Here is a 141,962-nt window from a genome sequence, read left to right as displayed (position 1 = left end):
CACAGGAGAACCCTGCAAGAAAATAGTATGGCTCCCACCGTTTTACAGACGGGACAACACTGAAACAGAAAGAAAAAGCAACTCACCTGAAGTCACACAGATTCTAAACGCTGGAGCCCATATTCAAACCCTGGCCCGCTCAACTCCCCCGCAGGGAAAGGTATTCACATGCCGACCTCTTGACCTTGCTTCTGCTGATTTTAGCATAAAACCGCAAGCAAGACTCAACTGCAAAGCTCTCTGACTCAGTTCTGGATTGGGCCCTGTCCAGACAAAAGTCTTTATGTGCCCTGAGTTTCTTTTTGGCAAGAAATAGGCTTCATTCAGCCTCCATGACCTTCACCTGCGTTCCAATGAGCAGGTTCAAAAAGATGCTAATCAGGGAAGGGAGGGGATGTGGAGACAAGGAAGGAGCAGTCAAAAACAGAAAAAAAACAATAGTACAGCCTTGGGGCAGGGTCCTGGTTCCCCCTCGAGGGATACACATGACAATATCTTTGAGCTGTTTTGCAGATACTGAAACAGCCACCAGATGGAAGAAGTTAACGGTATGCTGCTCACAAGCACGAAGCCCCCAGACCTGTTGGAACCAGAAGGTTGATGATGCTGACTCCCAATTACCTCACCAACCAATCAGAAAAATGTCCACCAGCTGATCACGCCCTGCTCCTTGAACACTATCAGGCTTCTCACTACCCCTTCCTGGGTGGGACACAGAGTCTTGAGGGTATTAACCTGCTGTGGCCCCCTTTGCCCACCAAAGCAATAAAGCTATTCTTTTCTACTTCACCCAAAAGTCTGTCTCTGAGATTCTATTCGGTGTCAGGGTACAGAGGCCAAATTTCGGCTACACTACCAGTGAAAGGCAGAGCAGGAAGTCACAACAAGGAGGCGACATATGTAAGACCCCGAGAAGCACGGGTAAAGCCTGCTGGTGTAGCCGGGGAGCACTGTTCCCCAGGGTGCCTCCCCACGTGGGCTGTGTGCCCACTGTGGCTGCCTGCCCCGCAGAGCTGGGGCCTGGAGGAGGTGTGCAGCCCCACTAGGGTGCTGCCAAGTAGGAGGCGCTTATGTGACCGTGACATTTCTCTGTATAGTTTTTATTACTAACTTTGAATCATTTTGCTCTTAAAGACTTTGCTAATAAACTCTGAAATGTCTTGTTTTCAGTCAGAATCCAACTGGAGGAACACTGTCCTCTTTCTCTACACACACACACACACACACACACACACACACACACACACACACACACACACACACACACACACACACACACACCAGTTAAGCTGGGCAATTCCTAGAGCCTGCCCGTACTTTCTGAATGTGCCTCCTCCATGCTAAATGCCTTGAAGCCAGTATTTAAAGCCCAAATCAGGGCTTCCCTGGTGGTGCAGTGGTTAAGAATCCACCTGCCAATGCAGGGGACACAGGTTCGAGCCCTGGTCCGGGAAGATCCCATGTGCCACAGAGCAATTAAGCCCGTGCGCCACAACTACTGAGCCTGCGCTCTAGAGCCCGCGAGCCACAACTACTGAAGCCTGCACGCCTAGAGCCCCGTGCTCCACAAGAGAAGCCACCGCAATAAGAAACCCGTGCACCACAACGAAGAGTAGCCCCCGCTCGCGCTCGCCGCAACTAGAGAAAGCCCGCACGCAGCAACGAAGACCCAATGCAGCCAAAAATAAATAAATTTAAAAACAGAAAAGTCCGATTCAAATGCCACATACTCCAGAAAGCCTTCCTTGATCTCTCCAGGCAAGAGTCATCATAATCTTTCCCCTCTATAAACTCTAAGAACTTTTTACTTTAGCCCTTTTCTGACACTTTTATCTTATGGTTTTGCATCTCATCTCCCCTGATCCCCTTGAGGACGCAGAACCTTGCTATGCCCTCCATCTCTATAATGGATATATCAATACCAATCAATAGATATTTGTTGAATTTATTTATTTCGATAATTGTAGTCCCCAGTGACAGCTGATGGAAGAAATTAGATTGTGATTATCACTCATGATCCCTAGTGATGACGAAGATGAAAGATAATGAAAGACAATAGGAAGTGCAAATGATGGTGAATATGTGATTCAAAACAAGGAGATAAAGAAAAATTATGCATCCCACTTCCCATGCAAGGAAACGTCATAAATTTGCAGTAAGTAAGGATCCTACCAAATAGAGCCAAGAACCTGCAGTTAACTCCATCTTGCTGCTGGAAACTCTATAGTCCACAACCTTAATTCTTCTTCTGGTATAATATAAACACATTCATTGGTCAAATCTTTAAAACATCTAAACAGGGAAAATTATTATTTTAACATTCTTTCCTCAACACTCCCACCCTCGAGTGATATTGGTGGATACCTTAAAATATAAAAATATTCAATGCCTCGATTATCCTCTGGGAGTTTTAACTGTTGTTTTCATGTACATTAATAATTTCTTGGTGTAATTTTTCCCAAGAGAATGTATCAAAAGAAAGTATGCATAGATTTACATATCTAATTACTAGTAAACCTCCCAGGAAGAAAATAGCCTTCCAACCAGGTGGAAACCACACCACTTTAAATCAACACTCAATGACTATCAAAGCATATTTATGAAATTATAGAATGCTAGGCTATAAGTCAAAGGCAATTAGGAAATATAAATGGCAATTTTGACAAGTGGCTACTTATCTGATGGTTTTGTGAGCAGTTCCAGTCTCTGTCTTATCTGCCATTTTTTCTGCCCAGGCTGTGTACACCCTTATTATTTGGAAGTAATTCCTAGATACTTGGGCAGTATAGCCCCATCTCCTATCATGGATGACAAAGGGGCAACCTAGCTCCTGGGCTACAGGAATGTAGGCGTGTAATGATGAACCTTGAGGAAGTAATAAAAAGGATTGATTAATGACCAAGTCCTATAAAAATTTAGTTTATAGGGAAGAAGGCATCTCGAATTCAGGTAATAGTGCTGTGGGTAAGATTTTTTTTTTTTAAGTTATCGGCTGGTGAAAAATACAAAGTGTTTACAGGTGACTTATTATGTCTAGAATTGCTTCAAAATATTCCAGCAAAAAGTTTTTTTTTAATTTTAAATGGGGGATAGATAAAATAAGATGGACAGAATTGTATCAGTAATAATCAGGGAATCTGGGAATGAATGCATGGAGCCTTATTATACTCTGCTCTTGTTGTATATACTTAAAATTTTTCATAAAAAGGTTTTTAAAACTTTTTAACAAGTCCAAGAGTGTTGCAGGGAAGGTCCCAGAGCAGTGGTGTGCTGGAGGAACTGGTGAGCATCCAGTGACACCAGGGTTACCTGCCTATGGCCATGCCGGGTCGTCTTGGTTGCTGTCAATTTTATGAGCTAAGTTCTCCAGTCTTCCCGGAGACTCAGTGAACTATCCAGTATCCTACAGTACATTTTGGTTTTCTGCTTAATTTCCTGTCGTTTGCAGCCCTGGACCTGAACTGTAAAACCTAGTAAATTAAAAACGCTGGAAGTCTTTCAGGTTGCCTCATCCAGTAAGTGCAACTTGGTAACGTGAAACCGGATCAAGGACGGCAAACACATTTTAAAAGTGTGGCTTTTCTCCCCTCCTACACCCATGACTGGCTTTAATAATTAATTTGATACTAATTAATGACCTTCCTGTTACACCTGCTTATGGCCTCAGACTCTTTCCCAACAGGGCTCTCCAGGCAACCACTGCCTAACATAGCTGACTGGGAAATTACAAGATATTCTCCATTCCCAGTCTAAGCAAAGTAGAATAAACAGGAAAATCTGCCACTCCACCCTACAAAGATCACGTCATTTTAAGCTGATTATAAATGAATTGCTGATGATTGTATCTGCCCTCTCTCCTCTCCATCTCCCTGCTCCCAGTGGCAAATGTATAAATGACATACACATTATATTTGATTTGAATTAATATCAGAAACTCCTCAAAAGAAAACTTCACTGCAAGGGAGTATCCCTGGACCTGAAGGCTTTAGAATCCCTTTTGTTCAATCTTATCTCTGTATTTGTTGGTTGGTAACCCCTGGAGTTTCTCGAGTGAAATCTGAGACTGCCCCCGCCCTCTGTACAGGGAGGGCAAGGAGAGACCAAAAAAAGAGTCTTTGTCATAAGTTCCCTCCTCTGAAGCGTGTGCCCTCCTGGCTTTGCAAAACGGCACGTTAAGGGCTCCAACATATTATCCTGCACTCCTGCTTTGTCTGCCAGCCCCCAAGCTAGCAGAGTAGTGGACACCTGCACGTCCTTCTCTAACCTCAGCTCTCCTTCCAATTTCCTGATTTGAGCTGAGCCTCTAGTTGGACATCAGTGTGCAGCGACCTGCCCACAGCAGAGCCTGGCCCACCGCCCACCCATGTGTTTCTCTCACTGTGCCGCGGGGCACTGCACAGTTCCTCAAACAAGCGCATTAGACCAGCCGGCGTTTTCCGGGTGTCCCTGTACTCACGGAATCCCCAAGCATCTAACATACATGCCACCCCTCTCCACATAGAGGCCAATAGCCAACTCAGGATTCCCCGCCTGGATGTCTCTTTCCCAAGACCCATTCTTCAGCTTCCTGGCTGCCTCCCCAGTTGTTGGTTTCCTACCTTGGGAGCTTCCCAGGGTAAAATTCGAAACTGGCCCCCTGGACATGGAGGGCAGGGCCAGACCAAAGAAAGAGGCAGACCACTCCAGACTGGTAGGTGGCAGGCTTAGTAAGCCAGGGAACGTACTCACGAGGCTTGTCCTGGGCGGCCACGAGATGAGTAGATTTCCGTTCCTGCCTGCCAGAATCTTAGAAGTTTCTATAGAAACTTCTCTATAGAGGCTTTAACTGGGTTCAGTCTAATATACCGTCCAGATGGTCTCAACAACACCTACTCTCGCAAGGCTGTGTCCGTGAGGCAGCTTCCAGCTCAGGGAAGGCAGGCAGAACTCACATCCCAAGGACAGAGCAGGGGGCCAGAGCCTCCGACCGGATTGCCTCGTGCAGCTCCTGGGTCAGCCGACAGTCAGGTCCTCTCAGTGAGCCCCCTCCGACAGTGTCATCTCAGTTGCTTGCCAAGGCTACAGACCACTCCCCACACACACACCTCACACAAGTCTCCAAGTGGGGTTTTTAAGCCCTCCCAAGAACAGGAGTGGGCACTTTAGAATTGATTAGGACGTTGAAGGTTTAACGCGCACGTGCATGGGAATGAGTAAATAACAAGGTCCTGCTGGGTAGCACAGGGAAGTATATTCAGTACCCTGTGAAACCATAATGGAAAAGAACTTTTAAAAGAATAGGTATATTTGTATAACTGAATCACCTTGCTGTACAGCAGAAATTAACACAACATTGTAAATCAACTATACTTCAATTTTTAAAAAGTGCATGGGAGTGAGTCATAAAACTAGAATGAGATTGTTTAATTAAAAGAAGTGGCTGAAAATTTATAAAATTGGGAAGAAATCTGGGGACGCACCTCTCCACAGAGAAAAGCTAGGCATTTTTAGAAAACTTAAACTCATGTTTATATCCCCAAAGAGCCGAGAATCCTCAATCACATTAGTTACACATGAAATGGGGGTAATAATAACATCTAACTCACATGGTTGTTGTGAAGTTTGAAAGTCATATGGAAGGTTCATGAGGGCAGACGTTCTGTTTGTTTTGTTCAACACCAAAAATCCTCGCCTAGCACACAGGAGGCTCTCAAAGGTGAATGAATAGTCACAGGCAGGTGCTAGTGAAATGTATGTTCAAGATCAGCCTATCTGAGCCTCCAAACTAACCAGCTCTTAGTTTGGGTTCTCCAAAAGCAGGGACTGAGACAAGGATGTGGGCTCAGGTAATTCATTTGGGAGTGTCCAGAGAAGCTGGAGAGAGAGGGAAGGAGACCTGATAAAGGCTGCTTGATTGAGCTGGTTACTGCTCAGTCCTGCTAGGGAAGCCACTCAGAAATGAAACTTAGAGTCATCGGTCCAAGGTCAGTGTTGGGGTATTTATCCGACAACCCCTGGTTGTTGGTTACTGTGGGAGTACCAACTCCTGTCTCACACTTCCAGGCCCAAGCACACAGGCTGAGCAAGCTCCTTGCACTTGGAGAAAGACCTAAGGCAGAGAGCTGAGACCCATGAGTGTGTAACGTGGGAGGTGGTCTGCATGAAAGCTCCCACCACACCGTAGCTGGAAGCCAAGTTGGGCAGCACGGGACACCAATAGCACCTGGTCCATACCTCCTAAATAATCAACTGTTAACAGGTGTGAACTATTTATGAAGTTCGGTGAGTGCCTCAGGAGACAGCCATTGTATCTAATCACAGAACAATTTTATAATTTAAAAGGGATTTGATTCTCTCCTCTGCCTAGACAGAAAATAAGCTTGGAGGGTGACTCAGACCCTGTATATTTAAACAGAACACTTCGTGTGCACCTTAAGTTAAGATATGTTAGTCTCTAGTGTGGAAAGTCAGGTTAATACACATTACTTTACAGGGAAACTAATTAAATTTTGCAATCTTCCTCCTTGGCCTCTATCAATTAACTGTAATTTAAACTTTACCTGGGTCTTCCCATAGAGGAAATAAAGCACACAACCGAAGTCCTGAAAAGCAAATACAGTGTTCTTAGGGGAAACTTATAAAGTGTGAGATAAAAGCTAAGCACCTGGGTACCGTGGAGTTCAACGAATTTCAAACTCTATTATTCAAGGAGGATAAAACCTAGATGGCACAAAGGATCTAACAAATATGCACGTCCACATTATCCATTTCAAGGAGATGTTAATGAAATTCATATTTTCTACAATAAAATCAAGCAGAAAAACAGTTCCATTCACAGGGCCAAGCAAACTCTCCTACATAATACTGCTTCCTAAGCATTTTCTCACATGAGTTCGGGATGTTTCAGCAGCCCAACCAAAGGGCTAGTTGAAGGAATGACCAGAATGAGAGGACAGAAAACTGTTCTTGGAGGTAGTGAGACTTTGCCCACCCAGCTCTTCGCAGCCTGTGGGAGCTAATAGTGTGACATTAGCAGAAATAACTCATTTTTCACTGGGTCATGCCCCTACCCGGCACTTGAAGTGTTTCTTGGAGTCCCCAGGTATATCTCAGGTGTATTTATGAACATGTCTGCTCCATCTGAGTGCTACTGCTGTCCCTCTGTCTCCTGCCAGATGTCCCCTCTCCCACTGCAGCTGAATTCCTGAACCCCCGAGATATCACCAGTGCACAGTGGTCCCTCTCCCTTTGTCTTATGCTCTGTTGCAAGAGTGTCAGAGCTCTGTGGCTCATGCCCTAGTGTCCTGGAGAAACATCCTTGTAGGAGTTTATGTACAACACACCTGTCCTCCAAGGGACTCCAACGTCTTCTAGGAAATCCAAGGATTAAGGACTTGAACACAAACTGGAATAACAAACACTTCTAAGTCCTCCCAACAACATCCCCTTGGCTCTGGGTGGTTCAAAACTTCTCCTTGGTTCCTTCTTCCTTTAGGTGGCTTTCTCTCCCAGAAGTTATGGTAGTCCTTCCAGATATGCCCAGGTGGTCCTGAACCCCAATCGAGGACCCCCTTGATAAAATAATTTTTAAAACACTTGTTTTTATTTTCTTTATTAATTTTCAACACTTATTCTCTCTAATGAGCTCATTCTCTACTCAAGATTCAGGATGGTGGTTTTCCCTGCATCCCCATTTCCATAAGACAGCCAAGAAAAGTCACTGGTGTTCAGGTTGTCCAGTTTTTTCTTGTAAGGATAGGAGTGACAGATTCCATGCTCTTCGCATGTAGAAACTGAACTGGAAGTCTTTTCAATGTTAATCTAAACATCATAGCTTCATAAAGGAAAGTTCTCAACAGAAAGAAAACTACATTCATACGTCATTTCAAAACCGAAAACCGTCTGTGCCACTGAAGCACCTTCCTCAGAATTTTTGTTAGAAAACTAAGAGGATGAAAACTTAGGTGCCTGTGTAACTGAGCAGGACCCTATGAGCCTTCCCAGAATAGACTCACCCATGTCCTCCGCCTGCCTTTTGACTGCAGAAAAACTTTAGTCAAAGAATAAATTTAATCAGAGAAGTGAGAAAATGCAGAAAGAAAGGAAAACAGTCAAGCAAGACACAATATTAATACTTTAGCCAAAAAAAAATACTTTAGCCATTAAACAAAGTCAAGGACCTTTAGTTCTTCCTCAATTACTATTGATAATATTCTGAGCCACATCCTTTGGGCCGTTTTGCAGATACTGAAACAGCCACCAGGTGGAAGAAGTTAACTGTATGCGGCTCACAAGCACGTAGCCCCCAGACCTGTTGGAACCAAAAGGTTGATGACACTGACTCCCAATTACCTCACCACCAACCAATCAGAAAAATGTCCACCAGCTGATCACGCCCTGCTCCTTGAACACTATCAGGCTTCTCACTACCCCCTCCTGGGCAGGACACACAGCCTTGAGGGTATTAACCCGCTGTGGCCCCCTTTGCCTGACAAAGCAATAAAGCTATTTCTACTTCACCCAAAACTCTGTCACGGAGATTTAATCTGGCACTGATGTACAGAGGCCAAATTTTGGCAACACTTGGTTGTGGTGTTTCTGCTCAAGACATCCACAGACTTTTGTAGAAGAGCCTGATTTCATTCTCAGTTCATTCTTCCCCAATGACAATTTTTTATCTATAATGGTTATGTTTGAAGAGGTCTGATCCCATGTACAATGTGGCCAGCACACTGGAATAATAAGCCTTAACCATGTTCCATTTCATTTCTAAAGACGGAATATTTACAATAAAAGCCATAATCTAGGAAAGCTTCAGTGTTAGGCAAACATTCTTGAATTTGAAAGTTGAATGCCATCACTTAGTTTTGTATTGACTCAATACCAATTCAGAATACACTCACCTCCTTGTCTGTGGCTACATTTTTCAGATAGGTAAGTGACCCTATTGTTCTCTTCCCAATTCTTTTTCGTTTTGCTTGTTTTAAATTTTTTTATTGGGGGTGGAGCTTCAAGATGGCGGAAGAGTAAGACTCGGAGATCACCTTCCTCCCCACAGATATATCAGAAATACATCTACATGTGGAACACCTCCTACAGAACACCTACTGAACGCTAGCAGAACACCTCAGACCTCCCAAAAGGCAAGAAACTCCCCACGTACCTGGGTAGGGCAAAAGAAAAAAGAATAAACAGAGACAAAAGAATAGGGACGGGACCTGCACCAGTGGGAGGGAGCTGTGAAGGAGGAAAGTTTTCCACACACTAGGAAGCCCCTTCCCGGGCGGAGACTGCGGGAGGCGGAGGGGGGAGCTTCGGGGCCGCGGAGGAGAGCACAGCAACAGGGGTGCGGAGGTCAAAGTGGAGAGATTCCCACACAGAGGATCGGTGCCGACCGGCACTCACCAGCCTGAGAGGCTTGTCTACTCACCGGCCGAGGCGGGCAGGGCTGGGAGTTGAGGCTCGGGCTTCGGTCGGAGCGCAGGTAAAGGACTGGGGTTGGCGGCGTGAACACAGCGTGAAGGGGGTTAGTGCGCCACAGCTAGCCGGGAGGGAGTCCGGGAAAACGTCTGGACCTGCCGAAGAGGCAAGAGACTTTTTCTTCCCTCTTTGTTTCCTGGTGCGCGAGGAGAGGGGATTAAGAGCGCCGCTTCAAAGAGCTCCTCCAGAGACAGGCGCGAGCCGCGGCTATCAGCGCGGACCCCAGAGACGGGCATGAGACGCTAAGGCTGCTGCTGTCGCCACCAAGAAACCTGTGTGCGAGCACAGGTCACTATCCACACCTCCCTTCCGGGGAGCCTGTGCAGCCCGCCACTGCCAGGGTCCCGGGATCCAGGGACAACTTCCCCGGGAGAACGCACGGCGCGCCTCAGGCTGGTGCAACAACACGTTGGCCTCTGCCGCCGCAGGCTCGCCCCGCAATCCGTACCCCTCCCTCCCCTCGGCCTGAGTGAGCCAGAGTTCCCGAATCAGCTGCTTGTTTAACCCGGTCCTGTCTGAGGAAAGAACAGACGCCCTCAGGCGACCTACACGCAGGGGCGGCGCCAAATCCAAAGCTGAACCCCGGGAGCTGTGCCAACAAAGAAGAGAAAGGGAAATCTCTCCCAGCAGCCTCAGAAGCAGCGGATTAAATCTCCACAATCAACTTGATGTATCCTGCATCTGTGGAATACCTGAATAGACAACGAACCATCCCAAATTGAGGAGGTGGACTTCGGGATCAATGATATATTTTTCCCCCCTTTTCCTCTTTTTGTGAGTGTGTATCTGTATGCCTCTGTGTGTGATTTTGTCTGTGTAGCTTTGCTTTTACCATTTGTCCTAGGGTTCTGTCTGTTTTTTTGTTTGTTTGTTTTTACTTAAAGTATTTTTCTTAATAATTATTTTAATAACTTTCATTTTATTTTACTTTATTTTATTTTATCTTCTTCTTTCTCTCTTTTTTTTCCTCCCTTTTATTCTGAGCCATGTGGAGGACAGGCTCTTGGTGCTCTGGCCAGGTGTCAGGGCTGTGCCACTGAGGTGGGAGAGCCAAGTTCAGGACACCAGTCCACAAGAGACCTCCAGCTCCATGGAATATCAAATGGCAAAAATCTCCCAGAGATCTCCATCTCAACACCAAGACCAAGCTCCACTCAACGACCAGCAAGCTACAGTGCAGGACACCCCATGCCAAACAACTAGCATGACAGGAACACACCCCCATCCATTAGCACAGAGGCTGCCTAAAATCATAATAAGGCCACAGACACCCCAAAACACACCACCAGATGTGGACCTGCCCACCAGAAAGACAAGATCCAGCCTCATCCACCAGAACACAGGCACTAGTCCCCTCCACCAGGAAGCCTACAAAACCCACTGAACCAACCTTAGCCACTAGGGACAGACACCAAAAACAACGGGAACTACGAACCTGCAGCCTGGAAAAAGGAGACCCCAAACACACTAAGTTAAGCAAAATGAGAAGAAAGAGAAACACACAGCAGATGAAGGAGCAAGGCAAAAACCCACCAGACCTAACAAATGAAGAGGAAACAGGCAGTCTACCTGAAAAAGAATTCAGAATAATGGTAGTAAAGATGATCCAAAATCTTGGAAATAGAATAGACAAAATGCAAGAAACATTTAACAAGGACCTAGAAGAACTAAAGAGCAAACAGAGATGAACAACACAATAAATGAAATTAAAAATTCTCTAGAAGGAATCAATAGCAGAATAACAGGCAGAAGAACGGATAAGTGACCTGGAAGATAAACTAGTGAAAATAATTACTGCAGAGCAAAATAAAGAAAAAAGAATGAAAAGAATTGAGGACAGTCTCAGAGACCTCTGGGACAACATTAAAAACACCAACATTCGAATTATAGGGATTCCAGAAGAAGAGAAAAAGAAAGGGACTGAGAAAATATTTGAAGAGATTATAGTTGAAAACTTCCCTAATATGGGAAAGGAAATAATCAAGTCCAGGAAGCACAGAGAGTCCCATACAGGATAAATCCAAGGAGAAATATGACAAGACACATATTAATCAAACTGTCAAAAATTAAATACAAGGAAAACATATTAAAAGCAGCAAGGGAAAAACAACAAATAACACACAAGGGAATTCCCATAAGGTTAACAGCTGATCTCTCAGCAGAAACTCTGCAAGCCAGAAGGGAGTGGCAGGACATACTGAAACTGATGAATGAGAAAAACCTACAACCAAGATTACTCTACCCAGCAAGGATCTCATTCAAATTTGCCAGAGAAATTAATAGCTTTACAGACAAGCAAAAGCTAAGAGAGGGCTTCCCTGGTGGCGCAGTGGTTGAGAGTCCGCCTGCCGATGCAGGGGACACGGGTTCGTGCCCCAGTCCGGGAAGATCCCACATGCCGCGGAGCAGCTAAGCCCGTGAGCCATGGCCACTGAGCCTGCGCGTCCAGAGCCTGTGCTCCACAAAGGGAGAAGCCACAACAGTGAGAGGCCCGCATAACCGCAAAAAAAAAAAAAAAAGCTAAGAGAATTCAGCACCACCAAACCAGCTTTACAACAAATGCTAAAGGAACTTCTCTAGGCAGGAAACACAAGAGAAGGAAAAGACCTACAATAATAAACCCAAAACAATTAAGAAAATGGTAATAGGAACATACATATCGATAATTACCTTAAATGTAAATGAATTAAATGCTCCAACCAAAAGACATAGACTGGCTGAATGGATACAAAAACAAGACCCATATATATGCTGTCTACAAGACACCCACTTCACACATAGGGACACATACAGACTGAAAGTGAGGGGATGGAAAAAGATATTCCATGCAAATGGAAATCAAAAGAAAGCTGGAGTAGCAATTCTCATATCAGACAAAATAGACTTTAAAACAAAGACTATTACAAGGGACAAAGAAGGACTCTACATAATGATCAAGGGATCGATCCAAGAAGAAAATATAACAAATGTAAATATTTTTGCACCCAACATAGGAGCACCTCAATACATAAGGCAAATACTAACAGCCATAAAAGGGGAAACTGACAGTAACACAATCATAGTAGGAGACTTTAACACCCCACTTTCACCAATGGACAGATCATCCAAAATGAAAATAAATAAGGAAACACAAGCTTTAAATGACACATTAAACAAGATGGACTTAATTGATATTTATATGACATTCCATCCAAAAACAACAGAATACACATTCTTCTCGAGTGCTCATGGAACATTCTCCAGAATAGATAATATCTTGGGTCACAAATCAAGCCTTGGTAAATTTAAGAAAATTGAAATCATATCAAGTATCTTTTCTGACCACAATGCTATGAGACTAGATATCAATTACAGGAAAAAATCTGTAAGAAATACAAACACATGGAGGCTAAACAACACACTACTTAATAACCAAGAGTGTCCATCAACAGATGAATGGATAAAGAAGATGTGGCACACATATACAATGGAATATTACTCAGCCATAAAACGAAACAAAATTGAGTTATTTGTAGTGAGGTGGATGGACCTAGAGTCTGTCATACAGAGTGAAGTAAGTCAGAAAGAGAAAAACAAATACCGTATGCTAACACATATATTTGGAATCTAAAAAAAAACCAAAAAATGGTCAGAAGAACCTAGGGGCAAGACGGGAATAAAGACGCAGACCTACTTGAGAACAGACTTGAGGATACGGGGAGGGGAAAGGGTAAGCTGGGACAAACTGAGAGAGTGGCATGGACATATATACACTACCAAACATAAAACAGATAGCTAGTGGGAAGCAGCCACATAGCACAGAGAGATCAGCTCGGTGCTTTGTGACCACCTAGAGGGGTGGGATAGGGAGGGTGGGAGGGAAGGAGATGCAAGAAGGTAGAGCTATGGGAACATATGTATATGTATAACTGATTCACTTTGTTATAAAGCAGAAACTGACACACCATTGTAAAGCAATTATACTCTAATAAAGATGTTTTAAAATAATAATAAAATAAAATTTTTTATTAATTTCAAAGAAATCCATAGCAATTGTATATCATTTAGAAAATGCCAAAGTGAAGGATGTAAACAACTATTCATTTTCTCACCATGTAAAGGCAACTGTTAACATTTCAAAAATTTTCTTCTAGCTTTTTACAAAAACCCTTTGACAATTCAACAGTTGCTGAGTAACCACAAAAGTTGAAATAAAACAAAGCTGGGTGGGGATATCAAATGGTTAAATAATCATTATTACTGTAGTATGAAGAAATCCCTCTTCCCAATTCTTTTTTTTTTTTTTTTTTTTTTTTCTTTTGTGGTATGCGGGCCTCTCACTGTTGTGGCCTTTCCCGTTGTGGAGCACAGGCTCCGGACGCACAGGCTCAGCGGGCCCAGCCGCTCCACGGCATGTGGGATCCTCCCGGACCGGGGCACGAACCCACATCCCCTGCATCAGCAGGCGGACTCCCAACCACTGCGCCACCAGGGAAGCCCCTTCCCAATTCTTATATTAAGTGTCCTATTCAAATATTAAGCACGACAAGAAACCATAGAAATATAAATTGAATGAATAATGAGGTATATTTATACCCAGAGTATGTTCACAAAATTTGAAACTCCAGCAGAGTGGAGAGCAGGGTGTGGCAAAGGAAAAGGCATCAGATCACCTGACAGCTGACCACTGTGCCTTCTCAGGACAGTCGCCTGTCTGCTCACCTGTAAGCCTTGACATTCTCACCTGAAAATGGGAGCATTAATAGCACCTGTTAACGTTGTAATGAAGATGAAATGAGGGCGTCCCTGAGAAACTTAAGACAGTATATACCAGACAGTGAAAATTAACTGAGTTTTAATTATTGCTGAGCCCAGTGTCATTGTGCGTGTCTGAAACACTCCATGTGAGTTCGCCACACCCACAGCTCATGACCAATACAGGCTTCAAACCTATGGTCTCCAATTGCGTTGTACTTTACCCTCCCCACAACCTTGGCTTTTTCTGCCCCGCTGCGTCTTCAATCTTTTAACTGTCTCTCAGACTTTTGACCTTTTTTTTTTTTTTTTAAATTTTTGACTGCGTTGGGTCTTTGTTGCTGCGTACGGGCTTTCTCTAGTTGTGGTGAGTGGGGGCTACTCTTCATTGCAGTGCATGGGCGTCTCATTGTGGTGGCTTCTCTTGTTGCGGAGCACAGGGCTTTAGGCGCGCGGTCTTCAGTAGTTGTGGCATGCGGGCTCAGTAATTGTGGCTCATGGGCTCTAGAGCGCAGGCTCAGTAGTTGTGGCGCCTGGGCTTAGTTTCTCCGCCGCATGTGGGATCCTCCCGGACCAGGGCTCGAACCCGTGTCCCCTGCATTGGCAGGCAGATTCTCAACCACTGCGCCACCAGGGAAGCCCTTGACCTTTTTTTTTACTTCCTATTTCCTTTTGTTCATCCTACTTGGAATTCCACCTCCAGTTTGAAGTTCACAGAATTTCAACTTCACTAAGGTTTTTTGTCAGCAGATCCCTAGACGGAACTTGCAGTGCACTTCCACCTCTGTCCATATGGGAGAGCCATCCTAACTGACCCTCCTCTGGCCTTTTGAACACCTCCACCCACCCACTTAGCTAACCTTAGTTGGTGACATCATTATAAGTAAACTCTTTTAAAAGGCAATATGGAAGAAAATATGAAGAGTTTATATGTTCATCCTCTATGACTCAGCAATCTCATTCTTGAAAATACAACCTAAGAAAACACTACAAAATATAGGGATGAAACCATGACATACAATATTTTTAATACAGCCTTATTTATGATGATGATAAATTAGAAACAGACTAAATGTCCTGCAGTAGAGGAATGCTTAATTAACTTATGGCACATACACTCCATGGAATATTACACAATCATTTACAAAGAATAAAAAGAATAATTATAAAGAGTACTTAGCAACTCAGAACAATGCTTATGAGTCAACTAAAAAGCCAGTGATAAAACAATATATAATCTGTATGATTGCAATTATGCAAAAATATGAATGCATATAGAAAAAACACAAAAATACCCAAAAAGAATAGTAACTATGCTAATAAGATTAGCAGTGGTTCCCTTTTCTGTTTCTTAACTTTCTATAAAATTATTACATTGTTTTTACAATCAAAAGAAGTTCCTTATAAATGTTAATAAACAGCTACAAGGCCAAACTCAGCTTCCAGAATATCTTATACTTTTAGCTCAAATGATCCATATTCCAGGGTTAATTTCTCATGCTCACAGGCTGTTCTACAGGCAAAATTTTCTTTCCAGATAGAATAAAGGAAGTAATTGAGTTTACTGAGGAAAATTTGACCTCTATGCTGAAGTAATGTTGTACAAAGATAATGCTTTTGCTCCTCTGTGAGCAGGGCATATGTTTTGAATTGCTTTTTCTCTCATGGGGATAGATTTGACCTGAACTATCCTTTCTCCTTTCACCTTGCTCTCTGTTCAGCTGATGATGATGCATTTGTAAGGCTGGGGACTGGGGGCACTCAGGAGCCTGGCCAAGCAAAGCAAATTGACCTGTCCGCTGAGTACATGGAGACCTTGGCCAAATACTCAATCCAAACACGCTGAATTGAGATATAATAATGCAAGGCTTGTAGGCGATTCTGTGCCAGCCAGGTGAAGCACAGTCATTCAGTGGAATGACGAATTATCTAGAATGTCACCAGATAATAGTGTGTGTGTGTGTATTTTAATATAAACCACCCGGAGGAATAAGGGAAATTACATGTAATAATGTATAAAGAATAAATATTATACTCACAACCATAACTTACAAGTATGAAAAGGGGAGATAATATAATAATAATAATAATCTCCTAAATTGGTCCCCCTCCCCTCCTGCCACGCTTATCTCTTTCCCAGCTCCTTCAAACTCACTGAAAGTGTTGTCTGTACACACAGTCTCTCCATCTTTACTTCCCTTAGGAATCTATAGGGCCTGCCCTCACCACTGTGCTGAAATTGCTCTGGTGATGTAAACTCATAGCTGCCATATTGTTTCAGTCTTTCTCTTACCCGACTTCTCTGTAACCTGGATGCTGGTGAACACTCCCCCCTCCATGAGACTTTTCCTCACTTGGCCTGCATTTTCCCACTGTGTTAGTTTTCCTCCTACTGCTCTAGGTGCCCATTTTCATTCTGTCTATGTGAGTTCCTTTTCTTCTCCTTGCCTTTATGTTGGTGATCCTTAGCCTGCCGTGACTCCCCTGCCTCTACATACTTTTCCTGGATGAGGTCATGCATCTCCATGAGTCCAACTCCCACCAACCCACTGATGACTTGCAGCTCTGTATTTCTGTGCCAGGTCTCTCTTCAAAGCTCCAGCCTTTTGTATGACCAACTTATCACACAACCCTCTGTAAATGTCCCATGAGGGTTCCTCCACTCTGCATGTCCCTACTTGAGTTTTTCTTAGCTCTCTTCTTCCAAAATCACTTATTCCTCCACTATTCCTTATCTCTGAGACAGAAACCTCTTGCCATACTTGATGCCTGCCTTCCTTGCTCACATCTAATAAGTCATCATGTTCTCTTGAGTCTGCTTCTGAAATAGTTCTCATATTAATTACCTATCTGCGTTGCACTTGCCTCAGTCCATGCTCTTGTCATCTCTCCTAAATTATTTCAAGTCTCCTAACTTGTAGTCTCTCTGCCCCCAGTCTTGCTTCCTTCCAATCTCTCATCCACATATTAGCATCACAGTAATCATTCCTCAAAATAATTTTGACTCTTCTTTACTGGAGAATTCCTATTAATAAGTGTAGAAGGAATAATGGAAATAGGAAACCACCACTCGAACACAACAATAATAATGGCTCCAGGTAAGATCCATGGATAAATGCTAAAATTAGTGGGCAGAAAATTAAGGAGAAGCAGGATATTTGTATCATGTCAAAGAACATCCTCTCAGAATATTTAATAATCACAAAAGAAAAAAATAACTTCACAGTGGATAAACCTGGCATACTCCACCTTAGCCAAATGAATGAGGTTGAAATCACCAATAATAACATCAACATCAAGTACCACTTGCTATGATGCACTCAGAAGGGCAACTCAATTCTGTAGTATTCTTGCCAAAAAAAAGCATAACCTCAATCTAATCGTGAGGAAACTTCAGACAAACCTAAATTGAGGGACAGCTACAAAACACCTGACCAGCACGTTTCAGTCATGTGAAGTTCGGGAAAGACAAAGAAAGTCTGCAAAACTGTCACAGATAAGAGAATACTGAAGAGGCAGGACAACCCAATGCAATGTGGTATCCTGGATTAGATCATGGAACAGAAGAAAAAATTAATGGGAAAACTGATAAAAATCTAAACAAAGTCTATCATTTAGTTATTAGTATTGTACCAATGAAAATTTCTCAGTTTTGATAAATATATAAGTCATTAACATTATAGGAAGCTGGGTAAACAGCATACGGGACTTTGTACTATTTTTGCAAGTCTTACATAAGTCTAAAATTATTTCAAATTAAAAGGTTTAAAACATGAGTGTTTCCCTAGTACCTGTAAAATAAAATCCATTTTCTCTAGCATGACATAAAATGTCTCTTATGATCTGACCTATTCGTACACCTCTATCTTCTACCACTACTCATAACACACCCAATGTTTCAGCTACGCTAAATGTCTTACCTTGTACCGTTTTTTATAAACATACACACACTCATACACACACTCATATACACTCACACACACAAAACACGAGACCCACCGATAATTGCCCAATTTTATTATAAATGGACATAGGACTAAACTCCAGGTTTCCCAATTCCTAAACCACTAGTCTTTACTGAATCAATATAATTCCAGTCTATTCACTGGAACAGCCAAATTATGTCAAATCACATGTCATAGCTAAGTCAAGGTAATCAACTTAATCTTACCACCTGCGTAATTGAACCTTTTGATGGGGAGTAATACCCTATAATGGTGTATGTCACACATAGAATTGAGGACTCTGAACTAATTCACCTCAAAAGCAAACACTGAAATCAATTGTCATGAAGCCAAAATTGTGCACATTTACGCATATTTCAAGGTGAATAGTTCTGCTTTTATCAGTCCCATTACAGTCCTGTCTAAATTCTGAAGTGAAAATGAATGTCACAGTGAAAAAATTACTGGTTGCATATGAAATAGCCTGGTCTAACTTTTTAATATATTCACAAACAGGGATTTGATTCTTTTATTAGTAGTTAGAAAAGGTTGCATTAATATTCAGTAGTTAAAATGTGCCATTCTAAAGTTTTTATAATTTCCCATGGGGGAATAATTTTTTTGAAGATATTCCCAGCAGGTGAATTACTTTAATAGCATGGTGTCTGTGAAGATGGCAAATAAAATGGCTCATAGATCTATGCTTTGGCAAACAGTTGAAATACTTTTTCTTTATAGACAAGTGTTAGATGTGCTTATCTGAGGTTGATTGAGATTGGTTAGCTTCTGGATATGTGTATGTTGACAATTCTTTGAGTCCTATTGACTTTTTGGGTCCCAAAATCCTTTCCTTTAAAAGCTAATGCCTTAGTAAAGAGAGCAGAGAGAACAGACAGATGGGCCTGGAGGTAAGTGAAGGGTTCTGAAATAAAAGAAATGAAGACAGCAAATGAAATTCTCTATTTCTCAATCCCTGTCTCTTTTTCCTTTCTCTCTTGGTTGCAGAAGTACAGGGTGACCAACCTCTATTTTTTTTTTTTTTAAGAATAGCAATTTGAAGTAGCAGAAGGGTAAACTTCTTGCTCAAATGAGGAAAAGAGCTACTAGAAGCCGCAGGAGCAGACAAGCAATCATCGTGGGCCAGAAAGGACAGCAATACCGTTGAAAGCTTTTCTTCCTGAGATGCTGAAGAGCACCGTGGAACACCCTGCAATTCCAGCCAGCGGAACCAGATGTAAAATTGCCTGGACAGAAAGGATCAGAGCAACTACGCCCAAGGCTAGCAACGGACTCTGCTCTAGAAATTGTCCACAGTCAGGTAAATACCACTTTTCAAAACTCAAGAGTGCCATGTCTGAAGATGCCAACATTTTGAAGTTAGAGTTACTATTCTGTCGCCGAAGGTCCTGAGGTAGATTTGTAGATGTGGATGTGCGGAGCTGCAGTTCCCAGGCAGGCTCACGTTCATGGGCAAACACCTCAGACATAGAAGGGAAGGGATGAAGGGAAGATTTGGGCAATCTCACCCCATCCCTTCTCTAGGGGAGAGGACAGCAGAGTACATGAAAACAACAATTGTCCTAAAAGTAGTAAAATGGGGCTTCCCTGGTGGCACAGGGGTTGAGAGTCCGCCTGCCGATGCAGGGGACGCGGGTTCGTGCCCCAGTCCGGGAAGATCCCGCGTGCCGCGGAGTGGCTGGGCCTGTGAGCCGTGGCCACTGAGCCTGCGCGTCCGGAGCCCGTGCTCCGCAACGGGAGAGGCCGCAGCGGTGAGAGGCCCGCGTACCGCAAAACAAAACAAAACAAAAGTAGTAAAATGACCTTATGGATACATATATATTGGGGGAACAGGAAGATTGGTCAATGAAAGTGATAGATGGATAGACCAACAGTGATTACTCTACATTCACAGAAAAGGTTCTAGAAGTACCTAACCATTACATTAACAGTGTTTATCTCTGACCACTGGGATTATAGGTTGCTTTGTTTTTCTTATGTTTAATTCTGTAGAGCACTTAGTTTAGGGTTGGGTGTTTTTTTTTTTTTTTTTGGTATAATTAACACCAAAAAATATGTACATTTTGAAGTATAATTGACGTACAAAAATTGCACATATTTAAAGTGTACAACTTGGAAATTCTTGACATATGTACACGCACATGAAACATCACCATAATCAAGATAGAGAACATATCTGTTATCCCAAAAGTTTCTTTATGCCCCTTTGTTGTAACCCCTTCCTCTTGCCTCTCCCTGCCTCCGCCCTCCCCAGGCAACCACTGACTGGCTTCCTTCCACTTCAGAATAGTTCACGTTTTCTAGAGTTTTATATAAATGGCATCATATTCTTCTTTCTGGAGGGGTCTGGCTCTTTCACTCAGCATCATTATTTTAAGATTCATCCATGTTGTTGTGTATATCAGTAGTTTTTGTTTGTTTTTATTGTTGTTTTTGGTTTTTATTGCAGCGTGTTTACTTTCTACAAGTCTCTGGGATAACCTTGGTTGCTCATTGGATGTCCCACCTCTAGACAGCATCCTTTCTAGGAAAAAAATTAAACCAAATGACAAAATATTCCTCCTGGACCTGGGATTTTGTCACAGAGAACTAAAGAAGGGACAAAGAAAATCAAAGGGATCTGGGTACCTTTGCTAAGTGCTTTTATTGAAAAGAAATATAAACTTTTAGCATATTTTTCTATAGAAATACCGATTTTATCTGACAGTTACCTCCCAAATATTTCCATAGTTCCTTCCTTTATTATTTTAACCACTTTTTAAAATGAGGCTATAAAAATTGCAAATAAAGTTCTTTACTATAAGAACAGCATTATATCTTATATTTATGAAACCCTTATTAGGAAGAAAATATTAACCCTAGTTTTTATTTCAGGTGTTTTTATCTTACACCTGAAATTAACTGAAATTGACAGTTTTTCCATGTTGCCTTTTCTGACCGCAAACTTTTAAAAATGTATAATTAAATATCAAGATTGCTTGCAAAAATGGGAAGATAAAGAATTGCTTCGTGGTAAAATTATTCATAGACGATTCCTCAGTGTGTGTGGCGTTAAGGACTTCTGAACAAAAAGCCCCGCTCTACCACTCAGAGGCACTGGCTCATGAGTACTCCTACACTGGCAACAGCAAGCAAATGTTATATCCCCACTATCTTAATGATTCAAATCTTATGGCAATTGTGCAAGCTGTTTAGCGCCAATCTGCTATGCAAAACCTGATAGCTCTGTAATATAGGATGACTTCCTTCCTTGAAATTAGCCTCGAAGGAAGTTGCATATTTCAAGTGGATACTAGTAAACCTACAGCTTTTAACAAATTCCTTCCTTTCTCTGGAAGGGAAGCTTCAAATTCACATTCATTTCTAAATCAAGAACTAAGGATAAATGGCAAATGGAGAATGAATAAATGATGAACGTAAATGCTTCCACATAGAAAAGTATTTGGGGACTTCCCTGGTGGTCCAGTGGCTAAGACTCCGCCCTTCCAATGCAGGGGGCCCGGGTTCGATCCCTGGTCAGGGAACTAGATCCCACATACCACAACTAAGAGTTTGCATGTGGCAACTAAAAGATCCCGCATGCTGAAACTAAAGATTCTGTGCGGCAACAAAAGTCCCGCATGCGGCAACGAAGATCTCCTACGCCACAACTAAGACCCTGCACAGCCAAATAAATAAATAAATAAATATATATATATATATATAAAGATTGAACTTTGAAGCATTCATAAGAATTAATTTTTAAAAAAAGGATTTGGATCTAAATATTATTCTGGTTTCTTTTGAGGACAAGGGTCAGGAACCCCAACACGCTAAATATGTTCTCAGATACTCTGTTCCCAAGAATTCCCTGGCGGTCCAGTGGTTAGGACTTCACACTTTCACTGCTGAGGGCGTGGGTTCGATCCCTGGTTAGGGAACTAAGATCCCACGAGCCACGCGGTGCAGTCAAAAACAAAACAAAACAAAAACCCTGTTCCCAAGTCCATGGTAATCCCTGCTGAAATATATATTATAAAGCCTAGAACAGAGAAGATTCTCTTATTAAATATAAATGTAAATAGCTGCAATAGATAAGGCCCTGAAACCCTGTGCAACCTACGGGGAGAGGCATCTAGAATACAGAGCAGGAGGGAAAACCATGGCATGCTCAGATTTTTTTCCCCCAGATCTAATTTTTAAAACTTCAGGGCAAGCTCACTCCAAGGGGAAATTGTATTAAGCACAGACTCATTTATTTCCTGCTGATGAACACAACCATGTGAACAGCTGATAAAAGTCATCTCTTTCGGCAAAAGGATACCAGCAATGTAGTTATGAGTTTCAATTCCAAAGTTCAAAACCACCCTATTTGCTAATGCAATTATAGGTGTGTTGCCACTGCACTAGGCTAAATATATAGGTGACTTTTAGTTCTGCCTTTTTTTTATTGTCTTACTTAGCAGGAATGTCCAGGAAACATGCTCTACCTACCAGAAAAGAAGTGTTTCAGACATCTGTTCAGGAATTGAGTGCAACGGGAGGTGATAGGAGTATTTCTGGAAAAGTGTCAGAAATCCTTAATTTAAAAAAGTTCTCAGCATAAGCATGCTGAGTGTGTGTTTTGAAACCTGGGTGAGGAAGGCTAGTTGCAGAGTTTTCAGCTGCCATCTGCTCAGGCTCTTCAGAGAAGGCTCCTCCACAGCCCATTGACAATGACCCTGTGCTGGCGCTATTTTCAGGGAATCTCATTGATTCTCCATTTCATTCAATCTCAAAGCCTTGAAGATAGTCACATAGGGCATGACATCTATTACAAATTCTCCACTCTAGCCCTGCCACTGTCTTGAAAGCTATTAAGCCTAAAGACAGGACCGCCTACATGATTTGTGAGGTCCAGTGCAAGATGAAATTCTTAATAATTTTTGAACATTTCAAGGCAGCAAATGCAGAACATTAAACCAAGTACTGGATTTCTCTAAGCAAAGGGCCCTATGTGACTGTATAGATCGCAGGCCCATGAAGACATACCTGCTTATAGAAATGTTATTCACCTTCTCCTGCAATGAGTGCCATGTATATTGGCTACACTTCTCTCCATGAATCCATGATTTCCCTGATGTTACTCCCCTCTCATTAAGCTAACATAATCAACTTCTTACATATAGACAATGTATGTTCATGCACATGTGTGTGTGTGTGTGTGTGTGTGTGTTTCAAGAACACTAAGGAATGCATTTTGCAAAAAGAAGTAGAGAATACTGACTCTCATTTACCCAGTCTCAATGAGCTTACTGCTAGATTTCTTTAGACCATGGATTCATGGGCCAAAGCACAAGATGCTCACCTTTAAATCCTTGATGTACATTATTTTTCAAACATAAAATATTGCCTTCAGCATAATAATATCAAATGCTCACATTCATAATACAAAAAGAATATTGAAAGAAGAAATGTTGGCATTATTACTTAGAGGTAAAATAAAAAGGCTACAGGGAGGTTAGGCATGAAGTATTATCAAATATGAAATGCTAGGAGTACTTCCATTAATGTTAATAAATTAGCATTCTGTATTTGGCTAGGCATGATTAGTACATGATTTGTTTAAATTAATGTTATAGCATAATAGATTCAGAATCACTATAAATAATTTAAGATTTTTTATTATTAATATTTTCCTTAAAACCTGAACTACCCAAAGATGTTGAAGGTGATCCCTTGTTAATGGACCTGGTTTTAACGACCTATCTTAGAGCAGCATCTCCAGAGCATTGCTTAGAGCAATTCTCTAAGAGTAAATAAATACAAAGAAGCAAAAAGCTTGAGAGAAAGAATGAAAAGCAAATGGACATTCAATTATTTCTAAACAAGGTTAATTTTCAGCCCGGTTTGTGGCTTTAACACACACAGCTAGCGCCACCTATAGAAACAAAAATAAAAAATTGTGCTAACAGCAAACAGGCTGTTTCTGCAAAAACTGAACCGGATCAAACATCATAAAGGAATGAGTCATCATTTTAGTGAAAAACTGTGGTCTTTGTTCAGTAAACAAAGAGACCTCACTCTAATGAGCTTCAGCACTGAGCTACTAAAGGGTTATTAGAAATGGAAAATGTGGTTTATTATCAAGGCTGCTTCTGAGTTTTATCCCAGCCTATTGTAAGAGAAAAACAAAAGTGAAACAAGCACAATTCTACCAGAGGGGTAAAGCGTTACTGAGCCTTTTATTTTAACTAAGGTATCACATTGTTTGTCCTTTTCTTCTCTAACTCAATGTACATTCAAAACAACATTTTGGGGCTTCCCTGGTGGCACAGTGGTTGAGAATCCACCTGCCGATGCAGGGGACACAGGTTCGTGCCCCGGTCCAGGAAGATCCCACAGGCCGCGGAGCGGCTGGGCCCGTGAGCCATGGCCGCTGAGCCTGCGCGTCCGGAGCCTGTGCTCTGCAGCGGGAGAGGCCACAACAGTGAGAGGCCCGCGTACCGCAAAACAAACAAACAAACAAACAAACAAAAAAATTTTGGAGACATCTACTGTCTGCCAAGTACTTGAAAATAAAATACTTACTCACTCTGTCCTTGGAGCATCCAACCTAATTGGAAAAATATATACATATATACATAAATAACAGAATACAGCGTAGGAAGTATTAAATGCCATAAAACTCTTCATGGCACAGATAAAAACTGTGATGTGTAGTGGAGGTACTTCTAGCTGGAAGATCAGGTAAAGTTACATGGAAAAGTGGTACGTGAGCTGGACTTTGAAGAAAAGTTTGATTTGGAAATGAAGAGATTAGGACAAAAGGGAAAAGTGGGAAAACACAATTTATGTATGAAGAATAGCAAAACAGTTCAGAAAGAAAGTAGAAAGAGAGACACATTTGAAGGGTATCCTGGAGCCAGATCATAAAGAATCTTAGACAGCAAAGTAATAAAATAGAAAACACTTGCATAGTGTCTGCAATGTGTCAGGTTGCAGTCCACAAACTTTCTATAAATTAACTCATGTCATCCTCAGAATAGTCATCAAGAGGTAGGTACTGTATTTAATATCTCAACTTCACAGATAAGAAACTGAAGTATAGCAAGGTTACATAACTTGACTTGAGATCACATAGCCAGTAAGGTTTCAACCATGCCCAGAACCACCACCCGCTACTGGCTCTTGGTAATAAAGAGTCTGGACTTAACTCTCCAGCATGAAGAAAAGTGGAATACTTGCTCCTGTTTTTGTAAAAGTAAACAAATACTTTCATGGAAAAGTAAATAGATGCTCGTATAGATAACTCAAAGGATAAAGCAAAAAGAAAGGGGGAAATACAGTTTTACTTCCCAGAGATAAATGCTGATAACTGTTTTTCTCTTTTACTCCAAAGTGTTTCAAAACTTCGTGGACACAAATTAAAGAATAAAAGAGAACTGAGGCTGGAAAGAAACATAGCCTGCCCCCACCCCCGCCATTCCTGCTCCACAGCCCCTACCCCAGAAGCAGCCTCTTTCTTTTTTTTTAAATATAAATTTATTTATTTATTTATTTTTGGCCGCATTGAGTCTTCATTGCCTCATGTGGGTTTTCTCTAGTTGTGGCGAGCGGGGGCTACTCTTTGTTGTGGCACGCAGGCTCAGTAGTTGTGGTGCACGGGCTCTAGAGCTCAGTCTCGGTAGTTGTGGTGCACGGGCTTAGTTGCTCCGCAGCACGTGGGATCTTCCCGGACCAGGGCTCGAACCAGTGTTCCCTGCATTGGCAGGCGGATTCTTTTTTGTTTTGTTTTGTTCTTTTGTTTTTTTGCGGTACATGGGCCTCTCACTGTTGTGGCCTCTCCCATTGCGGAGCACAGGCTCCAGACGCGCAGGCTCAGCGGCCATGGCTCACGGGCCCAGCCGCTCCGCAGCATGCGGGATCCTCCCGGACTGGGGCACGAACCCGCGTCCCCTGCATCGGCAGGCGGACTCCCAACCACTGCGCCACCAGGGAAGCCCGGCAGGCGGATTCTTAACCACTGCACCACCAGGGAAGTTGCACAGCCTCTTTCTTGATTTGACAATTGGAGGAAGTATTTCTTGAAATCAGGTACACTACTCCTGCATCTCATAATGTTTGACAATTACAATACTGCTTCAAAGTCTACTGTTGGTTATCCTAATCATTTTAAATTATATAGTGGTCCTCTACATATTCTATCAACTTTAGTTGGCTCCTTCCTCCCTTTGCAAAATGAGAATATTAATTCCTCATACCTCCTTTCAACTTTCTTCCCTTGACCTTCTGCATTTGCACTTTTACTTTTATAGTACCAAGGTTGTTAACGTTTATATTCTCTGCTGTAGCCATAATCAGGTCTCCTATTCTTTGTACTTAGTTTGACTTTAAGAGCTAAAAAAACCAATAAAGAGCATTTACGTTAATATGACTCAATATTTTTTACTGCAAAGCCAAATATAATGCTATGATTATATTTCCTTTTTTACAAGTCCAATGTCACAACCCCTGGGCCGTGGTGAGAAGAATGATCCTTGTGTCAAGGTGAAATGGGTTCTCTTTAGTCTATCAATTATGTTTAAAACCATTGCATATCTTATTTTGCTTCAAATTTGGATCACAACAGCTTGTGGTCTTACATAGATTTTATTTTTTGGGGGGGAGTTTTAAATTGCCTTTTTTTGGAGCCCTCTGTACTCCTATTTCAAGCTGATATGTTTGTGCTACAGGCCTGGGGCATAGTTCTTATCCTGGATTTTCCTTCACTGCCTTCTAGAATTGGATCCACTGCTCCCTCTTGTCCTCTTGGAGTGGATCCAGCCTCTTTCTTGAATTCCTCCCTTGCTTTTCTAGAGTATATCATCATAAAACTTCCTGAGAAGGATTATGCCAGAGATAAACTTTCTGATTCCATGAATTCCCAAAAATATCTTTATCTTGCCGTATCACTCAACTTCCTAACAGGAAAAGTAAAGCCACTAAAGCATTTAAACAGAGGAAATTTAATGGAAAAAATTGGTTACATAAATAATGGAAGAGCTAAGAAACCAAACAAGGAGAAAGGCAACGCAATTATTAGAGACTGTGGTGTGGACATTCACGGTCATCCTTAGGCTCGAGGGACAAAGCAAGAGGTGGTGTTCACAGATCCCACCCCTGGGCCAGGTAACCCAGGAGAAACTTGAGCCACAGTGAACACAGCAAAGGTCAGATTCCACAGCAGGGGGAGGGATGGGAGGGATTGGGAGGAATTATATCTTGGTATCTTCATTCCTCCTGTGCTCTCTCACTGCTTGAACCCAACCAGAAGGCAGTAAAACAGGAGCCTGGGAAGCGCAGCCTACAGAACAAGTCTCCTGCAGTACAGAGCACAGTGGAGGAAAGGCAAGGAATCTATCCCAGAGCAAAGTCCAGCCCTCACTCATACTCGATTTATATTCTTGCCTAGTATAAAATTCCAGGTCCTCAGTTCTATTTCTTCGGAGCTTCAAAGTCATTGCTCCACTGGCTTCTAGCATCTAAGGTTGTGAATAAGAAATCTGAAGCCAGTCTGATTCTTCTTTCATTTTAGGTGGCTATCAAGCCACTGGAGCCCATCAAGCCACTGGATAAAGTGAAAGTCCCGAGCTTCCTATTCCAAATAAGACATCACTGCCATCAACATTCTTTCCTTCTCATCTCCCCTCAACCCATCCAGCCTGTCAGACCACTTTGCCCACAGAACAGGAAAAGGAATATTTTAGAGCAACTCAAATTTCTGGCATTCAAAATAACAGTCACCAGGATTCCCCAGAAGGATGCACTAACTTTCCCGTGGGTCACCAAACCATTCATGCCCATAACAGACCCTCCTCAGAGTAGGTGCTGAATAAGTATATGTTGAATAAATAAATGAAACTACCTGGAGATAACAGACCTCAGGACTCTTGTCTCTCTTCCTTGTTTTCCAGGTGCCACAGAAACCCAAAATCTCCAGGTTCTCCATCAACATATCCCTATAGTGATCTAGACCCATCCTAATCTGATCCTATTTCCCAAACCTTCCATCACGAGCTGTGGAACTCATGATACATCACCTGTAAGTTCCCTTCCTCCTTCTAAAACCCCAGCAACATTTGAATGTATGTATCAGGTGTACCTCCTTAATTCCGTCCTTTACCACCCCGCCTCCTAACCACTACCTTCACTCTCCCTAATTCATTAATGACTCTAACATCTGCTGTGTCAATTTCCTATGGCTGCTGTAACAAATTACCTCAAACTTATTGGCTTAAAACAACACGAATTTATTACCTTACAGTTCTGGAGTCTAAAATGGTTTCAGAAAGAGCTGCATTCCTTCTGAAGGTGCTACCTCCTAGAAGGGGAGAATCTATTTCTCTGCCTTTTCTAGCTCCAAGAGGCTGCCCACATTCCTTGGGCCATAACCGCATATCACTCCAACGTCTGTCTCCATCATGACATCTCCTTCTCTTACTCTGATCCTATTGCTTCACTCTTACAATGACCCTTGTGACTAATTGCTCCTTCGCCCCATAATCCAGGGTAAACTCCCCATCTGAAGATCCTTAACTTAATAATATATACAAAGTCCCTTTTGCCATGTAAGGAAACATATTCACAGAGTCCACAGATTAGAACATGGGCATTTTTAGGGGGCCATCACTGTACTCACATACCCACCCTCCCTTCCACCCCTAGTCCTGTCGCCATTCTCAGTGTATCAGCATCCATTGGAAGATCTGTCCAACACCTAGACCTCTCAGCTCTTTGTCACTAATAATCATATTTTCTTCCACCATACTTCAGTCACTTATCCCATGGTCATACTCATGACCTTGCCATTACCATCAACCACACTTCCTCCAATATCTGAATTTCAAATACCCTAATTTTTTTTACTACAACCTCATTTCATTGAAATCACTAACTCTAGCAATAATACAAATCTGAAAACTTCCAGCCCGTTAACTATAGCAGGTTTTTAGTTTCTCTCACCCTTCTCACATTCATCCTGACCCAGCCTAGATCCTATGGTCCATCGTTATGATCCCTCCCTTGAAAACTCTTAATTTGTTTGCCCTTTTTACCGACCGACACAACACCTGAAAAAGCATCCTTGGTCAAATCCAATCAAGAGATTTAAATTCTTGATTGGGGAGGGGTGGGGGCGGGTAGTGGCGGTGGCGGGTAGTGGCGGTGGCAGGGAGGTAACAGGGGATAGGGCAGGGTCAAGCCTCTGAGGCCATCTTACAAGAGTACACAATATAATAAATATAAAATGACCAAAACCTAGTAATGTCTGCACATAGTAGAATTCAATAAGCTTTAGCTATTATTAAACTATTTTTTGTCCTATTTTCTGTATTATTGCTAAAACGGTATAATTCTAATAGATAACAAACTATTTCACCACTGTTAGCCTTTTTTTTTTTAAGATCCATGTGGGCCCCACATTTTTGGGTTTCTGATCATGTGGCCCAGTACTGAAATATCTGGGTTTCTGTGCTTTATTACAAGCACACCCTCCATTCCTGTAAATCTAAATAAATCAAGTCAGATTTCAGCATAGCCCAGATGAAGAAATACAAAGCCTGTTCTCGGAGAGACATATTACACACCAAGGAGAAATAGGATCTCATCAATTGGTACGATCAGGAGTCTGGTGAGCATTTATGGAAGTAGACTGTAAGGGTATTAAAGAAAATAAAATGTATGGTTTGATTATCAATATGGATGCACTTCCCTGGCATTCAGGATTTAAATGTGTTAGTGTGAGCTTGTGGAAGTGTCTTTATAGCTTTCTAGTTGGTTAACTGAAGCTTGGACTAAACAATAACCTATACTATGAGATGGCAAAATTTCTCTAGCCTACTGTTGAAAAGTGATTTTTAATTTTTAACATGCATAAATATCACCTGTAGATTTGGTTGAACAGTTTCCTGGGCCCCAGACCCAGAAATTCTGATCCAGTAGGTTGAGGAGGGCCTTGAATTTGCATTTCTAACAAGCTCAGGGGTGATGCCATTGCTACTGGCACGAGGACCTAGGACCTATTAATCCCTACACTTGGAGAGCACTACTATAAAGGAATCTGAAGGCTCAGGGAGAAATGAATACTGGAGTACATCTATTACGTGCAATCCACTGGACCAACCCTTAGCTATAACTTGGTTTTAGACAAGTTAGATGGAGATGTCCCAAAGCAGTTAGAAATAATATATTGGAACACAAAGAATACAGATATGGAATTTTTATCAAGAGGTCATAAAATTACCTCAAATAACATCTCACTGATAGAATCACAGATGGAAAACTAAGATTTTTGTGCTGAGCAGGTCTGCTACCAGAGTGGACCACCACGAGTCAAAGGAGTCCTAGATTCTAGACCAAAGTTTCTCAACCAGTTTTTCATGACTGCTTCCCTAAGGAGCCATAATTGCCTTCCCCCATGAAATTTTAATGCCACAGATATACTGGCACATGTACTGCATGTAATGTATAGCTGTGAGATATATATATGTATATATGTATATATGTATATATATCCAGGCATACCTCATATTATTGCACTTTGTTGCACTTTGCAGCTACTGCATTTTTTACAAATTGAAAGTTTGTGGCAACCCTGCGGTGAGCAAGTCTGTCGGTGGCATTTTTCCAACAACATTTGCTTACTTCATGTCTCTGTGACACATTTTGTTTAATTCTCAGAATATCTCAAACTTTTTCAGTATTATTATATTTGTTTTGGTGATCTGTGATCAGTGCTCTTTGATGTTACTACTATGACTCGCTGAAGATGAGGTGACGGTCTGTATTTTTTAGCAATAAAGTATTTTTTAATTAAGGTATGTACATTGTTTTTTTCAGACATAATGCTATTATTGCACACTTAATAGAGTACAGCATAGTGTAAACATAACTTTTATATGCACTGGGAAATCAAAGTATTTATGCGACTCACTTTATTGCGATATTCCCTTTATTGCAGTGGTCCAGAACAAAACCCACGATATCTCCGAGGTCTGCCTGTGTATAAAGAGTTTTTTCACCCCTCCAGAACCAGTTTTTACCCTCATTGGGAATGTAGGTTCTAGACTCAGATCCACCATTACCTTGTTAGATTTTCTTAAGCTATTATCATTTCTGGGTCTTAGTTTACTCCTTACAATCTGACCAGGAAGTGTGAGATGATTCTCAAGATTCCTCCAGTGTTCTGCCCCTTCACAGTTACTATTCCATTAATGGACTTGCCCTTTGACATATGTACAGTATTTGGTTGCGTCTCTGTGAGTGGTGTACATTGAAAAGCTGCCAATAAAATGAATACAAAAATAAGCTACACTTTTTCTCAATCTGGCATCAATGTTGCTTTTGAGCCCCCAGTCAGCCTAAAGCAGATAGCTAAGTTTATTCCATTCTGGCAAGCTCAGGACAATCTGACAATTTGCCAGTCATATTTAGGACTTATCACCATCCTCCACCAGAAGTTCAAAGCACTTTCTCCTCTGCTGGGCCCCATATGGATTAGAAACATCCACGTTATTCATTTCTTCTGCCCATTTTTTAATTTGGTTGGTTTTTTTTTTTGATGTTGCATTATATGAACTGTTTATATATGTTGGATATTAATCCCTTATTGGTCATCTCATTTGCAAACATTTTCTCCCATTCAGTAGGTGGTCTTTCTTTTTTGTCAATGGTTTCCTTTGCTGTGCAAAAGCTTTTTAAAAAATTTAAAAGTTTAAAAAAAAATTAAAAAGTTTAATTGTTTATTTTTGCTTTTATTTCCTTTACTTTAGGAGATGGATCCAAAAAAATATTACTGTGATTTATGTCAAAGAGTGTTCTGCCTATGTTTTCCTCTATGAGTTCTATAGTATCCAGTCTTACATTTAGGTCTTTAATCCATTTTGAGTTTATTTTTGTATATGATGTCAGAGAATGTTCTAATTTCATTCTTTTACATGTAGCTGTCCAGTTTTCCCATTTTTCCAAAGAGGAAATGCAGATGGCCAACAGGCACCTGAAAAGATGCTCAACGTTGCTATTCATCAGGGAAATGCAAAATCAAAACCATAAAGAGATATCACCTCACACCTGTCAGAATGCTATCATTAAAAAGAACACAAGGGCTTCCCTGATGGCACAGTGGTTAAGAATCTGCCTGCCAGTGCAAGGGACATGGGTTCGAGCCCTGGTCTGGGAAGATCCCACATGATGTGGAAAAACTAAGCCCGCAAGCCACAATTACTGAGCCCGCGTGCCACAACTACTGAAGCCCACGCACCTACAGCCCATGCTCTGCAACAAAAGAAGCCACTGCAATGAGAAGCCCACGCACCCCAATGAAGAGTAGCCCCCCTCACCGCAACTAGAGAAAAGCCTGCGCACGGCAACAAAGACCCAACACAGCCAAAAATAAAATAAATAAATAAACAAACAAATTAATTAATTAATTTATTTTTTAAAAAAAGAACACAAATAACAGATGTTGGCAAGGATGTGGAGAAAAGGGAACCCTCATACACTGTGGTGGGAATGGAAATTGGTGCAGCCACTGTGAAAAACAGTATGGAGGTTCCTCAAAAAACTAAAAATAGAACTACCATATGACCCAGCAATTCCACTCCTGGGTAGGTATCAAAAAAAAAAAACACTAATTCAAAAAGACACATGCACTCCACTGTTCATATTCATAGCAGCATTACTTACAATTGCCAAGGTATGGAAGTGACCTAAGTGTCCATCAACAGATGAATGGATAAACAAGTTGTGATATATAAATATACACAAAGGAATACTACTCAGTCATGAAAAATAATGAAATTTTGCCATATGCAGCAACATAGATGGATGTGGCAGGCATTATGCTAAGTGAAATAAGTCAAATGGAGAAAGACAAATACTGTATGATATCACTTACATGTGGAATCTAAAACTTATAACTAATGAATATAGCAAAAAAGAAGCTGACTCACAGATATAGAGAGCAAACTATTGGTTACCAGTGGGGGTGGGGAGGGGCAATATATAGGGGTAGGAGAGTGGGAGGTACAAACTATTGGGGTAAGATGGGCTCAAGGATGTATTGTACAACATGGGGAATATAGCCAGTATTTTGTAATAGCTGCAAATGGAAAGTAATCTTTAAAAATTGTATACAATTTTTTTAATTTTTAAAAAATAGATTAAAATAAAATATATTAAATTTTTTTAATTTAACAAATAAATAAAGAGCAGCACTACTATAAAAAAAAAAGAAAGAAAGAAAGAAGAAGAAACATCCATGTTAAACAAGAGGAAAAAGGTGTGGCCTCTTTTCTATCCCTCCGTCCTACTTCCATGTACCAGCTCCTGGGTAGATGCCTTCAGCAGATCTCCAAGGGAGCAGCCCCCTTCTCACCCATGGCTTCATTTTCCTCCAGTTACTGGAAGGATTTAACTGTTGAGGTTGGCACAGTTTTGTCTCTCACCCAGAGTCAGATGCTGGCTCTGTCATATAGAACACGCCACGGTGGTCTGTTGATGCCCATCTGGGTGTCTTGCCCATGCATATTTCTGGTGTCCCCTTCACTACTGAGCAGTGTCTCGAAGGGTACAAACAAGCTGGCGCATGCTCACAGCTACAGTCTTGGGTTTATCCAGGCCTCAGGGATTCTAGGACTCTCTGACATAGCAAAATTTAAGACCAAGAGAAAACAGGGTGAGGAAGATCTTGACTCCTTCATACCTGCTTTGTTTTCTGCCACTTAAACACTATTTGAGAAGTTGGTTCCCTGTGTTCAGAAATGTCACCAAACTTGCAGAGAAGAGCACCTTTGTTGGGAAACACGGTGACCACATAAGACTCCGTTGGGGAAGGCAGAGAATAAAGGTCACAAACTCCCTTTTCAACTCTCTTTCAGCCATACCACATCTCCTGATGGAAAAGTCTAGTAGTGTTACTGAACCTAAGTTCATGTGCCCAATGGACAGTAAGGCCAAACAGACCAAAATTTGTTTGAAGCAGAGAAAGGTTTATTGCAGGGCCAAGCAAGAATGGGTGGTTTATGCTGAAAAACCCCGAACTCCCAATGGTTTTTAGGGAGAAGTTTTTAATGGGCAAAATTTGCGGGGAGGGCTGCAGGGTGTGTGAATTTCTTCTGATTGGGTGGTGGTGAGGCAACAGGGCGATGCCCCAGGAACCAAGCGCTCAGCCTGAAGTTACCATCCTCCACATGGGTGGGAGATTTTGTTCCTGCAGAAGAACTTAAAAGATATTATGTACATTCCATGAGAAGGAACCAGGAACCTGCCTCAAGGCTGCATTATTGTTTCTTCACTGCTCCTCCCTTGTTTCTGCATTCCCCCACTTCCCTGTTGGCAACTGTTTGAATCTGCTCTTTGGAGCTCAGGGAAGATCTAGGAGGCTGAAGCCTTTATCCTGCAAATAAGAAATGAGGGACCTGGAAAGGCTTTTGCACCCAGAAGGGCCCTTCAGCGTCCTGCTCCGTTTCAGTAAGACAGGGGGAGGGTATTTATTTTAACTAAAAAGAAATAAAATATTTTTAGTCCTCGAGTCTGATTTTTCTCCTCTATAACCCACTCTCCACTTAGCCAGCAAGTGGAGGATAAGAAACCACTCAGCAGCCTTTAATAAAACTTGTAGTGTATATACAGCATTAGGATTTGTGATTCATGACTTTTTATCTGATCTGTCCTATGCTCCAAGGTCTTAGAAGCAGAGAACTTACAATTTAACACTTCATACTGAGTTTTATCTACTTCCCCCACATTTGTACCTCATCCTGTAATCTATCTCTAAATTAATGGTGCAATTATCCACCCAGTTTCACTCAATTCAGAACAGAGGGACTATCCTGGGTGCCTCCCTCTTCCTTATCAGTGATAGTCATCAGTCATTAAAACCTGTAAATTCCTCCTTAGTCGTTTATCTCTGTCATACACCCCTTCTCTGTCCCTCTGTCTTAATTCCAGCCTTCATCACTTTTTGCTTAAACAATTGCAGTAAATTCCCAATTGGTTTCAAAGTCAATGAAACCTCTCCGCCCTCCACACTATAAGCATATCTTCCCAAGGATGTGACAAGGTAACTCTCCTGCCTCAAAACATTTAACAGCTGTGTAAACAACACTAGCCCCATAGGTAAGAAAAGAAAACATGAAATCAGAAATGTTTCTTCTTTTTTGAAGATAATAAACTTTAATCAATAATCTTGAAGCAATTCACTTAGACTTAAAAAGGTATTTCATTTATTCAGGTACTGTGTTGTGAATGCCTTCTCTTTGCTGGTAACAGAAGCTCTAGGGGGAAAATAGCACTAAGGGAACTAAACAGAGAACTTATTTGCTAGCTGATTAAATTGGGTGAAGATCTAAAGTAAGATTAAATTGATCATGCTCATCTGTTCACTATCTCAGGCGACAGATTTCTCCAGTGTTTTCCTGCCATTTTCAGAGTGAATAAGACCTGTGTGCTGCCAAGCTGTTTTATTACCCACATAAAACGCAAACCTTTTTGTTTGTCAAGATTTACATGGTTAGAGGATTATCGTAAATCACAATTAACAATAGCTTAGGCGATTAGGTTCATGAATTTTACATGTTATTAATCACCTTATCGAAATAGCGCCCGTCTAGGGTTTTACGCAGATTTATTTTTCTTCTTAGTACTTATCACTAACAAACATTTTGTCTATTTTCTTGTCTCCACCAGAAAGTAAACGCCATAAGGGCAAGGAGTTTGTTTTGCCAAAACAATGGTACAATATGTCTTTTATTTGTATGTATCCCTAGTACAGAATTTGGTACAAAGTGAGCCTCAGTAAATATTTGTTTAACGGGTAAATGAGAATGATAGGAGGGGAAAATCTTCCTCACGTAGCCAAGAAATGGTTTTTCAACTTACAAATTACATGCATACGAATAGTTCTCAAAACAACCCTGGGTAAGAGGCAGAGCCTGTTGTACCAACCTATTATACTAGTATTCACTGAACCTTGAGAATGTGTCATGGGGAGGTCACAAAGCAATGAAACAACTCCTAAAATCCGGCCAGGCGGCTCTCCGACCTCGTGTAACTCAGACCGTTTTGTAGATTTCACATCTGCCGCAAGAAACCCGTTGGCTCCGGTCTGAAACTGCCAATTTGGCACACTATCTGGAAATAAATTCTTGACAAGAGGAAAGAAACGGGACGAAGGAATAATTTTTAATTCTCATACTATCCTCTTTCAATTTTAAAATAATCTTTTAACTGCTGCAAGTGAAACTGTTGAGAGAAAAACGAAGGTAAGCTCCGCTACCCAGAGCTAAAATGGCTGAAATGCCTTCTCTGCCCACACCCACGATGGACGTTTACTGAGAGGCTCCCAACAATCCTCTACTGGCCCCGCCCCTACAGCTCGGAACCCCTCCTTCCTACTACCCGCCCTTCCGTTAGGCCTCCGCTCATGACTGGCTGTCTGTAGTGTTTGTGACTTCTCCGGATGTTGCGTCACGCAGCGAGCTAAAGAGACTGCGCTCACAATCAGTAAGAGGTGGGCAGAGGGCGCGAGAGGTGGTGGTCGTTGCGTTGCGCCGGCCCGGAAGGGAAACTGCGCGCTTGAGTTGACCAGGGACTGAGGTAAGGCTTCCCCGGGCCGTGAGGCACCACGATCCACCTTACTACTGACACCGGCCCCGTTGGGCCGCTGCGTGCGTGTGGGGAGGACTGGAGGCGGCGGCGCTGCGGGCTGCGTCACGGGCTGGCGGCGCGTCAGGGCCGTCCTGCAGGTGACCGGGTGGAGGGGACGGCGACTTCGGGGCCTGGGGTAGGCGGGCCGGGGCCCGCTCTCTCTGCCTGCTTCTCCTTGGGCAGCGAGGTGCTGAATCATCCCCGCGGCCGGGCCGCCCAGGCGCCGCTGTGGTAGATAAGGGGGTGCCTGCGGCTGGTGTGCTGTAGAGTCGTGCGTTGACTTCGGGAGGCTGGAGTTTTTGCTGCCGGACTCTCATCCGAGTCTTGTGATCTAGCTGAACTTTCTCGGGGGACCAGGCACCCGAGCTCATCGTTGCACAGGAAAGTGTACGGGGTCGGTAATAGTACCCATTTTGTAGTTAAGGCCCCTGAGTCTCAGTGATCAAACATTCGCATGAGGCCACTTTTAGCCTGTGATAGAAGTAAAATTCCCACTGTGGAGGCCACTCTGAGCTGGTGCTCCTCAGTAGGTGTGTTGAGGTCTGAGAGGCACAGCACCTTTAGGCTGAGATGATGTAATGCCACGAAAGTGCTAGAATGATTCGGTATTTTTCCAGAGAATAGGCGTCAGTTTTGTACACCCCTCGCAGATCCCGTGACAGAATTGGAAGTACACTCAGGTATTTAAAAGCAAAGATTCTTAGCTTTTGGGGTGCTAGTTAAAATATATATTACTGTGCCCTATTCCTAGGGGTTAAATCCTTAGGACCGAAGTTAGACCTAGGAATCTACATTTTTAAGATACATCCCAGGTGGTTTCAATACCTTGAATACTTTTACATCATATTTTGAAGGGAAGTAATACTTGGCATGCTTGGTTTCCACTGATGTTTTATAACCTTGCAATGTAGTATGACCTTGAAGAGTTAATCACTTCTTGGATGACATTTTTCCTCTGCTCAGAGTTATTCTTAGCCCTTTTTAAAATTTTCCCACTGAATGCTGGTATAAATCTTCAGCCAAAACCACATGTATAAACTCCATCACACACCCCTTAATTCTCTTAAGATATTAAATCCACTCTGTATTGGACACATAAAAGTCATTCCTCTTGTTATTTTTCCGATTGGGATTTAAACCCATTTTGGTGGTCCAGCCCAAACCAGTTCTGTGGGATGGATTTCTTGAACTAACAAGGGACAAGCAGAGTATTCATCATTATTATTTTAAAAGGTCACTTTATTTCACCTTTTCTCCTAAGAGATGATTGGTTCTTTCTCAGAGCCGGTGGGTTGGTTAATGGGTGATTTTTTGTCTCTGTCTCTAACTAGCATTTCAGATCTGCTTGGTAAACCTGGTGCACCACCATGCTGGCCGCAAGACTTGTGTGTCTCCGGACACTACCTTCCAGGGTTTTCCACCCAGCTCTCACCAAGGCCTCCCCTGCTGTGAAGAATTCCATCACGAAAAATCAGTGGCTCTTACCACCCAGCAGGGTAAAGATAATCTGAATATTTTTATATTGTCTGTCTCTCTGTATGCTCCTGGGACCATTTTTTTGACAGATTGTGAAGCTCCCTATTCGACCATTAGTGATTTACTGAAACAGCCCTGAAAATGTACCAAATCAGCTCTTTCTCCCTATTAGTGTTCTGTTCCATCCTTATCATATATGAAAAAGAACTCCTGTAACTTCTCCTTTACTTACAGCTCTTGGAATTTCTCATTCAGAGAATTTAGAGTAATCTGTGAAGGATTGAGAGCTGTATGGTACAACAGAGAGATCGTGGAGCCTATTGTCAAAAGCTTAAGAATATTACCATTCGGCCAGTAACTTATTAATAAGTTACTAAACATGTCATTTCAGCTCTTGTTTAGAGAATGGGAAAACAAAATCTGTCAAGTTAGAGAGAAACCCATTTCCTTTTGTAGTAGATTTCTGCTCTAGCATTCAAATTAGGAGTATAAATTTTGAAATGTGAGGTAGATAAGGAAATATACAGAAGCTAGAAGAGACAACTTTTTTCTCTTAAATTAACTGTTCCACTGTTGAAAAGAGCTAAAATAGAGGTAGTAGTCATCCGTCCCTTTGGCTTTGTGTTAAAGGAAGGATTGAGCCCATTTCCCAGATGAAAAAATGCAGCTAATACTTAATGCATATCTTTTAAAAGTTAGTGTTTAAAATATGATAATTCTAGAGATATAAATAAAATTTGTAGTTTATGAAATAAACAGTTCTGAAACCTGAACTAAGAAGTTAGGTTGTAATGAATTAGTGAATCACTTTGAAGATAGAGCACAGGTAGGGTCTACATTTAATTTTTTAGATTGGCTAACATACTTTCATAGTGAAGTATGTATGATTTACATACATAGAAAGTACCAAGTTACATTATACAGAGTTTTCTAGGGTGATGAGATCCTCTGTTCTATTTTGTTGTTAACATTCTTTTGGTGTGGGTGGTGTGTGTCTTTGTTTCCATGTGTTTCAGGAATATGCCACCAAGACAAGACTTGGAATTCGGCGTGGGAAAACTAGCCAAGTACTCAAGGAGGCAGCTTTGGAGCCATCATTGGAAAAAATATTTAAAAGTAGGTGGCAGCCTTTAGTAAACTTGTGTTTTAAAAAAAGGTCCATGAACAGCATCCTTAAAGTATATGCAAACTTGTACATATTTGCATTTTGTGAGAAGAAGGGCAGTCATCCTCAGGTATCTGATGACCCTGACAAGGTTGGTACTTCACACTGAGCTCAGTGGTCCCCAGTCACGTTTCTTCCAGAAAAAAATTTTACTTTCACCATTTTTTTTAAGGATTATTAGTTAATGCGCCATGATCTGAAAGTTATAATCTGTTATTCAAGTTCATTTGAAGTCACGTAGAATCTTACTTCAAACATAATATTTGTATATGTGTCAGGTCAAGAGTAAATCACCAAAACATAGATGTTAATAAAAAGCTAGTTGTTCAAGAGGGGTCATCTTGACTGGCTGCCCATTTAGGGCCTCTCAGGAAGCAATACCCTAATGGCGTCAGTTTGGTTCACAGTTTGGATTTCAGCTTTGCAAGTTCAGAATCTAGATTGGTAATCTACCCAAAATCAAAAGGTCAATACCCATCTTCCCTGACTTAAAATGGAGTTATGTCCTGATAAACCCATCATAAGTTGAAGATGTCCTGAAGTTCAAAATATATTTAATATACATAACTTACCAAATATCATAGCTTAGCCTAGCCTACCTTAAGCATGTTCAGAATACTTAACATTAGCCTACAGTTGGGCAAAATTATCTAACACTAAGCCTATTTTATAATTAAGTGTTGAATCCTTCCTGTGATTTATTGAATCCTGAAAGTGGAAAATAGAATTGTTGGGTGAGTACAGAATGGTTACAAGTGTATCGGCTGTTAACCCTCATGATCAACTGGCTGACTGGGTGCCGCTGCCCAGCATCACAAGGGAGTATCATATTGCATGACAGTAGCCAGGAAAAGATCAAAATTAAAAATTCAAAGTACAGTTTCTACTTGAATGCATATGGTTTTTTAAAAATCTTAAGTTGGGGACCATCTGTATTTTAAAATGGGAGAGAGCCCTAGTTGGCATCCCTCAGGGCATTTCTGTTGGTCAGTTGGCCCTAGAAACCAAATTATATGAATCATAGCAACAGTGTAGTAACATTCTTAGGGAACAAGCTTTGACTAAGGGGAGCAAGATGCTCTTTGTGAATATCTCCATCCAGTTAAGAGTTGATAAATTATTTCCTCTCGGTACTCTAAAAACAGGAGCACCCTCTCCCTTGATCCTGCTGCATAAACACTAATTACATTTTTCTTTGGTTCATTTTTTTCTTGACTCCATGTAAAGCATCATCTTTGTTAATAGCACTTTAGACACAATATTAAATATAACATGTGATGTTAACATGTTTTTCTCATCTTTATTTTCTAAGAGTGTCACGAGAACACACATCTCTTATGAATAAAATAACATATATCACAGAAGTACCCCTACATCTACAGATACACCACCTCCGCAAATTTTGTTAGAGTGAACTTAAAGATTAATTAAGTCTAATCATTTTAGTCAAGACAGCAGTATTAACTTGCATTTCCTCCTGTGTTCTGCAGTTGATCAGATGGGAAGATGGTTTATTGCTGGAGGGGCTGCTGTTGGTCTTGGAGCTTTGTGCTACTATGGCTTGGGAATGTCTAATGAGATTGGAGCTCTTGAAAAAGCCGTGTAAGTAAATTGTTCTCAAACAGTTCGCGCCTTAAAGGTTCCAGTTTTCTTCTCATCCTTATCTTTCACCACTTTTGGAATATTTTGTGTCCAGTGTTCCAACTGTGTGGAAATACACATGAATAAAAATAGAATCTCTCATTTCCTTGGCATATATTTATTCAAACAATAAATAAAAATCTTTTACCAAGGTTATATATGTTTAAGCAAGAAGCAAATGTGTTGTTTTGTATATGTGCCAAGTGCTTATATGTTTTATATTACTTAATTTTTTATGGTAACTCCAACATGCATCATTATTTCCATGATACTGGAATAAGATTTAGAGCATTAAAGTGATATTTCTCAAGATCTCCCACCTAGTAAATGATTCAACCAAAATTCACATTCATAATTCTATAAATTAACTGTGTTTCTTACAGAATTTGGCCTCAGTATGTGAAGGATAGAATTCATACCACCTATATGTACTTAGCAGGAAGTATTGGCATAACAGCTTTGTCTGCCCTGGCAGTGAATAGAACTCCTGCCCTCATGAACTTCATGATGAGAGGCTCTTGGGTGGTAAGTTAGCTTGTTTTCGTTTTCCTTTCCCACTAAATAGCAAAAGATTAAATGAAAACTATCGGAGGAGGGGATTAAATGGAAAGAATACCTTACTATATTAAACAAATCTTTGTTCAGGTAATATATGAATTATTAGTGTAGCTGAAACAAAGTAGGAAATACCTTCTTAGGCAAGTCAGCTATTATTCGTTGTTGAATATGTATTTTAGTAGCAGCAAAGATGTTGGAACCCAAACTTACAGGAACATTCTACTTATCTAGCAGCAGATATCAAACAGCTCTATTTTGTAGTAATTTACTAAAAAATAAGGCAGATGAAAATCCATCTTATGTGGCACATATATACAATGGAATATTAGCCATAAAAAGAAACGAAATTGAGTTATTTGTAGTGAGGTGGATGGACCTAGAGTCTATCATACAGAGTGAAGTAAGTCAGAAAGAGAAAAAGAAATACCGTATGCTAACACATATATGGAATCTAAAAAAAAAAAGGTTCTGAAGAACTTAGGGGCAGGACAGGAATAAAGACGCAGACGCAGAGAATGGACGGGGATGGGGAACGGTAAGCTGGGACGAAGTGAGAGCGTGGCATGGACATATATACACAACCAAACGTAAAACAGATAGCTAGTGGGAAGCAGCCGCATAGCACAGGGAGATCAGCTCGGTGCTTTGAGACCACCTAGAGGGGTGGGATAGGGAGGATGGGAGGGAGATGCAAGAGGGAAGAGATATGGGGATATATGTATATGTATAGCTGATTCACTTTGTTATACAGCAGCAACTAACACCATTGTAAAGCAATTATACTCCAATAAAGATGTTAAAAAAAAATCCATCTTAGAGGTCAGTGGAGAATAGCTGTCACAAAAACCCAAGCACTCTATACCACTAGGAGTAGAATAGTGCTGGCACTATTCTGAACTTTTCTTGACCCTATATAAGGTTTTATATTCAGTGAGAGTTTCTTGAGCATTTGTTGTTTTACTAGCATTTTTTTATTTTAGTAGGAGAGGACAGGGTAGTCAAGTTTTGTGAAAAAAAAAAACAGCTTGGGCAAAGGAGAGGAGGCAGTCATTACAAGTGACTATAATCCCATTCAAGTGTTTGAAGTTCAAGTGTTTGAGGTCTGGAGTGTGAAGAAGACACAGTTAGAAAGGGTGTGTTTGATTGCCGAACTGAGGAGAGCACCTAAGCGGTTAGAGGCCATTGCAGATACTAGAACAGCAAAAGTATGATTTGTATTTGAGCTTTAAGAGCTAATGTGGAAGAGACGGGAAGCAGGTGTACCAGCTGTGCCTTTTCAAGGTCTGAAATGATGGTAATGCAAACTAGAGCAACGAGTATGAGACTGGAAGGGAATGGGAGATGGGAAAGTTTATATAACACACTTCCCACAGCAAATTCCCACTGATTCTTCCCATGGGCAACCCAAATCCCTATGACTTCCAAATCTGTAATGTTTCCACTCTTCTGTACTTTCCAAAAGGAGAACCATTTGCAGTTGTGTAGCCATTTAGACACTTCAGTATTAGGGTCTTGCTTCTCAGATGGGTGTCATGAATCTCCTAGCCTAGAGGTTATTGAAGGCACAGAATCAACTTGTTGCATTCTCATCAGGTATGTCAGTTTTAATCAGAGGTAAACAATTTAAAGCAATACTTTTGTAATAAAGCAAACTTGAAAGATTAAAATGTACAAAAGAGTTTAGCCCCTAAAATAAGACTTCAAGGAGGTTTTGTGCCTGGGCCATATTCTCAGGTGCTTGTGGGCATAAGATCAGTCTCACCTGCCTTTAGGGCTGCTTAAGTAAAATAGTTTAGAAAGCCAGACAGGTGCTACAGAGAGGAAGAAGCCTTTGGGAGGTGACAGACATACACACAGATAATGTCAAAGTTTGTACCAAGTGCTTTTGGAACAGAGTAGAGACATCTGACACTGCTTATTACAGCCAGGGTACCTTACCAGAAAAACTTTTCAGGCAAAGAGGTAATCCTTGAATATGTCAACCAGATAGGAAGGAGGTATTTTTAGGCACAATAAACAAAATTAGAGAGGTGTGAAACTGGGGCATGTTTGCAGCCTACCAGTTCAGTGTAGCTGGAGTGTAGAGTATGGGAAGGTAAAAGGCAAAAAATGAACCTGGATGAAGAAGGACTTTAAAAGAAAAATATATAGTTGTGTTAAATATCCTGAAAATGCTTTGCACAGAGATAGATGAAGTAGCTTTTAGTAATTGTTTCTCCATTGGAAGGTGGTGAAGTAGAACCCAGCGTGCTTTTCTGTGTTATGAGTGAAGGCTTTCACATTCTCAGCAAAAACAGCTGTTATGTTTACCTGTACTTTACCTCAGAGGTTGACCATTCAGATGCCCATGGGTTAGACATAATGCAGATAAGTAAGGCAGGCCTGGTATGTCACGTGGGATTTTGGCATCTAGAGAAAGCCTTCCAACTAAATGCGTTCACGCTCAATTGATTTTTGAATAGTTGGCCAAACAAAACATCTGCCTGGTCTTGCCCAAGGGCTGCAAGTTTGCAATTTCTGCTTTAAACTTCCTGAAGATTGATTATCATCTTTCATTACAAACATTTCTTCCTTGTTATGCACAAGGAATATTTAAATGTATAACAGTGGAAATCGAAGATAGACAAAGAAAGGGGATGAGGGCCAATTCAGCCAGAAAATTGGGAGGATAGAAATGCAGAATCTTATTTCTCATCTTTTCCATGTTCTTCTTTTTTTCAGGTTTTCATTTAGCAAGTATAGAATTTGAGACAATGTGATATATATATATATATATATATATATACATATATTCTAATTGGTGTATCATGACTAACTTTTTTTTTTTTATAAATTTATTTATTTAATTTTGGCTGTGTTGGGTCTTCGTTTCTGTGCGAGGGCTCTCTCTAGTTGCGGCGAGCGGGGGCCACTCTTCATCGCGGTGCGCGGGCCTCTCACTAGCACGGCCTCTCCTGTTGCGGAGCACAGGCTCCAGACGTGCAGGCTCAGTAGTTGTGCCTCACGGGCCCAGTTGCTCCGCGGCATGTGGGATCCTCCCAGACCAGGACACGAACCCATGTCCCCTGCATTGGCAGGCAGATCCTCAACCACTGCGCCACCAGGGAAGCCCATGACTAACTTTTTTAATGTTACTTGTGCTATACCAAAATAAATATAATTAAAAATAATTATTCTGGGATTTTTAAAGGGGTTTTGTTACACCTTTGTCTAACAAGAATAAAATTTTTTAAAGATGATGTTATCTGCCAGAGCTCTACTCATTCACTTAAAGTTGTCTGGAAAACTTTATGTACGATAGTAGGGGGTGCTCTCGCTAATTTGACCAAACTGAAATAAGCACAAGGCCTTTTAATGTGCTAGAAAAATATAGGATTCTGTTTATTATCCTTCATCTTTTTAAACATGGTTTATTGGAGGGACTAACTGGACTTGGAACCTGTGAGTTTCTACTTTGTTGTTGTATAAGGATCAATTTTTCTTAGTAATACATGTCTTTCAGACAATTGGTGCAACCTTTGCAGCCATGATTGGAGCTGGAATGCTGGTCCAGTCGATATCATATGACCAGAGCCCAGGCCCAAAGCATCTTGCTTGGTTACTACATTCTGGTATGTTCTGTTTTACAATTGTTGTTAATCTTAAATACTGCCTTTTTTGATGGCTCTTCACAGTCGTAAATGATATGTACACAATTCAATTAAGCCTCGTGTCTGCTAAATACTTATGGTTTTCTGCACTTATTCCTGGTATTATTGCCAGATCTCCACTCTGGAAAGTTAATGATTCTGATACTAAGACCATAGACAGCCCCAGTATTACACTTGCCTCTGGTGACAGTCTAATATATGCAGAGATTTCCTTTTATGTATTTTGTCTAATACCAGGAGGATTTCAGATCTGATACACATCACTTGAGAATTGTTCTTGTTGTATATCTTTAGAAAAATAAGAAACTGGGGGTCTCTACCAGAGAAGGAGGACGTAAGATGTGTGAAAGAATAGGAGCAGAGGTTTTTGCAGTGGAGCATTGGGAAGAAGAAAGCAGTCAAAAAGATCTTTGGAAATTCACTTTTGTGTGTGATGCGGTTAGCTGGGTCAGTAGATAGTTTTTGGCACAAAGTTACTGTGGGCAGGACAGAGGCTGACCAACCCTGGTATTGCAGAACAGTATTAATATTCCTTTAGGTATGTGTAATATTTTCCTTAATTATGGAAAGACAAATACTTTAAAGTTTACATAAAGTGTTTTCCATTGCAAGTATCCCAGGGTATTCTGCCTCTGGGTTGAGTAAAGAACACCAGATACAGAAACAAAAATGCTTTAGATGCATGATCTCTACCACAAGCCAAGACAAATTTTATAAGCATTTCCATGAAAATTCCAGGGAGACAGACTGAAATGTTTTTAACGTGGGTTAGTAAATGGAAATTCGTTTTGGGGTACCCAGTATGATGAATTTCCAGTGTGAAATACATCATTTGTATTCTTCATGTGCTGGCTTTGTTTTGGTGAATGTGAGAGAGCATGACTTCCCAACCTTGGTTTTCAAGCCTCTCTTCCATTAGGTCTTAGGTAATTCAACCATAGATATTTTCTATGGACCTTTACAAGACAGAACTTTTGTGGTTGGGAGGGCGATGGTCCCAATATTTTCTTCTAATACCAGTAACCTGCTTTTAAGAAAAAAATTACTTAAAACGTAGTGTGTGCATTTGCTTTAAAATTTAATACCTCTTAGTGCCATATAATATTCAAGGATTATTCAGCGTCTTAGCCAGTAAATAGAGTTCTACACCTGTTTCCCATTTTAGACACTGTTTCCTTGAATAAACAGGCTCAGTGTTATTTTATCTCTGATAAATAGTAGATCCACTTATTGAATTAAAGTAGCTATGTAGTTTTAATTCGAGCTAGAATAAGTAAGCCTTTCTACCTGTGTTGCTTAGAAAACCTCTTCTTATCTGATATTATCGTAACATATAAATTACTTAAGTTCTGGGTGTTTTTTTGTTTTTTTTTTTCTTTTTCTTTTTTTTTTTTTTTTGCAGTACGCGGGCCTCTCACTGTTGTGGCCTCTCCTGTTGCGGAGCACGGGCTCCAGATGCGCAGGCCCAGCGGCCATGGCTCATGGGCCTAGCCACTCCGCGGCATGTAGGATCTTCCCAGACTGGGGCATGAACCCGTGTCCCCTGCATCAGCAGGTGGACTCTCAACCACTGTGCCACCAGGGAAGCCCAGTTCTGGGTGTTTTATGTGTGTTGGAGGGCAGTCCCCAAGACCACCCATTCATTCAGCAATTTGTTAGATGGAGTCACAGGACTCAGCATATAGTTATACTCAGAGCTAAGGTTTATTACAGTGAAAGGATACACAACAGGATCAGAAAGGGAGAAAGATACAGGCAAAGTCTAGAGTGTGGAGAAATCCACACACAGGCTTTCAGTGCTGTCTCCTTCCTTTGAGGTCACATGGCAAGAATGCGAAATGTGCAGTAACATGTACAATGTTTCTGCCCAGGGAAGCCCATTAGAGACTCAGCGCCCAAGGTTTTTATTGGGGGCTGATCATTTAGGGACCCTCCTAGCAACTACCAAAATCCAGACACCCAAAAGGAAAGCAGGCATTCAGCATAACTCATTTTTTGCGTAAATAGTCTAACCCTAAGGTTAGAGAATGGTTCCAGTGCCAAGTTCTCAGATGCCAGCCAAGGACTAACCTTGCAAGCAGGTCTTTGTCAAGGTAGGCTTAGGTCTGCTGTGTTAACCCTTTCTCGCGCAGTATGAATGCCATTTTTTTCTTTTTTTAATTTGTTTTCAGAATTTGCTTTATTCTTCATAAACATCTTGGGAAGCTGTGTGTGCAGGCATTAGCCTGTCCATGTGTTCATGGATGTGGAAGCTGAGGCTGGGTGAAGTCACACAGCAGGAAGTGCCAAAGTCAAGACTGACACTCCCAATGTTATATTTCTCTTTTTTCTTTTTTTTTCCCCCATGAATTTATTTATTTATTTTTGGCTGCATTGGATCTTCGTTGCTATGCGCAGGCGTTTCTCTAGTTGCAATCAGTAGGGGCTACTCTTCGTTGTGGTGTGCGGGCTTCTCATTGCAGTGGCTTCTCTTGTTGCGGAGCATGGGCTCTAGGCACATGGGCTTCAGTAGTTGTGGCACGCAGGCTCAGTAGTTGTGGCACACGGGCTTAGTTGCTCCGCGGCACATGGGATCTTCCCAGACCAGGGCTTGAACCCATGTCTCCTGCACTGGCAGGTGGATTCTTAACCACTGTGCCACCAGGTAAACCCCCAGTGTTATTTCTTAAAGTCCAACTCTCTGTGTAATTCTTCATTCACTGGCATGATGGAGTTTCAGACCCCTTTAATCCAAAGTGGGTGACCTAAGGGCAACCACTCACAGAGTCAAAGAGACATCAAAGCCAGGTTTTGACCCAGGATAAACATCCCAATGCATTCTATTTTCATTTTTCATACAGATGTTTAATACCTTGTGGACACAGCTGCAGTCTCAATCAGGCCTAAGTGATACTGTGCAAGAATTACTGAAACGCTCGCTTAAAGCTAGTCTCTTCTGTGTTTTTCCCCTGCTTTATTGAGATATAACTGATACATGATATTGTATAAGTTTAAGGCATACAACATGTTGATTTGACACATTTATATATTACAAAATGATTACTGCCATAGCATTAGCTAACCTTCATTTCGTATTTACCGTATCTTTTTTATGATGAGAACATTTAAGGTCTACTCTCTTAGCAGCATTTATGATGCGGTATTATTAGCTGTAATCATGATGTACATTAGGTCCTCAAACTTGTTAATCGTAACTGGAAGCTTGTACCCCTTGACAGGTATCTCCACATTTTCGTCTCCCCCCAGCCCCTAGTAACCACCACTATGCTCTGTGTTTCTCTGTTTGACTTTTTTAGATTCCACGTATAAGTGAGATCATATGATATTTGTCTCTCTCTGTCCAACTTATTTCACTTAGCGTAATGCCCTCAAGATCCATCTGTATTGTCAAGAAGTGCAACATTTCATTCTTTTTTGAGTGAATAATATTCCATTATTTATATATACCGCATCTTCTTTATCCATCCATCCATTGACAAACACTTGGGTTGTTTTCATGTCCTGATTTCAGTTCCTTTGCTTATAAACCCAGAATTGGGATTGCTGGATCATATGATAGTTGTGTTTGTTTTTTTGAGGAACTTTCATACTTGTTTTCCCCAGTAGATGTACTAATTTCCTGAAGGGCTGTTTTCATTCACAATGATAATGTTGAGCTATTCTTATTAGTTTTGTAATTGATTTGTCCTTAAGCAGCAAACATCTATTGCCATTTAAGATTTTTATCAGTATCATTGGAAAAAATCTCAATAATCTCCTTGAAAGTTTTTCTTAAAATTTTGCTGTCAGTTGCAAAACTGATAGGAATTCTGATAGAAATGTCATACAGATGAATTTCTATCCAATATCTTTCCTAGAGCAAAAAATTTTTTAATTTTTCATCATCATGTGATAAAATATACCCTATTACTTGATCTAGAAATGTTAGTCTCAAGAGACACACTGGTATTAAAATTTCATTGTGAAGGTAGCTCTGTGCTTATTCCATGAGTTCAACTATGCACATTTAATGTTTAAGAAAAGGGTATAGTTGAGAATTCCCTGGCTGTTAGGACTCTATGCTTCCACTGCAGGGGGCCCAGGTTCGATCCTTGGTTGGGGAACTAAGATCTCACAAGCCACATGGTACTGCCAAAAAAAAAAAAAAAAAAAAAAAAAAGAAAAGGGTATAGCTTGCTCTACTCAATACAGAAAGAATACCTTATCTAAGATCTGTTTTTTTTAAATAAGAGATTTCTATTTACCTTTGCTAATGAAATTATTGTTACTACACTTTGGGTGGACATGTTTATAAATATCTAACAACTAAAATTGCTTTTTCCAAGCTGTGATTACATTCCCTATTACACAAGGTAACAGCAGCATCTGTCCGTGAAGTTCCTACTTTAAGATTAGCATCATATACTTATTCTTTCCTTTTACTGTGTTCTCTTTCAGCACAGTAGATTTGACCTTCAGTTAATTTAAGCCTTTCATCTCGGTTCTTCCAAATGTGAATATTGTTATAAAGACTATTGGTAGACTCAGATCCAAATAATGAACTACACTGAATTTGACATAGTTACTAAAACTCTAGGTTAATGTTTATACTTGTGTGAGTTTTGACTGATTGACTAGGAATCGTGTTAGTTGTGATTTAGAATTTGGGTAGGTACAAGTTTTAGTTGTGGGGTTTTGGGGATAGTGTCACCTAAATAAGGAGAAGACTTTTTGTAATCATGTTGTTTAACTATAAGCTATAATATGTTCAGATGGCATGTTAGTTAGAAGAAGCATTTTCCTTTTGGTTGTTGTTTAGTAAATATTTAACTGCCTGCTTGCTCTTTCTCCAGGTGTGATGGGTGCAGTGGTGGCTCCTCTGACGATATTAGGGGGGCCTCTTCTCATCAGAGCTGCATGGTACACAGCTGGTGTTGTGGGAGGCCTCTCCACTGTGGCCATGTGTGCACCCAGTGAGAAGTTTTTGAACATGGGAGCACCCCTGGGCGTGGGCCTGGGTGTCGTCTTTGTGTCCTCACTAGGTAAGCCACTGTGCTTTGATGCTTGGTTCTTGGTTCATGATGTCCTAAAATCATCTGACATACTCAGGTATCCTAATGGAGAGAATTTAGTAAGTGTCATTTTTAAAGGTTGGTTAAAACGTATATGGTAACTTGACTGGATTTGCTCATTTGGCATCATGGCAAACCATTATTATTGGTTTTACCAAATACATGTAAAATGGGAAAGTTGGTCTGGAGAACATGAAAATTGCTCTGATGCGGGAACTTTCCTATAATGTGGGCAAGTGACCCATTGCAAGAATGAGTATAATGGGTTTTGAACTGAATGTATGTAAAATTAGAGCACATACTCGGATGTTTCCTTATCTGTGCAACATGCCAAAGAAGAAAATTTTTTTAAGTGATGCTGATTGTAAATCCAGTTACAGAAAAATCCTTTTTCCCAGAAAAACTTTTTTTTCCCATTTTGATTTCAGGATCTATGTTTCTTCCACCTACCACTGTGGCTGGCGCCACTCTGTACTCGGTGGCAATTTATGGTGGATTAGTTCTTTTCAGCATGTTTCTTCTGTATGATACACAGAAAGTAATCAAGCGTGCAGAAGTAGTACCAGTGTATGGAGTTCAAAAATATGATCCCATCAATTCGTAAGTAGCCTTTAATGTCTTTTCTTTGTTGCATCAGGACATTTGTGTTGCTTTGGCCTATTTTGTTTTATGACTGTGTTAGTTTCCAAGGACGGCTATAACAAATTATATAAACTGGCTGATTTAAAACAATAGAAATTTATTCTCTCATAGTTCCAGAGTCCAGAAGTCTGAAATCAAGGTATTGTCAGGGTTGGTACCTTCTGAGGGCCCTAGGGGAGAATCTACTCCATGCCTCTCTCCTGGCTTCTTGTCATGGCCAACCATCCTTGGCATTCCTTGGCTTTCCTTGGCTTGTAGATATATCACTCTGATCTTTACTCCTGTCCTCATATGATGTTCTCCCTGTATCTCTGTCTCTTATAATGATGCCATATTGAATTAAGGCTCACCCTTCTCCAGTATTACCTCTTCTTAACTCACATCTTAATTATAATCGCAAAGACCCTATTCCCAAGTAAGGTCACATTCACAGGTACCACAGATTAGGACTTGAACAAATCTTTTGAGTTCAACCTGCAACAATGACTTTGTTGAATTTTACTATTTTATTTCTGTTATTATTTGGTCTGTTCTCTTTCCTTAGTAAGCTATGTATACACAGAACATTTGATTATATTGCAACTAACTGTAATAATTAGGTATATATTCAATTGATTCAGAGTATTTTACCTATTTTGTTAATTAGCCTTATAGTGCTTTTGTTGGTCAATTAATTTTGCGTGTGTGTGTGTGTGTGTGTGTGTGTGTGTGTGTGTGTGTAATTTATATTTAACAGACTTTAAAACTGAAGAAAAGATGTATTAGTCAAGTGTTATCTTTGGAAAGTGTACATAATTGAAATTTTTAATAGAAAAACCTATTTTATTAAAAATTAGAAACACTTCAATTTTTAATTTTTTATTAAAAATTGAAAATTCCATTTTGGATATATTCAACTGTAGCTGATGTTAAGTGGTGTATAATAATGCTTTTTCCTTTCCTTGGCCTCTCCACCAAAGTAGGTTATTTTATTTAAGTAATTTTGTTGAGTTTCATGGTGTCTATCACATTTTTTAAAGTAATTTATTTTTATTTCTTTAAAACTTAATGTAATGATTTTTTTAAACATTGCTATAATGCTTACAGATTTGTAGCAGGTTTTTGGGGGGTAATGAGGGGAGGCATTGAGGGAGTGTGTTATATTTTAAAATGCCAGACTTGTGTCTGACACATTTCTGTGAAGGTGTTTCTTTGGTTTTTATTTTGATTATTTCATTGTCTATCACCCATTTCTTTTTTTTTTTTTTTTAAAGCAAGATACTGTACTCATAGTAGAGTATCAGAATATAGTGATTTTTAAAACTGCCCTTTAACACTTAAAAGATTAATCTGCCAAAAGAAAAATCTTGATAGTTTTCTAGTCCAGGACTTCCTTAGTTGGCGACTTTTTTAAAATTTCCATTTCACATACCTGGGACAAATAATCAGTGTTGTGCTTTCTTCTCTCCTACATTAAGAAATAGTTTTTGTCATTGTTACAAGAATTACATCATGTTTAACAGGCATAATTTCTTTTCTAGGATGCTGGGAATCTACATGGATACATTAAACATATTTATGCGAGTTGCCAGTATTCTAGCAACTGGAGGCAACAGAAAGAAATGAAGTGACTCAGCTTCTGACTTCCTTAATACATCAGATATCTAGCTTGTTTAATAGGGGCAGATATTCTTTAAATAGTTTGTGCAAGCAGCTTTCGTTGAAGTTTAGAAGATAAGAACTTGTCAACATGTTTCAGGTGTTCCAGTAATGTGATGCTTCAGGTCTGCTTTTTCTTCTGGAGAATAAATTCAGTAGTTCTCTTCCAAATAGCACACATATTTTCAATTGTGTTTGAGTAATTCTAAAATGTTAAGATGAATATGAAAACCAAGTTTTGTGTTGCAGGAATTTAAGTATTTTATCTATTTTTAAATTTATTTGGTTAAGTGAAATTTAGCAAACTTGTGTACCTGCATTTTTCATTTTGGATTGCAAAATATTAACAAGTAATGTCATAAGTGATGTAGGGGTTTGGTAAAGGGACCAGAGAGAAGTAAAGCGACGCCTGCAGTCTTTCTTTGAATACTTAGAACTTAGCACTCATGTAATTGTGGTGAGCCAGTGAGGGGGTCTGGATGTTTGGAAACAAGTCATGGCTGTACATCTGCTGAACTTATCAGAAGCACTGAGCAGAAGACAAAGACATAGGTGATTCTCCAGGCTCTCCTTACGATGTGGATGTGATCATGTTTGGCTTCTCATTGTTTGACACTGTTAGGAGAGTCCACAGTGCTAATCATGTGGAGAATTCCTGTTACATATATTATGTGTGTGTGTAAGTCTTACTTTTGAATCGTCTAGTAGAACAAAACATCCTTAAAACACTCAGGAAAAAAATACTCGAAGCAGGAAAATTATTGCATTTTAAGTATACAAACAATATGTGCATAGTTGCTGAATATTTTTGCAAATTTATTGAAATGTTTAAAGGAATAAATGCTTGCCTTTCTTATCTCTTCAGGCTTTAACTTTTATATCAGAAAAGCCTATTCGTGGTTTACACTTGAGATTATGAAAGCAGTTTTCCCCCTCAGATTTAGTTTCTTGCATTCCCTCTCAGAGGAGTCACTAAAAAAAGGGAGGCAGGGCTTCCCTGGTGATGCAGTGGTTAGGAATCCGCCTGCCAATGCAGGGGACACGGGTTCGGGCCCTGGTCTGGGAAGATCCCACATGCCGCGGAGCAACTAAGCCCGTGCACCACAGCTACTGAGCCTGCGTTCTAGAGCCCGCGAGCCACAACTACTGAGCCCGTGTGCCTAGAGCCCATGCTCCGCAACAAGAGAAGCCACCGCAATGAGAAGCCTGTGCACCTCGACGAAGAGTGGCCCCCGCTCGCTGCAACTAGAGAAAGCCCGCGCACAGCAACGAAGACCCAACGCAGCCAAAAATAAATTAATTAAATAAATTTATTTTTAAAAAGAAGAAGGCAAAGCGAGGCTTCTTTCATGAACTATATCAATCAAAAATGTAATGGAGAAAATGCTTCACTAGAGTTTCCCCTAGCAGAATTCTCCTTTCCTCCATAGGCCATTATTTAACTCCCTTGTGCCATTTATAAGTTTTTTGATACAGAAGAGTTATTTTTGGAAGTTCTTATGAATGAAATAAGTGTATGATTATTGAGATAGTTGGTGTTTTGACAAATATTTACTACAGTAATCCATAAATAACTATTCTCCCCACCTCAAGTTACATAGGATGCCTATTTCTGAAATAATAATGGTTCTAGCCAGATGGTGATTGGTCTGTAATTTTTCCAGCTGAACCATATGCATATCATTGAATAGGAGATTTGTTCAAGAAAGCAACTTATTCCCTTACTGATGTAGTATATAGAGTATGGTATGATTATAACTATATAACTATGGTCCTTACAGCTAGACTGCATTTATCTGAACCCCAGCTCTTCCACTTATTCCTTACGTGACCTTTGGCAAATTACTTACCCTCTCTGTGCCCATTTGCTTATCTGTAAGATGAAGATGATAGCAGAACCTACCTCATAGGGTTAAGGTGAAATGTGCAGGCACTTAGTACACGTTTAGCTGCTGTTGCTGGCTGGTTTTGAAGGGTTTTTTCCTAAGAAAGATCTATGAAACTTCTGTGTGTTCCCTTCTCTACCTTAGCCCCTGTACAGTGTGATCTTAGAGTGAAATCTTACCGGTCCTGTTGTTGTCAGTCACGTTTTAGCACACAAAGTTTATATCCTTATGTTGGGATGATATACACACAACACAAAATGGTATAATTTCAACAGTGGTATCAGGCAAAGGCTTATCTAGAAAATAAAGGGGGGTTTTTTGTTTATTTTTTTTTAATGACAGCATTTTATTATAGCACTTTTTCTGATTTTGCTAAGACAGTGAAGACTTCAATATAAAATGTGAATATAAGTTAAAATATTATAATAGGTCTTAAGTGATAACAGAAGAAAAATCACTATTTCTCTGGCTACTGTTAACATACCACCGGGGTTTTTTTTCCTCACATCACTCAAGGGAAGAGTGGAGACCTGCAAATCGATGGGCTTTAGGCAAAAAAAAAAAAAAAAAAAAAATCCATTTCTCATTTTCTGAAACATCATCTGATCTCTTAGGAAGGATGTCATGTCTTTATTAGCTCATTAATCGTGCTACCTGTTCTAAAATGCAGTATTTTTCAGACTTCATTTCTGAAATGTGTGTTCCATTTCATGATTCTTTTCCACCAAACTAAACAGCGTATCTTTAAATCAGTGGCGTCTTAGAATTGAAGAAATAATGGTATTTTTCGATGATTTGTTTTCCATTTCTAATAGTTCATTGTCCTGTAGGAACTGGTATCTGATGATTCAGAGAATCTTCCACAACCTAGCCCCACCCAGTTACGTACTTCATACAGGTTGAATTGGACTGATTTCCCAGCAATGCAGAATGACTCCGAAACAGGAATGCCAGTAGAAGTTGAGAGAGAAAGATTTTGTGGTTTGGCGTGATCTGGCTGTTCATAAAAGGGATTAACGACTTGGTTCAGTTCAGTACTCCTTGAAGGAATGAACTCTTAGCACCAACTGTGGGGAGAAACCAGGGTGGATGAGACCCTTTTCACCCTGCTGTCACAGTCTGGCTGGGAGCTTGTCAGCTAGAAGACAGCATCAGATGGGCAGAGGCAGTGGGTGGTGGCCAGGAGAGATCTCATAGTGAGAGAGGGCCGTTGGCCCTGCTGACCTTTGAGCAGGGAATGCCGGAGACAGAAGCCCTTACTGTTGGTGGGGAATTTTGTGCCTGAACACAACAGCATTAAATTTTTTTTTTTTTTTTTTTGCTGTATAGTTGATTTATAATGTGTCACTTTGTACAGCAAAGTGACTCAGTTATACACCTATATACATTCTTTTTTTATATGCTTTTCCATTGTGGTTTATCACAAGGTATTGAATATAATACCCTGTGCTGTACATTAGGGCCTTGTTGTTTATCCATTCTAAATGTAATAGTTTGCATCTACCAACCCCAAATTTCCAGTCCGTCCCTTTACCTCCCCCCATAACAGCATTAATCTTTACAAGTCACTTTTTTTAAGAGATCAGGTCAAGAGATAGGCACTCTATTTGGTACCATGTTGCTAAAATGTGAGAAACAGCAACAAATGACCCAAGGTAATTGTGAAGTGATTATTGAGGAACTACAAAAGCATTATGGAGACTACTCACTACAAGAGTTCAGAGAAAGGGGGCAGTTTCACTATGCTGAGTGCCCACAGGAACACAGGTGTCCTACACACACCAGCACAGAAAGGCTGGGGGCTGGAGGGGGCTCCCAGCTTTGGTGGGAAGGGGCGTGTCTGGGGCAGCCTTCCCGCAAAGCATCATGGGAAGCGTCTGGACCTACTTTGCAGAGAGCCCAGCCTTCTCCGCCTGCAAACCAAATGTGTTTGTGACTCTACTTGTGTGCTCACAAATTATGTCACCCTTATACTGGGTGCCTCAGAAAAGTATGGTCACCTACCTCATTTAAGTAGAAGACGTATTTTAAAAGAAGTTGGGGAATTCCTTAGCGGTCCCATGGTTAGGAATCCACGTTTCCTCTGCAGGGGGCACGGGTTCGAACCCTGGACAGGGAACTAAGATCCCTCATGCTGTTTGGCACGGCCAAAAAAAGAAAGAAAAAAAAAGTTGGAGAAATTATGACAAGATTTTCACTCTTGTTATTTCTGAGCGGCAGAAAAAATGGGCATTTGGAAGGGAAATGGGGTGTTCAGTATCTTTTTCGGTATATTATATCTGCCCGTAAGTAGTTTTTTAGAAAAGTAAGTCCATATGGAGAGAAAATACATTGAACACCTCAAAAGAAGCTTTTCAGATTTTAGGACCTTAGTGGGAAAGCAGAAACTCTCTCCACCCTGTGGCCTTTGGCACCATCTCACCTCTGAGTGGAACTGAACCCAGAGCCTTCAAGGCCCTTTTAGCCCTGAGGTGCTGTGTCTGCAGTGACATCAGGGTTGAAGTTTAGCCCAGGATGGCAGGGCTCTGTCAGCACCTTGCGCATCCGCCTGGTCCTAGTGCTTCCAGGAGTGGGGCAAGAGTAAGGGAAGGGGACACCTCTCCTCTGGGAAGCCTGCTGCCAAACCTGCAAAGCACGCAACAGACACTGACAAACAGGATCCATCCCAACCCCACCTGCCGTTCTCCAGCTCCGAACGCTGGCAAAAGCCGGAAACCTTGGCATCCTCCTTCCAAGGAGGATGCCCAAGTCAGTGGCACTTGCTTTGCTGGTCCTCTCACCCTTCTCCATCAGTCCATCTGCTATCAGTCCTTTAGACCTGAATTTCAGTGTTTATTTCTTTTTTGCCCCAAATCGTGGCAAGAAAAGACAGTCATCGTTCCACAGTAAAGAAGCGTCATACATCCTTGAGCACAATTGGGGAATTGGTATTTCTTGGAGACAGGTTATTAAAAAAGGGAGGGAAAGCTATGCTCCCCACTGCTGACAACTGACTGCCTAATATAACAAAAACTTCTTTTCATAGGGCACGATGCTTTAGCATTCACTTTCATCAAAGGGATCTCTTCCTCTCCAACTTCAGTTACTGTTTTACTGAGAAGGAAAGAAACTGAGGAACAGAGAAGTTGAGCAACTTGTCCAGGGTCACACAGCTAAAGATTGCCAAGTGTTCTGCTGAGAACCTGCATCATGTGGCTATAGAGCCTGTGCTTTTCATGAGTGTAGGGGAGCAAGGGAGACAGAAATAGGAAGCAAGCATCCTGAGTCCCCTACTCCAGGCTAAGACCATGGGGTGGATGTGAAGGGGTAGAGGCAAAAGGCCAGGGACTCCAGAGAGAGAGCAGAAAGCCAAGGGACTATTCCCTTTAGGGACTCAGAGATAGTAGCTTCACAGGTGTTCCAGCACCAGCATGGGGTGGCCACAGGATAGAACACAGTGCCTTCTAGCCTCCCCAGGTGGCTTTGTGGTGTGGAAGAGAAGGTCACATTGTGGCACATGCCCATGGAGGATCCTGCAGGCCTGCTGGCAGCCACCATGGTGAGGCAGGGTAGCCCACACCAGTGGGGAGGGAGGCATGAGTAACAGTGGGTGGATTCACAGCATCCTTGAGTACCTAGGGGACCAGCAAGGGTGAAAGTGGAGGCAACAGACCCTGAATTTACCAGCCTTGTCCCCAGCATGGGACACCCAGGGGCAGGTGAGATCCAATGGGTTGGAGGCTTATGAGGAAGTTCAGATTCATTGTAAAAAATAGAGGAAGTTGTCAGGTTTGGGTACAATTTGAGGGTAGTAAGCTAAACTTCAGTGTAGTGGATTCTTTTCAACTACTCATGAGTTCTAATGGTACCACTGTCAGGAAAGAACCTCTGATTTGGCGGCAAACACACCTGGTTCCAGGTGAGACGTTGCCATAACATACTTAGGTGAAGGAAAACTTCCCTTTCCCTTGTAAGATGGAAATGAAATGCCTGCATCCCTGAGGTGGGAGGAGAATTAAATGAGAAGACAACTGAAGGATCACACCAGGTGTTGGCCCCTCTATTATAAACTGATCTGCAATTTCCTGAGCAAATAAAGGATGGAGAGTCATTTCTGATCAATCACAGGGCCCATATAACAGCCTTAAAGAAGAGCATGGTGGCCAAGAGTGAAGGAGGGACATGGGTCAAAATGCTCTAACCATAAAGGGCTCCAGGCATTTTCCTAATTGACCTTAGAAATCACAGATTTGACTTGAAAATTTTTTTCTTCCTTGTAAATTCCCCTGTGCGTTAGGTGTGTCTCTGGAGACGTTTTTCTCAGGAAGATTACCAAGTGTTCAAAAATCATCTCTGGAAATGATTCAAAGCCTCAAACTTGTTTATTTTTGTACCCAAACTGCATGTGCTTAAAACGAACAGGTGTTGCTGTTAAAATGCTTCTCATTTTCACCTCTCTCAGCTCAACGTGAGATTTCAAATATTCTAAAGAGCCAGAGGTGTTTCTTCCTTTTTTAAAGTAAGAAGTTGACAGTTATCTTTGAAATGTTAAAAAAAAGCAGGTGAAAATCTGTGAACAGGGATTGTCTCTGGGGAGTGGGGTTTTGGATGGAACTTATACTTAATACCCTGTGTTATTCAAATTAATGTATCATAGATTGCTTCAGTCATTTTTTAGAAGCATTTAAAAAGCAGGTCGAATTCTGTCCTCTGAATCTGCTCTTCCCATTAAACACATGGTCCTGGGAATACCTGCAAATCCGTGAGCTGTATGTGTGAGTGTGTAAGGAACAGACCCCTGAGATCACAAGTTCTTCCTGTTCTTAGCTGTTCGGTGCCCCCCAAAAAGCTGTACTGAGAACCTAACCTAACCTAGCAGTACAGAACCTAGCTGTACTGAGACCCTAACCTAACAGAGTCTTTTTCTGACTCTGTGGCTGAGTGGCTGAGGGTTCTGGGAAAATTACCCAAGCCCTGGCTTTGTTTGACTGTGTATCCAAACGGATCTCTCTCTTCACTAGCCTGGGACTCTCTCCTAATTTCTGCACCACTGCTAAGCAGGTAGAGTTCAGCTTGAATATCTGGCCCAATCCCTGCCCCCTCTGCCCAAGTACCTTGTTCTTTTCCCCTCTGATGATGGCTTGCCAAAAGGAAGAAGGAACCATGCCAATCCAAAGAGTACCTGTTACAGCAGGTAACGAGTGAGTGGCAGCCAAAGGTAGGCTGTTGCCCAGAGAACTCAGTGGTGGCACCCTAAATGACCCCAGAAAATAGTGGTAATAGTCCTTGATGTGGGTCATGGTTGTAATCTCAGGAAGCATCTTTGGGAAAGTTTGCTGGGTTTAGCAACCTATAACAAACAATCTAAGAAAAAACAGCGTGAGGGCTGACGGATGGAGACTCAAGACAAGCCCCATCCTCTTCTTGACCCTCCTTCGTACAATGGCCACGCCTCAAGCATTTCCTGGGCCCCAGCTCTGGAACTGTCCTTGGTAGACCACTTGGGTCTTCCTGACCACACCGTCCGCCATGGCCACTGCCCGCTCACCACAGAGAGCAGGATTCAGAATGCAGCCTGGAAAGGGAATCAGGCTGGGGCTGGGCAGGTGACTAACACAGTATGACATTTGGTCCTTAAGCGCCCCAACCAGTTTCTTTGTGTGGATTGGTTTTAAGGTTCTTGGGAACACATGAAAGCATACAGGCTGACTGTCAAAATATCCCCTGGCAAACAGTTTGCTCACTAAGCTGTCTGAGCATGTGATCTATCCTGAATCTCTAATCTCTAGCAAGAGAACAGAACCAGTTCCGGGCAGTGGGGACTGTCTGAATTGACTGCCGGGAGCCAGGATGATTCTAGAGTGTTGAACCTGATAGTACCATCTTCCCACTTGCCCTTCAAGGCTGGGAACCAGCTCTTTGGTTAGAAGGGCACACTTATGAAAGGACAAGATGGACATAATATTACAAGGGAAGATGCAAATTCTGTGTGTCTGCATGAAGAAGCTCCCTGAGACCAGCCAGGCAGTGTCTTCTGTGTCCCTGGGGCCAGGTGCACAGCCTAGCCCATGATGTGTGTCCAATGGATAAGGTGACTCCTGAGGCTCCTGCGCCATCAGCCGACTTTCCCCCATGCTTGCCGTTGTAGGATGTTCTCTTTCTCCACATCTTGGCTCAGGTTGATTCTGTACCTGACATGTTCTTTTGCTTCATCACCGTCTTAAACGCCCATCAAGGTGCAGCCACTGGTCCACCTCCTTTCCAGCCGTACAAGCATCTGCCATGTCGCAGGTGGCTCCTCACACATGTCCTCGTTCAGGTTTGTGGGAAAGAGAGCACTGTGCCCATTTCACAGATGGGAAGCAGATTCAAAGCTATTCAACCTCAAATTCAAGGACACACTGCGGATATGTGGCAGAGCCAGGACTCAAACCCAGGTCATCTGATTCCTAGCACTGTGCTCCCTATTTTTCATTCACTGCTCAAGACTCTTCCCCAAGGCTTTGCAAGGGGTTTTATGGGCCTCCCTGCCACATCTAAGGAATGAACAGGAAAATCTGTATTTGATGGAATGAATACTGACACTAAAAGTTAATATTCAACTCTGAGAAGTGACTCTTCCCTGCCAGGAGCTTTCTGAGGCCATTGTCGGGAGCTCCTTCCTGGGGCTGGGCATTTATAGCTTTCTGTTTTACAGTTCATGAAATGCTGTCAACTTCTCGAAAAGCTGAGGTTTTTTTCCTCCTGGGAGGGGCTGACTCTACCCTTTATGAGAATTCCAAGGCTGCTGGTGCCCTGCCCACCAGGAAACACCTCTCTCTCTGCCTCTCTATAAAGGTCCCCGGTGGCCCCAAGGGAGGACTTCTGCGGCACAGCGGCCTCCCTGGGACGTGACGTTCCCACCCGGCCACCATGAGGTTTCTAGCCCTCGCCAGCCTACTCTGCATCTTGCTTCTCTGCTTGTCCGTCTTCTCCGCGGAAGGTAGGACTATCCCCCTCCCCCGCCCAAGGTGCTGGTTCCTGAACAGGGATTCCCATGTCTGGGAAGATTGGAATCAGGAAATGTTGGAGGGCAGGCCCTCACAGGCAGTCCTGGGCCCTGAAAGACGGGCTGTCACCCCTGAACCTGTACAGCACCTCTATCCACAGTGGCAGCACCGGGGGTGGCTCGGGAGTTTTAAACCCCTGCAATGGGCACAGTGCTCTCTTTCCCACAAACCTGAACGAGGACATGTGTGAGGAGCCACCTGCGACATGGCAGATCTCCCAGCTCCCCACAGACACACACACAAAAACTAAATAAAAGCAGTGTGCTTACCACTCAGACACACAACCTGCCAGCTAGATTGCTTCGTGCTCCGAAGTCCTACCTTGCTGGAAGTTCCGGAGCCGCTCTATTACACGTGCATGAAGCTTGGGGCACAATCTGTGTTGAGGGAACGAATAAATTAACTAGCAGACCATCTGAGTCTGAACACCCCCAAATCTCACGCACAAGAAACACCTGTGGCAGACAGATGGGATGAGAGTGTGTGGTGGGGGGCATGTTCGTGTGCATTTGGAACTGGGGGAAACAGCCCTTGCACCTCCGTGGATATGAGTATTTAGCTCTTCTGTCTTTCTCAATTCAGATAGCTGAATACTTTGAGCTTTTACTCTTGCCTAACCCTCTAAAAACTGCCTACTTTTTTTTGTTTGTTTGTTTTAGCAATTATGGTTATTTTAACATTTATTGGAGTTTGGGGATATAGAAATAAATATGGAGGGGAAAAACACCCATAGTTTCATGACTCAAGAATGGCCGTGTTCAACATTTTGTTTATTTCTTTTCGGTGTGCATACAAGCATCTTTGTAATTGAAAACTCTCTGTGTGTTCAATCTTGTATCTCTTTTATTGATCACTATATTATTATAGTCACCAAAAATACTTATGATTGAAATCTGGAAGCATTTATACCAGAATGTGAACAGCAACCATCTCTGCACGGTAGGATTATAGAAAGTATTTGTTTGCTAAAGTTTCTGCAATGAACGTTGCCACATATACAACATGGAAAACAGTGATGAGAGTTCCTCATAAACACAGTCTATAGCAATGCCATTTATCTGTTGGAAAAGTTAGAGGTTGCCAATGTTACAATGTTTGCTAAAGTTTCTGCAATGAACGTTGCCACATATACAACATGGAAAACAGTGATGAGAGTTCCTCATAAACACAGTCTATAGCAATGCCATTTATCTGTTGGAAAAGTTAGAGGTTGCCAATGTTACCTCAATGACAATTCAATGAAGATGAATACCTTTCCTCGTTAAGTTTCCTATCCATTTAGGAGTATATCTAGCAGATTCCCCAAAGTGGTGTTATTTAACTAATATTTTTAGGTATAACTTGCCATCAGGTGAATGTGCTGTGATGAATTTACATGTTTAGACATTCAAATGAGTCACAACTTTGCACTATTTTAAGTATATGGTAAAAATCATGTGTGTACATGAAACATTTCCTAAGTTTAGGATTATTTTCTTAGATTACCAAAGGGAGAGAATTACTGTGTCAAAGGGCGTAGACACTTCTGAGTGACGGTGCTGAACTGTTACTCGGACAGAGACATGAGGAAGATGTATTCTGGAGGCAGAGTATCTCCCCACACTGACTTTTTTTTTTTTTTTTTGCGGTACGCGGGCCTCTCACTGCTGTGGTCTCTCCCGTTGCGGAGCACAGGCTCCGGACGCGCAGGCCCAGCATCCACGGCTCACGGGCCCAGCCTCTCCGCGGCATGTGGGACCCTCCCCCCGGACCGGCGCACGAACCCGCGTCCCCTGCACCGGCAGGCGGACTCCCAACCACTGCGCCACCAGGGAAGCCCTGACTTTTTTATTTATGGAAAATAGATCACCTAAAGGCCCACTCTTCCCACGGGCCCTCCTGTAGCCTGGCCCATCCTGAGTTTTCTTGAATAAACATTCCTGAGCCCTCAGCCTTGGGAGTCGAAGTTCCCTCCTGTCACTCCTGCACAGACCCAGTCCCTGGTGTCCCCAAGCACGCTAAGAGAGGGTCTCTGTTCCTGTGTCTGCCCTCAGGGAGAAGGCATCTGAGTCATCCTGCCAAGCCCGGCAAAGGCAAGCCCTGCTGCCCCCGAGTTCCTGGCCCTGACCTGATGACCCGGAAAGGTAAGCACCACGCACCTGCCCAGGTGTAAGGAGAAGCTCTGGGGAGGCCATGAGACAGGCCGTGTATGCACCCCCTGGCCCCCGTGCCTGGGGAACATCAGGCACTTTTGCGGAAGGGCCACAAGCAGACATGATCTCACCCTCACTGAGCTTCCCATCTAGTGGGAGAAACTGACCCCCCCCCAAAAAAGTTAACAATTAATCACCTTGAACTGAATACATTCCCACAAGGGAAAGAACAGGATGCAATTAGAAAATGGGATGGGGAAGACCCCTACGCTGGGTGGGAGGCATCAAAGCAGGTGACATTTGTGCGACCTGAAGAAAGACAAGGAACTGGCACCCAGAGTGTGGAGGGGACAGGGCAGGCGGGGAAGCAGCAGGCGAGCAGGCAGGAGGTGGGCAAGAGTGGGTGCGGGCAGTCTGGAGGCACTCACGGAAGCTACGAACCGAGGCAGGGCTGACCTCGTGAGTGAGCTGGCACGTGAGGCAGGGTGACCAGAGGGGATGGGGCATACAGGTCCAGGGAGTCCCAGAGCTGTGGGCAAGCAGCGCCAGTCCAAGGCGCCAGGCTAGAGGTGCAGATCCGGGCTCCCTGCCAGGGCGAGGTGTCGAAGAGCAAGGCTGCCCTCTCCTCCAAGGCCGGAGGGGACTGGGGAGTGAGGGAGATGGGCCAGCAGAGGGCTGCAGGCACCCAGCTCCCAGGACTGGGGCACCAGGCCAAGGGCAGGCTGATGCATGGGAGTTGCCTGACCCGGGGTGCAAGGTTAGGACAGCTGGACCTCTGCTGGCGTTTGGTAGGAGGGTCCTAGAGCCTGGGCCTGGCAAAGCCCCCATGGCAAAAACCAGCCAGGCCTGACACAAACCCAGGGTTCCTGCCTGCCCGCCCCACCACCACCCCTGCAGCCTAAGGCCCCCTCTCAGAAGTCTGAGAAGGTCCCAGCCCTGCTGGCTCCTCTGGGGCCGTGGCCCAGGGAACCTGTGATCAGAGCCGAGCTCCCACACCCCTCCCAGCTACAAAGAGTCCTGTGCACCAAGCTGGGGGCGGGTGGGGGCCTGGGTGTGAAGCAGAGGGAGGGAGGCAGGCTGAACGGCTCAGCCTCGGGCCACTTCTCTGGAGAAGCTGACAGCCCCTCCTTTGAGACTGGCCTCACATGCCGCTGGGGCCGGGTAAAAATAACCACTTCTCACACACTGAGCCCCAGTGTGAGGCCCGGCCTGGGCTGGCTGACTGCAGCTCTGCTCTCCCGGGAGGCTCCAGCCTGGAGGAGGAGGTGTGTGAATCCTTCCCCATGGGGAGGGGCAGGGTATGCTCAGACCCTGCAACCCCTCCCCAGGATGGACTTGCTCAGAGGCCCTTGTCGATGAAGAAAATCAATAAACAATCAATAATAAGAATAGAAAATAGTTTGATTTGAGCCAAACTGAGGACTAGCCCAGAAGCCCGCCTCCCAGATTACTCTGAGAAAATGTGGAGAAGCAGGGTTTTCAGCACAGTTTTTTATCTTGTCAGAGCAAAGAACATTAAACAAGTCAGGGTTGCATTTCTTCAAGGTTTCAAAAAAAAAAAGAACAGACCAGCATGTACACAGCGACTCAGTATGACCTTGGCACCTGGGAAGGAATGCTAATCAAAGGAGTACCAGCCCTGGCATCCCAGGAAGAGGGGCATTTAATCTATATTTTAAACATGGACATTCTTTACTTCTGGTCAATGTGCCCTTTTACTATTCAAAGCAGATGTACAATGTATGTTTGATAAGGCCACACACAGGCTATTTTAGTTAGCATAAAATTCAAGTTAACTCACGTATAAGCCAGAATGACTTCCCTATTTCTCAATATGTGAAAAAAATTTTAGTTTTTGGCCACGCTGCACAGCTTGTGGGATCTCAGTCCCCCGGTCAGGGATTGAACCCAGACCACGACAGTGAAAGCCCAGAATCCTAACCACTAGGCCACCAGGGAACTCCCTGTGAAAATTTCTTTCATCACAATAAGCATAAGAGAAGTTAAGGATGCATGGTGCGCGCGCACACACGTACACACACACAGACAAGCCCACACGGTTCATAGAAAACAGCTGGGTTAACCCCTTGTGCACAGTACAAGGGCAGCTCTTTTTTCAGTCACACAAGACTTTAGGATAATCTAAGTGCATGGCTCCCGTGCTGAGTCTGGATTTCTTGTAGTGTATATGTCTTTTAAATTCCATCGCAGGAATTTGCAAACAACTTAGAACAAGAAGAGCAAAAAACATTTTTACTAGGTCCCTGTCATGCGGTCTCATTTAAATCCTTGGAACCGCCCTGGGGAAGCATGGTCACCACTTTACAGATTGGGAAACTGAGGCTCAGAAAGACCATGAGGCAGAGCCAGGAACTTGGATCTGTCTTCCTCCTTCCACTGCAACAAACGCTCTCCTCCAGAGAGAGAACTTTCCAGCATCACGCTTATGAAGACATGTGCGTGCCCAAGGGAGACTGCATACTTTCTGGAAGGAAAGCTCCATCTGGGTTGGAATCTCAGCTCTACCACTGGCTAGCTGTGCGCCCTTGAGCAGGTACCCCAGCTCTGCTAAGCCTCAGTCTCCTCACCTGTGAAAGGGTATAATAATGGACTCTATATTTTCATAGAGTCTATTACCTCACTGTCCATGGGGTCGTGACTATAAAGCCAGGCATTGGCCTGGCACCAGCTACCCCATAAACTTGCCCTCCCGTGGCTGTGGAGGAAGTCTGAGCTCGCCCAGGCTTGGAGGTTCCACCCGCCGTCTTCCAGGGCTGACCCTGGGGCTCTCTCAACGCTGTGGAATCAACAGCAGGGACACTGGGTGTGCCAGGCTCTGGGAATTCAGCCTCTCTATCCCAGTTCACTGACATAGGAGTGTCTGCGCATGTCTGTCGAAAGAGAAGGTAACCTGGGGCAGCCTGGAGGATGTCCCTGAGCTGACATCACCAGCTGTGACACACGCAGGACAATATCACCTACCCTCCAATCTAAGGCATCTTTCCTGAGCATGGCTTTTACCTATGTGCTCTTCTAGGACCGTGGTGGTGACAGGAAGAGGCGGGCACAGGACTCTGGGTCAATTTGACAAAACCATTGTCAAAAATCAATGTGCTGAGTGGCCAATTTGCTGAACTTACCACATTTACCAATTTACTAAAAAAGGGCTTTCTATAAAGCATTTGAAAAGTTTGTAGCAATCTATATGGCAGCACTTTTAAAAGGAATGTTCAATTTGTTGATTCTGTTAGCACTTGAGGAACCTCAGGTTTAGGCTGGGGTCAGACTGACAGCTGTCTAGACCCCACCAGCTGGGAAGTTCTGTGACCCTGGGGACTCTGTCAAGCTGCCCTCCATCCATGTGTCCTGAGGCTGTGAGTGAGAGGGAGCTCCTGGGGAAGGCCGGGGCGGCCTTGTGGGAGGGTCCCTCGAGTCTGAGAGTGTGCCTGCCTATCCCACAGACTTCCCAAGACCTGAGAGCTCCGTGCCACCCTCGCTGCTTTGAAGCCCAGCAAAATGACTTGACCCATAGTGGGAGACAGGGGCTGAAAGGGACACAGAGAGATTTCTTCCCCACCGTGGGGTTGCCACTGTCTTCAGAAAGGAGCCCAGACTGCAGAGACAAAGGTTACCCACTGAGGACCACGAGTGTGATGACTTGAGAATTTTGGCAACTTTGGGTGGTAGCAGGGTGGACACAAGGGCTCAGTACAATGGATGCAGGAAAGGAGGAGGTGGAGAAGGTGCCCAGCCCATACTGCCCAGTGGACCAATCAGAGGGACTTAGATCAGCAGTCTTGCTCCTTGTGATTATACCTGTCAGCCACGGCTGCATAACAAAACACCTCCAACTTCAGTGGCCCAAAACAATAAGTAGTTATCATTTTCCATGTGTCAACAGGTCAGTTGAATGGTTCTTCTCGTCTTGGCTGGGCTCATTCATTCTTCCAAGGGTTGGACAGGCACTTCTGCTGAGCTTGGATGGGCTCTCTCACATGTTTGGGGGTTGGTGGTCCGAAGCTAGGATGGTCTCAGTTGGGCAAATGGACTCTCTTCCACATGGTGTCTCATCCTCCAACAAGGCAAACTCAGACTTGTCTACCTGGGGCTGCAGGGCTCCTCCTATGTGAGTGGAAGTACCTAAGGCCTCTTCAGGCCTCAGAACTGGTCCACCTTCATCTCCACTGCATTCTCTTGGTCAAAGCAAGTCACCAGGCCAGATTCAAGCAGCAGGGAAATAGACCCCTTATCATGATGAGAGAAGCTGCAAAGTCACATTGCAAAGGGAGGGTGGAGAATTGCACCCATATTTGCAGTCAGTTAACTGCAGTATTTATTGTAGGAGCCACAGAAGAGAATCTTGGGGCCTGAGGGTGGGGACAGGGGGTGGAGGGGAAACAGTGATCAGGAAATCATGGTTCTCCGTCAAAAATGCTGGTGGAAAACTCTCACAATATGATACTAATAGAAAGGAGTAGTTTACAGTGTATATTACTATGGTTATCACTATGGAAAGGTAAAAGCACTTTCAAATAGGAAGAAAAAGAGAAAATTACACCAATATTAGCACTTATTTATGATTAAGAGGTGAAGCTATGGATGAATTATGATAATTAAATTTATTTTTCATATAGCTAGTGATTATATAGCAATTACTGTGCAGCACTTACATCTGCTAACTCATTTAACCCTCACAATAATCCTAAGAGTTAGATACTTTTGCTATCCTCATTTTTACAGATGAGGTGCCAAAGCACAGAGAGGTTTAGTAACTTGTTGAAGGTCACCCAGCTAGGGTGGGTAAGTAAGTGGCAGAGCTGGGCTTTGAATCCAAATAATCTGGCTCCAGATTCTATGTTCTTAACAATCATACCACCTTGCATATAATAATAATCCAGAAATGAAAACAGGAAAAAGAAGAATTTCATTACCATAATTTAATAACCCTCCTCATTCATTTGTGTTTCCTTTTTTTTATACAAACATGCTTACCTAGTTTTATTCTTATTGTACCTCATTTTTAAATTTTTAAAATTAACATTGCATTGTAAGCATTTTTCTTCATGATGCTATATAGTCTTCATAATCACAGGGTTTTATCACTGTTAAACATTTCCATTATCACGAGGTACCATTTACTAATTAACCATTTCTCTACCATAGGATATTCAGATTGTTTCCAGAATTTTTTTGTGCTATTAAAAACAAAACTATGGGGAGTTCCCTGGTGGCGCAGTGGTTGAGAATCCGCCTGCCAATGCAGGGGACACGGGTTAGAGCCCTGGTTTGGGAAGATCCCACATGCTGTGGAGCAACTAAGTCCGTGCACCACAACTACTGAGCCTGCACTCTAGAGCCGGTGGGCCACAACTACTGATCCCGTGCCACAACTACTGAAGCCCGCACACCTAGAGCTCGTGCTCCACAACAAGAGAAGCCATTGCAATGAGAAACCCACACACCACAACGAAGAGTAGCCCCGACTCACTGCAACTAGAGAAAGCCTGCACACAGCAAAGACCCAGCGCGTCCAAAATAAATAAATGAATAGATAGATAACAAAAACTACGGAGCTTCCCTGGTGGCGCAGTGGTTAAGAATCCACCTGCCAATGCAGGGGACATGGGTTCAAGCCCTGCTCCAGGAAGATCCCACATGCTGTGGAGCAACTAAGCCCGTGCGCCACAACTACCGAGCCTGCGAGCCACAATTACTGAAGCCTGTGCACCTAGAGCCCGTGCTCTGCAACAAGAGAAGCCACCATAATGAGAAGCCTGCGCACCACAACCAAGAGTAGCCCTCGCTCACCACAACTAAAGAAAGCCCGGGTGCAGCAGCAAAGACCCAAGGCAGTCAAATAATTAATTAATTAATTACTTTAATAAAAACTATGGGGACTTCCCTGGCAGTCCAGTGGTTAAGACTTGGCCTTCCAATGCAGGGGGTGCCGGTTCGATCCCCGGTCAGGGAGCTAAGAAGCCACATGCCTCATGGCCAAAAACCAAAACATAAAACAGTAGCCATATTGTAACAAATTCAATAAAAGACTTTAAAAATGGTCCACATCAAAAAATCTTAAAAAAAAAAACTATGAAGACTAGCTTAATGTATGCAGGTTTTTTTTTTCCTTATGGATTATGCCTCCCATAAATGGGACTGGTTTGTCAGAAGATGAGACACATATTGCCTGAGACAGGGAGGAGACAGCCTGAGGGTCGAAGGGCCTGCAAGTAGGTGTGGGTGAACCCTCCCACCACCGCCATCAGAAACAGGGCTTCCAGACCCCTCACCTTTAGTGGACTCTGCTCTTGACAGAGACAGGTGAACAGATAAACTACCTTCTCTCCATCTTCTGCCTGTAAATCAGATTACTGCCTGCTGGGATAGAAATAGCCTGGGCTGGTCATGTTTGCAATGAAAAGCCCCCTCTGGGCCTCCAGGAAGGAGTGTAAGATCTGACTCTTGCTTTAATTTTTTTAAAAAAATATTTGTATCTAAAAATTAATCTTAACTGTATTTTCCCCTCTCCCCCACCTTGACTCTGTCTGCCTCTCTGTCTCTTGTCTGGTCTTGTCTGCCCACTGCTCCTTCCCAGGACACCATGTGAGAAGCTGCAGACCATGCAAGTTCAAGCCAAAGCCCCACTCTTGGGTGGTGCCTGGGGCACTCCCACAGGTGTAGTGCTCCCCAAAACAGGCTCCATATAGCCGAGACCCTCATGCTCAGTGCCTTAGACACCCAGAAGACTTAGGTTCCCCCAGGATACTCCCCTCAAAGTTGGGGCTGATGACAAAGCCTCTGCCCATGAACCTGAGCCTCTTCTCTTAAACACAACATTTCTTGCCTGCCATGTTGGACTGTGCTCATTGCTGCCTTTTAGAAAATCCAGAACCAGAATCTTCTGAAAACCACAACATGGATTCAAAGGTCAAAGTCCTGGAATGCCTGTCTTGTTGTGTGGCCCTGGACAAGTAACTTAGCCCCTCTGGGCTCATGCTGGCTCAGAGATATAAAATCCAGCGACACAAAACATACAAGGAAGGCATCAGTGGGCTTCACTAACCCCTTTCAACCTTCATGGCAGCGAGCTGGGACATTGGAGGGCTTCGTGTCGGGCAGCAAAGGCCCTGGGAAAGTTCCAGAACTCCAGATCCTGGTCTCAATCATGCCACCAACCTTCAGAGTTATTGTGTGCCAGGTTCAGCCCACCTGGCCTCAGTCTCCACCTGGCGCCTTGAACGCTGATAGTCAAGACTCCACCGTGACCTGCGGCAGCTACAAATCTGGAGACTTCCGAGCCAGCTAGGGTGCAGAGTAACAGGAGCCCACGAGCAGCCAACCAGCCATGCAGAGGTTCATCTGTCCTGAGATAGTACACCTAAGCCCCACATCCCGTGGCTCCCGAAGGAGCCCCTTCCTGACTTCCCGATGTGAATCTGCTGGAAAGAACGCTCAAAGAAACGAATTGTAAATAAATAAACAAAATGCATAGCACATGGTTGCTTGAGAAAATTGGTGGTAGGGCCTGAGCCACAGCTTTCTACTAGAGGAAACCCCACACCCTGAGGTCTCTCCTGCAGGCCACGCCTTCCTCACAGCACACCCTAACCAGCAAAAGGGGGGAGAGAGGAATAGTGACAAGAGCAAGGGTCTTGGTCCGACGCACCAGGACTCAAACCCCAGTCCTCCCCAGGATTTTCAGTTTCCCTTGTCTGTAAGATGGAGAGTCCAGGACCTATTCAGAGGGTTAACATGAGGCTCCGGCAAGTAGACAGCTGTAAAATGCCCACAAGGGGCCTGGCACACAGAGGAGCTTGGTTCCGGGAAGCCCCTGCCTTCCCTGCCCCCCACCCTAGGGGAGTGTTTATGCCCAAGTGAACACAGAACTCTGGAGAGAAGGCTCAGAGGGAACAGATGGCCCAGGTCTAAGAGGCTTATCCCTCAGTAAATGCCTTCTAATCTGATTCTCCCGGCAAGGTGAGAAGGCCCTCCCCACGTCATCCCACAGGCACGTCTGAGAAGTCCAGGCCCACCAGGTGCGAGGCTGATAGGCAGAGCTTCCCTGGCCCTGGGCAATGGGGACAACGGTCCTAGGGCAAGCTCAAAGTCCCTACCTTGTCCTAGGACAGACCTTTGCCTTCCTTCCAGGAACTTCATTTGCGAGCTCATTCACTCACTCACTCAGTCACCCATTCCTGGGGGTAGGTAATGGTCAGACGGTGCTAGTTGTGAGGCTCAGAGCTGAGCAAATACGGTCCTTGAGGGCAGAGAAATCCTCATGCAGTTGGGAGACAAGAACAGAGGACCAAGCACGGGAATGGATGTGAAAAAAGGAGGAGCTTATGCTTGCACTGAGTTATGGGAGAGTCCCAGCGGGAGAATGGGTGTGTGTGTGTGTGTGTGTGTGTGTGTGTGTGCGTGCGTGTGTGTGTGTGTGTGTGTTAGGGTGAAGCAGGGGTAAAGACTTGAGTGTTTGAGAAGAATCTAGCAACTGGACAGCAAAATCGTGGGACAAAAGGGAAGTGGAGTTTTCAGTCTGGGGCCATGAGAGCACCCAAACGTCATCAGATATTTAGAGCTTATCCTGAGGACGATGGAGAGCCAGAGCTGTCTGTGAGCAGGAGAGAACGCAGGTAGGAAGGACCATCAGGAAGAGATGGAATGAGCTGGAACGAAGGCAGAACAGCAGGGGAGGGACACAGGGGAGGGATTCCAGGGGCTTCTGAACAGCAGTGGAGCAGCCTTGAGGCTCGGTAAGTGTATGGGCTGGGGGCCAAGTGGACATTTCCTGCGCTGTGTGGGACTCTCACCAGGAACTCTCTTGCAAGGTGAACCCCTCGCCGCCCAGCAATGGGGGAGCTGGCCATTCCAGATCCTCGTCCCTCACCCATCACCTCTCCGCTCCACCACACCCCACCCTACCCAAGAGAAGATAAAACACTCACACGAAACTAAACACGCGTGCTCGAGAGTCAACAGGAGGAACAATTCGAAGGCCAACAATTCCTCAGGAAAGCACAACCGCAGAAGCCTCGGCATCTTTGAGGGCGCACTAGGGAAGTCATTTAAGGTACACAAATAAAAGGAAGACACAACCTGGCCCTTGGGAGGAGGCTGTCTCTGAGGGGCAGGAATGCAGTCCCTGCAGCTCTGAGCCACTGGCCTGGGGGAGGTGAGTGCCAGAAAGAGACCAGCCTTGGGCCAGATGGACAGTGACCCAGAGGGGCTTCCAGGGACACCAGCCCTCAGAGCAGCCCAGGCCAAAAGTGGGAGGCACAGAAAGGAGCTGAGGACCCTGCACCTGTCCGCCCACCCTGCCCCATCTGTCCTTCCTCTGAGGAGCAAGGGAAAGACTGAGACCAATTCCCAAGCAAACAGAGGTGCCCATGCAGAGCCGGACGCTGTCCAAATGCCAAACACTCTCCTTCCCACGCTCACCTGTGGGATGCCCTCTTCAGAACTTGTGACACGGGCTTTTAAACTTGATGGAAGAACTTAACCCTCAAAGGGTATTCAGTTGACAGGGAATGTCTTATGAATAAGGCTATTCAAGGCTCACAGGGACCCTAAGAGGATACGAAGAAAACCCAGGCATCTGGAAGTGACTTTACGTTATAAAACTGGAATTCTTCTGTTGCCTTAATTGACTCCTTGAAGAATCTAAACACACTGGCAGGTTACAGTAGTGTCACTAGAGAAAGTGTGCAGTCTCCATGGTAACTGAAGGGGCCCACACTCCCTGACTTGGTGGGACCCCTAGTGTAGTTGACAGAGCACAGGCTTCCCAGACAGACTTGGGTTCAGGTGATGGCTGACTGTATGACATCAGGGAGGTCAGACGACCTCTCAGAGTCTCAGGTTCCCCATCTGGAAAATGAGGCCAAGACTGCCTGTCACAGAGGGCTGTTAGGGAGAGGAAATGAGAAATGTCTGGCTCTGAAATAGAAGCCGAACTGTCATCCCAGATCTGTTTCCACCAAACTAAATGGATCCAGAACTCTCCCCCTCTCCACCCCCGTTCAAGACTAGGTCTTCAGGTACAGAGTGAAGTAAGTCAGAAAGAGAAAAACAAATATCGTATATTAATGCATATATGCAGAACCTAGAAAAATGGTATACAGATGAACCGGTTTGCATGGCAGAAACAGAGACACAGATGTAGAGAACAAACGTATGGACACCAAGGGGGGAAAGTAGTGGGCAGGGATGGTGGAGAATTTTATACAGGGATGCTGTGTAAAAAATAAATGAAATAAAATTCAAAAAAAAATTATATGAATGAGCTCTTTAACATTCGGTAATTCTACACTGTTCTTTTACAACTTATATTTATGTTCCAGTTCCCCATAAAATGTTATCCAAATGTAATACTTTTTGTGTTTGAAAAACATTTTATTGATCACATCTTTGCAATAAAATTATGTATGTATTAAAGTAAAATTAAAAAAAAAAAAAAAAAAGACTAGGTCGTCCGGGACCAGCTCCATCCCCGGCTATCACAGAACCTCCTGTTGGAAACCACATGCATTTTACAGCCCTGTGTGCCCACCCACTCTGCTGACTCATCTCTGAGCTTATCTCTGGGCCAACTATCCAGGGTAAACCACTTTCTAGAGTCCCAGCTGGTTAATGTTCACGCAGGACCCCACATGTGACTCCCTCCAACTGACTCCAGAGCCACTTGCCCTGTGGTGGAAGCATCATAAAACCTTTAGGATGTGGGTGTGTCTAGGTATCTAGTCTGGTTTCCCAAGTGGTGGTTGGACCTTGCCTGTTTACAAGCAGTCTGGTAACATGTGGCCAGGTCCAGAGGCAGGTGGCAGGCTTGTTATCAACAGCTCCATCACTGGAAGAGGTCTTTGGTTCATCTGCTCTTTAATCTGTCAAACTGCCCTGACCCTCAGGATTTGCAAAGTATGAACCAGAGGGTGGAATTTATCAAATTACAAGATGTCAGACCTTTTCCACATCAAAATGCCACCATTTCACTTGTTCAACTCAATGTTTAAATACGCTATAGATATGGACGCTTACACGTGTGCAGTAGTTCCCACCACTCCCTATTGCCCTTCCCTCAGCCATTTCACACTTTTCCACATCCTGCCTGGCTCAGCAGGCATTTCAGTGTATACCCTTTGGCTACTTCAGCCTACCCATTTATGGATGCGTGGAGGGGGAGGGAGAATGTCAAAGGCCTGAAGAGGGTCAGCTGTTGACCAGGACCAGGAACCAAGACTTATGACACTGTCAGGTGTCTCTTCGTTCATTCATTTATTCAGTCATCATTCAGTGAGTCAACAGCTGCTCATCAAGGATCTATTGTGGGACAGGACCTATGTGGATACTGAAGCAACCTATGCATGAAACATGGTCTCTCCCCTAAACGATTCACGGCACTCTGGGGGAGACACCAAAGCAGACAGATTACAGCACTAAATTCTTTTAAGGGCCCTGTCAAGGTCCCAAGTAAGGACCAGTTCTGTCTGGGGACAGAAGCATACAACTCTCTGGAGGAGAAGACATTCTTGGGAATATCCCCTACCCAGGCTCAGCCATCTGGCAGGCTGAGAGAGCAAAGAAGACTGCTACAGGTGAAAACAGGCAACGCCAGGACTGGAGTTTCTGCCCACCCGTGTGAATGCCACAGTGACCAAGAGCCAGCATTAAGACACAGGAATCCCAGCAAGCGGGTACTAGTTCCAGCTAGATGGAGACTGGGGGAATAGGTGGCAGCCCCAGATTCCTGCAGAGTCTCTCAGTTAGGGGAACAAGTTGGGTCTTAGATAAGAGGAAGAATGCCATCCCCATGTCAAAGGACACTGAGGCAGCCACCTTATACCTGGCCTGGACACAGCAAGGGGACAGAGAGTGGCCACGTTTCAAAGTAGATAATGTCCAGGACTCCTCAGCCCCACAGAGCCCATTGCTGTAGGGAGAGACTCCCAAATTCCAGCCAGGTGGGTATACCTGACCCAGACCTGTAGAGGACAGTCCTCAGGACCTCACCTGGGCTGGGATAGGTGGGACCTCACAGTCGTGTCCAGAGAAGGTACATCCTCTGACCCTATGCCTTCATGCTCAGTACCAAATCCCATCCTGGACCGTGGCTTCCCTGTCACGAGCAGTCATCTTGTTGGAACTTGGCAACTGAACAGAACAGCTCAGGATGCCAAGTTCCAGGGCAGACGTTAGTCTGCCCGACGGTCTCATCCCAGACAGCTGGGGCAGTAGCAGGGTGCTGGGGACCAACCCTTTCCCCCTCCTAGATCAGAGTCGTTAGGAACATGAGCCCGAAAGCAACAGAAAGAGCTGAGAGCGCTCCTTGCCCAACCTCCCCTAGTGCAGGTGCACACATGTGACCTGGGCATGCGTGTTTAAATGAGGAGACGTGAGCGATCCGCTGGCTGTGCACGCATGTGTGCACAAATGGGTCTGCAAGTAGGACTAGAACTCGTGTGTTTTCGGGCAGCTGTGTGAATGTGCGCGCAGGTATGTGGGCAAAGGCACCGCGGGTTAGCACGCTCAGATCAGATATGATCAAAGAGGTCACAAGAGCCTGGGGTGACATGCTGGCACACGGGGCTAGAACACACGTGCATGTCCAGTCTGGCAGCTGGCACTCGAATTCCCACTTACTAACAGCGGGACCAACTGTTTTACATCTACCTGAGGAAGAGCTCTCAGAACCTGACCTAGAGATGACCTGAGTTGGTATTTCGCTGCAGGTGCCATGGTGAGGAGGCCCAGGGGAGAGGGAGCTTGTCAACATGCAGGGGTGATGGGCCCGTGGAGGATAAGGTGACAGGTGGGCCCGAGACTGCCCGGGGTCTTTGAGTGAGGGCCAAGCCCCATGTCTCATGGCAGGTGGGACTTTCCTTCCCAGCTATGAGAAACTGAGCCCTCCAGGCAGTTTCCAGACCCTCAGCACCACAAAGTCAAGATCAGGGTCCATGGTGAGAACCTCCATAAAGAGCTGCTGTTTTCCTAGGTTCTCAGATGCTTTGTTTGAGGACAGGGGCCGGTCTAGAGTGACTAACTCATTCCCGTTTAAGTCAAATTTTAATGGTTTTAGCATTGAAAGTCCTGTACCCCGGAAATCCCCTCAGTCCCAGGCAAACCAGGCCACTAGTCACTATAGCAGATCTGAACCTGTACAACTGAAGGGGGACAGAAGAATATAAACTACAAATACAAAATTAGGGCTCTGGAAGGACGTGTGAGAAAGGGGCTCAGGAGCTGAAGCTTCAGGAGCTCCACGGTCATCTTCCTCTACCATGGAAAGAGTTTCAACTATTTTTACAGCCAGGCCAAACTGGGTGTGAATCCAGACTCTTTCCCTCACTGGCTGTGTGAGCCTGGGCAAGTGACTTACCCTTTCTGTGCTTTAACTTCTTCCTTTCGAAAGCAGGGACAATCACACCACACACACACACACACACACACACACACGCGCGCGCGCACACACACACACACACACACACACGGCATGTGGGGTACTCCTTCTCTATCCCTCTCCAGTACAAGTCTGTTGACTGAGTGAACTGAGGAGAAAGAAGTCAAAAGCACCACAACCACTGGTGAGGAGATGGGCAGATGGGACACAGGGAGAGCTGGCTGGCTTTTCTCAGCACATTGACACTTGCCCCAGGAAACCCTGTCTGTGCCTCCAGCTCACTGGGTGATCTACAGAGAGCCGCAGTCTCCTCATCTCTGTGTAGAACACAGGGAATGCTTGCCCTAGCTTTGTCCCAGCATTTTGTAACACGAAAGATGCAGGAATGTCTGTGCAAGTTAAAGTGCATCTTTCCAGCAGACTCACAGATACGGAGAACAAACTAGTGGTTACCAGTGGGGCGAGGGGAGGGGAGAGGGGCAATGTAGGGGTAAGGAATTAAGAGGTACGAACTATTAAGTATAAAATAAGCTACAAGGATATATTGTACAAGACAGGGAAAGTAGCTAATATTTTATAATAACTATAAATGGAGTATAACCTCTAAACATTTTGAATCACTATATTGTACACCTGTAACTTATGTAATATTGTACATCAACTATACTTCAATAAATAAAATAAAATAAAAATAACTGTGATACCTTTTCAAAAAATAAAGTGCACCTTTTCAGTGATAGGGCCAAGCCCGAGGGGATTCAACATGAAGGGTTTTGGTTAATTGGGCCTGAAAATTGCCAAACACTCTGGGACTGCTCACTCATCTTCCCCTTGGCCTGAATCCCTAACTCTTGCTAACAGTAGATGGAGGGGGACTGGCCTGGGGGATGGGCGATGCTCTACTCATGGGAACGCGCTTGGGGAGGAAATGTCGGGACCCCAGCCTCTCTGGGGAGCACATAAAGGGGTCTTCTCTGTCTGTGGCCACACCCTCCCAAGGATATCCTTGAGAGTGACCAAGCTCGGGCCTGAAGTTTCCGCCCTGTACACCCTGTGAATATAAGGAGAACAGGCTGCTTCTTCAACCAGATGCTGGTGTCTGAGCAAGAAAGTGAAGGTCCAGCCCAGGGAAACTTATCAGCAACCAGGAAGGCTCCTGAGCTTAAGTGTTTCTCCCAGCTGTCAGCACCCGGGGCCCCCATAGCAGCGCCTCGCTTGCCTAAGCGTCTTCCAGGGACGGGAAGCTCACCCCTCCTGGGACAGTCCATACCTGTGTTGGCCAGCTCTGTTAGCAAGTCTGTCCCATCACGGGGCTTGAATCTGCTTTCAAACAGTTCGCCCTTCCCTGCAAGGCGTGCGTGGGTCTGCTGCTTCTCCATGGTCACAACTGGGCACTGCAGATGGGGAGGGAGGCTAGCCTGCTGCCTGGCAATCTCTGCCTTCCACCTGACTAGAGACTTGAAGGCCCTCTCTGCCGTCCACCACACACGTGGACTCCCACTAGTGACCAGACTAGTAATCGGACCCTCTGGGAGAGCTAGCGTGGCCTGGGGGGTGCAGAACAGGAATGGGTTGAGATCTCAGACAGGTGGTCCTGATAAACCCTCACCATCTGCCCCTTTCCCAACCGCAAATCTCACCCCCAAAGCCTTCAGGGACACATCCCTGGAGTCGATTTGGATTTTTCAGGCCAGGCCCTTCCCAGAGCCCACCCACCCCCTTTCTGCCCCGCCCTCATTTCTCCTAGAGACTAGTGGGAGGGATCCTTCCGCGCTGAGGTTGCGCCCTTGCCCTGACGCTGTTTTACAGTCAGCCTCAAAGAGAGTGGCAAACTCCCTGACAGTCACAGAGGAAGTTCATAAGAAGGGAGAACTCCAGTGGAGCCCAGCCCTACCAGGATTTGCAGACCCGGAAAAAGTCCCAGTTTTCCAGTGCCCTGCGGCCCTGGGGTCCCCTTGGCTCCTGCGCTCCAGACCTGGGGACAGAGGTCGCGGTAGCACAGAGGAATGCCCTCCCGCCCTCCACCCCCGCCCGCTGCTGGGAGCGGGTCCCCTCAGCTCTGCACCCACTAATTGGTCTCGTTCCGCTGCGGGCGGGAGCGCTCCAGCGGCGCCGATCCGAGCCGTGTCATCCGCTTAGCGCCCTCCGCACCTTTCGGCGCTCCCGCCCACGCCCGCCTCCCGCCGCCGACCCCACCCCACCCCCACCCCGGCTCTGCACTCGTCGCGGGCCCAGGGCATGCTCCGTGCTCCGACGCCCGGCCTCGGCTGCGGGGAGCAACAAGACCCGCCCGCGGAGACATGGGGCGCGGCCTGCGGGCCGTCCTGGCCCTGGGGCTGCTGTTCCTCCGCCTGGGTGAGTGGCCGCAGGCCCCGCGGGCCCCGGTAGGGACGAGGGGTGGGTGCTGGCGCCAGCCGGGTGGACCTAGGGACAGTTCTGGACCGTTCACTTCCAGAGTGGGGCTCGGGATGGGGGACGGGGACACGGGAAGGGGGATTCTCGCTGCTCTCCGCTTCTTCAGAAGCACAGTCGGAGGTTTGGCAGCTGCCCCGAGGGCTGTGGGAGGGTGTTTCCACTCCCCGTGTGACCTTGACCAGGGCACTGCCCCTCTCTCGGCGAGGTTTCCTAGTCTGCCCATTGATGGGGCTGAGACTGGCCGCTGCCTGAGTTCCAAACGCCCAGATGGTGCGTGTCCCTGACAAGCCGAGCCCAGCCGGAGCCCACGGGAGGAGGTGGCCGAGGGCCCCGGTGGGCGCGCTGGGCTCTGGGACGGGAGCCCTCGCCTGCCCGCGCGTGGGCCAGACGCGCGACCACGCCGGTGCCGAGCTGTCCCTGCGCGTGTTCGGGTGTCCTCTGTTCTGTGTTCTCTTCCTAGCCCAGGCCAACTTCGCCCCCTACTTTTTCGACAACGGGGTGGGCAGCACCAACGGAAACATGGCCCTCTTCAGCCTCCCGGAGGACACTCCTGTGGGTGAGTACGCCTGGCGTCTGCCCCACTTAGGTCTCCCGGAGGGGCGGCCCACGTTCCCCTGGACATAGAGACCGAACCCGTGACTCCCGGGACATCCTGTTAGCGCTCTGAATTCCCCGGGGCAGTTGCAGGAAAGGAGGGCACGGCGGCCGTGGACACCTAAGCTACTAGGCCAGTCCTGGAGACCCAGGTGCCGAGCCCAGAGACAGGGCCGGCCCCAGGGGCAGGCGGCAGTCCTCAGCGCTGGGGCCTTTACCCACTGCGTGACCTTGAGCAAAGTACTAATGTGCCAGAGCCCCAGGGCTCTAGGCTTTAAAATGGCCCCAGAACAATGAACTCAGTGGCATCTGCAGGGAGAGGAGCCGGAGAAGGAGGGAGGTTCACACTTCCTCTCCATCACCTGGTCTGGGAACCCTGAGCAAAAGGACCACTGCAGTGTAAAGGAAGCACCTGCTCAGAATTCCCTGAATAATCCAAGCATGGGGAACAGTGCTGCGCGTGAGTCACCCCTCCACCTTAAGGCTCCTCCCTTTTCCCTCATCCCGCATCCCCAGTCTTGGTTCCTGGGACAGGAGTCATTTCCAGGCAGAGACCCTAGAGGTAGACCCAGCAGCCCTGAAGCCCTCTGTAATCTGTATTCTAGACTACAATCTGTAAAGTGGCAGGTACTAACAGCCATCTGATAGTCGTGGAGAATAAAGAAAAAGAGTAGGAAGCAGCCAGCCGGGACGGGGCCAGCAGTGAGCGCTCAGCTGTCTCTTTCCAGGCTCTCATGTGTACACCCTGAATGGAACAGACCCCGAGGGAGACCCCGTCTCCTACCACATCAGCTTTGACCCCAGCGCTAGAAGTGTCTTTTCGGTTGACCCCAATTTTGGAAACATAACCCTGATTGAAGAGCTGGACAGAGAGGTATGGGGACCTGCGAGGAACATTGCCTGCCAGGCATGTAGACAGACCTCTGTGGGTGGGAAAGTGCCCTAGAGAGCATCCTTGGAGAGCTCCCATAAATCACAGAAAACTCAGCCAGCAGATCAGGGCTGGAAAGACTCGTTTAGAAAGCGGCTCTGAGTTTGGTAAAACTCCTCCCCTCTGTGCCCTCTGAACCTGCGGGTGACAGGGCATGGGCTGTGTTTCCCTCGTGAGATCCCACACCAGGCTGGTGGACCAGGTACCTGGACCTCGGCCGCGGGATGCTGCCAGCTCTGATCCAATGGCAGACTCCACCAGTGCAGAGAAAGGAAAGGGTGGGTCCCGGAGACAGCTGGGGGACACAGCAGAGGAGGTGAAACTGTTCTCCCCTCCCTGTCACCCTACGGGACGTGGGGACCTCGACACCCACCATGTCAAGGGGAGAGCTTGAGACACCACAGACCTGGACCTCTGAGGAGCTGTAGAATATGGAGAGTCAAGGGAGAGATAAGGGGCAAAAAGAGGAAAATTTTTAAATGGATTAATAACCTCTTCCTGGGTCCTCCAGCACACTTGTTAGCATCTCTCATTCTGACAGGGGTGCATTTTCTGTTGGCACCTCCACCCTCTGGGTTTATGAGAACCCCTGATGGGCCAAGCCCCAAAATAAGGTCTCAAGCATGGTCAGAGGCAGCTTTCAGCCACTCCGCCCTGCTCCAGGGCTCCCTTGAAATGCCCGGGCCTCCTCTGATGCACCCAGCCTCCAGGGGTCCCTATGGTGCCTCAGACTCCTGGACACTTCGTCCTTGTGCTTCACAGAGGGAGGACGAGATTGAAGCTATTGTCAGCATTTCTGACGGCCTGAATCTGGTGAGTACGCGCTCCAGCCAGCCCCTGGCCGCACGCGGGGCAGGGCTCCCAGCAAACCCAAGCTGAGGTCCAGCAAGATCTGCCCCAGCATGCTCATAGGAGAGAGGGGAAGGAAGGGAGAGAGAGCACACCCACATTCCTCAAGCAGTGTCTCCTCAAACCTGCTTGCCCATCCATCTCCTCCCGCCTGGCTCTTGGCTCTGCACCATCACCCAAGCTGAACACCTGGGCACCCGACCCCTCCTTCCTCCCCTCCTTCCCCATAGCTGCCACTTGCACCCAGCCCTCACCACTGCTTCCCGGATAATCCTGGGGGCTCCCGTCCCTCCAAGACCTGGCCACAGGTCCCAGCTCAGAAAGCGCTAGCAGCTGGCCCCCACTGCCCTCAGGGTGGAGCCCAAGCCTCACACTGCCACTCAGAGCACCGTCAGACTCACCCGCCTTCTCTCCCACATTCACCCCACCAGCCGTGAACGTGCGCTCTGAACCCACGTATGTGCTTCACTATGCCTTTGCCCGTGTTGCTGCTTCTTCCTGACACACCCTCCTCCTCGTTCCCGCTCACCTGACGAAGTGCTGCAGACCTTACTTCTCACACCTCTGTGAGGCCTCCCTGCCGTCATCCACCGCAGGCTGGGTCAGATGCCTCTTCTCTGGGCCTCTGGATGTAGCCCCCTAAACTGGTGCCTTTGCCTAGGCTGGGGCACACGGTACCCTCAGAGTCATGTGGTGCAGGCCCCAGCCCCCAGCGCCCAGCCTGTTGTGGTTGCCGCCCTGAATGACATCACGACTGTTCTTTCATATGTTGCTATTTGCCCACCACTCCACCCTGCAAAATTCACACCGTCAGACTGTGTCTTCTGTCTCCGGCATGGAGCACAGTGCTTGGCACCGAGTAGTTCCTTAACAGTATGGGCTGCATGAATGAATAAAAGAGGGAAGGAAGGAGGGAGGGAGGGGAAGGGAGGGGGAAGGAGGGGGCAGAGACATACACCTAGGGTGTTAGAGGCCATTGTCGCTTTATCACCTGGAAGGTCTCAATGCTCCAACACCTGTCCCCTTTGCCCCTTCTCAGGTGGCGGAAAAAGTCACTATCCTGGTGACTGATGCCAATGACGAGGCACCCAGGTTCATCCAGGAGCCCTACATTGTCCAGGTTCCCGAGGTGAGCAAGGGGCCACCAGGCAGGGTCGATGCACTCCCGCCCCAGGCCTCTGGGCTGCCCTGTGACCTGGCCAAGGGGACCAGGCATTGGAGTGAAGAGCCCTCTCCATCACTCACTACCCTCTGGAGACCCCTCCCCTCTGTGTCCTCCTGCCACCTCTGTTGCCAGCCCCTCACATTTTTATCCCAAAGGAATGTTCATTGACCATTTTCCATTAGAATTATAATGCACTTCCTTTTTGGGGGGGCACCCTCGCCCCCTGCAGTGAAAATGCCGAGTCCTAACCACTGGACCATCAGGGAATTCCCTATAATGTACTCTTATTGTGAAAATCTGAATTGTACAGAAAAGTAGGGAAAAAAGAGTTTCAGAAACCACCCTTAATCCCTCCAGCTTGAGACAACATTGTTAAATTTGGGGGTATTTCCTCCTCATCATTTTCATGATCATAGGTTCTTGCTTTCTCTTTATTTTACATAGTTGTGACTATACTAAACATGTTTTCTGTATTCTACTTTTCACTGAATTTATAACATAAGAATTTTCCTCAGTAATTGTAAATTTGTGGTAACTAAGATTTTAATAGCTTTCCTTGAGTGCATATTCCAGCATTTACTGAACTGTTCCTTTATGTTTGGATATTAAAGATACTTTAAGTTTTTGCCGTCATAAGAAACATCAAGCAACAAACTCTGAGCATAAAAGTTCCTTTCTCTAATTGGAATGATTTGAAATTGCTGGGTCAAAGCCTGGGCACCTGTGAGGTGTTGCCAGATTGATTTTCCAGAATGACACCTGTTTGCCTTTCCCCTAGGATGTGAGAAAGGGTTTGTCTCCTGGTTCCTGGCTGACACTGGCCATTCTGGGAGTTTTAAATGTCCGCTAATTCAGTAGGAGAAAGATATTTGCGCTGGCTCTAAACTGGTGATACGGAATATGTCTGTGTTTGTTAACTGTTTACAGTCACTTCATATTTAAAGCCTTTGTCTATTTGGAGCCGTTCTCAGGGGGAGGATGTCTGTTTGTTCCTCCTTTCCTCTGCCCTTTCCTGACCCCACTCTGACTCCAGTGTGTCTCCTCCATCAAGGCCCCTCCTCCTATTGGATGCTCCCTAGGTCAATCACCACCTTTCACCTCTTTTTCACCCCTCACTTCCCTGACTCCACCTTTCCGTGCCCCTAGACCCCAGTTCCCCGAGCATCTGTCACTGCCCCTGGGACTGACCTTCTGTGGCTGTGACCCCTCAGGACACACCTGCCGGGAGCAGTATCGCCAAGGTCCGTGCAGTGGACAGGGACACAGGTTCTGGAGGAAGTGTCACCTACTTCCTGAAGGTAAGGTGGGACACACAGGAAATAACCAGAGGCCTGGGCTAGCAGGGACACCTGGACAGCCCCCATCTCCATCACTAAAGCCCTTAGGTCAGTGCCTCAACTATTCCCAAAGATTGTCAGAGATGGTGCATCCCACCCAAAGAGGTCTCAGTAAATGCAGGCGTGGGATGAATAGGTGGGGACCTAAGACTGGCCTGAGAGGAAGCCATCTTCCCCTGACTGGCCCATCCTGGCTCCCTCTGAGTTGACCTGCCTCCCTTTCCCCAGATCTCAGGACCCTCAGCTCTCCCCCCACCAACCCCTCCCCCAGAAGATGGCCTGGGCACTTTGCGCACACACAAAGTAAAAGAAACTTGTCTGAGCCTAGAAGTGTCAATAGGAAAAAAGGCAGAAGGGGCAACTCTCAGAATGAGCAGAGCTGTGACACCTCCACCCTACCCTTGTCCATCCATCCCACCCTGTCGAAGGCGGAGACCCCTCCCCACACCTCCTGCCTTTCCCTGGACTCCTCCGGAACCCACTGCCCTCCTTCCCATGGCTGCTGTTTCTGCAGCATCTTCTCTGCTCTCCACAGTTAATCACTTGCTCTCACCATTTTCAAGGCAGTATAGCTCAGTGGCTAGAGACACAGCTTCTGGAGAAAGCCCCTGGGCTCCACGGGTTCTGAAAAGACTCCACCACTTCCCACGCATGGGGCTTCCATCATTGTATGACTTTCCCAGCTCAGCTTCCTCGTGCGTAAAATGGGCAAGTTGAAGGCGCATCCTCATTGGGTAGTTGTGAGGATTAAATACGTGTCAAGCTCCAACAACAGCTCCTGACACACAGTCACCCCTCTTCAGATTGAGGATTGTCTCCTGTCCCCATCTGACCGCCCCAACCCCCTACCCAGATGCTGCTGACTGACCCACAGTCACTTAATGGAGGGGTTGGAAGATCCTGAAGGCTCTCTCTGTCACTATGGCTTTCAGCCCTCACCTCCTCTAGGTTAGAGCACTCTGCTGACATTTCTGCCTGCTGGAAAACTCCAGGCCAGAGCTTAGCCCCGAGCTGGGCCCCGTTGTTTTCTAGCTGAGCTGAGAAAAGAGCTGAGGCCCTGCTGGAAGGGAACGTCTTTGCTGGACTGAGGGAGAGAGAGGGGAAGCCCAGAGCCCTAGCAAGCGGGACCCTGGGGGCCGGGAAGACTGAGTGCCCTGAAGTGTGCACCTCAGCCCTGAGACCAGAGTTCGTGTGATGAAGGGAGGACGGTGAAGACCCCCTTTCAGGAAGCAGAGCAGGCGAGGGACCTGGGTCCCTCCCCAAGGCCCAGCCCGCCCCTCGCTCTTTACAGAATCCACACTCCACCAAGTTTTCTGTGGACCGCCACAGTGGTGTACTGCGCCTCCAGGCTGGGGCCACCCTGGACTACGAGAAGGCCCCGGCCCACTTCATTGCTGTGGTTGCCAAGGTAATAGAGAGGGAGGAATGGCAGCACCTGGGCTCTCCTCAGCCTCCGTCAGGGGAAGCTGCCCTTGGATTGGAGCAGCTAGGTTCTACAATTGGGGGGCAGTTCGGGGCAGAAGGTACGATGGGGGAAGGGATGGGGGTGCAGCCGCTCGGAATCTCTAATGCGTGGAGCCTGCCCAGACATGGACATATTCCCCAGGGAGGCTGGTGTTTCTGAGCCAGAGAGGGCATATTCCCTCCTGGGAGAGGGCATACGCCCCCTCCGGACTGACAGGCCTGGCTCTCCTCTGTAGGCGCAGGTGGCCGTGCCTGGAGACTCATGGCCCTCACATCCGCACAACCTGGCCTCTGGGCACCTCTGTTTCTCTGCCCGGGCTTGCTCACCCTCCTCTTCCTCTCTGTGTGACCGGTTACCCTCTCTGAGCCTCAGTTTTCTCATCTGCCCACCCCGAGACTTCAGGAAGCCCCAGCCGTCCCTCTAAGACCCCCATTTTCTTTTCCAGGAAGGCCCCTGCTGGTCACATATTGGCTACAGGGCATCCCCCTCAGTCTGCACCAGGAGGCTCGTGCCGGGCCTGCCTGCCAGCCACTCCACGAGGGCAGGCTTGGTGGGCGCACAGCTCCATTATACACGCTCAGGCGCGGGTCCACATCATGCTCTTAGCAGGTCCTCAGGAGTGTTTGAGGCTTGGCTCCGGGCTGGGAGAGGGGATTTGGCTCTGACCCCCTCCTCCTCTGCTACTGATCAGACATGATTTCCCTGGAGAGAAACCTAACCCTCTTTCCAAAGGAATGCCTATGAGCACCTACTGCATAGCAGGCACTGATTGAAGACCTTCTTGCATCATCTCATTTAATTTTCCTAACACCCGTATGAGGGCAAAATTATCTCCAGGTGACACGGAAGCAAACGGAAATCAGGGAGGGCAGCCACTAAGTGACAGGAGCCGGATTCTGTGGGAGTCTGCTCAACTCCAGAGCCCAACCTCTCTTCCCTCTCCGACCCTTCCCCAGGATGGCGGAGGGAGGCTGCGAGGGGCCAGCGTGGTGCTCTCGGCCACCACCACGGTTACAGTCAATGTGGAGGACGTGCAGGACATGGCCCCTGTCTTCGTGGGCACGCCCTACTACGGCTATGTGTACCAGGACACCCTTCCGGTGGGTGGCTGCGCCCCTCAGCCCAGTGTCACCTCCGGACACCTTCTGCCCTGTCCTTCGTGCTGCCCGAGGATCCCCCTGCTGGATGGCTGGGCTCGACCCGGACTCGCGAGCCTCAGCTTATGTGGAGGCCGGCTCTGGACCCCTCACTCAGGCCACAAACAGGTCGTTTTGCGTGGGGAAGTAGGCCTGGGAAGAAGTGGCGGCTTGTGTGTGGAGCACGTACCGGGTGCCCAGGCTATGCCAGGCATCTCTTCACTCACTCAAGCTTACGCCAGCCCGGCTGCACATGTCAGCCCTTCAAAAGGGCTGAGAAGAGAGGCTGGGAAGAGAGCTGATGATTTGGTTTAAGTGGCCCTTTCCTCCACCTCGTACAGGAGGTGAGGTGCCTTTCGCTTCCCTCCCTCTAAGCCTGTATAGCCTGGGGCCCCTCAAACCGGTAGTTCTCCCACAGTTTGCTGCCGAATCACCACACCCCTTGTCGGACATCACACGTGGGCCCAGATGGAAGGCTGGCCTCAGCTTCCTCCCCCTTCAGCACAGTCTCCGTCCCTCCTTCCCGCCCCCCCCCCCCCCCCGCCACCCCTGTGTTTTGTGTTTTGAACTCTCAGGTTCCAGTCCTGGGCCTGGCATCTAGGGGCCGGCCTCCCCTCCACCCCGGAGGCCCCACCATCCTCTACTCAGCCCAGCCCTCTCACCACTGCACCCTTTTCCTTCTGCTGGACACGTGCCCATGGGCCTAACGCTTCCTGCCCTTCTTGGCTCAGCCCAGGCACTGCTTTCGCCGACATCTTTGGTTGATGTCTGCTCCTACACCCAGCACGCCCCTCCACGGGCACGCCCCTCCTTGGGGTGAGCCCATGTGTTTATGTGCCCCCCCAGCCACACCTCCCATGGCCACGGCTCAAGAACTCTCTGTGGAATGGAATTGCATTCTCAATTTTCACTTCCCCGGATTCTGATAATTCCCAACTTTATACAACAATGAAAACACTTACTGAGCACTACTCATGTTCTGGGCCCAAGCTAAGACATCACCTTTTCAGATGCTGGCAGCTGAGTGGTGCAGAAGGGCACAGAATGAGGGAGAGAGAAAGGCCGGGCTGCTCACATGGGGGCTGCAGGTCAGAGCAGGGCGAGGCCCAGACGGTCCTGCTGAGGAGCTAAGCGGGAAGGAGGTGCCAGGGCTGGGGGAGAGGACAGTCAGGAAGCTGCCATGAGGACGCATAGGCCTCCGGGGAGACGGGCCTGAGTAGGGAAACCAGGAGGGGGTGGCAGGCCAGGATCGAGCAGGGCTTGTCAGGTGGGGCAACTTCCCAAAGCCTTCAAACGGCCTCCCAGGGCCACAGGGTAAAATCCTTGTTCCCCCCAAGGGCTCAGAGGTCCTGACCGTCGTCGCCATGGATGGAGATCGCGGCAAACCCAACCGTGTTCTCTACAGCCTCGTGAACGGTGAGTCTGGGGCTCGCTGCTGGGCTGCAGCTACAACTCGTTGGGTAACCAGAGTGAGATCCAACCTCTCCAGATCCCAGTTTCCTCATCTATAGGCCAGAAGCACAGGATGCGTGGAGAAGAGTGGCTGGGTCCCTGCAGGAGGCGGCACGTCTCCTTGGGCGTCTCCTTTGGTCCCTGCTTCTCATTATGTCCAGCAACAGGGAGAGACACATTGGGCAGGGAGGGGCTGGGGGCTGGATACCGAAAGCGGCACAGGTGGTGCCAATTCATGTTCCCACGGGCTCCTGGGCATACCTCGTTAATGGGAAGGGGTGGCAAGATTTCTTATACTCTTTAAATTGCCATGTGTTTTTCTCATTCTTTTAAATGTTTTGGCCTAGAGCATAGAGTTGAATTCAGTGAATTAAATGCATTGATGATTTTGCGTGTGCCTAGTACTAGCCCTGTACATGGGTGAGAAAACTGAGGCTCAGAGAAGCTAAATTATCCCAAGTTCCCATTGGGTTTGAACCTAAGTCTGCTGGCTCTTTCCACAGCTGGGCAGCAACTGAGCAGGAGAAGCCAGCCCTGGGGAGGGCTCTTGAGCCCTCAGTAGCTGGTCCCCTCCAGGGGACCACCACACCTCGTACCTGCTCCCAGACATGCACACATCTCTATACTCTCACTCAGACACCATCACCTCCTCTGACCCTGTCCCTGGAACATGCCTGGTACACACTCCCCTTCCAGCAGCTCACACACGTGCAGATGTGTCCACTGTCACACACAGGCATCTCTCCCCAGGCATGCAGACCTCTGACTGCCTTCCCTCCCCTCCACCACTGCAATCCTTCAAACACCTACCGAGTGCCCACACCACACCATCTCCTCTCCTGTCTTCTTGCATCTCCCTCTACTCCTCCCCTTCCAGTCTTTTCCTTTCTTCCCTCCATTATTTTCTCTCCTTCTCTCCACCTCCCATCTCCCTTCCTCTATACCTCTTTATTTCTCCTTTCTCTTTCTACCACACACACACACACACACACACACACACGAAGCAAAATACTAGAGCATCTGGGAGCCAGAAAGTAGTGAGCTTGAGTCCCAGTTCTGCACTCACTGTGTAACCTTAGATAAGTTACTTAGCCCCTCTGAGACTCAGTTTCCTCATTGGCAAGACACAGATGATAATAGGGGAGACTTGAACGAGATAGCGTCTGAGGAACGTATGGCACCCTGCGCCACCGTGTGGCCTTGTTCAGAACTGCAGGGCACATCTGTCTTCTGTGACAGGCAGTGATGGAGCCTTTGAAATTAATGAGACGTCTGGAGCAATCTCCATCACCCAGAGCCCTGCCCAGCTCCGGAGAGCGGTGTATGAGCTGCATGTACAGGTATCCTCCCACGAGCTTGGCGTTCCCCACCCTTCGGCCCTGGAAGGTTCCAAAGGTGATGAGACCTGGGCTGCCCCCTTACCCCCCAGGGCTCGCAGGATCTAGGGAGGAAGGATCTAGATGTTGCTTCAAGGAGCACCTACAAGAGGTAGTACCTGGCGAGGGGAGCTGTGATGAGGCAGGAGAAGGAAGGATGGAAGCAGCGATGCCATGAACATGGGTAGGACCCAGCAAGTGGAGACTGGTGTTGGGGAGCACTGTTTAGGGTGGGGCAGGCGGAGGCCTTGCAAAGCTAGGAAAGCCCAATGAGCCGAGGCTGGAGGTGAGAGAACATGATGTAGCAGGGGCGCAATGAGGGGTCAGGTGGGACCGGAGCCAAGAGTCCACAGGCAGCACGTAAAGGAGAAACGGTTGGAGCCCAGGTGGTGCCGGAGGAGCAAAGGCCTTGAATACGAGGCATGGGTTTTCCCTGCAACAGGGCCAGCTTTGCGGCCATGCAACCTGTGAGATGACACAGGAGCCACAGTTAGAAGGGTCCCATGCTGGGCTTAATGCTCTGCTCTTGCTGTCTTGAAATTCTCAAGGGGCCCCCTATTTTCATTTTTCACTGGGCCTGCAAACTATGTACCTAGTCCTGCCCAAGAGCAGGGAAGAGCCATGGAAAGGTTTGAGCAGAATTAGAGTCTTGTTAAAAGCTCACTCTGACTGCTCACTAGACCAGTGGGATTCCCCAAATCAGAGAGCTTGGAAAAAAAAAGATTTCCAGGACCCACTCCTGAGGATGGGTATTTAGTATGCCTGGGGGAAACCCAGGATTCTGCGTGTTTTGAGCTCCCAGGTGATTCTGGCACCAGTCTCAGCCTGATGTTTGAGGGCACTGCTCCCAGCTTGGGTTTGGAGGGAAGTGGATGAGAGGTAGGGAAGCAAAGCCATCAGCCCAGGTGACAGATGCCGAGGGGCCGTGGGGATGAGCGGAGGCGGAACAGTGAAAATGGACAAACGGCAAACTGTGAATGAGATTCCACAGAATGGGGCCGTGAGGGGTGGGGGAAAGGAGAGGGAGGGATGCATCTAGGGTGGTACCATGCCATCACAAACACAGGTGAGAAGGCAAGTTGAGTAGGATGGGCATGAGGCATTCTGGTGCCTCGGGGACATTCAAGTTGAAACATCCAAACTTGAGGGTAACAGGTTTGGACTTCAGGGCAGACAGCATCAACATACAGGTAGCTGTGAAAGGAGGGGAGGGCATGAGGCCACCCAGAGGAGGGCTGGTGGGAGAGAGGAGCCACCAGCTCAGAAGGCCACTGCGGGAGCACCCCAGGATAAGAGTGAGGAAGAGGGAGGTGCCAAGGAAGGAGAGACCAGGGGTCAAGTCCAACCTGCAAAGTGGAGCCACTTTAGCCAAGGGGACAGCACACTTGGAAGGGGGAGGGGGAGCGGGCAGTGCCACCTGCAGCATGGAAGTCAGTGTGAAGTATCTGAGTTGGGGACGGGCTGAGCATTGAATGGGAGGAAAGGGGGCAGAGGGCACAAGCTTCTACCAAAGAAGAGTTAGGAAGCAGCTAGTGTGTGATGGAGTAGAGGCCAGGGAGGGTCATTTGAGGATAGGTAATACCAGACATGCTTATAGGAGAGCGGAAAGAAGCCCTTGCAGGGCCTCACATGGTGTTTGCCACCCGTTCCTGAGGTGCTTGTGGACTCTTGGCCCTGGCTTTGCAGCCTGTATTTGTCATCCACTGCTGCATCGCCACACCTCCTCTCCCTGCAGCCTCCCCCTGGGCAAGTGGACACGAGTGCAGAACATGGTAAAGCTAGGGTTTGAACCCACATCTGGCTGCAAAGAGAGGGCAGTGCGGTGAGGTGGAGAGAGCACTGCCTAAGGAATCAGACACATCTACCTTCTTCCTAGTCCAGCTGTGTGACCCCAGGTGACTGCCTCCTTCCTCTTGCCTCATCTGTAAAACGGGACAAGTAATAGCCCTATACTAGTTTCCTATGACTGTTGTAACATATCACCACAAATGTAGTGTCTTAAGACAACACACATTTGTATCTTGCAGTTTGTGAGTCAGGAGTACAGAGTCAGCTTAGCTGGGTCCTCAGTTTCAAGGTCTCTCACGTAGCTGCCAACAAATTTTCAGCCAGGACTGGGTTCTCATCTGAAGGCCCAACTGGAGGAGGGCTAGCGTCCAAGCTCACATGGTTATTGGCAGGATTTAGTACCTCATGGGCTGTCAGACTAAGAACCTCTGTTCCTTGCTGGCTGTTGGCTACACATCACCATTAGTTCCTAGGAACACAGGCCTCTTCAACACAGCTGTTTGCTTCATCCAAGCCAGCAAAAGATAGATATAGATAGATATCTTCTATCTATCTAGAAGATAGAAGTTATGACCTAATCTAATCACTTATCAGTGATTAGATTAATCTAATCACAAATTAGTAACCTAATCACTAAGTGCTATCTCATCACCTCTGCCATATTCTATCAGCTTGAAGCAGGTCACTAGGCCAGGCCACACTGAAAAAGAGGAGATTACATAAGGGCACGAATACCAGGAGGCAGGGATCATTGGGGCCATCTTGGAATCAGCCTGCCACACAGCCATAGCCACCTGTCCCCACCCCAGGTGGCTGAGGTCAGCTCTGCAGGGACCCCAGCTGCCCAGGCCATGGCCCCTGTCACCATCCGGATCGTGGACCTCAACAACCATCCACCGACATTCTATGGAGAGAGTGGACCCCAGAACAGATTTGAGCTGTCCATGTATGAGCACCCGCCCCAGGGGGAGATCCTGCGGGGCCTCAAGATCACTGTCAATGACTCAGACCAGGTATGTGGTCCTGCCCTCGACTCTGTCTTCCTGCAAACCACATGGGACCAAGTCCCAAAGCTGAGCCTGCATGAGCCTTTCCTGCTGATGTTCACAGGGGCCTGGAGAGTCACAAAATGAATGACGCAAGAGTGGGTAACCAAGAGAGAGAGGAGGGAGGGTAGATAATCAAAGACCAGCTGCTTGGCCTAAATATATTCACAATCAATTAAGAGGAAAAAGCCAGTCAAATGCAAGCACCTCTGCGTCTGACCCTCCAGACTTTGCAGATGTGGCCTGTGGCCTCCTGTGCCCGGCTCAGGGCTAGGCTTTCTGTGCTTGTTTCCTTGCTGAGTCTTCATAGTCTGCTCGACCCTTCTGATTCTTCATCACCTCCCCTATAGAAAGAAGTAATAATACTCACCTCCCGGGGTCAAGGGCACGTGAAGGCTCCTTGCACAGCGCGACTATCTAATGAGTTTCTGTTCTCATCCATCTTCCCTGTTTCCTTTCTCCAAACTGTTGTCCAGGGAGCCAATGCCAAATTCAACCTGCGGCTGGTGGGACCCGGGGGCATCTTCCGAGTGGTCCCCCAGACGGTCCTGAATGAAGCCCAAGTGACGATCGTTGTAGAGAACTCAGCCACCATTGACTTTGAAAAGTTCAAAGTGTTAACCTTCAAGGTAGGTGATGCTTTGCACTACCCTGAATGGGGGGTCACAGCAGCACCTAGATTCATTCCTAAGGGGTCCCTTGTCACACTCTGCCCCTCCTGGCCCTGCTCCTTTCCTCTCAGTTTCTCTGCCCCTCCTGCTGATTTGAGGAGTAAGTGGAAACGGGAGAAGAAGAATCACGACACAAGACCCTTCTCATACTGCACACAGCCTCACTGAGCTCCCGCTTCTCAACTACGACTGTCCCCAGGAGTGCATGGAGGGGTGTCCAAAGAAAAACTACCAATACAATGTGCCGTGTGAATAGATTGAGAGAAGAAAACTATTTGATCCTCAGGATAGATGTTTTCTCATACACATTTGACATATGTCACCTATTCTGTTAAAAACTTTAGCAGGAGATGAAAAATATACTCCTTTGTGCTTGTAATTATTTAAAATGATAAACATAAATACATAATGCATATTATACATAAATATATAATTTATATTAATAAAAAGGAAAAATACTTTGTTGGTATTTTTTAAATTGTTTTAATTATTTATGATTATAAATGCATAGACACCGATAGCTAGCATCGTGTTTAAAAGTGAAATTCTACACAACATTGTAAAGCAACTATACTTCAATCAATCAGTCAGTCGATAAAAGTGAAACTCTAAAAGCATTCTATGAAGTCAGGAACAAAACGTGGATAACTGCTCTCACCGCTATTCTTTAACACTATTCCTAGAATAACATTATTCCTGGATTAAAAAAAGGAAACAAAAGGTACGAACATTAGAAAGGAAGAGATAAAAATTATTATTATCATCATTATTTTAGACGATGTGATTGTTTGCTTAGAAAAATCTAAAAGAAATGATCGAAAAACTGTTAGACACAGCAAAGTTGCTAATATGTTTGATTATAAAGTTGATACACAAAACCTAATAGTTTTCCTACGTACAAAAAACAGCAATGAGAATAATGGAATAAGAGAGCACTTGTACAGTGACAACTAATAGATAAAATTTCTAGGAATTACCATAACAAATATGCAGCATCTAAATGACAAAAAATGCACAAATTTAACAAAAGGACATAAAGAAGGCAAGAAATATAAAGACACACCTGTTTAAAAATGCGAATTCTCGTCAATTAATAAAGAATCACACCACCTCAATTAAGTCTTACCCAGAATTTCCTTAGGGGAGGAGGGAGGGGGTTTGACACAATTATACTGGTTTTTATCTGGAGAAATAAACCTGAATAGTCAGGAAATTCAGGTAAAAAGAATATGAGGCAAGAACTTGCTCTGACAGATATTAAAGTATATTATGAAGCAAAATAGTTTTTTTAATGGAAGTTTAAAACAAAGGAATATGCAAATCAGTGGAGCAAAAGAAATTGGTCCCAATGCAAATGGCAACCATAAGGAAACGGGCATTGCGGTCAGTGGGGAGGGAAATGATGTGTGCCTTAGAGGTGCCCCCTGCAGGTGGGGGCAGGCATAGCTGGCTGGCTGCTGAGAAAACGGGAGACAAGGCAGGGATGGTACTGAGACGGGACGTGGCAGGCTCTCTGCAGAGCGACTGCCACCCAGACAAGTCCTCCTTTTCCTTCCTTCCCCAGCTCCTGGCCATCGAAGTGAACACCCCAGAGAAGTTCAGCTCCACAGCGGACATCGTGATCCAGCTCCTGGACACCAATGACAATGTCCCCAAGTTCACCTCCCACTACTACATTGCCAGGATCCCCGAGAATGCCCCAGGGGGCTCCAACGTGTTGGCTGTCACAGTGGGTTGGGGCTGACCCAGGGACTGGGGGTGAAGGGGGCCTTGTGAAGTCAGACAAACTGGGGCTCCAGTTTGAATCGCGAAGCCCACACTCACTGGCTGTGTTCTTAGACAAGCTACCTGCCCTCCCTGAGCCTCAGTTTCTTCCATACAGTGGGAATAACAGCACCTCACAGGACTATAATGAGGACATATAATGAGAAATACAAGGCCTTCCAGATCTGGTTCCTCCAATACTTGAGATCTCCTAGGGCGAAACTAGGGCTCCAGAGCAGGGCTCCAGATCAGTTTCTCCCCAGCTGGGCAAATCCCCCAAATCCTTGTTTTGCCATTGAAAGCAACAGCTGCCAACATGCCCTGACAAAGGGGCAGGGGCCACTGGGAGCTTTCTCTCTTCCAGGCCGTCGATCCAGACACAGGTCCCTGGGGTGAAGTCAAATACTCCATCTATGGATCCGGGGCAGACCTGTGAGTAGATCCAGAATCCCGGACAGGACCTCAGGCAAGGGATTTGGGAGGCTGAGAGTGGAGGAGGATCTGTGCTAAAGGCAGGAGGAGCCTGGGAAGAGCAGGACCTGGGTCGGGGAGGCGAGCCTGGGCACAAGGAATGGAGGGGAGCTGTAGAGAGCCTGGCGTCGAGATGTGGGGACCCACCAGGTGAGGTGAGTCTGAGAGCAGAAGGGACATCATTATGGCCTGGAGCTGGGGCTCGTGGCCCTGGGGGCCAGGCAAGCAGTGCTGGGCTAGGAAGGGGCAGGTCGCGGGAGGAGAGGGAAGGGCTGTGACTTGGGTTAAGTTCTACATTGGTAAGACTGCTAAGTAGGAGGGTGGTCCTTCGGGATGCCTTGGGGAAGCTGCCTGGTGCATTACCGCCCCTTCCTGTAGGCGGCTCCTTACCGCAGGCGTGTGTGCACCTCTGTGAGTGTACACGCATGTACGTGAGTGTGCTTGTGCACACCCTTGCCTGCGCTGTCTGTGCCCAACAGCTTCCTGATCCACCCATCCTCTGGGATCATCTACACCCAGCCCTGGGCCAGCCTGGACGCCGAGGACACTGCCAGGTACAACTTCTACGTGAAGGCAGAGGACATGGAGGGCAGGTACAGCCTAGCCGAGGTGTTCGTCACGCTGCTGGATGTCAATGACCACTACCCCCAGTTTGGAAAGCGCGTCCAGGAGAAGACAATGGTGCTGGGGACCCCAGTCAAAATTGAGGTGGGCTTCGAAGGTAGCTGAGGTCCCGTAAAAGTCTTGTCCCTGCAACTGCAGGCGGCACTGTAGCATAAGAATTTCTTTTAAAATATACTGGATTCCTGAAATAAGCAAGGGTTTTTAAGGTACTTTATATACCGTCATCCCCACCTCAACCCAGAAGTAACCTCTGAGAAAGAAGATATTTTTGCCACTTTACACATAAAAAAAAATTAAGGCTCAGGCAGGTTGCATGTTTGGTTTGCCTGAGTTCACACAGCTGGTCTGCCTGCCTTTACAGCACCGCTTTCCCTGCTGCACTGCCTTCCCGATACGGAAAAAGCATGAACCCTGGAACCCAACAGACTTGACTCTGGATCCCAGCTCCCCTCCTTCTACCTCTCCATCCTTAGACAAGTCACTCCGCCTCCAGGCTTTTGTTTTTTGACAATACTGGACTGCGTAGACTTGTTCAGAGAATGAATTGCTACAACACACAGAGAGAGCCAAGCGCAGACCCACCCTGGCTCATTCAATTCCTCTCCCAGCTCCATTCACTCAAATAGGATTAGGACCATTTCCCTTCAGCCCAGCCAGCTCTATATGACGTGTTGGTTGAGCCAGGGTACACAAGTATCGCCCTCGAAGCCCAGCTCTGTCTGTCCCTCTCTGTGCACAGGCCATAGACCAGGACGCAGAGGAGCCCAACAACCTGGTGGACTATTCCATCACCCACGCAGAGCCAGCCAACGTGTTCGACATCGATACACACACGGGGGAGATCCGGCTCAAGAACTCCATCCGCTCCCTGGATGCCCTGCACAACATCACACCCAGCGGGGACCACACGTGGTCACTAGAGGTGCAGGCCAAGGACCGCGGCTCCCCATCCTTCAGCACCACGGCCTTACTCAAGATTGACATCATAGACACTGAGGTGGGTACGGAGCCGTGATCTGCGGGGGAGTGGGGGGGAGGGCCAGAGGGCCAGCTCAGACCTCGCTGCAACATGGCCAGAGGGAGAAAGACCACCTTCCTCCAAAGACACCCACCCAATTCTCTTGAAGACCACCTGTGCCATCAAACACACAGGCTTTGAAGTCAGCTCGAAATCCTAGTTTCAACACTTTGTGATGGTGTGACTTTGGACTTTGCTAAGCCTCCACTCCCTTTCTGTAAAATGGGACTAATGATGCCTCCTTCACATGGGTGTCGAAAGGCAGAAGTAAAATCATTATGTGTAGTTCTCAGTTCAGGGTCTGGCAGGAAGTCATCACTTAAGAGGTTCCTAATGCACTTGGGCAAACGTGACACACACTCCCCCCAATCAAAGGAAAGCAGTAGCACTAATGCAGGAGTTCTTCATCCAGAAGAGGTGCTTGCATCTTGCTCTCTCTGTGTGCATTTTTCTGCAGAGGTGCATGCATTGTGTTTTCTCTGTGTGCATTTTTTCTGCAGTGAAGCCCATAGTGCTCAGCAGATTCTCCAAGGGATGCCTGACCCCAGAAAGCTTAAAAACCATCAGGCTTACGGCCCCTGCTCTGTCCTCCGGGGACGAGGCAGGAGCAGCCGAATGCATCTTTCTTCCAGATGCTGTCCCGAAACCCCATGGCTGCCTTCCTGATGCAGACCAAAGACAACCCCATGAAGGCCGTGGGTGTGCTGGCCGGCATCATGGCCATTATTGTGGCCATAACCGTCCTCATCTCCACCGCCACCTTCTGGCGCAACAAGAAGTCCAACAAGGTCCTGCCGGTGCGGCGTGTGCTCCGCAAGCGGCCCAGCCCTGCACCCCGCACCGCCGGCATCAAGTGGCTCAAGTTCAGAAGGACCAAGGCCGCTGACAAGTTTGTGCTCAGAGAGGATCCTCCCAATGAGAACTGCAACAACAACAGCCTGGGAAGTGCACCGCCCCCCAAAGTCCCCGCTCCCCCTCCACCACCCAGCGTGGCACCCAGCATGGGACCAGCCCATTGGATGGTGCCTACAGTCTCTGGCTCACTCGCCCCTCAGCAACCCCATCCATCACCAAAACCCAAGGCCTTGGCAAAACACAAGGCTGCGGGAAGACCCGTCCAGTCAGCTCTGGTCTCTGAGCTCAGGCAAAAGTTTGAGAAGAAGAATGTGCATAGCGAGGCTTACTTCTAGAACGTGTCCTGTGGTCCTTCTCTCCCAACCCGATTGCCCAGCTGCTTGGGCCATACTCCCCAGCTCTGCCCCTTAGGGTCACCCCTGTTTTGTGCAATGGTGTAACCCCCATATCCAGGGCTCAGGACAGTGCCTTGGGCGAGGAATTTCTTTCTCTGGTTATGGATGCAATTGGCAAATACTTTCCCGTCACCCAGATCCTCGGCACAGCTTCAATGCTGCCTGTTCTGCAGAGGCTGGGAGTTGACGAGGAGCCAGATCTATGTCTTCTACTCACCAACCCCAGATCTCACAGTGTCTCTTGGGTCCTGCTGGGGCCCCAGCTTTCTCAGTCCAGGAGCAGGGCCGTGGCCACATGTGACAAGGTCAACTAGAACCTGGATCCTGAAGTCTTCAGCTAAGAACAGGAGCAGAAAAAGGGGGTTCAGTGCTGACTAAGGGTGAGGGTCAACGAACCTTGCAGGCTGTAGGAGACCAAATGCAGCAGGGGAGGGCAAAGATGCACCGAAAACTCACGCTGACTGTGGACCTGTGCCTAAAAGCCATTGGAAGGTGGAGGACAGTGTCTGGGCAGAGACTGTGGGCCCCTGCTATGCCCACATGGGCCTGCCCTGGTCCCAGAAATAGCTGGAGCCACGCTGGCAGCCCTAGAGATAATCCGGAAAAGCATCAAGTCCCCTTAGGAGCTGTCCCACCAGAAGTCCTTGAAGAGACAGTGCAGGGCTGAGATCTGGGGAGACTTCCATTTTTATCCAGCTCTTCTACTCACATGCTGTCACCTTGGGAAAGCTGTTTAAACTCCCTGCTCTGCTCTTTCTCATCCGGAAAATGAAGAAAGTGAATCTGCCTCATTCATGGGTCTGGGGCGAGGATCAAAACAAGTAGTAGCGACAGGGGCTTTAACCAAGGGCAAAGCAGCACAAATGCAAAGGATTTTTCCGCAGCCCAGTTCTCTGGGGTGCAGCTCTTCCACAAAGTATTGGGAGCCCCTCAGCTATTCTTCCAAGCACCCCCCAGGAGGCGCTGTGCTGGGTGAGGGCACTGCCACTGATCCACCACAGCCCGAGCTGGGTGATGGCATAGCTTCCCTTCCATGTCTCCTCCCTCCCCACCCCCCACCCCCCAACTACATCCCCTGTACAGCCCAGGACAGCCATTGTCAGAGAGGACCAGAGCCGGGCAGCACATCCAGCCAAGGCTCCGTTTTGCCAAGACGACGAAAATGAGTTCCCTAGAGGACTGATTGCCAGAGGCCACATAGCAGTTTGGCGGCAGGGAGCTCATTTGAGGGCTCCCGGCCCCTCAGCATGTTTGTGTAGCTGGGGCACACCTCATCAGCTTGTGACCACGGCCTCCAGCAGAGACGACATGCAGGCCTCTATTAATGCAAAGAAGTTCCGTCTGACTTTAAGGAAATCTGCCAAGAGGAAGTCTAAACGTGTGCCCAGAGAGAGAAACGGAACAATTCTTTGTGTTTCGCTCCACTCACTAATAACCTCTCTAGAATATGTCCGTGATTTTATTTAAACAGATTACATGCACATGTGGTTTTCTTGATTTTTGAGTTGGTGTTTGAAGGTGTGTTACTCAGATGTGCCAGTGTGCAGGCTTCTTGCCAGGGTTTCTGCAGTCCACAACCCAAGCTGTATTAAGGGTTGGGCTCTAACAAGCCAGGAGCCCAGACTGAACAAACAGGTACAGGTTTCAGGACAGGGCTGTGCTGGATCACGTTTGCCCTCCATAGGCAATGCAGCGCCCTTACAACTTGCATGCAGTTGACCTCTTTTGTAAATGGTAAATAAAATCTGTTAACCAAAAGCCAAGCTGACCTCTGGCTGCCTGCATAGCATCAGTGTTAGATGACTTGTACAGACCAACTGTCCCGACAGCCAAGCTCAGCCTGCTGCCTGGCTCCTTTGACAGATCCATCCCCCGACCCCCAGATCCGACTGTGGGGGGCTGCAAAATTTTGTTCAACTTGCCACGCATACATCTGTAACAGCAACACGCCTGTGGGGCTTGTCTACCTGAGTGTGGCTTATCAGAGCCTGGATGAGCAGGACACACCTCAGCAGGGCTGCTTGGGGAGGAATGGCAACTGCAGCTAAAATTAATTATCTCCCAGCCCAGCCCAGCGAGGGCAGGAATTGGGAGGCCTGGTATAGGCAATGAAAGCCCAGGAAGCAGTGCTGTCTCTGGGACATGAAGGCCCCTGGGCTGGAAGCTCAGGTCAGTATCAAGGCCCAGGGGTGGGGAATGGGGGCTCCAGGACAAGCCCAGGAACTTGAACCAAAGGAGAGGCAATCGTGGAAACTGGGCATGTGAGCAACTCTTGTACTGGGAAGCATGGGGAAAGTGCCTAGTTGCCAGCACCAGCCACATTGAGAAAGAGGAGGAAGCTGTGGCTAACACCAAGGGACTAGCAAATGTGGTGGCCCTGGAGGGGACCCTCTGGAGTGAGGCCAGGCCAAGTGCTACTGCATTAGGGAACAGTGTGGGCCAAGGGACTGCCTGCCCAGCCACACTAAGACAGGCACAATGTTAGACCTCAAGGTAAAGAGCTGGGAGGCAGGGATAACAGATTGGGTGGGCTCTACCACTCCTGGGCCCCAAGGATAGATGGGCAACCAACAGATGTGACTCCAAGACGTCTGTAGAACAGTGTGTGCTTTTTTCCTGTTGTTGAGCTCAGACTTTCTAATTATATGAAATAACATCGTGCTCGGGAATTCCCTGGCAGTCCAGTAGTTAGGACTCCGTGCTCCCACTGCAGGGGGCACGGGTTCGATCCCTGGTTGGGGAACTAAGGTCCCACAAGCTGCGTGGTGTGGCCGAGAAAACAAAAACAAAACAAAAAACAAACAAACATTGCTCTTTACAGTCTGACAGCCCTGGGTCTGAATCCTGGTTCTGCCACCTAAGTGTGACTTGGGACAAGACACCGAGCATCCCCGGGGCTCACTTTCCTCATCAGTACAGGATGCAAAAAAATCACTGCTATGAGGATGACAAGAGCTAATCTATGCAAAGCACCTGCCACCAGCTTTGTTTCTGCTGATACAAGCTCAGGAGACAGGCGCTACTCTTAGCTGTACACGAGGGCATTTGAGGACGGCTGACGGTCCCATGCTAGAGCATCATACCCTGAGGAAAGGATTTCTTCTGCTTATCCTTACCTCCAGGATGTTTCCACCCTCTGATAGGAGAAGAGAGGAGAGTGGACCAGGAGGCAAGTGGGGGAGGGCGGGGCAGACACCACAACATCTGTGATCTTTGCAGCCCTACAGATTGCGTTTGAGCATCTATGCTCCCAGGGAGTTAGGAACCAATGAGACTGCCCCTAAGAGGACCCATGGGACTCTGTACTGAACAGCTGTCCCCCAGAGTCCAGCTGGCGAAGTTTGGCAAGAGCTGGGCAGGAGCCAGAGTCTCCTGGTTCTCTGACGACCGGACGCTTTTTTTAAATTAATTTTTATCGAAGTATAGTTGATTTACAAAGTCATGTTAGTTTCTGCTGTACAGCAAAGTGAATCAGTTATACATATACATATAGCCACTCTTTTTTAGATTCTTTTCCCATAGGTCATTACACAGTATTGAGTAGAGTTCTCTGGGCTATACAGTAGGTTCTTATTAGTTATCTATTTTATATACAGTAGTGTGTACATGTCAATCCCAATCTCCCAATTTATCCCTCCCCACCATGAGGACTGGAAGCTTTGAGAAAATCCTGGGTCAGCTCACCCAGCATGGATGTTGGCATCTGTTGGCAAGCAGGAATACTTCCCTGACAGTCTTCAAGGGCCCCGAGCGTGGGAGGATGGGCAGAGAGAATAGGGAGGATGCCAGGTGAGGACTAAGACTGCTGACCGGCATGTGGACACAGGGAAGACCCCTTAGGAGATTCACAGAAATAACTGGGTGAGGGGGCAATGCTCAGAAGGTCTTAGTTTCTGGGCCTTCCCTGGTGGTCCAGTGGTTAAAAATCCGCCTTCAAATGCAGGGGATGTGGGTTCGATCCCTTGTCAGGGAACTAAGATGACGCATGCCTCGGGGAAACTAAGCCCGCGTGCCACAGCTACTGAGCCCGCGTGCCACAACTAAAACCCAACTCAGCCAAAAATAAAATAAATAATTTTTTTTTAAAAATAGAAAGTCTTAGTTTCTAGAATGAAGTGGGTAAGGCTTAAGCAACCATAATTTGATCAATAAAGTAAGTGACCTTATTTTGTAACAATGGACTTGTGATGTTGGTGACACTATAAAATTGTACAAATGCACCTCTTTGGCTGAGTGAGGTCCAGCCATTTATTTATTAATCAATAATTTACTCAATCATTCTTTCAATAACACAATTTCTGAGTATATCATCTGTGTCAGGCCCTCCTGTAGGTGTGAGGGACACAGGCTCTAACAAGCAAAAAGAAAAAAGGACAAAACACCTCTCTCAAGTTGCTAATAACAGATGCCTAGGACTAGCAATGGCTTCATTCTAAAAGCAAGTAGCCCTGCTCACAAATGTCTCCTGTATCAAAGGCACTTACCTTAAATAGACATGGTATAAGCTCTAAACAGATTCCCAAGAGCATGACAACTGAATCTAAAACTATAGCATATTTGAAACACTATTTATACAGAACAGAACATTAATTAAGCATTAATTAAACAGAATGTGAAGGACATTAGCATAGATACCCTGTCTTTATATGTATATATACATATATGTATGTATTTCTACATAGACACACATATGTAATCCTAATAAGATCTGCTGTTCCAAATGACCAGTCTGTCTTCTGAGTCACATTCAGAGAAAACACAAATGGACATGGATGCCTTAAATGGTGATACTTATTCAGGGCTTACTATGTGCCAGGCATTGTTCTGAGATCTTTACATGTAAAAATTCGTACAAGCATCAGGACAACCTCATGCGGTAGGTACTATTATTATCCTCATTTTACAGATGATGAAATTAAGGCTCAGGGAAACAGAGTCACAAAGCCAGGAAGAAGTAAAGCTAAAATTTAAGCCCAGGAAACTGGGCTCCAGAGTCTGTGCTATTACCCCTACCATCATATTGCCTAATCGATCTAACGTGCATCTTTAGGACTTTTTTTGCGGTACGCGGGCCTCTCACTCTTGTGGCCTCTCCCTTTGCGGAGCACAGGCTCCAGATGCGCAGGTTCAGCGGCCATGGCTTACGGGCCCAGCCGCTCCACGGCATGTGGGATCTTCCCAGACTGGGGCACGAACCCGTGTCCTCTGCATCAGCAGGCAAACTCAAAACCACTGCGCCACCAGCGAAGCCCCATCTTCCGGATTTTTTAAGGGGCAGGCTAAGGGTCTTAAAATATCAGATTCTCAGAAATCCTCTCTAGATTATGTTCCCTCTCCCTAAATTTCCATGTCACAGATGCAGCTGAACACTGCCCCTGCTCAGGATATGCTCCTGACTCTCCCTGCTACCCACACTCCTCTTCCACAGCCCCTTCCCTCCTCCTATCCCTCTGCCCACACCCACCACGAAGCTTTCTTTGCCCGAAGTGGAGGCCAAAGCATCCACTCCTGCCTTCAAGGTAGCCCCAGGCCACTTCACGATGACTGCGCCCCCTCATGACCCACGGACAGCCTTTGATCCTGTGAAAGGAGTATGCAGAGGCCAATGGAAGTACGTTCTTACCCTGCTCCGACCACTTGTTTTCTAAATTTATCATGGGAAATCTCTCATAAAAAAATTCTCCGCTACATTACTTATATGTGTGTGTTATTTGTACACATATGTATAGATAACTATACATATGTACATATAGTTCAAAAATTCATGTTCTTTGGTGTGACAGTGGAATTGTGGTCGTGTCTTTTTGAAACTTCATTATCTGTTTGGAGATAGAACTAAAATATTCACAGGTAAGTTTTGTATTTACCATAAATACTCCAGTTTAAAAAACCTGTTGAGAGCGAGGACTAGATGATGTAAGAGTGGAAAATGTTAAAAAAAAAAAAAAATTACGGAACCTGACTGAAGAGAAGAACAAGATTTCCTCCACTTTTGGTGTGACAGAAATTTTCCATGAAAAAGCTTCTGGTGCTCAGAAAAAGATAAATGAGGAGAACTTGAAGAAGTGAGGTAACAATTGGTCTGAATATGAGAGCTGTCTTCAATTTTTTTAAAATTCATCATAACCAACACTGATTATCAACACAGTCCAGGTATTGGATGAGCCCAGCAGCTACAGCAAGAAAGGTCACTCTCTGCCCCAAAGGGTTTGCAAGTAACAAAAACATTGCATACCCTGTTCCACTCATTATTTCTTTTTCCTAGACATGTAAAGTCAAGGAGGGCTACTTGGAGGACGTGATACAAGAGATGGGTCTGGAAGGATGAGTAGGAATTGGTAAGGAAGGTGGGAAGGAGGGAGAAAATATTTCTGGGGATGTCACAAGGGGGTCAGCTCACACTTGAGTCTTCAGAGCGTCTCCCTGTGGCCAGCGGGAGAAGCTGTGAGGACACAGATGTCGGTTTAAATCCTGGGAAAGACCTTCACTAGCAGGGGTGCGTGCAGGGACAGTGAGCTGTCCCTGAGGTTCAGCCACACACACACACTCCACGTGAGCCCCTTAAGAGGAAACAACCACCTCTCAGGGGTTTAATAGGAGAGCTTGGAACATTAACTGGGGAAGGGAGTGCGGATTATTTCCTTATTCATATAAAAACACTTGTCACACTCAGCACTGCAATACTAGGGACACAGGGCTGAAAAAATAAGCCTTAATCTCACAATCGCATGAAACTAGGTGGGAATCAGGACTGTGTAGCCTCCTCTTTGTAATAAGTATAAGAGCAATAATAATAATTATAGTTATATGATTTTATATAAATTCTTTTCTTTCCAAATAGGGCTCCTGTGACCCTGCTTTCCATCAATCACTGGACCATGAGCCCCGGGCTGCAGCCAGTCCCCTGTTCCTCACTGCTGATGGCACCAGGCTCTCAGGAGCACCAAGGACTGCTCACAGGGACACAGACACCCACAAATAGAGACTCACATCACCCGCCAGGCTCTCATCACCCCAAAAGGCAGCTTATTAGAACATCAAACTTATGTGATCTCAGTTGGGAGTTTGCTGTTAAAAGGAAGAATAATACTTTCTGAACAACCGGAGACACAAAAGACTTCAAAGCAAACATTTAAAGGAAACAGTGGAACTAGAACCTCTTTTGGGTGGTCCCTCCTGCCTACTAGTTGGGTGACATTGGTCAAGTCATTGTAACTTTTTGGGCTTCTGTTTCTTCACCTGTAACAAAGGCTAGAATCCTACATTTCTGCAGGAGGATAACACATGTGAAATGTGTTTTATGTAAATGTTCCATGTAAACACGTAAATGTTATAGGGTTATATATTTAGAAAATAACATTTATTAATTTCGAGTCACCATGGATAACTGTACAAGGGTCCATCGGCACCAGTTCTGTGAAGATAAGAATTGTGTCTCCTGGATCATTGTGTCAAGTTCAGAGCCTGGAACTGAGTAGCTGCTCAATAAATACTTGTTGACTAAGTGGGTCGAGCCAAGTTGAGCTGCCACAGAGATTTAATTTAGGGGCTGGAGGCCCACACCATTCCTCCCGGGCCACTATCTCCCTCTACATCTCTCTCCTCGTCCCCCTCCCCCTCAGCACCTCTGTGCCCCAGGCCATCTTCACAGACAGCTGTGTGGTCTCTGTAGGAGACATCCCTGTGCTCCGGGACTGCCGGGGGGCATCTGGGGGCTTTCCTGCGATGAGGACAGCAGCGCAAGCCCCATTCCCTGCAGCTGCAGGGAGCCTGGACTGCCCAGACATAGGCGCCCACAGGCACCGAGAGCAGCACAGCACACAGGATCACCGTGGTGTGCAGGAGGCGCTCCCGTCCCTCCAGCCCGCCGTGGTCTCGGCCCGTCACAAAGACCACACACCGGCCCTGGCGTGGGGGCTGGCGCCCCAGGCTAAGGCAGACCTCATATTTTGTGCCAGGGAGGAGATCATCCACCAAGTATGTGCTGATTCCTGGGCCGACATGAACGACCTCCTTCCTGCGGGCTTCATCCGACCCAATGTAGAGGGTGAACCACTTCTCAGGGGTGTCGGCCGCCACAAACCATTCCAGCACGATCCCACGCACTGTCTGCTTAACCACCCGCAGGTCAACGTAGGCATTGCCCTCCGAAGTGGAGAAAAGAGAATGGAGTGTGGGCGCGGCCTGGGCGGGCTGGACGTGGAGGGAGATGACACAGCTGCTCCTGCCGATGGAGTTGGAGGCTACACAGGTGTAACTGCCCCTGTCTACCAGCTGGGCAGCAGGTATGACCAGCTCCGACAGAGCAGCATCTTCTGCAGGAGACGAGGTCAACACTGGGGAGAGAGACAGCAAAACAGCTCAGGTAGACATTTCTCTGATAGACAGTCAGCTGGAGAGTGTCTAGCAATGCCAGTTTTATGTTAAAAGGTGGTGGCGACCATTTATTAAGCATGTACTAGGTGCCAGGTGTTGCCTCTCAGCAATCCTGTAAGGTAAGCACCCAGATTTTACACATGGGAAGTTGGGGACTAGAGTGATTAAGCAACTTGCCTATAGTGAGAATCGTTCAGGGGTGTCGATTGATCTGGAACCTAGTTCTTCTGTCTATGAAGACCACACTCTTTTTTTTTTTTTTTTTTTTAATGCAGTACGCGGGCCTCTCACTGCTGTGGCCTCTCCCGTTGCGGAGCACAGGCTCCGGACGCGCAGGCTCAGCGGCCATGGCTCACGGGCCCAGCCGCTCCGCGGCATGTGGGATCTTCCCGGACCGGGGCACGAACCCATGTCCCCTGCATCGGCAGGCGGACTCTCAACCACTGCGCCACCAGGGAAGCCCCAGACCACACTCTTTTAACTTCACTAGCTCCTCCCACCAAACGACCTTAGCCTCGCTGAGCTAACACGTGGTTTCCAGGAGATCGCTAACAACAGTGTGATTGTACAATACTGTGAGCTTCAGGAAGTGCCTTTTTACCTCCCAGATGTCGAGTGGCTCAGAGCCTGGAGCCAAGTGCCTGGATTCTATCCATTACTAAATATATGGTCTTGGATGAGTTGCTTAGATTCTCTTGGCCTCAATTTTCTCATCAGTAAAATGGGATGATAACAGTATTTACTCCGTAAGTTTGATAGTAAGTGCTCAGTAAGTGTTAGCTGTTATTATTACTGAGAGAATGGATCTAACATGGTACCAAAGAGAATGATAATAGAACATCACAAAAGATAACATCTGGATGCATCTCATCATTCTCAAAGAGGCTACGACAACAGATCCTATGTTTCTCCTTCATTGGTATTTAACCTCAAGCCTATAAGACGTAATCAAATGATAGGAAAAAGTCAAAATTTCAGCTAATTAAGTATTTTTTAATCATCCAGAGGTGTGTCACCATATATAACAAATATCTGGGTGACTGACTGTACTTCTCAAGTTTCACTTAGATATTTCTAGTTGTCTTCTAGATAGCATCGAGATACTTCTAAAGAGGCCATCCCTGGCTTTGTGATATACCCCAGTGCTGAAGGGTGGCATTAAAGGTGATTTCAGCTGAGGTGTGATAACAGAGCATGAACTTCAGGAAATGAGAGGCAGTTTAGAATCCCAGCGGTGGGGCCCACGCAGGTCACTCCCTCTCCCTGGGTCCCAGCGTGGCAACTTCAAGCCAATTAGGTCTGATCAACACAGCGGTAGGAAGTGTAAAATTCAGTCAATATCTAGGACTTCCCAACCTTGCCTGGTAAGAGTTAGCTGAGGGGTAGGCAATGGCAGAGGGATGAAACACTTGTTAAAATACATCCTCTCAGGTCCTCCCCTGGACTAACGGAATCAAATCTCCAGGGAGAGGCCTGAAAATTTTATTTGAAACAAGCACCCCAGGTGATTCTGCTCAGAGAAGTTTAAGAAATAAGTAACAGATAATCTCTAGAATCAGTTCTAGTCAGAAATTGTCTGATTTAAAAATACACGGTATGGTTTTTTTGCATCTAGAAGGCTTTCAAAGAATATATGTGTTCATATACAATTCTATAATATTTATATCAATAAAATATTGTTAAGTCAATTCATATATATTAACATCTTACATCCTATCAAGATCTGTAAGCAACAAATATATATATATATGCAACAAATATGTATGTAATATATATATATTTACATCTTACTTCCTATAGAGACCTGTATGCAAAAATATATAGATATATATTATACATATATGTGTGTAACAAATATATATTATATTGATAGATCTGTATGCAACAAATATATAAATATATATTATATGGAGTACGTATATTTACATCTTATATCCTATAGAGATCTGTACGCAACCATGTAAAATAATGCCAATAGGGAGTTCCCTGGCGGCCTCGTGGTTAGGATTCCGGGCTTTCACTGAGTCACATGACCAAATAATAATAATAATAAAATAATGCCAATAGTGGAACACTGTCTCGGAATTTTTTCTGTCGTGGTGAGTATAATTCAGGTCTGTCCCAGGCTTACCTGCACTCCTCCTTCATGATTGACCCAGTTTAGAACTTCTCTATTGAGGGCAGGGTTGCTACAGACCTCCCCAACCCCCACCCCACCCCAGATACGTGGAGAGGGTGCATGCACTTACCATCAAATTCCCTCCACTTGCTCAGAGGATAAGTCCAGGCAATAGTTGGTGAGGGGCTAGCCTGTACCAAGCATCGCAGGGTCACATTCTGTCCCACCCGGATGCTGACATTGGCACTGGGGGTTGAGATCTGCGGCTTCATGCAAGCACTGAGCTCTGTTTCATGAAAAAGCTGCCCTGCCTTGGAGAGAGGACCTCGACACATGAGGTAGGGATTCACCAAGACTACTGGAAGACTGATGGACCTTACAAACTGGACAAGTCCCCTTAGACGACAGTCACATAACCAGGGGTTGTCGTGCAGCGCCAGCATCACGCTGGAGAGGATCTCGGTCTCACAGCCAGGCTGCCGGTGCTTCTGGTAGGCTGGCCAGTTCAAGAAGACACTCTTGGCTACAACTGTAAGCCTATTGGAGGATAGGTCAAGGTAGGTCAGGTTGACCAAGAACTGAAGAGCCAGTTCAGGGAGTGCATCAATCCTGTTGTGTTTGAGGTCCAAGACCCGCAGGAGCGGGGTGGCACGGAACTCCGTCCATGGTACTGAGCGGAGTTTGTTCCCCTCCAGTCTCAGCTCTTTCAGTTCTGACAGGTGCTCCAGGGCTCCTAGATGGATCACAGTGAGATTGTTAAAATTGAGCCAAAGGTACTCCAAGGTGCTCATGGTGATGAAAGACCCTCGGGGCAGTTCAGATAAGGGTGAATTTTCAATTCTCACTTGCTTGAACTCTTCAGGAAGTTTCCTTGGGATCTTTCCCAAAGTGATAGACACGCACTGCAGAGTCCTGTACAAAAAAACCACAACAGCTTTGAGATGTACATCAGGAAACTGGGGAGTGGGAAGTGGGATGAGGCTTATCCTGGCATTAGACATATGAATTAGAAGGAAATAATACAATTCTCTTGAAATACAAGAGTTAGACCCATTTTGGTAAAAGCGCACAGTTTATCAAAGTTCAGCACCAGTTAGAGGGAGTCTCACAGAGATTTTGCTGATTTCCTGCCAAATCTTGGCCTGCTCCCACTTCACACCATCCCCAAAGAAAGCCCATCCCCTACTGGGATCTTGTTAGCCCAGCGCACCTGCCAAAACTCTCCTCTGAGCAGGTACATCCTGGCAGACAGGATAGCTGAGCTGCATGTGAATCCAGAAAGACCAGAACTAGCAAGAAATAGTGAGAAACTGAAGCCATATTCTTCTGTAAGAAACTACCTTATGAGTTTTTGAATAAGTATAGTCCAAGCTTCCGAGTGGCAAATCCTATTATTGGTAATCCATAATGATGTAGGTCAGTACAGCAGCAGCAAAGCCCCTGGATGCTCTGAGGTCTGTTATGGCCCAGATCACAAGCTCAGTAAGAACCCAGAAGAGGGAGCTATGTCTCTTAACTAAGGTCAGAAGATTTACCATTTTTCTGGGTTTTGAGTCCAGAGAGCAAACTATAAGCCAGATGTCCAATTCAGTCCTGATACTGCCTCCCCTCAGTCTCATAAAAAAGATCTGAGAGGGCTTCCCTGGTGGCGCAGTGGTTGAGAGTTCGGCTGCCGATGCAGGGCACACGGGTTCGTGCCCCGGTCCGGGAGGATCCCACATGCTGCGGAGTGGCTGGGCCCGTGAGCCATGTGCCTGCGCATCCGGAGCTTGTGCTCCGCAACGGGAGAGCCCACAGCAGTGAGAGGCCCACGTAACGCAAAAAACAAACAAACAAACAAAAAAAAAACGATCTGAGAAACAAACAGGTAATGCTATCCTGAGCACTATGGTTCAGGAGATTTGGCCAGAATACATCTAATACTTCATCAATCACAATTGGCTTCTGTAACCTAGAATTTTCAACCAGTCTCTAAAAGTGAATGCAGATAATGGTTAACAAAGTAATTCTGCAACCACTCCTATCAGTGGTAATCTCCCCAGCACCTCGCGTGGTGGATTCGTTTTTCTTCTGCGTTAAGACAGCTGCACCTGCTGCTTGGATGACCAGAATCAGAGAAGCATCACGGTACAGAGGTTAAACCACGAGATTGTGTTTTCTGATTAAATCAAAGCATGTTTCTTATCCTGGATCACATAATTTATCCTGAATGCTGTGTATTTCACATGTTATAAATCTTCCCTGAACGCTGTGTATTTCTTATGTTAAAATTTTTTTTTTTTTTTTTTTGCGGTACGTGGGCCTCTCACTGTTGTGGCCTCTCCCATTGCGGAGCACAGGCTCCGGACGCGCAGGCTCAGCGGCCATGTCTCACGGGCCCAGCCACTCCGCGGCATGTGGGATCTTCCCGGACTGGGACACAAACCCGTGTCCCCTGCATCGGCAGGCGGACTCTCAACCACTGCGCCACCAGGGAAGCCCTGTTAAAATTTTTTAAGTGAGATAATATGTGGTTTTGTATATTTGATCTGCCATTCTTCATTCATTCAACAAATATATACTGGTCATCTGCTCTAAGCCACACCTTTGCTAGGTGCAAGGAAGGCCATGGTGAGCAATACTGTTATAGATCCGGTCCCATGGGATCTTCTATCTAGCTTATACTTCCTAGTCTTGAGATCTTTGGAAAGTCGGTTTCTCCTGTGCAAAGTGAGAAAATAAATGAATTCTTTATAGTGTTTCTAGGAAATATTAATATTATGCAAAATAAAGTACCTAACATAAAGTAGGTGCCCAATAAAGTTTAATTCACCTCCCACACCAACAGACTCTGGAAGAGAGTCTGCTTTCCATTACCTGGGGTACTTTCTGATGACTATTGAAATTCCATGGGTTCCCCTAAGATTCATGATATACATTATATCCTATAAAAGACCTCAGGGAAGAAAATCCGCTTAATATCTAACCAGTGAGAGGGGAAATGGGTCATCAAGTAAGCTGATTACACCCCAGGCTTTCCATCCAAGCCAGATATATTTGCTGGAATTTCCAGACAGTCTAACTCTACCATCTGGCTAGATCTCTGGACTTCCTCTCAAAGTGAAAATTTAAAAAGCAAGGAGAGTACAATGAGCAAAAAGCTGTGGCAGATGTGGAGAGGTGCTGCCTAGACACCCTTCAAGGAATGAGTCGATGTTCAACTCCAAGGAGTGCTTGCATGAGGTCATGCCCTTCCCCAGGCAGCCCCAGGCAGAGACTGAGGGAGGTGAGGGCACAGGGCCCTGGCCAGTCTGGCCTGATGGGGGCAACTCTGATGGGTGATTCTCATTCCAGAGTTCCCTACCAGGTTGGCCAAAATTTTGCCAGCCTTGCTTTGTGGGAAAATGTGATTCAGTCCATGGGTATCACAAATGACTAGTGAGTTCTTTTCTCACCCCAAAATAGAAAGGCCTAAAGAGCCCTACATCCCCACAATTTCTTCTCTGTTCATCCCATCCAGCCTCTTTAAATGAATCCAGCTCAACTCAACCTTTCAGTGGTCTGCCGGAAAATTGAGAAGGACGCCCACTGGTATGTCATCTCTGGAATCACAGCTCCTTCTTCTCTCCTGACTCCCTCATCCTCTAGTTTCCTTATTTTGTATATAGGCATAGGGAATAGCCGTGCTGTCAGTTAAAACAGGAGACTAGAACAATTAAAGTTAGCTTGGCTCGTGTCGTTTCTCTTAAACAACTAGTGGTTAAGTGGTGTCCCTAAACTCAAGAGACTTAACAACAAAGGGAAGGAAGGAAGGAATCTGAGGATATTATAGCCCTATCTCCCTTCTGGAAGGATGCTTTTAGGAGCTTGGCTCTTAGGATTTTTAGTAGAGACAGAATCTTGGGGGAGGAGTTACTCTGTGTTTGTGAAATTAATTAGATAAAAATGGCTTCTGAGCAGCAGCTCCCTGGCTTGTCTTAGATTTCCTATCTGTTCAACTGGAAAACGCCCCCTTCCTCCCATCCCCCAATATGATCGGAACTTTGGGAGAGTTCAGACAGAGAACTAGGCAACCTACCAGGAAGCAGATAGGCTGTCCTTCCTCTTTCTCAAGCTGGTGTTTTTCCTTCATTCCTCCACCTGCTCCAACCATGTCTCAGACGGTCTTCTTGGCTCCCTGTGCCTGTGATAGACACACAGAGGACTACATCCCCAAGCCCCCTTGAAACAGGTGGGCTACGTGACCAATATTCAGGCTAATGAAATGTTGGACGAAATAATGTTTTAAAAGCCCCTATGTGATTCTCCAGGTTCTCTTTTCCCTTTTTGCAGCAACTGTTGACATTCCAGGTGGTGAAGTCTTCATCAGCCTGGGTCGCTGAGTGAAGAAGAGAGCAGACCCCTCCCTCCATCCTCATTTCCCACTCACTCAAGTAGACTCTGTGAGAGCAGGAATAAATGTTTCTTTGTTAAGCCACTGAAATCTGAGAATTGTTAGCACAGCATAAGCCTAACCAATCCTGACTACAATGCCCATACAATAAAATATGCTTAAGTACTTGTAAACTGATTTTTGTCTCTCCTGGATTATATGATAGTTAAAACAAAAGTTTCCAGCTCTAGCCCTTTAAACGCACTGCTCACTGAGCCCCTTGACTAACAGCCTAGTTTTAATAGCCACATCCACTTTCCAGGATAAAATTTCTGTTGTCTGCCTTTTGGTTCCCTGTAAGTTTACATGTTTACATCAAGTGACAGCAGACATACCCTCTGCCTAGGTCAGGAGGAATATAACCATGTTGCAGCCAAAAAAAATTAAAAAGACATGTTGGAGATGTCATGATTCCAACCAACCTCCAAACAAGGCTTCCAAGGGCCACATGCTGTGGGATCACCCTAGTGCAGGTTGGTCTTCAGCATTTGAGAGACTAGAAATTCTTTTTTTTTTAATTAATTAGTTTATTTATTTATGGCTGTGTTGGGTCTTCGTTGCTGCGCGTGGGCTTTCTCTAGTTGTGGTGAGTGGGGGCTATTCTTCCTTGTGGTGTGCGTGCTTCTCATTGCAGTGGCTTCTCTTGTTGTGGAGCACAGGGTCTAGGTGTGCGGGCTTCAGTAGTTGTGGCATGAGGGCTCAGTAGTTGTGGCTCGCGGGCTCTAGAGCGCAGGCTCAGTAGTTGTGGCGCACGGACTTAGTTGCTCCATGGCACGTGGGATCTTCCTGGACCAGGGCTTGAACCCGTGTCCCCTGCACCGGCAGGCAGATTCTTAACCACTGCGCCACGAGGGAAGTCCTAGAAATTCTTCTCCCAGGATTTTAAGAAGACATTAGGTTTCCAGGGACTGACTCATACTAACCAGATTCATATACCAAAAGACTAATATATAAACAGGACATCATTTTATTTTTTACAGTGTGAATTTGTTTTTTCCAGTGACTTGAATATTCATGAGCACAATCCAGGATGATTCTTCTCTACAAGAGCAAACCAGGGAAGACAGAACATACAAAGAAAGACTGACATATGGGTATTTGGAGGCTGACCATCTTGGGGGCCATTCCATTCAGACCACCAAGGTAGGTCTTCATGAATCACTGGAAAGTTGAAACTTTCTTTCTCTCTCTCTTTCACACACACACACACACACACACACACACACACACACGTTACTGGATAAATACTAACACATTCTTGCTTTCAAGTTTCTGATTTTTCTTCAGAGTTCAATAAAACTGCATGTTAGTTGGGTCAATAATTGTTCAGTCTCGATTGGCTCAGCCAATCATTTAGAGAAAACATCTTTATCATTTCAACAGATGGCTGCTGTCATCCACTGCACTTATATTTGTTCTGATTTGGGGAGTGTCTGTCAGCCTCATATACCAAACAATCAGAGTTGAGTCTTAAGTCTCACAAGGCATAGCAGAAATGCCTTTACAAATCTAGATCAGGGGTTGTCAAACTACAGCCTGGGAGCCAAATCCAGCCTGCCACCTGTTCTTGTAAATAACATTTTATTTGAACTCATCCATGCTCATTAACTTACATATGGTCTGGGGTTGCTTTCACACTACATCAGCAGAGTTGAGTAGTAGTAATGGAACCTCAAGTATCTCCTATCTGGCTTTCTTTATAGAAAAACAAAAGTTTGTTGACCTATGATGTAGACGGTGGCTTTGTCATTTTCCAACCAAATAATTTCTCTAACCAATAGCAACAGCCCCCAAGTTAAAGTCAGGTGTACCCTACAGGTGATGGGCAGGAAATAGCCATGTATGGAAATCCCACATTCACATGCACTGGTGCTCTCATGATTCTGATCCCAGGTTTCAGTAGCTCAAACAAATCCATTTCCATAGTAAAACTGCTGTGGGTCACACTGCAGAGATCAATACTGAACAAAGACCCTCAGCCTGGCCAGAACATTGTCAAAGACACGGATCCTCCAAGAAAATCCATCACTGTGCTCTATAAATTATTCAGCTCTTTGGGTTTCAGTTTTCTTGTCTGTAAAATCAAATAGCCCAGCCTTCAAAACAGGTCATTGTGAAGATCAAAATGAGAGAAAACAAGAAAAAACATTGTAAGGTTATCTGTTGTAAGGTCTTTCGTAAATGTGAGAGGAAGTACAGTAACTTTAGACATCACTGCATCACACTGGTCTTTATATTTAGCAAAGAGTCAAGACAATATGGTGTCTCTTAGGTGATACTGGAAAGATAGCTTTCTTGCATCACTTGCTGTCCCCAAATTTCCTCAGTTATTACCCAAAGGCCTTGGCACCAAACAGTCTGGATGCTCCCTTCGTTAGAAGCCACTCCTTCAGACAAGACAGAACATTGGCCCTTCTGCTGGGAACGTTTGTCTTCTCCTATGTGCAGAGATGACATCTCAGAGGTTTCCCAGCTTTAAGCAAACTGAATGGGAATCCTCCTTTGAAGTGGCTTCCTGAGTGACCCAGAAGGCTCTGAGACACCCTCAGGAACCCAGGTAAGTTTCAGTTAGAATCACAAATGCTGCTACACGGAGAGGTGAGCTGTGTGCCAGGCAGCATTGAGTGTACTGTGTCACCTGCCACGGAGGGTCTCTCAGATCCCTCCAGCCTGACATTCTGAGAGTAAACGAGCAGTAGTCTCCTGGGCATCATCTAAACCTCTAGAATTTACTGAAAATCAGATGATTATCTCTAGGCAGAATGGCACCCAGAGAACATGTGTCCACAGTGAGGGTCTCTGCATGTGTGTGTATGTGGCTGTACAAATGTGGCAAATGCATAAAGAGACTGTGTGTGAGTGCCTACGAGTTAGCATAAATGGAATCAAGATGCAGTATAGGAAAGTAGCAAGGACTATCAACTCTGGAATCAAGTGCATGGTCCAATTTCTAGAGCTGCCATTTCCCAGCTGTGTACTTGTGGGCAACATAGATTAGATCACTGCTCAGCAAAATATGTCCTGCCCTACCATTACCTCCATGGGAGAACTATCCTTTCCTGCCTTGTTTAAAGTTTAGTTTTGGCCATGAGATTTGCTTTGGCAGGTAGAGTATGGGCAGCAATGGCAGTGTTAAGGGGCTTAATTGGCATCACATGTTTTTGCTCATTTCTCTGATATCACCTGACATCTCCATAAAGAAGCCTACCCCAGGTAGCCACTGACTCTCCATCCTGAGCTCCAAGTAGGACACATGGAGCAGAGCCACCACAGTCAACCCACTGACCTATGGATTGTGTGAAAAGACGTGCTTGTTGCTGTATACCACTGCAATTTTGCCTTTATTTCTTACACACAAAAAACTGACTGATACAGGCAAGTTACTCACCCTGTTCCTTCTCCAGGTAAGTGGGGAGAAGAGTGGTGCCCGCTGCAAAGTGTTGTCCTAAGAATTCAATGAGTTAATGTATATAAAGCACTTAGAACACTTTCTGGCACATAGTAAGTGCTTATATAAGTGTTAGCTGTTGTGGTGGTGGTGGTGTATAAATGTATGAGTAAGCAGATACCCAAGTAGGTAAGAGTGGGTGAGCATGGATTCAGGTGTCAGAGTGAGCGTGTGGGAGGCGAAGAGGGAGAGCGGTTGGGAGCAGGCGTGTAGGCACCTGTATGCACGGCCCTCAGCAGAAGTACTCGTTGATCCGTCTGCCCACCCTAACGCCCGAGGCCTGAGAGTCCAGGCTGGAGTGGGCAGAGAGGAGCCTGTCGGCCTCACTGAGGCTGTGCTGGGACAGCTCCTCTGAGCCATCCTCACTGTGGCCCAGTCTCTCCAGGTTGACGTAGGCACCTGTGGCCTCAGCGGAGCCCCTGGTGTGGCACTTGCGCCAGCGGCTCTGGAGAGCACCGCAGCAGACGAGCAGCGTGAGGGGCAGGGCGATGATGGCAGCCACACTGATCACCACCACGTTGATGAGCCACTGAGTGGCTTCAGCATCCACCACTTCGTCAGTGGAGAAGATGACACACTGCTCCTTCCGGGGCACCAGGCCCTGCACGCAGACACACGCCACGTACTTGATCTTGGGCACCAGCCCACGGATGGTGACACGGGTCTTCCCAGGCTGCACAACCACCCGCCGCATGTCGCGCTGTCCGAAGACTGCGTAGAGGACGCTGAAGGAAGTTGTGTTCCCAGCCTGGGGGGCCTTCCACACCAAGGTCACGCTCTGGTAAGTGTCCCCCACCACCTTGAGAGAGCTCACCCTTTGGGCCTCCTGGGGTCCTGCCTGCACATCCAAGTGCTCTCCTGGGGCCCCCATCTGGAAGGGCTGGAGGATTAGTTGCTCCTTCGTGTTGGGCACAGGGGGCCGAGTGGCTGGGGCAGCAGGCTCGGGGATGTGGGGGACATGCCTGGCCACCATCTTGTTGTATGCAGCTGCTTCTGCCCCCTCACCTGTCCTTGCCCACAGTGCTGCTGCGCCCCCACTGTGTTCCGTGGATGTCTGGGGCTCAGAGACGACCAGGGAGATAAGAGTCTCAGAGGCTCCCAGGAAGTTCTTGGCCTGGCAGATGTAGTCTCCAGAGTCAAGGTGGGACACAGCAGGCAGGCCCAGCAGAGTCCAGATCGTGCCGTCACTGGAGACTTCCTGGTGCACTGTGGGGAAGAGGCACGTGTGGGAGAATGAACGGGCCCATCTGCCCCAAGCTTCCTTCCAGGGCCGAATTCACAGCCCCTGGACTGTGTACATTCTGCCAAGCACCCTGTTATCCCAAGAACAGACTGGGCATCACTGAACTTTTCTTAGATTAGCCATGGGGATGGAGATCACCTGGGCTCAAATTTGGGGAGACACAGGCTGAGGCATAGTCTAAGAATGATCAGCCTTCTAAATCTGAGATGCTCCAACTGTGTCTTTCAAGGGCCTGAGTTCTGCAGAGCTGACCCGTCAGGGGTGGCAGGCTGATGCTTTGGGAGTATGGTGGGTTGGGTGAACCTGAGGCAGAGGCCCAGCTAGAAGTGCTCTGCACACCCCTGCCTGGCCCCACTGCCACTTCAATCACAGCATCTCCAACTTTCTGTATTACATTAGTGGAGCTCCTTACACAGTTTTGTTTGTACATTGATTTCAAGCCCACAGTCCTAGAGCAACGCTTGCCAACCTAGTTGGGGGAAGCACAGAAGAAAGCTGGGAGGGATGGGAGGTGTTCTGGTCAGGTGCCAAGAAATTATTCCTCCTTCACCCTCTTTCTGCATGTAGGTGGGCTGTGACTCCTGCAAACCTCCCCCACCAAGTGCCAGGGATGGACCACCTCTGTCTGCACAGCAAAAAGGGCACAGGCAGTTCCTCCTTGTACGAGCTGTGTGATGCAGACCAACCATTTAGCCTCAGTTTACTTATACCCCAAATAGAAGGGTAATCAGTTTGTTCTTTAAAGTTCAGTGACACCTTGTACATAATACATTTAACACATGAAGCGCTCAGTAGATGGTAACTCCTAGCATTAATTACTCCTAGTGATACTGGCTTCATATTTACAACTTGGAACCTTACTATCAATATTAAATACACTAAGAGAGCATCTTCTACCAAAAAACCAGTGTTTTGCTCCTCTCAGGGTGGGCCCCACGCCTCTGATAGAGTGGCTGGTGGGATATGACAGGACAGGTTGAGATCCATTGTTATTACTGAAGCCACTGTCCCCACGTCCAGCCTCTGGGCACAGTCCCCCAACTCCACTCAGACAGGATGACAGTAAAGAGCCTTGCTCAGCCTACCTCCCTCTCCCTGGCAAACCTGAAGCCCCATTACCCCGCACGTGGGATGATGACCCACCCGCCCCAGTCTGGATCTCAGCACAGCCGTCCCCGGAGCTTACACACCTGTCCCGTTGAGTGGGTGCCCGTTGGCCCTACTCCAGCTCATTTCCGGCCCAGGGACCCCTGAGGCCCCACAGCGTAGCAATACTGCACTGCCCAAGGGGGACCTGATGCTGGCTGCCCCCGGATGGAGCTCCGGACTCCGGCACTTCCTCAGTTCCAGCTGGCTGAAGGTCAGTCCGGCCAGGCTGCGCGGGCTGGCACACCTCAGCCTGGCCTCTATGAAGGCCAGGTTTGGGGCCCAGCCTTCCAGGAGACGGACCAGGTCATAGAGTCGGCAGTCACACACCCAGGGGTTGTCCTGCAGCCCTGCAGGGGTGAAAGGCAGGGCAGGAGGTGAGCCCTAGATATTCAGATCCCCAGTCCCAGCCCCCCTTCTCCCCCAGGGAGGACAAGGCACGTTGTGAGCTCAGGGTCAGCAGAACTGGCCACCAGACCCAGCTCCTTGCTTCACTACAACCTTAAGCCCGGTTCTTCATCTGGAATGACAGCATTACCCCCGTTTCTGGGTGGCTATAAGCATAAATAAAGATAAATGATATTAAGCACTGGCTAAGCCATACAGCGTGCCGACAAGCCACTCTCGGACCGATCCTCTCAGGCCACCGGCCAGGCAGTGGGCATTTCTGCAATGACTGCAATACGCCAGAATCCATCCATTTCTAGAAATGCTTCATGAACCCGACCCCACCCCACCCCTTTCTTTTTTTTGGCCTTGCCTTGCATCTTGCAGGACCTTAGTTCCCTGACCAGAGATCGAACCCAGGACCCCTGCAGTGGAAGCCTGGAGTCCTAACCACTGGACCTTCAGGGAATTCCTGACCCCTGTCCTCCCAGTGTAAGTGGCACTTTCAGCATCACCCCAGCAAAGAGTGTGACTATTCTGAGCCATGGTCCCTTTGACACAGGCTCAAAAAGACAAGAGTGAGGATGACAGGGAACCCAATCTTATGTTATATTCCCAGCCCTCTTTACTTTAAAATTGAACACTTCTATAGCGCTGAAAGCAGGTCACTGTACCTACCCTGTCAAATGACCTTCAACATATAGAGAGGTATTGTGGGTCCTCAATTCTAAGACACAGTTCCTTTTCATATGTCTGCATTTCTAAATACAAAATGAATGCATTTAATGTGATGTCCTTTCTACCCTCCACGGATTGTTATTAAATTTGATAGCATCTAATCAATAGCATATTATATGTTTGCATACATGTATTTGATACATTTGGAAACGGAAATGTCAAGGGTTGGGGAAGGTGGATTCAGACCTGCTTGTATATCCATGACTCCCTGGTCCTTTAGAGCACTAGCTGGGAAGGCGCCGGCTCCTCTGCTATTCCCCACCCCCATCCCAGCCAGGTGACGGCTATCTTGTGTCACTGGTTAAATGCATTTCCTGATGCATCTACACCCCAAGAGTCATCACTGCCCAGCTCTGGTGGTGAGCTATCTGACTTCACACAGAATCCCCAGAGAATTGACGCAAATGGCAAAGTTAAAGGACAATGAAACTTTCACCAGTCAGACTGGCAAAAGTTAAACATTCTGACCACTTATTGTTAGCTTCATGAGGGAATAGATGTTCATCCGTCTTGTTCACTGCTGTATCTGCAGCGTCTAGAATGGAGCCCACACGTTGGCTGGCATTCAAATAAGCTTGCAGAGTGGACACAAGCATGAATGGTCGTGCACACTGCTGGTGGGGGTAAAAACTGGCACTTTAGAGACTATGATTAATAGTAAAACATCTAACGTGCATACTCCGTGATCCAGCAATTCCACTTCTCGGTTCCTAGTCTAGAGAAACATTTGTCTCGGTGCACGAGGATGCATTGTCAAGAATGGTCTCTGCGACATCACAGGTGTTAACAAAATAATGGAAACAATTTAAAGGCCCATGAAAGGAGGAATGGCTAAATAAACTGTAGTATAACCGTATGATGGAATATTATGCCAGAGTTTTAAAAAATGAAGTTGATTCATTGGTAGTAACTTACAAAGATCTCCAAGACGTATTGCGGGGCAAAAAAAGTGCTGGTTGATACATATGATATGATGAAATTTTATGCAAAACACACGGCTAAAATTTCTATGTGCATGTATGTTTGCTAAAATTTCTATGTGCATGTATGTTTGTATATGTGTGTGTATGTAAATGTAAACGATAGGGAACATGCAAATAAACATAACAGTGGCTACTTTTTAGGAGAGGGAGAAGGAATTATAATCAGAAGAGGGCATAAAATATAAATATATATATATAGGACATTCAAAGTTGATTTTCAAAGAAACAACATCTTTCCATGTAAGTACTACCCTATACAATGCCCTTTATCAGGTGAGATAGTCTGTAGGGTGGATGGAGCTGGAATGGACTTTGCTGTTCCCTGCTCCACATCCAGGAAGTGAGGGGTCTAAATATTCCCTCCTTGGGCTTCCCTGGTGGCGCAGTGGTTGAGAATCTGCCTGCCAATGCAGGGTACACGGGTTCGAGCCCTGGTCTGGGAAGATCCCACATGCCACGGAGCAACTAGGCCCGTGAGCCACAACTACTGAGCCTGTGCGTCTGGAGCTTGTCCGCAACAAGAGAGGCCGCGACAGTGAGAGGCCCGCGCACCGCGATGAAGGGTAGCCCCTGCTCGCCGCAACTAGAGAAAGCCCTCGCAGAGAAACCAAGACCCAACACAGCCAAAAATAAATAATAAATAAATAAATAAATATTCCCTCCTTGAGAGACTCTCCCAGGCCTCAGGGCAGGAGCTGCCCCAAGCTGCTCTAAGATTGCTCCAGCCCTCAGTGCTGGACCTCGCATGAGCCAAGGCATGCTCCAGGGACACCTGCCAGGAGGCCTCTTTTCTGACACTGCCCACCCACTCCCTACTACCCACTTTCTGCCAGGGCCTCACCATGATTCCCAACCCCTCATGGGACAGGGAAAAGGGGCAGAGCTGGGGTCTGAACTGCAGCAGTCTGGCTGGGAGCTTGAGCTCCTAAACCTACCTACCAATGTGTGCCTCTCATTCAATCTTTACTCAAACCCAGAAGGCAAGTGTGATTTTCTAGGTAAAGAACTGAGACTCAGAGAGGCTTTAATAAACTTGCCTAAGACCCCCAAGTATCACTAAAGTGGTTCCAAGTGAAGGATGCCATCTCTTACCTAGGACCAGCTTGACGTGGTGGCCGGGAAGGAAGGGTCCCTTCTGCAGGTGAGTCCAGGTGGTGAGCAACTCCTCGGGGAGCCTCAGCAGCTGGTTGCTGGAGAGGTCAAGGAAGGTGAGGTTCCCCAAGAAGCGCGCGGCCTCCGGGGGCACAGCCGAGAGGCGGTTGGCCTGCAGGTCCAGCAGCCGCAGCTTGGGGGCGTCCCTGAGCGCCGCCCAGGGGAAGGTGGCCAGGTGGTTCCCAGGCATGCGCAGCTCGCGCAGGCGGCGCAGGCCCCTCAGCATCAGAGCATTGAGCTCATAGAGTGCGTTGTAGGGCAGCCACAGCTGCTCCAGGCGGCCCAGCGCCTTGAAGGCCTCCCCGGGCACCCTGCGAATGGCCGTCCGCTCCAGGCGCAGGCTGGAGGTGTCCAGAGGGACAGATGCTGGGGGCAGGGTCATGTCAGGGTCGTTGCACACCACTGTCCTGGTTACAGAAATGGGAGTATTTGAGCAAAGGTCCTGTGGGGTCGGAGATTCCCCTTTACTTAACCTCCTTTCGAGAGACCCCCTGGTGCGCACAGCCTCATAGGACACCAAACCCAGACTGCGGTGTGCCCTGGAGGTGGGCTAGTAACAAGATTCCTTCTGTTTTCTCTTTGGGAGCTTCTTGCTTGCAGAGCTTCTCATAAGTGTCCCAGGAGGGCCGTTTGGTCTCGGTCACTGGCCTGAAGGACCTCAAGCTTGAACTACTATGTCCCCTTACAGCCTACATCACCTGCAGTGCACTAAGAATGAACAGTGTTTATAAATCCTGAGATCATTTCGTGCACTGCAGCATTGCATCTAGGAGTTAAAAGGGTTCCTTTGTTAAATTATAGCTCAGTTTTTGTGACTGATTTGGATTTTCTTTATTTAAAAAATATATATATATAGCAACGGCATCAGAACTGGAAGCCACACACGGGATGCCTCGAGCCTCTCCTGACACTGAGGGACCATGAGATGATCAAGGTGTTTAAAAGCTGGAATTTTGCAGCCCCACAGCTGGATTCACCTCTGGGCTCTTTGCTTGCTGGCTGTGTATCCTTGAGTCTATTATGTAACCTCTATTTTCTTCAGTTTCCCCAGAATAATAGACTCCACCGCACAGGGTGGTTTGGGTGTTTAAATGAGTTCATGTGTGTACCAGCTCTGCACACCTGTCACCTGTAGAAGCCCAATTGCTATTGACCACTGTTGTAAGTTTCTGCATCCCAGCACTGCAAGTACATCAGGTCAGTCTTACCAGCTCCTTCCAAAGCTCCTTCTGCCCAAACAGTGACTTCTTAAACCTCATTCTATTAAGTTTGACACTAAAGCAGATAGATAACAGGAGGCAGTCCCCGCCCCCTAGGAGCTGACAATGCAGAACTGTGTTAAATGCTATCACTGAGAGCAGCACACACACAGACGGTAAAAAGGGAAAGATTCTCAAAAGAACGAAACTTTGAGTCTGGCCTTGAGGGACCCAGCCCTTGTGCAGCCCCAGTTTCGTCTGGAGGATGTTTCTGCTCACACTGAAGGAGGTGGGGTGGGAGTGAGGTGGGGATATTGTTTAGCTCTGCTAAGAGAGGTTGTTCTCTTGTAAGGTCATAACGCGTTTCTCGTATCATTCTTCCTGACGCCACACACACACACACACACACACACACACGCACACACACGCGCTCCACCAGCATCCCTCAGCTTAACTTGCATACAGTACTCAAAGTCAGCTGGGCTTGGCTTGCTTTTGTCAATGGTGCCCATAAAAGGCCCAGTTACTTCCGCCCACTCGTATTCATTCTTTAGATATACATGGAACCCCTACTGAGTGACAGAAGAATATCAGACTCACAGTCCCGGTCCCCATACAGCTTATAATCCAGCAAAGGAAGAAAAAGCATTGGAGGCAATGATCCCTTCAGTGATAATGGAAGCTTGGGTGTTGCAGGGAGGAAGGTCTGGATGTAGGTGGGAGGAAGGGAGTTGATGGGAAAACATGTGCTGGAAGGGGGAGAAAACGGTCAATGGAGGGATCAAAGAAACCGATAAGAGCCAGCACAGGCCAACCGCACGGCTCCTGGTGGGGCAAATCAGGCATGAAGGACAAGGGGGCACATCTCTCCAGGTGCCCAGACTTCCCCCCACCACCACCACCACAGCCCCAGGAAACCCCAGGACCCACAAGTACACACACTCTGTTCATGATAGGGGAGCATGGAGCACAGGCAGGTCCATCAGGTGCTCAGGTGTAAGGGCTGGGCCCTCCGAGAGACCCTGGTTAAAGATGGGGTGAGGAAGGTGTCTGAGACACAAAAGGAGACTCTGTCTGACTGCACAACCTGTGCCCTTGGCCACTGGGGATCTCAGGTTTCCCAACAGCCTTTCATGGCCTCATTCCCCTCATTCCTCACACTCCATGCAGATGGGCCGGTGCCTATCAGCTGTGGGACTTCTGGGCAAGTAGAAATGATGGTGAGAGCTCTGGCTTCAGAGGAGGCATAACCAATAGCTGATGTTAGGGGCCCTGGAAACTGCCCTTGGAATTTCATTTTCCATCCTAAAGTCAACCTGCTATCAGAAGCCCTCCCTGGTCCCTGCCCATGGCAGCATCACCAGGTAAGAAGAGTTCTTGAAATGGAACTGAAGTTCTGGGTTCCAGGACCAGCTCTGCCACTGATGCTGTATGACTTTGAGCCCTGTGCTCTCTGTAGGCTGTAAGGGAGGCTCTTTGTCACCCTGGTCACACTGTCCTTGGCCATGGGCTATTCCTGGCCTATTTAGGGCTTAGCCCTGGCTTCCCTTGGGGAGAAGATCCTTACCTCTGATGATCCATATGAGTTGGAGCATCACAGCTTTGGGCCAAAAATGGAGCTCTTCCTGTTCTTCAGACCACATGGGGTATCCTTTCTTGGGGATGCCTCACCTTTCTCTACCTCCCCTCACACTCAATCAGCCTGACCTATTGCTAAGATCATTGAAAGAGCTGCACAGAGGGCTTCCCTGGTGGCGGGTTCGTGCCCCTGTCCGGGAAGATCTCACATACCACGGAGCGGCTGGGCCCATGAGCCATGGCCACTGAGCCTGCGCGTCCGGAGCCTGTGCTCCACAACGGGAGAGGCCACAACAGTGAGAGGCCTGTGTAACACAAAAGAAAGAGTTGCACTGATAACATTGCTTTCCTGATCAGAAGCCATCAGTGGCTCCCCAACACCCATCTAAGACAAGGGAGAAAGGGAGGATGAAATTCCAGAAGATTGGAAAGATGAGACTGAAATCTCTGAGTAAGTTGGGAAATGCAGTGGTCATTAACAGATGGGCTGAAGAGGTGAGAGAAAAGATAGTTTAAAGACTGCCAAAGAGAGATAGGGAATGAGCCATGGGGGAAGAGCAAGGGTCCACAACACGGGAGCCTTGGGGACGTCCCAGGGAGAGGAGGAGAAGAGGATGGAGGTGCTCTCAGGGCTCAGATGGGGGATGAGGAAAGTCAAAGAAGAGGCTGAGGATGGAGGGACCCTTGCCTGCAATGGAATGGGCACTCCTGGCCTTTCTGAGAGCCCATCGAAAGGGGTCAAGGTTGAGGCTCCTGGGGGCTGGGCCAGAGGAGACCCAAAGTGGGAAGAGTATGAGGAATTGGGTGGTCCCATGATGGGTGGGGCAGTAAGAAATACCTGGGATATGATTGGGTACCCCCAGGAGGTGGGGCAAGAGAATGGAAGAGTCCTGGGAAAGAAGGGGCTGGGGAGATAGAGGATGGTAGGGGGCAGGAGAGAAGGAGAGGAAGAGAAAGAGGTAAGGGGGAGACTTCCTGTGCCCTTAAAGAGGATTCCACTCACAGGAGTGGAGGAAGTCTTCCTGGAGGAAGACTCAGGAAGGATTTCTGGAGCTGACACACCTGTGCCCCACCCCTGCCCCATGTGTAAAGGTACCTGGTACTTCCACTCCACCCCCAAGGCAGAGCCACACCCTGCTGACTGGAAGAAAATGCAGCCCAGACAAGCCCCACGAGACCCTTGGGTCTTGAGGGCCAGGGAGATGGAGGTTTCACCCCGCCACGGTCCTAGGGCCATGCATCCAGCCCCTCCCAGCCCAGCCTGGCTGGTGGAGCCTTGGAGGCCGGGCAACCCACCCCGCACACCCGGTGCCATACCTGGCTTTGCTGCCATCGCCCAGGACATGGAGGCTGCAGCTGCACTGAGAAGGGCAGGCGCCCCGGGCCTGCAGGGGTCCTCCGAGGGCCAGGAGGCACAGAATGCCCACCGCCACCCTCATGGCTCCTGGCTCCTCTGTAGGCCGGGCAGGGGCCTGTCCCTTACTGCTCTGTCCTGCTGGCCCAGCAAACCCAGCAGCTGCCCACCGGCTCATCGGCTGCCACCCCCAACTGAAGCCATCGGATAATCATGGACAGGCTGGGGATTAGGGAGGGGGAGCCCTGGCCACAGCGGCTCAGCGGCTTATTGCTTCCTGGAATCACCCAGTCCTGAAGGTGGGGGTGAGGCATCCCCGTCCAGAGCCACAGCCTCAGGCCCAGAGCACATAGGGCCCGGCAGGAAGTGGGCAGCCACCCAGGGGCAAGCGGCTGCTGGACTGCCTATGCCAGCCAGGCTGCAGCTGCACAGCCCCTACAGGGTGCCTGGGCTCAAAAGAGATGAACGCTGGCCTCTAATAAGGGCCACTGGAAATCCTCTCCAGTGACCCTGTCTTATAGTGAAAAGGCATTGAGATGAAGGTGGTGAAGGCATTAGAAAGAGCCCAAGTGCTGGGCCAGGCCAGCTGGGTTCAAATCCCAGCTCTTCCATTTGCAGGCTGTGACGTCGGGTAAGTCACACGGTCTCTCGTGGCCCCTGTGTCCTCATCTGCCAGAGGGAAGTAAAGTTACTCTACTCAGGGTGTTTATGAAAATTAAACAGCCCAAGTTTCTCAGACCTTGACAGCCTGTGGGAACAGAAGCTTTCTCGGGAGTAGTAAGTACCCAGTTCCACGGGCACTTCCAAGTACCTGCTCACGGAGGAGCTGGGAAGATTCAGCTATTTGGGGGCAACTGCAGAGGTGTCTCCCATGGACTCAGGAACTCTCCCAGCCCGCCGGGCAAACAGCTGCTTCCTGGGGTACCCTGTGGCATGGAGTCTCAGATCACTGCCGTCTGAGAGGCAGTGATGTGTCTTGGCCTGAGGGTGGAGAGTGCCCCTTCCCTTGTGTTATCTCACTCCTAGGAGGGTCTCAGAGCAGGACCTCCCAGAGCTTTTACAGAAGCTAAAAGCTTCTGTCGGTTTTTACTGATTGTCCCCTACCCCCAACCTCATCCCACCATAGACACCACATTTCACTCATTGATTCTTCACGTTTGACTCCAAGGCCTTGCTCTTTGGCCCAGAAAACCCTACCTGGTTCCTATGGCTTTTCCAGAAGGGTCCTCAGCCCATGCACCTAGACAAACCTACACCAGTGAGCTGTGACCAAGGCAGATACCTGGGGTCCCGATATACACACAAAATACCTGTGCCAGGCCTGTTTGGACAATATTGGCTTCCAGGAAACATTGGTTCCCATTCCTTCCTCTCTTCCGATTCAGCCAATGTGATTTTCTCAGTGCTTCCCACCTGTACCTCCTCCTCCCCAAACCAGAAAGACAGCCCTGCCCATTCCCACCTCTCTGGCTTTTTCTCCTTCTTTTGGCCATGCCGCATGGCATGTGGGATCTTAGCTCCCCGACCAAGGATCGAACCCGTGTCCACCTGCAGTGGAAGCGCATAGTCCTAACCACTGGACCACCAGGGACTTCCAGCTGGCTTTTCCTCCTTCTGTTGGGGATGCAACAGCCCTGCTCTCTTTTGCCAGCCTAAATTCTAACCTTGGTTCCTGGTCCTGTCCTGCTTTCTCTTCTCCCTTGAAGTCTTTTGCAACCTTGCAGGCATGAACAAAAAACCCTGACATATGTTGCTGGTGACAGTAATGCAAGATGGAAATCAGGAAAGGCAGGGAACACTCTCTGGTAACTGGGTAATCAAGGAAGGCTTCCAGGAAGACGTGGAAAGTCAGCTCAGCCCTGAGGGGTGGTTAGGCTTGGATAAAAGTGGGGGCCAACAAGAGGAAGGGCATGGGAAAGGAACAGTTACAGGATAAAATGAGCTGCTTGACCAGGAGCCCAGGCAGTAGGAGACTGGGCTTCTGTTCCAGCTCCATCCTTGAATCACTGCATGACCTCAGGCCAATTCTTCACAGCTTTGAGCCTCAGTTTCTTTGTGTGGAACGAAAAGGATGATGGTATCTAATTTGTGCAGTTGTGGTAAGAATCATCATGAGATCATTTAGCACAGTACCTAGCCCCTAGCGAGCACTCAATAAATATTAGCTATACTACTGGTAGTGTAATAAGGAAGAACAAACCTGACTCCATATTAGATCTGTTTCTTTAACTTTGTTATTCTTTTGCTTTGGCTTAGAGTTAAGAATGTTGCCTATAGCCTGAAATATACAGAATAGCCCATTCTCAAAGCTCTGACCTTTAAGAGTATAACACTCTGCCATTCATAAAGAGATAAAGAGTTGCAGAAAGAGAATAACATTTGTCTTGTTGAAGGTTTTCAAGAACATTGTGGCCTGACATAGGTGGACAGCTGCAAGAACAAAGGATCTGACGCCAAGAAGTCTGCAACCACCAACCATGCCCCTCCCTCACCTGGCCTTTAAAAATGCTTTGCTGAAACCCTTCGGGGAGTTCGCGTTTTCTGGGGCACGAGCCACTCCTTCTCCTTGCATGGCCTGCAATAAACCTTTCTCTGCTTCAAACTGACGTTTACGTTTGTTTAGCCTCACAGCATCAGGCACGTGAGCTTGTGTTCAGTAACGGTAGCACTCTGAGCCTTGGTTTCTTTACCTGAAAATGAATTAAGTTGTTCTGGATTAGTGTTTCTTTTTTTTTTTCCTTTTCTTTTTTTTTTTAGCTGCGCTGGCAGCTGGTCGGATCTTAGTTCCCCGACCAGGGATTGAACCTAGGTCTTGGCAGTGAAAGCGAAGAATCCTAACCACTGGACCCCCAGAGAATTCCCAGGAATAGTGTTTCTTGACGTAAGTGTCACTATAAGCCAGTGTATAACTTGTAGCAGTCCCTCATTTATAGAAGGCACAACTCTTAGTGGGTCATGGGCCACTTACAAGAAGACAGAAGCCCCTCTGTCCCAATCCAGTGCCTTGGGAGATGCTTGCGCTTGCATACCTTAAGTGCTCTATGGGAGACAGGAAATGCAGCCCCACAGGCTATATCCAACATGTATTCTTCTGGCCAAGACTCACACAGGCCAGGGGCAAAGATGCTTACTTTGCAAAAGAGGCAACTGAGATGACCCCAGTGGTCCCGCCCCAGGGACATAGCTAGTTAATGGTTAATGCAGAACCAGAACCAGTCTCTAGTCCCAGTTGGAGCTCTTTCTATGACAGCAAATGACTTTCCAACCAGCATTCTTTCCCCATTGCTTGTGAGAACACACACATGAGCAGGTGGACACACACACATACGTGCACACACATGCACACAGGTGCTAGGCTTGTCAGCACCTGAAAACATGGAAGGGCCAGGCTCCTGACCCGTTCTCAGGCTCAGCTGCAGCTCAAATCCTCCCTTCTGCCCCCCATCCCTCCCTTCGTTATGCAACTCTCTTCTAATTTAGCTTTCAGCCATACACCATTTGGATTCCAGGTCCTTAATCCGATGGAGCCGAAATGAATGAGGCAGGACTCCTTCACAAAGGCGGCACTGTCTAACTGGTGAATGGGTTCCTTCTGCCCCGGCCAAGAGGACGATTTGGAGGGGCCAGGGAAAGCAGCAAAAAGGAGCTCAATGTCTAGCATAATAACCTGCATGTGCCAGCACGTGGAATGGCCCTTTATAACAGAGGCGCCTGGGTTGGGGGAGCCAGAGAAGAGCTGGGTCAGCGGGGAGAAAGGCAGAGAGAATGGCAGAGTCCGGGACCCTGCCCACCGGCTTCGGGGAGCTGGAGGTCCTGGCAGTGGGAACGGTGCTGCTGGTGGAAGGTGAGCCAGGCAGGAGCCGGGGTGGAGCAGGAACTCGGCCGGGTCCCAGAACCCAGGCCGCAGCTGCAAAGCTGGCAAGGAGAGGTCCGCAAACCCTACTCCTCTGTGCCCGGACCCATGGGGTCTTCTGATGGCTGCACCTGCGGGATGCAGCACGCAGGCTGGGAAGCCAAGAGAGAGAAGCTGGTCAGGCTCAGGGAGGGAGGAACTTTGAGAAGGGGACGTCTGCCCAGGGCATGACCAAGAACCAGGGCTTTTCATGTCTCTGCAGCCAAGAGAAAGTTGAATCCACTCCCTGGAAGTCCTGCTAAGAATCTCATATAATATCAGGCCCCTGGTAGGCTCTGGAGGCAGACAGCTCTGCCACTTGCTGTCTGTGTCACTGAAACCAAGACACTTGAGCTCTCTGACCCTTGGTGCCCTGACATGCCAAGTGGGTGGTGGCAAAGGTTAGATGGGATCAGGGCATAAAGTGCTAGCCTAGATAGACACCCCGGGTTTTCAGTTCATTTATTCCCTTCCTCTCCAGCCCCACATTACTTGCACCATCTCCATTCCCTTGGCCCTAAGGTCTTCTGCTCTAGGGGTGACCTGGGTCCATGAGGTGCCAGCTTCAATCCAGAGTCCCTAAGATGCTCACTGAGGCCAGAGCTGGGCCGGTAGGCGCTGGAGTTGGGCCAGCCCAAGACTAGGTTGATGGGGGATGCAGCCCTTGTTCAAAGCAGATCCAGAGAAATAATCAACACATTTTCTCACCCAACAAGAACTGACAGTGGAGAGGGAGCCGCAGCCACTAGGCTGGTCCCAGAGACCCTGGATGTCATCGTCTGGTGGCCGAAGCCCCTTTTCCTCTCCACTGGGAACCCTACAGTCTAACATCTCTCTAGGTCTTCAAACATGCCTTGAAAGTTTACAGCTTTATGGTTTTGCATGTGCTGTTCCCTCTTTTTAGAATGCTCTTCCACACTTGTCCTCCTAGTGGACGCTCACAGTTTGAATGCAGGATCCTTCCCCATTCCTCTTTAGACGGGAGAAGCCCAGGTGCAGGGGGCATAAGGGGTGGCAAATGAGTGATAAAGCCGAAGTTCAAGATCAGGTCTGTCTACCACTGGAGACCACTCCCTTCAAGCTCACCTCACTGCCCGGTGTCCTGGGAAGCTCCCAGTTCTACGTTGCCATCCCTTAGCCAGCGCTCTCCCTGACGTTGTTCCAGAGCCCTTGGAGAAGGTATTCTGGAATTTGAAAACCCTGATTTCCAGTCCCAGCTCCGCCACTTCCTAGCTGCATACTTAGGGCAAGTTGGCCAGCATCTCTGAGCCTCGGCCTCTCTGCAGTAAGTGGGGAGGACGGTGTCCAGGTGAAGACTGACTGGGAGGACCCACATAAAGTGTGCAACACCCTGCCGGGCACGTGATAAGTGCTCAGTGGCTGTCCATGACTGTAATTGTTCTGGCACAAACCGTGCTGCACTTTAGCGGACTTCTTCCTTGTCTGTCTTCCCATCAGACCGTGCGTTGGTAGAGGGCAGGGTGTACATCTCGTGGCTTTCGGTACCTGAGGGCCAGCCCACTGTGTAGGGGCTTGGTGAGCTGCACTGAGATGGATGCTGAGGGTTTCAGGGGAGGCTGCTGAGGCCCCAGCCACCCCATGGCCCCTCATTCTGAGCCCAGGAGGGCCTCTGCAGCCCCGGAGCCAGCTCTCCCCTTCCTTTCAGCTCTCTCCGGCCTCAGCCTCAATAGCCTGACCATCCTCTGTTTCTGCAAGAACCCGGAGCTGCGGACTCCCAGCCACCTGCTGGTGCTGAGCTTGGCGCTGTCGGACAGTGGGATTAGCCTGAATGCCCTCATGGCCGCCACGTCCAGCCTCCTCCGGTACCTGCCCCCTCCGCAGTCCCTGGGCTCTGGGGCCTGACCTCTGGGCACTGGGCAGCAAGCCAGAGACATTCTGCCTACCTGTAGAAGACTATAGGGGAGAGGGTGGGCAGACTGAACTAGGTTAAATCCGAATTCCAGACTATCCCTGTAGAACCCCAGCCAATTTCTGGAACGCAGGAGTTGCTCGGACCTGACCATCAGAGCTGGCTGACTGCGGGGATTAAGAGCGTGGGCTCTGCAACCAGGCTGCCTAGGTTGGAATCCTGACTTCATTATTTCTATCTCTCGGCTTCTCCTGTAAATTGTATATTATTACCTAACCCATACGGTTGTTGGAAGTATTGACTTATTATTTGTAAATAACGTAAAACAATGCTTGGCACCTAGGAAGCCATAAATAAGTGTTTGTGAAAGCAAACAGGATTTTGACAAGTGTCTAAGACCTTATGTGCAAACCAGGGTCTTCCAAAGTGGCCTCAGAAGGTGTTTACCGGATTGTTTTCTTAAGTAGACGGAACATTCCTGTGAAAGCTAGAGCCCCACCCCCACCCCACCGCTGCCCTCCTATGAACACTCAGAGCTGACCAGTCTGTAGGGTCTGAATCAGTGAGGATTCCTTGCCTTGTTCTCCTCCTACCCCTTCCCAGGGCTGGGGAGGGACAACTGAAGCTTCCACCTTGCTTGGCCCATGAGGCCGGGAGTTGGGAGGCCTGGGATCTACCCCCTGTCTTCGTCTTCATCTGCTTTGTGACATTGGCTCAGTACCTTTTCCCCTCTGAGCCTCAGGCACAAGCTCTCCTCCCAACCAGGTTGTTCCATTTCCTGTGATGCAGGCATCTGATCACCAGGGAGACCCTTCGGTCCAACAGAGGTGCCGTGACGGACCCTGAGCCTGGAGAGTCGGTATCAGGCTCCACCCCTTCACCCCAGCGGCTCGATCTCTAAGGCCCCAGTTTCCTCATAGGAAAAACAGATACTAAAGCCCTTTTCTAAGGAGCTAAAAGTGCCTTCCAAGCTGCTGCTGAGCAGGTGAGGGAGGAAGACAGGGACGGGGGGAGGGGTCACTGGTGCCCCGTGTCTCCCACAGGCGCTGGCCCTATGGCTCAGAAGGATGCCAGGTTCACGGCTTCCAGGGCTTTGCAACAGTGTTGGCCAGCATCTGCAGCAGTGCAGCCATCGCCTGGGGGCGCTATCACCACTACTGCACCCGTATGTCTTCGGGTTCCCACAGTTGGGGGACATCCACCTACTGAGGGTGATCAGGGAGAAGGTCTGCTCAGTGTTTCCCAGTTCAGGGAACTGTGGGTGGGTGTAGGTGACCATGAGCGTGGGGTGTGGGCACTCAGGAAAGGAGGGGTGGGGAGAGTGCGGGAGAGGTGTTGAGGCACGTGCTGGGAAGGCTGCCTGTGCCCCCACTACAGCCTCAGGCAAGTCAGGGGTCCTCTGTGAACTTAGTCTCCTTCTCTGTAGGATGATTTTTATAACCTACCTCACAGTTTTATTTTGAAAATCAAATGAGATCCTGGATACAGAAAATACCCTTGAAGACAGGCACTGTTGGGAGGCAGAGAGGAGGCATGTGTGTGTGTGTGTGTGTGTGTGTGTGTGTGTGTGTGTGTGTGTAAAACTGGGCATGTGCCTTCGCACCCCACACTTCCATGGAGCCTCTGTCATGCGAAGGCTTCATGAAAATGAGTCTAGCTCCAGATTTTTCAAGTTGTATTGTCAAATTCCATCTTCATAATTATCCATATTAGTGTACCACCTGCTGTGTTATTTTTTTTCTTAAAAGTGACCCATTTTAAAAAATTTAAACACCTGCTTTAGTCTCATTCTAAAAAATATCTGTGAAATCACAACTTTAGTGTCCTTATAACTATAATACACATTAAAGTAAAAAAACATGTTCACCCATAGACCATTTAGAATAACACTCACCACAGAGATACATAAACATGTATCTGGGGGGCCGTGGCTCAGTTACCACTCACAGCAAACCTCCAGCTTGCAGACTGGGAAGCAGAGGCTCAGAGAAGTTGAGTAGCTTGCCCCGAGTCACACAGCTATAGGGGCAGAACTGGGATTGGGCATGGCCTGGATGCCTCCAGAGGGAGTCTCTCCCTTTGTCTCCTGGGCTCTGAGTCCTGGAGCTGTGGATTTGCCTGGCACAGAGGCTACTCTGGGGTCCATAGCTAGCATGACCTCAAGACCTGAGCACTTCCCCTTTGGAATCGCAGATCTGCCCTGGCCACAGACACACATGGCCCCCTGCCCTCCACAAAGTCACATGCCTCTGTCCAGGCCAAAAAAAAGAAAAAAGCCTTTGTTCTTATCCTAACTCCTATCTGAGCCCCTCCCACCCCATCTGACCCTGGAGCTCCTCTCCCCCCACTTCTACCCCAGCCCTGTCCCCAAAGCTCCCTCAGACCATCAGGCATGCGTGCACACACACACACATGCTCTCTCACATGTGCACACGTGAATGCACACCTTCTCTCGGCCTTAATATAGAGCAGTTAATCCCTGTCCCATGGGCCTCTGGATCAAAGCCCTTCCCGTGCTGGAGGGCACAGGCGAGCAGCACGAAAACAGGGAAGAGGGAAGTGGGGGGTGTTATAATAAAAATTATCTCTTTTATTCTTCATAACAATCGTCTGAAGCAGGGAGTATCATTCCCACTTTGTGAAGGAGAAAACTGAGGCTCAGAGAAACCCTTAATCGCCCGAGGCACTGCGCTATTAAGCATGGGAGCCAGCAGTTAGGGACATTCTGCATGACCATAGCGTCCATTATTTTTCACTCTGCCAAGCTATCTCCTCCTCTCAACCACCCTCCTCCTGTGTCCCATGCAGGCAGCCGACTGGATTGGAACACGGCCGTCTCCCTGGTTTTCTTTGTGTGGCTGTCTTCCGCCTTCTGGGCAACACTGCCCCTCCTGGGCTGGGGACACTATGACCGTGAGCCGCTGGGGACATGCTGCACCCTGGACTATTCCAGGAGGGACAGGTGAGGGGAGGGGAGCGGCTTCGAGGCTCCTTTCCATGGGAGTCTTGGCTTTGAGTCTGTAGGACTGCTAGCAGTGTCAGCTGAAAATCCAAATGGGGACATGTCAGCATTTGCCAAACAATCTCAACTCCCTAGTCGTGATACCCACTAAGGAAAGCCCATTCCAAAGACTGGCCAAGTGATGGGAATGTTATGCAAATTGGGGTGCAGAGTTGGGCCCCAGAAGGAGTCCTATCCGGGGAGCTATTGGCTTCTGTTGGTTATAACATTCACTGAGCCCCATGACCCCTTTGCCACCTTCAGTACAGTCAGATGTCCCAGCTCTGACTTACCAACTTCTAAAGGGAGCCATACCCTTGGTTCGATAGCGTCAAAGAATGTTAAGGTCTTTGCATTGGAAGGGACCTCCTTGGCATAGAGTTCAGTTCTCTGAATTCCTTGAGCGTCTGCTGTGAGCCAAGCCCTGGAGAGATAAGAATAAATGCATGATGGAGCCTACCATTGTGGGCCACACGTCTAGTATACTGCCAGGTCGACCTGGCTCTGGGGTGTCCAGAGCTCCCTCTAGGGGCTGCCTTGGGGAGGGACCACATGGGCTTCAGCCCCCCTCTTGCTTCCACTAGAGCCACACTGCATTCATCTGCTTTACATGTTTATTCATGTTTACTCATAAAGCACCTGCGTTGATGACCCTCTTCCCTGGTCAAACCCACTGGAGAACCCTGGGTCTTGTCTAATGCCCTTCAGGGCATTCCCTGCAGGTATTTCCGCAGGAGGTGTCCAGTCCTTCTGGCAGCCCTCCTTCCCACTCCTCCTTAGTGGACAGCACCCAGGTGACATGGTCTCCCCTTCACAGAATGGCAGCCTACCTCCCTGTAACTCCCACCTGCTTCTGGGCAGCCCTCTTGCCTCCCCGTGACCACTACCTGGGACCCCAGGCTCTTCTCTGGTCCCTTCAATGATTTCTTCAGTGATACAACGTCCAGTCTCATCCACAGGGTCCTTCCAAATCCCTATGCCAGGAACACTCCTTGGATGAGCCTTCCTCCTGGTCCACTGACATCTCTATTTGGGAAACACGTTTCCCAAACTAAAGTGTCCCGTTCTCTATGCTTGGGGCACATACAGAGAGCAGGGCTGAGCACCTGAACCGCCCAACAGCAAGTTAAAGGAGGACTATCCCTCATTCCAGCTCCCTGGCTCCTAAAGGCAGGTTCCAGGAGGACCTAGTAGCTCTCTGGTTCCGAGGGGAGTTCAGCCGGGACTTGGGAGCACCCACACTCTGAAAACGCATCTGATGGGAGCAGTTCCGTGCACCTGACTGTCTAGAGCAAAGTCTGGTGGGCTTTCTAGGGTAGCTGATCGTCTCTGAGAGGCAATCCTGACTCCTCCATCCCCTCTGTCTGCAGAAACTTCACCAGCTTCCTCTTCACCATGGCCTTTTTCAACTTCCTCCTGCCCCTCTTCATCACAGTCATATCCTATCGGCTCATGGAGCAGAAACTCGGGAAGACTGGCCGTCCTCCGGTAAGGATCAACACCTAGCAGGAGAAATCTCTCTGTCCCTCTCAGGGACACCAGGGAACATGAATGATGTGACAACAACCAGGGGTTCTCTGTGTTTTCAACGATCAGGAAAGAAATCCAGCTTTCGTACATTGAGCATATGGGGTGTTAGGGCAGAAACACACCTTCCCCATTGCTGGGGATCACCAAGACCTGGGAGGAAGTATCAGAACTGCTCAGACTTACCCAGACCCCATAACTCTGAGAGCCAGGGCGCCCTACCGGACACCATTCTTGCTGTTACACTTGCTCCTTGCCAAGAATGTGAGGGTTGGCACAAAATTACATGCATTTTAAATGCTACTTGTAAATTGCTTCAAGATGTTTCATTGAATCACAGGCACAGGCTGTTACCCACAACATAAAACCACACCTGAAAGCACATTTGTCCAAGGAAAACAATGCTTCAAAATAAGCCCTCCTGGTCATTTCTCAATTTCTGCATTAATATTCTCTTGCCACGATTTTCCTTTAACTTTATCAACTGAACAGTCTCTAGCAGATGAGTCATAAGAAGTACCAAAAACTCAGAAACAAAACAAACCAAAAAACCCAGGTACTAATGTTACTTTATGTGCATTATGTCATTTCATTTTTGCACCCACTCCCCGAGGAAGGAAGGTTTTAACTGTCCCTAGGTCACAGATTAGAAATTTGAGGCTGAAAGGGGTTATTAGCTAAACAACTCAAAAGCCATGCGATTAGTAATAGCAGAGTTGGATCAAACCCAGGTCTGGGACTCCACCACTCAAGTGGGCAATCGTAGCGCATAAAGAAAGCACTCTCTGCTACAATCTGCCACATTTTTTTTTCTTTGAATTGGAAAAGCACTGTGCAAATCGATTTTAGCTGTGGACCCAGGTTCCCCTGGTCACAGAAGGAGGGCGAGGGCTGTGCCGGTGCTTTCCCGCTCATCACCTCCTCCACGGTTGTCCTCCTCGCTCTGCCCTCCCCTAGCCCTGCCTGGGTGCTCAAAGTCGCCACATTTTATTGGAGGTTCAATCGTCCAGGAGACAAGGCTGCCACACGGATTTTTCCGGGTTGACTTTAAACCATCCGTTTCAGTAACATCAGCAGAGGTCGCCACGCCTGCGAGCTTAAGTCACCTTCTTCGTTAAAAGGCGACATGGTCAATAAGAAAATAGGCACTGATTTTTGGCGTCAGGATTTTAACCTCTGAATGTATGTGGGGAGCTGGAATTTAGCAAGTTCCACCCTGAAATTAGAGCGCAAGTCGTGTGCGCTCCTGTGGCCACATGTGGTACCACATCGCCTGCTGCTTGATTCTATCTCACACGGCGGAAAGCAGCCCCTTTGAACCCAGGATTGGTTGACCTGCAAGTTGGCTGCAGCTACTGATGGCCAGCTGGTTCTGGGGCTGAGTTGTGAGGGCAGCGCAGCTTGGGGACCCTTACGCACACATTCACATTCACAGAGCCCCTGGTTTCTCAGAACACAGACCAGGAAGGAAGCTCATTATCCACGCCAGTCCCGGCCTCCAGGCCAGTCAGGCCACTTTACAGACAAGGCAGCTGAGGTCAAGTAAGCTTGAACGAGAGGCCTAGGGTCAGGCATCTTAAACAGAAGAGAGATTCATCTGGTCCCAGGTTCCCCCACAGGCTCAGCATCTTCCCACAGCCCTGCCGAGTGCCTACCTGGTTCCTGGACCTCACGGGGCTGCCGACCACCTAGAGCAAGTCGATGCCTCCCTCCTTTACCCATGTCTCCCCAGGTGAACACCGTTCTGCCAGCCAGGACGCTGCTGCTCGGCTGGGGCCCCTACGCTCTCCTATATCTGTACGCAGCCGTTGCGGATGTGACCTCCATCTCCCCCAAGCTGCAAATGGTACAGACACCGCCAGTACCCAAAGCTCTCCCCATTTTTGTGCCTCTGTTTCACCCCATCTCTCTTTCTGGCTTTCTGGTCTCCAAGATAAGCTCTCTCTTTCTCTTTTCCTTTGAACATTCATAACTCACTGGGTGTTAGCTTGTCCCCTGGTCACGCAGGGCCACTGCTCAAGATGGCCTAGGCCTCATGTGAGATGACAGGGACAGCCAGCCAGATGGTGACACGTACCCTCTGGGACCAGGGGCTGAGATTGGTGCCCAGAGGATTGTGATTCCATGCATCATCCACCAACGTATGTCATAGTCAGAGAAGGCTTAGAGGTTGCAGAATCAAGATAAGGACAGATGCTTGGTGGCTGGGGGGATGTCGGGGTGAGCATGGGGGACTGCAGTCACCAGTTGGGACCAGAGAGAGGAGCAGAGGCTCTGAAACTTCTCTCCTGGACTTTTCTGTCACAACAGGTGCCCGCTCTCATTGCCAAGGCTGTGCCAACGGTCAACGCCATCAACTATGCTCTGGGCAGTGAGATGGTGCACAGGGGAATCTGGCAGTGCCTCTCGCCGCAGAAAAGAGAGCGGGACCGAGAGCAGTGAACCTCTCCAGGGCGCTGCTCAGACCCAGGCCCACCCTGGCCACCCTGGACTGAGCCCCTCGCAGGAGGCTGCCCGGGAGTCCTGTCCAGCACCCTCAGGAGCCAAGCTCCAGACACGCACCCACCATCCCCAATGGCCCTGTTGAGCCTGGCCCGAGGCTGGACACCGGGGATTCAGAGAGAAACCAAGCTGCGTGGAAGGAGCCGGGACTTTGGAGCCAGACAGACCTGAGTGTTGGTCATAGCGGTCCCCACGGAGGCTGAGAGATCTTGGGAAAGTCATGCTCTCTGAACTCAGCTTCCTGACCCATAACATAAGGATGTTAATATGCACCTCAGGTCTGTCGTGAGACTTGAACATGATAGTGTGTACTCACCACGCACATAGAAGCTGCTGCTCATTAGAACAGCTGTTAGGACTCAGAAACTTACATAGAAAGGGGTGAAAGTCCCAGGTTTGTTTGTGGGAGCTCAACCCAGGCTGCCAGCGTTCAAATACCACTTATTAAATCGTGATCTTTGCAGGTGACTTACTCTTTCTGGGCATTTGTTTCCCAACTTGTGAGGTGTGACGACAGTAATGGTGACTTGACTGTGCAGAAAGGCCCAGAATGTTACCAGGCACATGCGAACTGCTCACCGAGAGTAGCCGCCAGCACCCACCAGTCAAGACAGCTAGCTGTACGTTGCTTAGTTGCCGACATTTAAAAACTCAGGACAGGGCTTCCCTGGTGGCGCAGTGGTTGAGAGTCCGCCTGCCGATGCAGGGGACGCGGGTTCGTGCCCCGGTCCGGGAAGATCCCACATGCCGCGGAGCGGCTGGGCCCGTGAGCCATGGCCGCTGGGCCTGCGCGTCCGGAGCCTGTGCTCCGCGGCGGGAGAGGCCACAGCATTGAGAGGCCCGCGTAACGCAAAAAAAAAAAAAAAAACTCAGGACAATTTATTCAGAACTCCAGACATCTGAAGATGAGGCCCCACCAGCCCCAGGGGAGGCTCCATGGTGACCGTTTGAGACGCGAGGTGGCTTTGCCCTTTGCCCAGGGTACGTGCTCTGCCATCAGTTACAGCTCGTGTGTTTCCCTGCAGAGCCCGCGGGCATCTGAGTTTGAGACACTAACGCTGTGGTTCCCATCCCTGGATGTCCCTCTGCTCCTCCCACAGAGCCAGCGCTTCAGGGACAAGGCACAGCATGTGCACAGGCCTGGGTGAGACCCATGGCCCTAGAGGGAAATGGAGATGGGTGGAGGGTGACTGAGGGCTCTTCAGAAGGTCTGATGATGGAGGGACAGCTGCCCCAGGCACCGCGGAGGCAGCAAGTCTGAAAGCCAATCCCGTGGAGCTGAGGGGAGGAGGGGCCACGTCGGGGGTGGGCGCGGGTGGCCAGGAGAACAGCATCTGGGGTCCCTGCAGACCAGGACATGCCTCTTGGTTTTGCAGATGCAGAAAATCAGGCCACAGAAACATCTAACTCCCAAGAAGTCTGCACAAAGCAGAGGCCATTTCAGTCAGTTTGCAAAACCTTGTGGGGTGGGAGGGGAACGCAGCCTTCACACAGCACTGTTTCCTAGACCACGCCCTGTGCCAGGCACTGTGGAGGCCGAGATGCCACCCGGCCTCACTCCAGCGTCCACGCAGAGTCCTTGTCTTCGGCCCTGGAGTGGGGATGGGGTGGGGAAACCTGGGACCTGAGCCGGGCTCACACACAGACGGAGTGGGTCACCAGGAAAGTGATGGATGCTGCGGCTCAGAGATGCTGACTCTGCCTCCACAGCCCGTGGACCTTTAAATGGTCTTTATTGGGGACCCACCCTTTATGTCCCCATTAGAAACACTAAATCCTTAAGGAGGGATGAGGAAACACATTGAGAAGAGGGGAGATGAGCCCCAGACTCCAAGAGAGAAGGGCTGGAAGGTTAGATGAGGCTGAAGACACCCAGCAAGAGTGGCCCATGTCCCCAAACAGATCAAGCCCCCGCTGGTGCTCAGAGAGGAAGGGAGGAAGACAGGTTGGCCGGATGTGGCCAAGGACAGCGTCAGCTCGAGCCCTGTATGCCCAAGTCTGTCTGGAGAGGGGAAGGTGGGCTTGGGGCATCTCCACCCTGGGCTGGGTCGGCAGGAGATGGGAGGGGATGACAGCACCCGGTGGGGAACGACCAGAGCCCCACCTGAAGCTGTTTGTTCAGAAGCCCCAAGTCCACCCACTCATACCCCTGCATCTCACTCAGGGAATGGGTTTAGGGAGACTCATCAAGGTGCCACTTCTGCAGAACCACGGGATTGTATAAAGCCCAATTTAAAAGGCACAAAATTTGCTTCCTAAGAATGCCTACATTCTAAGATCCATTGATTTCAGAGTTTATTTAAGCTCTTATTAAAAGAAATATAAGTACAGTAGAATACTATCCCCATCCCTCCCCCCCTCCAATCTTCTTGCTGGGAAGGATGACTCTGCCTATTGACGAATGGACTTGAATTAAGGTTACAAATAAAGTAGCAAGTCATCTCTGAGGTAAAGGAATGTACAATCCCTGGTCTCCTACCCAAGATCCCCACTGGGACAATTTTCCTGGGAAGAGGAGGGACTGTGTGCCTGATTGATTAGAAAAAAAGGAAACATAAATTAATTATGGCCTACACTACGTCTATATTTTCTATTAAAAGTAAAAGGATTTTACAAATTTTCTA

At 47.0% G+C, this 141,962-nt stretch overlaps 6 protein-coding genes across 9 annotated transcripts; 4 read left to right on the top strand and 2 right to left on the bottom strand.

Moving 5' to 3' along the window:
* The first annotated feature begins 36,614 nt into the window (after window positions 1-36,614).
* GHITM (growth hormone inducible transmembrane protein) lies at window positions 36,615-52,803 on the top strand. 2 transcript variants are annotated; one of them, XM_065894070.1, is made up of 9 exons: window positions 36,615-36,820; window positions 38,132-38,296; window positions 39,293-39,392; window positions 40,932-41,043; window positions 41,466-41,607; window positions 45,143-45,251; window positions 50,123-50,311; window positions 50,770-50,941; window positions 52,504-52,803. In XM_065894070.1, the coding sequence occupies exons 2-9, from the start codon at window positions 38,168-38,170 to the stop codon at window positions 52,586-52,588; spliced, it is 1,038 nt and encodes a 345-aa protein (XP_065750142.1). In that variant the 5' UTR covers window positions 36,615-36,820; window positions 38,132-38,167; the 3' UTR covers window positions 52,589-52,803. The 2 variants fall into 2 exon arrangements, with proteins under 2 accessions (XP_065750142.1, XP_065750141.1); XM_065894069.1 differs by having other exon boundaries at window positions 36,630-36,749.
* An 8,595-nt stretch (window positions 52,804-61,398) lies between these two features.
* Window positions 61,399-70,348, top strand: GPR15LG (G protein-coupled receptor 15 ligand). The gene is made up of 3 exons (XM_065894940.1): window positions 61,399-61,468; window positions 63,569-63,658; window positions 70,263-70,348. The coding sequence occupies exons 1-3, from the start codon at window positions 61,399-61,401 to the stop codon at window positions 70,346-70,348; spliced, it is 246 nt and encodes an 81-aa protein (XP_065751012.1).
* An 8,927-nt stretch (window positions 70,349-79,275) lies between these two features.
* CDHR1 (cadherin related family member 1) lies at window positions 79,276-98,572 on the top strand. The gene is made up of 17 exons (XM_065894443.1): window positions 79,276-79,415; window positions 79,936-80,031; window positions 80,798-80,943; window positions 81,763-81,813; window positions 82,889-82,978; window positions 84,226-84,312; window positions 85,643-85,759; window positions 86,773-86,916; window positions 88,290-88,368; window positions 89,644-89,744; window positions 92,378-92,581; window positions 93,091-93,243; window positions 94,850-95,014; window positions 95,414-95,481; window positions 96,000-96,228; window positions 96,884-97,141; window positions 97,795-98,572. The coding sequence occupies exons 1-17, from the start codon at window positions 79,361-79,363 to the stop codon at window positions 98,350-98,352; spliced, it is 2,601 nt and encodes an 866-aa protein (XP_065750515.1). The 5' UTR covers window positions 79,276-79,360; the 3' UTR covers window positions 98,353-98,572.
* A 7,382-nt stretch (window positions 98,573-105,954) lies between these two features.
* Window positions 105,955-110,227, bottom strand: LRIT2 (leucine rich repeat, Ig-like and transmembrane domains 2). Its single transcript, XM_065893918.1, has 3 exons — window positions 110,118-110,227; window positions 109,038-109,819; window positions 105,955-106,748 (listed from the first exon to the last, which is right to left on the bottom strand). Exons 1-3 carry the CDS (start codon window positions 110,225-110,227, stop codon window positions 105,955-105,957), a joined length of 1,686 nt encoding a protein of 561 aa, XP_065749990.1.
* A 6,771-nt stretch (window positions 110,228-116,998) lies between these two features.
* Window positions 116,999-126,750, bottom strand: LRIT1 (leucine rich repeat, Ig-like and transmembrane domains 1). The gene is made up of 4 exons (XM_065894680.1): window positions 126,510-126,750; window positions 122,356-122,822; window positions 119,200-119,505; window positions 116,999-117,972 (listed from the first exon to the last, which is right to left on the bottom strand). Exons 1-4 carry the CDS (start codon window positions 126,722-126,724, stop codon window positions 116,999-117,001), a joined length of 1,962 nt encoding a protein of 653 aa, XP_065750752.1. The 5' UTR covers window positions 126,725-126,750.
* Window positions 126,751-130,280: 3,530 nt separating this feature from the next.
* On the top strand, window positions 130,281-139,815 carry RGR (retinal G protein coupled receptor). 3 transcript variants are annotated; one of them, XM_065894291.1, is made up of 7 exons: window positions 130,281-130,390; window positions 132,105-132,261; window positions 133,352-133,473; window positions 135,117-135,270; window positions 136,680-136,797; window positions 138,569-138,682; window positions 139,147-139,815. In XM_065894291.1, exons 1-7 carry the CDS (start codon window positions 130,312-130,314, stop codon window positions 139,276-139,278), a joined length of 876 nt encoding a protein of 291 aa, XP_065750363.1. In that variant the 5' UTR covers window positions 130,281-130,311; the 3' UTR covers window positions 139,279-139,815. The 3 variants fall into 3 exon arrangements, with proteins under 3 accessions (XP_065750363.1, XP_065750362.1, XP_065750364.1); XM_065894290.1 differs by having other exon boundaries at window positions 130,312-130,390; window positions 132,105-132,258; window positions 133,337-133,473; window positions 139,147-139,278; XM_065894292.1 differs by lacking the exon at window positions 138,569-138,682 and having other exon boundaries at window positions 130,312-130,390; window positions 139,147-139,279.
* Window positions 139,816-141,962: the final 2,147 nt, after the last annotated feature.

This window comes from Phocoena phocoena, chromosome 16, assembly GCF_963924675.1.
Source record: "Phocoena phocoena chromosome 16, mPhoPho1.1, whole genome shotgun sequence".
Taxonomy (NCBI): domain Eukaryota; kingdom Metazoa; phylum Chordata; class Mammalia; order Artiodactyla; family Phocoenidae; genus Phocoena; species Phocoena phocoena.
Note: the sequence above shows the minus strand (reverse complement) of the source record. Positions and strands in the feature narration are given on the sequence as shown.

Bases quoted from the DNA above. Each gene is read 5' to 3' on its own strand.
- GHITM (XM_065894070.1), top strand. From the start codon at position 38,168: ATGCTGGCCGCAAGACTTGTGTGTCTCCGGACACTACCTTCCAGGGTT. The intron at 39,393-40,931 runs GTAGGTGGCAGC...TGTGTTCTGCAG, and splicing joins ATTGGAAAAAATATTTAAAA to TTGATCAGATGGGAAGATGG. The intron at 41,044-41,465 runs GTAAGTAAATTG...TGTTTCTTACAG, and splicing joins GGAGCTCTTGAAAAAGCCGT to AATTTGGCCTCAGTATGTGA.
- GPR15LG (XM_065894940.1), top strand. From the start codon at position 61,399: ATGAGGTTTCTAGCCCTCGCCAGCCTACTCTGCATCTTGCTTCTCTGC. The intron at 61,469-63,568 runs GTAGGACTATCC...GTCTGCCCTCAG, and splicing joins GTCCGTCTTCTCCGCGGAAG to GGAGAAGGCATCTGAGTCAT. The intron at 63,659-70,262 runs GTAAGCACCACG...GCTCCTTCCCAG, and splicing joins TGACCTGATGACCCGGAAAG to GACACCATGTGAGAAGCTGC.
- LRIT2 (XM_065893918.1), bottom strand. From the start codon at position 110,227: ATGGCTTCAGTTTCTCACTATTTCTTGCTAGTTCTGGTCTTTCTGGAT. The intron at 109,820-110,117 runs GTGCGCTGGGCT...TTTTTTGTACAG, and splicing joins TCAGAGGAGAGTTTTGGCAG to GACTCTGCAGTGCGTGTCTA. The intron at 106,749-109,037 runs GTAAGTGCATGC...CTCTCTCCCCAG, and splicing joins CAAGTGGAGGGAATTTGATG to TGTTGACCTCGTCTCCTGCA.
- RGR (XM_065894290.1), top strand. From the start codon at position 130,312: ATGGCAGAGTCCGGGACCCTGCCCACCGGCTTCGGGGAGCTGGAGGTC. The intron at 130,391-132,104 runs GTGAGCCAGGCA...CCTTCCTTTCAG, and splicing joins AACGGTGCTGCTGGTGGAAG to CTCTCTCCGGCCTCAGCCTC. The intron at 133,474-135,116 runs GTATGTCTTCGG...TGTCCCATGCAG, and splicing joins CTATCACCACTACTGCACCC to GCAGCCGACTGGATTGGAAC.
- CDHR1 (XM_065894443.1), top strand. From the start codon at position 79,361: ATGGGGCGCGGCCTGCGGGCCGTCCTGGCCCTGGGGCTGCTGTTCCTC. The intron at 86,917-88,289 runs GTGGGTGGCTGC...GTTCCCCCCAAG, and splicing joins TGTACCAGGACACCCTTCCG to GGCTCAGAGGTCCTGACCGT. The intron at 95,015-95,413 runs GTGGGTTGGGGC...TCTCTCTTCCAG, and splicing joins CCAACGTGTTGGCTGTCACA to GCCGTCGATCCAGACACAGG.
- LRIT1 (XM_065894680.1), bottom strand. From the start codon at position 126,724: ATGAGCCGGTGGGCAGCTGCTGGGTTTGCTGGGCCAGCAGGACAGAGC. The intron at 122,823-126,509 runs GTATGGCACCGG...TTCTGTAACCAG, and splicing joins GGCGATGGCAGCAAAGCCAG to GACAGTGGTGTGCAACGACC. The intron at 119,506-122,355 runs GTAAGAGATGGC...TCACCCCTGCAG, and splicing joins CCACGTCAAGCTGGTCCTAG to GGCTGCAGGACAACCCCTGG.